Source organism: Podarcis liolepis (assembly GCF_965112155.1).
Source record: "Podarcis liolepis genome assembly, chromosome: 2".
NCBI classification, from domain to species: Eukaryota; Metazoa; Chordata; class Lepidosauria; order Squamata; family Lacertidae; genus Podarcis; species Podarcis liolepis.
Window position 1 is genome coordinate 16310925 of NC_139555.1, and position 115525 is coordinate 16426449.

Below are 115525 nucleotides of genomic sequence, written 5' to 3' on the forward strand. Positions count from 1 at the left end.
CTCCTGTTAGCGTAGTTTTTGTGGGTCTGGAAGAGTTCCAGAATGGTTGACCGGGTTCCTGAAGCTGAGAAGGCTCTGGTCTTCCCACAGCTGACAGATGAGAACTATAGTTTATGGTCTTTCGGATGGAGGCGCTTTTGACCTCTAGAGAAGTATGGACCTATGTAACTGATGACCCTCCTGACCCTGTAACTAATGCTTGGTCGAAAGGAGATGCAAAAGCCAGGGCAATAATTAATTTGGCAGTCAGCGACCAGCAAGTAGTCTATATAAGAAATAAGAAAACTGCCAAAGAAATGTGGGACAGTCTTGCAGCAGTGCATGTTAGAAAAGAGTCAGCGTCTGCATTGAAGTTTTTCAAGCAGTTGTACCAGACGAAGTTGCAGCCTGGTGGTGATTTGGCAGCACACTTGAGACGTCTGGAGGCAATACGCGGCGAATTAATTCGAAGGGACATGGAGGTACCTGATATTCAGTATGTTTTTATCATCCTTTGTTCCCTTAATGAGGACTTTGATGGTATAGCTAGCCAGATATCTGCTGTTCCACCAGCACTATTAACTGTGGAAGGGGTAACGGCAAGATTAATGGGCGAGTTGGATAGAAGGGAGGCTTGTGCCATAAGCACTCCTGTTTCCAGAAAGAATGAGGAACGCCATATGCAAACCTGTGGTGATACAACTGCATTTAAAGCTGCAAAGCGTTGTTGGTTCTGCAATAAGCAAGGACATTTTGCAAGGGACTGCAGATCCAAAAGAAAGCAAAGTACTCCCAAGCCTGTTTCTGTTCGTCAGTCACGGTCGTCAGCCCAGCAGCCGGCATCGTATAGTAGAGACAGAAACGAGCCGCGAGCTTTTCATGCTCGGACTAAAGATCGTAAAAGAATTAAAGGTGCCAAGTGGAAGTCTTTTGTTATCGACTCAGGAGCATCGCAGCATATCTGCAATGATCGAAGCTTGTTTATTTCTTTCGAAGAGGAAATTGGTAATGTACATTTAGCCAATTCACAAGTCTTGCAGTCGCTTGGCAGGGGTACCGTTAAACTTGACTCTTTAAACATTACAATAGCGAACTGCATTTACTGCCCGTCAGTGGACAATTTATTATCAGTAAGGTGCTTTGCTCATCAAGGCATAACTGTGCGTTTCTTAAAGTCTATGTGTGAGTTTTTCGATGGGAACAAACGCCTATTGTATGCCCGGGAATCTGATGGTTTATATAGACTGTATTTTCGCACCTACTCCCAATCGCCTATAAATTGCAGAGCAGCACAGTCAAGCCAGGGGTTGAGGAATGTAAGGCCACATTCTAGGTGTATCCACGTGGCGCACAGAATTCTGGGACACCTGAATTTTGCTGATGTAATTAAGACAAAGAATATTGTCAATGGCCTCAACTTAAAACCATGCAAATTCTTTATGCAATGTCTATCCTGTTGCAAGAATAAGATTAAGGTTGCACGCAAGGGCAGGTGCTCAGATAGAAAAGTAACTGAGGCATTTGAGCGTGTACATTGTGATTTAGTTGGGCCACTCCCACCATCATTAGGAGGTTCAAAGTACTGGCTTACTCTGATAGACCAGTATAGTAGATATTGTTGGACTTATGCAATAGCTGAGAAGTCCCAAGCATTTGAGAAGTACAAGGTTTTTTGCAACTGGGTAAAAACGCACTTTAACAAACCTATTAAGAACCTGTTTTCTGACCGGGGTGGGGAATTTGTTTCTGAGGATTTTGAGAAATTCCTGGAAGCGCAGGGGACTACTCATGAGTTATCTTGCCCCCGAAGTCCCTGGCAAAATGGGCTTGTTGAAGTTGTGCAGCGTGACCTGCAGGCAGGGGTTAAAACTTATCTGCATGATGCTAATCTGCCCAAAGACTTTTGGGCCGAAGCGCTTAATGCCTTTTGTCATGTTAGAAATCGCAGTTATCATTCTGGTTTAGATGTCACCCCCTATGAGAAGCTGTTTAAAAAACGCCCTAATCTGAAATACCTACGTATTTGGGGTTCAGATGTAATTATGCATTATCCCGCTAAGCAGAAATTGGGTGAACGTAATGTTCAGGGAAAATTAATGGGCTACCAGCAGGGGGCGTACAGAATTTACATACCAGCAACTGGCAAATTTCATATTACCAGAAGCATGATACAAACTGTAAATTGGAATGGAGTTGCTGTTTTCCAAGATACTGATGGTATAAATGATACTGAGGAAGAAGAGGAAGCAGCAGCAGCAGGAGGAGGAAATGGTGGTTCTGAATTAATAGAAAAAGACAAAAAGCCTGTTGAATCTGATAATTTGTTTGATGATTTAAAGTCACAGGCATCTGAGGGGAGGTTAGATTCTCTTGAGTTTTCTGACCGTGAGCTTAGCCTACAGGCACCTCTTCAGTCTGACAATGATAATTTACAACCTGAAACTAGTAGTTCATTGAGTCCCATTAAGTCTGAGGAGTCTGACTCTCCTTCCGGACTGAGACGTTCAGATAGAAAGAGGCAGAAGCCACAACGTTTTGCAGATGAACATTTTAATACTGTGTATGCCAATAAGGTGGTTTTTGAGCCAAAAAGCTACAGTGATGTTCAGAATTTACCTAAGCATCAAGCTGTAAATTGGTATAAAGCTATGAACTCTGACATAGCTTCTTTAAAAGAGCATAACACTTGGTCTCTTGTACCACAAACCCCAGATATGAGACTTATTGATTCAAAATGGGTTTATAGAGTTAAAATGAATGACAAAAATGAAGTTGTAAGGTACAAGGCAAGACTAGTTGCTAGAGGTTTTCAACAAATTCCAGGCGAAGATTATGATTTGTGCTATTCACCAAGTGTAAAATATGAAACAGTTAAGCTTTTGTTAAAAGATGTTTCACAGTGTGGAAAAGCCCACTACACAATGTTTCTCTGCTCTTAAGAGAGTGGTAATTTACCTTAAACATACCAAACATTATAGGTTGCAGTTTACACCCAGTATTGATAAAGGTTTTGAAATTTTCTGCGATGCATCTCATGCAGTAGAACAAAATAATTGCAGGGGTGTGTCTGGTATGGTGTTTTGTTATAACGGTTGTCCATTTGAATGGAAGTCCCAGACACAAACCATTATTTGTCTCTCCACAACAGAGAGTGAATTATGTGCATGCGTTCAGGCCACTCGTGATGTAGAATGGTATCTGCAAGTATTTGCAGACCTACAGATGCAAGTAACACTACCAGTAAAAGTTTACCTTGATTCCCAGAGTGGACTTGCTATCCTGTGTTCAGAGACCAATACGCAGCGCACTAGAGTCTTAAGGTTACGTTTAGAATTTGTAAAGAAACTAATTGCTGATGAAATGGTTGTATTTAAATATGTTCCAGGTGACAATCAAATTGCGGACATTTTTACTAAAGCACTTCCAAAGGTTACACATGAAAAACATGTATAAAGTATGCTTTATGTTTTTGTTCCACAATGATGAACCGCAGGGGAAATGTTGAATGGTTTCTTTAAATGTAAAGGTTCATCATTGTTCCACTCCATGTGTATGTCTTTAAGGGGCCAGAGCAAACTAACGAGACCCAGCTTTACAGCTGTGAAACATAGCAGGTGCTGCTGAGTTGTATTTGATTAAGGTGTGTCAGCATCTGGGTAGAGTATATAAGGAGCAGCACCTAGCTCTCCCATTACCCTGGGGGATGGGTTGGTGGTTGGGTCATGTTTGTTGATGTATTTAGTGTAAATGGAGTTTTTGTTTTTCTTATTAAAACCTTCTTTAAGTTATTTTTGAGTCCTTTCTTTTTAATGCATGATCTCCCCAGCAAGCTCTCTGCAGCGTCACTATACTGCAAAAAGCCAACATCGGGTGGCACTGTGGGTTAAACCACGGAGCCTAGGACTTGCCGATCAGGTCGGCGGTTCGAATCCCCGCGACGGGGTGAGCTCCCATTGCTCGGTCCCTGCTCCTGCCAACCTAGCAGTTTGAAAGCACGTCAAAGTGCAAGTAGATAAATAGGTACCGCTCCGGCGGAAAGGTAAACGGCATTTCCGTGCGTTGCTCTGGTTCGCCAGAAGCGGTTTAGTCATACTGGACACATGACCCAGAAGCTGTACGCCGGCTCCCTCGGCCAATAAAGCGAGCTGAGCGCTGCAACCCCCGAGTCGGCAACGACTGGACCTAATGGTCAGGGGTCCCTTTACCCTTTACCTTTACACATGCTCTCTGTATACTATTGTCAACTGTATTAGGAACCAAAGATGCAAATTGTGGCCAGAAGCTTCCCAAACTAGTTTTTGAAAATCCATATTAAATGGAGGCGTATTTTGATATTCATATACAATTAAAGGGCCAGGCTTGGGCCCCGAGAGATTGTGCTTTTAATTCATTCACAGCTATGGACGTTTTGATGAGATTCTATCCATTTTCCCATCTGTAAAATGGGAACAGCAGCCTAACCCCGAAGGGTGGAGTGAGGATGAACCATATAAGACTAACAACTAAAGGATTTGGCATATTAGCTTTCTACAAGGAGGGCACTGAGTTTGGTATGTTCCACCATTCATGGGCAAGGCTCTGGAAGTCTGGTGACATGAGAAACATGGAGCCAGTGCTTTGTTTTTAAAATGAGGCACATTATTCGTCCTCACACCCAGTGGCATAGCGTGGGTTGTCAGCACCCGGGGCAAGGCAAGTAATTTGCACCCCCTAACCCGTGGATTTGCGCCCCCTAACCCCCAGATGTTGCGCCCGGTGCAGCCCGCACCCCCCTGCACCCCCCACGCTACGCCACTGCTCACACCCAACCCCAGATTAGTGGAGGTTTGTTTTGCAAAAGACACTTTGGATGTGCTGAGGCACAGAGCCGATTCTTGGCAATTTAACTGCAAGGGATGCTTAAATTGCCTTCTGCATTTCTTACATCTCTAATTTAAATGTAAAGCCGATAGAAGTTTGGATGCCTTCCCTCAGGTGTGCATTGATTCCAAAAAGAACTCTCTTCTGTCTTCCGCCACACATTAAAAAGTGACAAATTCCAGATGAAGGCATTGTTGGTACGATTGATGAAAACAGCTTGATTCTGTTCCTACTTACTGAGCCTGGCGTCTCCAGATGACCCATTTATTGAGCATTCATCCTGATTTGCTTGCACAAAGCTTACACAATGGTGAGACTATGTCTGGTCTTCACTGAGCATTCATTCTGATTTATGGGGCACTTATATGACAATGAGCATTCATCTTGCTCTAGTTGCCCGTGCACCAGCGCAGCCCAATGTGTCACAAGAGGCTTGGAATGGAATGGAACCATTGTGTTGGCTGCGTCCTCCATTCCATGTCCATTGGGGATGAGAGGCCCTGTGGGCACTGACTCCTTGCAAATCTCACTCCTCTCAGTACAGTGGAACCTCGGGTTACATACGCTTCAGGTTACATACGCTTCAGGTTACATACGCTTCAGGTTACAGACTCCGCTAACTCAGAAATAGTACCTCGGGTTAAGAACTTTGCTTCAGGATGAGAACAGAAATCGTGCTCTGGCAATGCGGAGGCAGCGGGAGGCCCCATTAGCTAAAGTGGTGCTTCAGGTTAAGAACAGTTTCAGGTTAAGAACGGACCTCCGGAACGAATTAAGTACGTAACCAGAGGTACCACTATATGTGAACTGTGCTATCATCTCAAGAAAGATTCTAAGAATGCCTCCAATCTTAGTATAGAAAAACAAAGGCTGGCACGCTCTCCCACTTTGCAATCTCTTTCTTTTCATTGTAGTGACCAACAAAAACAGAACTACACATTTATCGTGGGAAACCAGATAGATTCCCTCAAGGGACGGTCACTTTCTTCCCAACACTCAAATTTCAACATTTCTTGCTGACAAAAAGGGAAATCCCTCGCAGCTGGAATATTCATTGCCGTTTTGAGTACAGTGGTACCTCGGGTTACATACGCTTCAGGTTACAGACTCCGCTAACCCAGAAATAGTACCTCGGGTTAAGAACTTTGCCTCAGGATGAGAATAGAAATCGTGCTCCGGCGGCGCAGCGGCAGGCCCCATTAGCTAAAGTGGTGCTTCAGGTTAAGAACAGTTTCAAGTTAAGAACAGACCTCCAGAACGAATTAAGTACTTAATCCGAGGTAGCACTCTATCTGTGTTCTCTATGCTTGCCTGAGACTTGCAGGCACCTATTGAACAGCGCCTGTTACATCACTCATGGTGAATGACATCACTTTCCCCTCTGTGTCTGCACCTTTTGTGATGCTGTTACAGGAAATGTATGTATTTTAACAAGTTTGTTAGACATTAACTGTTTCCTTGGTGTACCTGTCAGCTGCAAAACTGTTCTTGAAAAAAACACTTTCTAATTACATTTAGGCTACAACCATAAAACCCTAAAACATGGGAGTAAACCCCAATGAATTTAATCAGCTTATTTCTGTGTACCGAGCTGCCTTTGGCTTCACCTATAAAGTGAAGCATGGTCAAAAGGATTTCAAGTAATGCTATAGCTCATTAACCAGACTGAAGAAATTGGGGGGGGGGGGAGGAGAGAATAAAATTCAGACCTGCACAAGTAGGCAGTAACAAATTAATTGCTCTGAATCACTGACTTTATAGATAAAAGGCAAAATTATTAGTTAATTGATTAAGTGTACACTGGGGGGTGATTAAGGATTACATTTCTCTGTGAATTACAATTTGTTAGCCACCTTGAGTCTCTTCGGAGGTAGAGGTGGGATTTATCCAATAAATAAATGCAAGCACCAAAGAAATGAACATCAAATAAGCCCTTTTCTTTTGCAGCAATAAGCAGCCATTTTGTGAAGGGGGGGGTGAACCTTTTTTTTTGAAGGCTGTGCAGCTCTTTGATATTTGTTTAAAAGTTACAAACAGGAGTACAGTTAATGCATTTGGCGGGCAGCGGTGTTCGTTGTCTAGAAAGCCCCTATCATTGCCACATAGCTCTTGAAAGGAAGGAGACCCATGTATTCTGCCCAGACTGTGTTAAGTGGAGTAGATGAGCCAAATGTGCCTTCCTTACATATTTTATATGTTGATTGTGTAACACACCGTTTCCTAAAGAACAGCTAGAGACTGCCTGGCAGTGGCTCTCGCCTTCTGCATTATCTGGTGTCATTAATGACTTTACTTTGTCCTCTGAATCTCCATTTAAGGGAGACATGTGGTGCTGGGAATTAATTGTCCTTCTTATGTTAATGCATCATGGAGATGACTAATTCTGGCTGCAGCAGTACACAGGGATAATTAAAGCAGCAGCTGAATAAGGCTGAAGTTGACCTGTGGATATAATGATTGATGATAGTCCATCATCAGGGACTTGAAAATCCTCCTGTTTCTGCTGTTTGTCTCGATTGCAAAAACAGGGAAATTATCAAACACCTGGCGATCCGACGTGAACTGCTCTCAGCTCAGTGCTTCGCAAAATACAGGGGGGGGGGTCAATTCCAGATGACCTGTTTATTGAGCATTCGCCCCAATTCGTTGGCACTAAGTTTGCAGGGTTAGACCATGCCAGCTGTTGTTTTTTACTGAGCATTTGTTCAGATGTGTTTGCAAGGAGGTTGCGTGATGCTACATCAAGTCACTGCCATCCCACACCTTCCTGTATGTTTTCTTCATTGCTTTCCTTGCTGCAAAACATCCAGTTTGCAGAAGTGAGTTTCTTGCCCAAAAGCACCAAATCGCCTTTAATTGTGGAACCTGAATTTGGTGGTACAGTGGTACCTCGGGTTACATACGCTTCAGGTTACAGACTCCGCTAACCCAGAAATAGTACCTCGGGTTAAGAACTTTGCTTCAGGATGAGAGCAGAAATCGTGCTCCGGCGGCGCGGCGGCAGCAGGAGGCCCCATTAGCTAAAGTGGTGTTTCAGGTTAAGAACAATTTCAGGTTAAGAATGGACCTCCGGAACGAATTAAGTACCGTATTTTTCGCTCTATATGACACACCAGACCATGAGACGCACCTAGTTTTTGGAGGAGGAAAACAACAACAAAAAATATTCTCAATCTCAGAAGCCAGAACAGCAAGAGGGATCGCTGCGCAGTGAAAGCAGCGATCCCTCTTGCTGTTCTGGCTTCTGGGATAGCTGTGCAGCCTGCATTCGCTCCATAAGACGCGCACACATTTCCCCTTACTTTTTAGGAGGGGAAAAGTGAGTCTTAAAGAGCAAAAAATACGGTACTTAACTCAAGGTACCACTGTATCTGACTGAATCTCACCTCAAAATAGCAGCAGTCTGGAAGTGCTCAGTGACCGGAATTGTATGAGTTTCATCTGTGAGCTGTGTGTGAAAACTCATTATTTGCCTCTGGATATCCTTTCCAACTCCTATGATTTGGGAAGGCTTTTGCCACCTAAATTACTGTGCCACAAACTATTGTCTCATCATGGGTGAGTATGCCTGAGCAGCAACCAATGCACATTATTGCACAACAAATGGGCTTTCTATATATCAGGAAGTTGTTGCTGGCTTGCCGTTTTGTTTTTTAAAGCTCTTTGACAAGGCATACTCTTGGTCTCCAGGAATACTGGAGGTTTGTTCTCTACCATCACACATCTGCAGAGTTAACAGTGTGTATTTTTCAAAGCTGGAAACAAATGGCACTGCTGTAGGCAGTTACCAGCCTAATATGCCCTTTGCGTTTGCTGTTTGCCTACATTATCAGTGTGGCATAAGAAGCACCCATGCAAAAGTAGCAGCCAAACTGCTAAAGCAGGGCTGGAGAACCTGTGGCCTTCCCAGATGTTGCTGAACTGCAACCCCCACCATCCCTAACCATTGACTATGCTGCCTCGGACTTATAGGAGGTCAGCTACATCTGGAAGGCCACCCTGGTCTATGTAGTACAGTGGTACCTCGGGTTACATACGCTTCAGATTACTGACTCCGCTAACCCAGAAATAGTACCTCGGGTTAAGAACTTTGCTTCAGGATGAGAACAGAAATCGTGCTCTGGCAGCGCGGCAGCAGCAGGAGCCCCAATTAGCTAAAGTGGTGCTTCAGGTTAAGAACAGTTTCAGGTTAAGTACGGACCTCCGGAACGAATTAAGTACTTAACCTGAGGTACCACTGTACTTTACAATGTATGAAAAGCCAGGCTCCTGCCTTGACGGACTAACCAACTGGAAATCAGCACAAAAACTACATTTCTAGAATAGTATTAGCTTCCAATCCACCCAGTGATAGGATTCAGATGCACAGTGGTCGACGGAGGAAGAGGAAGATAAATGGGGAACAGCATAAAGGAGAGAAGAATATGTGATTATTTCAATTCTGCATCCCTCAACCTCATTGCACTCTGAGGTTATGCCAAAGGCTTCACAGGAAACCGTTAGCCACCAAATGCACACACATGCAACAAGAAATTAACCAGCCCTAAATTCTTCTGCTCCAGGACTACAGAGGATTTCTCACAACCAGTGAGCCCTTCTATTCTATAGCTGCTTCTTACTACAAAGATGCAAGCGTATGGTCCAGAACAGTAACTTTGTCCCAACTCACAACCAACAATGCTAACCAAAGTTAGTACAAACCAATTCAGGAAAAGGCAGGGGGTTAAGAAACACTGAAGCGAAATGCAACCCAAGAGGCAGGGTACTAGGGCAAGGCAGGAAGCAAAGTTTGAGCAACAGGGCGAGCAGAGCTTGAACAAGGGACAATTTCCAAGTGTTGACATATTGATGGATGGGTGGATGAATTATATTTCTACGACGCTTTTCATTCAAATTGAATCCCTAAGCAGCTTACAGACAATAAATAACAATAATGTGACAGAGCATAATGGAAGATCAGAAATGCAGCATAAATCATATAGAATAATTAGCAATCAGTGAAACAATGACAATCTATAAAGCACTGAGTATCAAAATTAAAGCAAAAGCCATACACTCTCCACAGCCCCATGGCTCATAACAGAAACTACCGTATAGTTATTGCGAGAGGTGCTTTGTCTCTCGGCTGCTTGGGACATGGCAAATCTGTCAGAAAGAAAGAAGTCGTGCCACTGACAATGAGAGACAAAGTGGCTGGTGGTCCACACACTATCATTCCAGCATTAGTCTGCCCACGTCTAAACCACAATCCTAGGAAGTGGTCTTCTGCCAAGGTCAGACCTCTGGGGTCCATTTCTCCCTGTACTATCTACACCAGTAGTTCTCAAACATTTTTTTTTTCTGGGCTACACTTTCAGACTAAAAAATTGCTCACGCCACACCATTTTTTAATTGATTATTTATTTATTTATTTATTTATTTATATAATATTGCATACCGCCCTATACCCATAGATCTCAGCAGTTCGCAAACATAAACATTAACTACACAGGAAAACAAAAAGAAACAACTCCTAGCAGGGTGCTTGATTTAGAACATAGAACACAACTACAGTACTTTATAATATGACCCACAAAGCATAAAGCAATGCAGCTACATAAAATCATCAATCATTCCCAAAATCTAATTATAAACGAGCCTCTTATGTATGCAGCTTAAATACATATACAAAACTGTGGCAATGCTTCTATTCTTCTACTTAGTGTATGTGTGGGGTCTTGTGTCAGCGTCACTTGTGTGGGTTCTCTTACTATTCGCTTCTTGTATTTCCTTGGTGGGGAGAGAGGTTGGGGGTGGCCTAGGGTGAGGTTGGTTGTCTTTGGCTGGCTGTTGTGAGATTTGTTTTTGTGTGTGCATGGGATATGTGTGTGTGTGTTTTATCAGGTTTGCCAGTTTGATTCGTATGCCGTCAGCCGATTCTTGTTGTCGTCTTGTTGGGCTGTGTATGTGATAAAGGGGAACCATACCAGGGTGAAGGTGTCTTCTTCTATTTGTCCCCCTGTCGGTTTCAGTTTCTTTGGTTAGATAAGGCTGTTTCCCATAATATTTGATACCATTGGTCCCTGCTTACCCCTGACAGGTCTCGCCAGTGTCTGGTGGGTTATGAGCTCTTTGTGATGTGAGTGGGCATTGGTGGAATACTGGAAGGTACACATTCAGCTACAAACAGACTGGCAGTGCCCAACCCAAGAATTTAGATGGGGATCCCAACCTTGCCGCTTCAGGATCTAGAACCCGGCACCTTCTGCTTGCGAGGCAGGCGCTCTGCCACTGCGCCACGGCCCTTCCGTGGGCGCGTCTCCCCGCAGAGCGGTTAAAAGTTCCAGCCTCTGGCGGCTGACAGAGCCGCCCTCCGTACGGCAGGGGGAGCCCGACAGATTCCGACAGGCTCCGCCCCTCTGGCCGGCTGCGGGCTCTATGGCCAATCCGGCGACGCTCTGCCTCCGGCGGGCGGCGCCTCTGTGGTAGAGAGCCCGAGTAAAACCATCCTAACCCCACATCCGCCTCCCTCCCTCCCTCCCCTCCCTGCGCCCCGCCGCTTTGTACTGCTGAGGGAGGGAAGATGGCGGCGCGGGCGGGCTTCCAGGCGGTGGCTCCGAGCGGCGGCGGCGGCGGGGCCGGCCCCGGGGCGGGAGCGCTGGGCCCAGGGGCTGCCGGGCCTCCTGTGCGGATGGGCCCGGCCCCGGGGCAAGGAATGTATCGCTCTCCTCTGCCCGGCGCTGCATACCCGGTACCCGGCCCGGCCCGGCTGAGGGGAAGGCGAAGGGGGCGGGGCCTGGGGGCGGGGCGCCGAGGCGTCCGCGAGAGGCGAGGGAGGAGGCGGCGACGCTGCAGTGGGCGGGGCTTAGTGGTGGGCGGGGCTGGGAGAGGCTTTCTCTGGGAAGATGGAGGAGAGGAGCGAACGGGAAAAGAGCTGCTGGAAGAGGGGAGGATCCGGGGCATAAGATTTATTGGACCCAAAGGAGAAAGGAAAAATAAAAGCGGGGGGAGAATATGGGGGTGAGGCTTCAAGGGCCGGGAGGAAAGGAGGAGGGAAACCGGGGGTGCTGCGGGTTTAAGGATCAAGGGTTTAGGGCCGAGGGGGAGGGGAAAGGGGTGGTATTTAGGGCGATGAGGGGAGGGGAGGAAAATCCGGGTTCTCTGGCCTTAAATGGGGGATTTGCAGCCGGTACGTGGAAATGCATTTAAGGGAATCTTCTTGGGGAGGTTGGATTATGGTATTTTCATTTGTTTTATTTATAAGGTTTTGCATATTTTGGGGTTTTTATTGCATAAAAGTGAGGCATAAGGAAACGGAGAATTAGAAGTGCACCTGTTTTGAAAGCATAGAGAGAGTTAAAGCCGACAGAAATCCAGCTAGCCGATGTAAAGGTGCTTGGTTTTGGTTTTTTCAAATGAATAAATGAAAAATTCCGAAGGGGGAGGTGGGGTGTTCCAGAGATAGCGAGGCTAAAAGCAGGTTTGTGCAAGGAGCAGCAGGTACAAGCGATAAAGCTTGGCTTGGCTTGTACCGTTTCAGGGGGCAGGGAAGGGTTGCTTGTTTGAATGCTTCTCTGACCAGGAGAGAAACCTACCCCCGCCCCATGTCTACACACACATTTAAGCTTAATGCAATAATAGGGAAATGCCTGGATTCTTCTATGTGAGGTGCTAGATGCACTGCACACAAAATAATTCAGATGTTGGAGGCATAGCGAAACTTGCAAGTCTCCAGCTGCAGGCTGAAATGGCACAATCCAAGAAAAGCTGTACCACTTGATTCTGAAGAAGTGTGCATGCACACGAAAGCTCATACCTAGAACTAACTCAGTTGGTCTTTAAGGTGCTACTGGAAGAAAAAAATTTTATTTCCACTTGATTCTGTTGGGACCAACCGTGACAGATGAGATTAAGAAATACCTTTGATGGAACTGAAGGGAAATGTCTTAGGGTGTTTCACTAAAGGGAAGCGGTGATGTCCTGAGGCTCTTCCAAAGTCATGTTCCTCTGTGTTCTTTATTTTCCCAGCGCCCTGGCATGCTGCCTGGCAGCCGCATGAACCCTCAGGGACCTGCCATGGGACCTCCAGGGTATGGCGGGAGCCCTTCAGTCCGGCCAGGGATGGCTCAGTCGGGAATGGACCAGTCTCGCAAAAGGCCAGCCCCTCAGCAGATCCAGCAAGTTCAGCAACAGTCAGTTCAGAACCGTAACCACAAGTAAGAGAACCCTCTTCTTTCAAAAGCCTCGTGGCAATGAAGAGCACAAATGCCATGCTCTTTAAGCTAAAAAACTTCAGCATCTTTGGGCTGATGTTGGCTGTTATTTTAAGTTCCAAAAACGGTTTACTTGAAAAATAGGGAGAGGAGAAGCCTCAGGAAGACAATTTAAACTCTGAAATCACTATTGATATAACTAGGAGGAAAGGAGATGTAACTGCAGACTCGCTGACAGCCATGTATTTATGGGAGCTTCCTGCACTCAACATTCCTTTCCTGTACCCTCAATCTGTGATTCCCACATAAGTCATGGTCAGATATTAGCATGGGATACTGTGTGGGTGCATTGTGGTTTGTGCAGATCAGGTGTTACTGTTTTGAGATTCGGAAGAGCCCAGAGCGAGCAAGCCAAGTGGTGTTCTCTGATACTTGCATATACTGGTGCTCTCGATATGATAAGCTTCTTTAGGCTGCAGATGTGAAATAATTTTACCTATATTAAGATCTCCACCGCAGATTGCAGCCGTGTGCATACTTACTAAGGAGCATGTCCCTCTGAACTCAGTGGAACTTACTTCTGAGTGCATATGCCTAGGATCATGCTGTGATTCCTAGACACTGGCGTTCAGCTTCATTTAGAAAGTTTCTTTTTTGGAAAAAAATATTGATTTTATTGATTTTTCACTGAAAAAGCTTTACAAATTTTAACATAAACGGTAAGTTACCTTATCCATTGACCTTTTAGAAATTTTCATTATTTTTTTAAAAAAACAGATGACTTTGATTTCCTTGGCGCCTAACAAAGCTCTAGCATAGTAGGAAGTATCCTTTATGTATTTTGTTTGCATTTTTATTTAAAAGGATCAAATAGTAGATATGATTCAGTAACATATCCAATCTACAAGGTACTGCTAAGCCAAGGGTTCGGACTTACCACCCTAACAATTTTGTTTTTACATAGTGCCAAGAAAAAGAAGATGGCGGATAAGATTCTACCTCAGCGGGTGAGTGAGGCTTCAAGCGCTTTGAGGTCTTGTCACAGTTTCAGGGAGCCAGGCCAGTCCTGACTGATAATGCTTGTGCTCTGTTCTAGATCCGGGAGCTAGTGCCAGAGTCTCAGGCGTACATGGATTTGTTGGCGTTTGAGAGGAAGCTGGACCAGACCATCATGAGGAAGCGGTTGGATATCCAGGAGGCCTTGAAGCGGCCCATTAAGGTAACAAGAGGAGAGTCCCCATAAGAAACGCCGATCTTTCCTACAGCAATAGAAAATAAAGTCAACATGCCCAGTACAGACATAGCAATTATATTGCTGTCTGGGGCACAGTTACAGGCTTCTCTAAATAGGAATTCTCAAGTGTGCATTTGCGATTAGAAACGTACAGTGGTACCTCGGTTTTTGAACATCTCGGAAGTCAAACTTTTCGACCGCCAAAAACCTAGAAGTAAATGCTTCTGTTTTCAAACGTGCCTCGGAAGTCGAACGGCTTCCACTGAGTTTTTTTTTATTTTCTCCATTAAATTTGCAGACCACCCTTTGTGCCTCGATTTTTGAATGTTTCGGAACTCGGAGCAGTCTTCTGGAACAGGTTACGTTCAAAAACCGAGGTGCCACTGTATTCACTTCCTGTCTATCGCAAACCACACCTGCTAAGATGGTTAGAGTTGCTTTCAAACCAAAGTCCCATCTACAGTTCAAGTGCTGAAATGAATTAAGCCAGGAGACCCTGCAAAGCAAATGGAAGAAGGCCGTGGGTAGTCGCTTCTCCTGTAGTAGCTTAATCAAAGGTTATGAACTGAGACCTGACGTCTTCTGCAGGTGCTGACTGATACAGAAGAAATCACACTGCTCTCTGATGGCACAGTTTAAGTTAGCTGCTGCTTCCTCGCTCATTCTGCAGCTATCTCAGATACAGAGATGAGCATTAGCAGCTGTGCAGACCCCTTTTCGTTTTTGGGTGTCCAGTTGGTTCCTGGGGGTTGAAGAAGTGTTAAATATTAACGGTTATTGGTTCTCACTTTCACAACTAATGCGCACTGGGTGCTGCTCCTTTTTAGCAAAAGCGGAAGCTGCGCATCTTTATCTCTAACACCTTCAACCCAGCCAAGTCTGATGCAGAGGATGGAGAAGGCACCGTGGCCTCCTGGGAGCTCCGAGTGGAAGGACGTCTGCTAGAAGATGTGAGTGAGGGCTACATTTGTCATCTCCACTTAGGGCTGCAGAGAGTTTGCAAATGTATCATTGCTGAGTTCCTAGTGCCTGGTGTTCTTTAAACTAGACATGGTGGAGAGCAGCTAAACCTAGCCTGTAGCCAGTCCTGAAAGTTGGCTTCTGCCGATGCTTGAAATAAGTGTTACGTCACAACCAAAATGCGGGGTTTGCAAGAAGTGGCGTGTGACTCATCTCCAGCCTGGAATCACACAATTTCTCATACTTTACATAGCTGCACTGTGAGATAATTCTTTGGTTTGTATTCAGGAACATCAAGTGCTGATTGCAAGCAGCAAAACAGATTGGTTGAACAGATTCAGATTGTATACTCTTTGGTTCAACAGTGGAGATCTCTAATTTCATTCAGGCCATATTAATTCAGATCTGAAATTTCATTCAGACCATATTCCTAATCTGTCTTAATCTTACAGTTCTTAAGGTCTATCTTTTCGATGGTCAGGTGTATTAATTTCACAGCTTTAAAAACTTAAGAGAACTTCCAGGTTTTTTAAAAGGGGTGGGGGGAGACCATGAAGCTAACATAAGCCTAACCCTTGCAAGTGACAACACTTCAATAAGCCCCAAATAAGACCTTAGATAAAGGATACTACGCTGAGGAGGGGTGGATGCAATACAGTACTAGAGAGGACATTGCTCTTGGCTCTGTGGAAGGCATTTGACAGGTCACAGATAGCAACCTTTCATATCTTTACTTGAGAGATGATTCACGGTTCCTGTTAGTTTCTCAGGCTTGACTGCTCTGTGTAACTGGTTGCTGCGATCCGGGATCTGCTGGTCTCATTCTCTCTTTTCCCTCCTCCCCTTTCATCAGTCTGCTCTCTCAAAGTATGATGCTACCAAACAGAAGAGGAAGTTCTCATCCTTCTTTAAGTCTCTGGTGATTGAGCTGGACAAGGACCTCTATGGCCCTGATAATCACCTGGTGGAGGTAAGATGCTTCTCATGGGTGGGTGTGGGTGTTTCAGGACACGGGTGGTGCTGTGGTCTAAACCACCAAGCCTCTTCGGCTTGCTGATCGGAAGATCGGCAGTTCGAATCCCCGCGACAGGGTGAGCTCCCGTTGCTCTGACCCAGCTCCTGCCAACCTAGCAGTTCGAAAGCATGCCAGTGCAAGTAGATAGATAGGCTGTGGCGGGAAGGTAAACGGCGTTTCCATGAGCTCTGGTTTCCATCACAGTGTCCCATTGTGCCAGAAGCAGTTTAGTCCTGCTGGCCAGATGACCTGGAAAGCTGTCTGTAGACAAACGCCAGCTCCCTCATCCTGAAAGCAAGATGAGTACCGCACCCCATAGTCGCCTTTGACTGGACTTAACCGTCCAGGCGTCCTTTACCTTTAACCTATATGTTTGTTATATCGGTTAACCCCAATAGCTTCCTAAACCAATATATGTTCTCAACCCAATTATGGCATGTAAGGAATATGGAAGCCACAGTAACGGAGAATCAAGTGCAAAGGTCTAGAATGGCTTCCAGTGCAGCATACTGCTCTTTATGCAGTGGCATTTCACTTTGTTGCTGAATGCCTGTCTCTTTCTTTCCCCGCCACCTCACCTGTCCTGTTTTCCCCCTCTCCCCCCACCTTTAGTGGCATAGGACTGCTACCACCCAGGAAACTGACGGTTTCCAGGTGAAAAGACCTGGCGATGTGAATGTGCGTTGTACTGTCCTCTTGATGCTGGATTACCAGGTAGGCAAAAGCTCCTTCATGACAGGGCCAGCTGAGATGGGGCCCGAGGGGAGAGGAAATGCCAGGTAGTAGGGGAGGGAAGCTGAGAAAAAGTTCACCAATGGCAACCAAGACATCCCTTTGGTTTTATATAGCATATGAGCAGACAAATCTAAAAAGCCCGGGACCCAAATTCTCACAGCTCTCTAATAATATGGGCAGCTAACACCAGTAAAATTACAGTAAAAACAATGGGAGGGGCAATTTAAAATACAGGTTAAAATGCAATTTAAAATGCAGCCTCGTTTTAAAAGTAGCCCATAGATCAAAACCATAAGGGGAGGGAAACATAAGGGTCAGACTGAGTCCAAACCAAAAGATAGGCAGAACAGCTCTGTCTTGCAGGCCCTGCGGAAAGATGTCAAGTTCCACAGGGCCCTAGTCTCTTGTGACAGAGCGTTCCGCCAAGTCGGGGCCAGTACTGAAAAGGCCCTGGCCCTAGTTGAGCAGCTATGGTGGCTCATTTACCAGACGTAATGTATTTAACGGTAACTCCAGATGTGTATACTGGGTTCTGACCAAACCAAGCTTCCTAGACCCGTGTACAATCTGAAACCAAAGGGGTGCATTGGTTGCTAGATGTGAAATACATTGGCATTATTTTCAGCTCTTCAGCCCCACTAAGAACGTTTGTGTTTATCAGCCAACAACTGCTCTGTCAATAGTCACTGTAATGATTTCTACATTTGATCTTTAATGCAATTATCAGAATCAGGTATTTCTTGTGTTTCATTTTCCTCTGACTTCACCTCTAGCTACCCATGTGTATAGATGTACCTGATAACTTCTAAACTCAGAGGTTTTACTACAGCCAAGGGGTATATAAATGTTGTTGAATAAATAAGATAGCATCCCATCCTTCTGATATATTGGCTTCTGGGCCATGGAAGCTTCTGTTATAATTTTTGAGTCTATAAGGTTGCCACAGTTTTCTTAGGCTTTTTTTTTTCTACGACTGATTTGCACAGCTGCCCCTCTGGAAAGAGTTAGGAGGGATATCAGCAACTGTGGTAAAATTGTAACTAGACCGTCTTTTGGACCTCGTGTTCCCACGGACACTTTTTTATCACAAAATTGCTTCAATTCTCTTTCCTGACGTGAGTTTGTGTAGTAAAAGTGATGATTAAAATAATGAGTGTTTTCTCTCCACCAAATGGTCACAGGGAATTTTTTTTCTCCCCCTCAGAAGTTGAGGGGTGGTGGTTGTTGGTTTTTTTTTACAATTTTTAGGCAAGGCAAATAAGAAAGCTGTGCTCTTGCCCTTTTGAGACTTTGCTTTTCCTTTGCAGCCTCCTCAGTTCAAACTGGACCCACGTTTGGCTCGCCTCTTGGGCATCCACACCCAGACCCGCCCAGTGATTATCCAGGCCCTGTGGCAATACATCAAGACTCACAAGCTGCAGGACCCTCACGAACGGGAGTACGTCATTTGTGACAAGTACCTCCAGCAGGTAAAAGCTATGAGGCCAGGCAGCGGCTCTTTCGGGGGTATCGTAAGAGCTGGGCCCGTCTGAGCTGCTTGGCCTTCCCTTTCGACCTGCAGATATTTGAATCTCAGCGAATGAAGTTCTCGGAGATCCCTCAGCGGTTGCATGCTTTGCTTATGCCTCCAGAACCGATCATCATCAACCATGTCATCAGGTAAGGCGCAAGTGGGGCTTGGCGTGGGAATCTTAGCCAGGCAGGCTGCAGGACTGTCACCGGGGGGGGGGGGGGGGTGAAATGACATAAGCGAAAAAAACGACCACGCTGGAACAAACTTTCTACTTTCAGTAGTGATTCTTGCTTCAAGTTGTACTTTAAGGTGCATATCATTTTCACATTTCCAAAACATCCATGCTTTAAAGTAGAAGCAGAAATCAGCCTATGGAAAATTGGAAGCTCTGGGCAGACTGGATTTTTCGAAGTAGAGAAATGCTACCTAAAAATGTTCTTTGCCTAAGGTGGTTAATGTAGAGGTGATGTAAGCTGTGGACCTTCAGATGGTTGTTATTATTATTATAAAATTATTACTTCCTGATATTTAATTTTACTGTTTGCTATTATATTCTTATAGGTTGTGAAATGTTGCTTTATTTGATATAAGTTGTTTATTTTAAAGTTATTGTGACTTTTTTGTGTTGGGTCAGATTGTTATTATTAATGTTTGATGTTTTATTATGTTTTAAAGGTGTTGGAAGCTGCCCAGAGTGGCTGGGCCAACTCAGCCAGATGGGCGGGTATAAATAATAAAAGTGTTGTTGTGTGTCCCACCCCCATCTGACTGGGTTGCCCCAACCACTCTGAGCGGCTTACAAGAAATATAAAAGCCTAATAAAACATCTAACACTGCGAAACTTCCCTATACAGGGCTGCCTTCAGATGTCTTCTAAAAGTGGTGTAGTTCTTTAACTCCTTGACAACTGATGGAGGGCATTCCACAGGGCTGGGGCTACTAACATGAAGGCCCTCTGCCTGGTTCCCTGTAACTTCTTGCAGTGAGGTTACTGAACTACAACTTCCATCATCCCTGGCCATGCAGGCTGAGGTTGATGGGAGTTGTAGTTCGACAATTCCTGAACAAGGCTACTGATTGTCCGTCCCAGCTTGATGGTTCATTTCCCCAGTTATCTCTGTCGGTGATTTGGGAGAGTTCTGCTGAACCCATACTCTTCTCTCTCTCGTCTTGCTTCTCCAGCGTCGATCCAAATGATCAGAAGAAAACTGCTTGCTATGACATTGATGTGGAAGTGGATGACACTTTGAAAACCCAAATGAATTCTTTCCTGCTCTCCACAGCCAGTCAGCAGGAGATAGCTGCACTGGATAACAAGGTGGGAGCGAGTCTCTGAAAAGTCGTCTTTGCACTGTGCAAAAGACTCTTGCCTTGATCTCTGTGATGTCCAAGAAGGGACAGCTCCTCCTGCGTCATGTCCAGTTGTGAGCTTTTAAAGTTGTTGTTCTGTAGCCGTGTAGATTAAACCTTTGGGGTCATAAAAATCCATTGAAACGGCAAACATTACGCAACTCTGTTGGGGTGGGGAAATGGGGCAAAAAGAAGAAGAAAACTTTAAAATGCTTGGTGATTTAGAGAAGGCACCAGCAATTGGCAGTCCTGGTTTCTTCCATGACTGTGTGTTGATGTCATTCATTGGATTGCAACCTTGAGGTTCGAACAGACAGCTTCTCCCCATTGCCTTTAGAGTAAGCCCGGATTTAAGTTGTGCGCATTCAGCTTACGCCTTACGCGCTTGGCAAACAAAAACAAAAAATTTAGAAAGGGGGCAGATGTCCACCGACCATTGCACCCAGTGCCGTTTTGGCTTTAGGCGTGATCCCTTCAATGTAACCCCTGTATAAGTTGAGGGCTTTGTGTATTTCTGAATACTTTGGTTATGTAGGGTAGGGGTGGTAGACCCAGTGTGGTGTGTGGGACACCAGCCGCCACCCTCCTGCAGATTTTAGGCACGAGAACAGCCTCCTAAGGGAGCTAGTAGGCTTTTCCCAATTTCAATGTAGGGATGATTTGGGGGGGTCATAGTTTGGGCAAGGGGGAGCTCTAACCTTGCAGGTGCACACACGTACACTGAAAACGGTCCCTCTGACCACAACAAGGCTTGAAAGCAGTTTTCTATTGAAAGGCTGTTTTTAAGCCTAATTGCTGTGTGTAAATTTTGTGGGAGAGAAGGCTTCTCCAGCTGCAAGCGCCTCAAAGAACATAGGCACCGTTCTGGCAGCTTGGCCTGAAAACTCCCAAAATGATTGCTTGCAGTGGAAGAACGAGTGTCTGTGTACATGAGAGAGTATGATTTGATCAGGCCCATTTTGACTGCACCCACTGTTTGTTTTTTGGTCCCCGCCACCATTGGCTAATGCAGCCTCCAGAGAGAATTGTGGCCTATGGACCCATAAAAGTTCCCCAGCGTGAGAGCCAGTGTTGTGTAGTGGTTAAGAGCGGTGGACTCGTAATCTGGGGAACCGGGTTTGCGTCTCCGCTCCTCCACATGCAGCTGCTGGGAGACCTTGGGCTAGTCACACTTCTCTGAAGTCTCTTAGCCTCACTCACCTCACAGAGTGTTTGTTGTGGGGGAGGAAGGGAAAGGAGATTGTTAGGCGCTTTGAGACTCCTTAAAGGGGAGAGAAAGGTGGGATATCAAGTGCAAACTCTTCTTCCTCCCTATCCCTCCTCTAAGGCCTGTAGATGTGAGCTGCACATTGCACTGGCTCACGTGACTCCCCAAATGGTCTTTTCTGACCAAAAGGGAGCACAGAATACTCTGACCCAGGCCCCCTTCCCTTGTGTATTTTCACTGTATCCCTACAAAAATACATGCCACCTACTCTTACGCAGGTGTATGGCGAAACTACCTATTTCGTCTTGCAAACGGACAGCTTCTTGATGAGCATATGGCCATTCAGCAGCTCAGCATCTTGCAAAAAGGGTTCAATGGCAACTGATGTCTGGGAGATGTTGTTTTCCATGGTCTCTCAGGTCATCTGTAGCAGCCTTGGAGTCTAACCTGGGTTTTCCCAGCTTCCTGGCCTGCAGTCAGCCTTTCAGAGCCTCTGGGACAGCTGCCCAGTCACTGTCATTAAAGGATGAAACAAAGCAGATTCCTGGCTGGTAGGATTCAGGCTCTGGGGCAACTGCTGAAGGATCCACCACTTTTAACCAGGACAGGGGGTGGGACTTGTAGGGATGGTGCATATGGAGAGAGCCTTGACACAATTGGGTCAGCTATAAAATATCCCAGCCTACTGCATACTTGCAAGCATATTTACTCAGAATAAGCCCCATTGAGTTTTTAACGGGACTTACTACCACCTTGGGATCCCAGTCCTGATGCCATTTCAGTTCTGCCTTTTGACGCTCTGGAGTTTTTCATACACATTTAAGCTTTCTCTGCTTGGAATTGATGGCTGGGAATTTTTTTTATTCGCTTAATTAATACAGCTGCTACTAGATCTGTATGAACCCCTTCATAAATTTGATCCCGTTTGCTGAATTGAGAGAGAAGGGGGACCCTGAGTTGGGATTACAGTTGCCTTGTTCTGAAACCATGCAACAAACCAAATGAGTGTACGGATAAAATGGCACAAATTTACAGGAAGGAAGAGGAAAAACTTGCCACAGCAGAGTAGAGGACTTAGACGGTGGCCAAGAAGAGAGGTATAATGTGTGTTCTTGCTTCTAAATATGTTCTGTGTTAAAAAAAAATGAGGAGTGAAAATGTGCCCCAGGATACATTGGAAGCTGCAGACCTTCTTCAGGTGCATTCTGGTAGCAGGTGGCATTTCAGCACAGTGCTGTTGCATCCCTTTTCCCAGCGTTTGCGTTTTCTCCCATCTCAGATCCACGAGACCATAGAAACAATCAACCAGCTGAAGACCCAGCGGGAATTCATGCTGAGCTTTGCCAGAGACCCCCAGGGCTTCATCAACGACTGGCTGCAGTCCCAGTGCCGGGACCTGAAGGTGAGAAGCCTCAAAGGAGTGTTCGGACACAGATCACCACCTGACGTTGTTTGGGCTGGCCACACTGCATTTCCAGTTGAAAGGGGTTAAAATTTAGAATCCTTGTTGGGCCTTTCAAGGGAGGGCTTCCGGCTTAGCTCATGCATGAATGGATGCATTAAAAGGAGTCTCCCTCTCCCTTTCCCTATGCTCCCTCCAGGCTATGACTGATGTTGTCGGGAACCCAGAAGAGGAGCGCCGAGCTGAGTTTTACTTCCAGCCATGGGCTCAGGAGGCCGTGTGCAGATACTTCTACTCTAAGGTAAACTGGCTCGTCCCCTGCGATCCCTTCCAAACAGTGAGTTGGACAGTCTCCCATATCATGGAGAGTCACCTACTCAGTTTGGGCACGATACTTTAGTCCTGGTTGCCCAGGCACCCCAGAGGCTCTTGGCCTTTCAAGGCCCTGCCAGCCATGAGCATATTTAACTTGGAGCCAATCATACAGTGGTGCCTCGCAAGACGAAAAGAATCCGTTCTGTGATTCTCTTCGTCTAGCGGTTTTTTCGTCTTGCGAAGCAAGCCCATTGACGGATTAGCGCTATTAGCGGCTTTTAGCGGCTTATCTGCTGATCGGATCAGCTGATAAGCGGCTTAGCGGCTTAGAAAAGGGGGGGGAGGGGAAAAAACCAGCAGGAACTCACAAGACATTGTCGTCTTGCGAAGCAAGCCCATAGGAGATTCGTTTTGCGAAGCACCTCCAAAACGGAAAACTCTTTCATCTAGCGAGTTTTCCGTCTTGCGAGGCATTCGTCTTGCGGGGTACCACTGTATTTAAGAGCAACACACAGCAAATTAATAAAGGATAATTTTCCATATTCCTTCAGGTTTATATTTTGTCCTGTGCAGTTCAGAGCCTAACCCAGTCTGTGTATGGAATAATCACCAAAACGCCCAAAAAAGATGTTTCACATTTCAAATCGTGAGATTTAAAAATTGGAGGTGCGGGCATGGCACACAAAAGAACTTAAGAGTTCACATTTCTGTGAAGGGAAGAGCACTGTATACAAACCTGTGGTCCTTGGTTGAAGGGTTGTATGTAAATTTAATAAGTTAAAGAAAGAAGGAGTACCTATTGAGCCAGGACTATAGCAGGGGTAGCCAACATGGTGACCTCCAGGTGGTTTGGACTACAATTCCCATCAGCCCCAGCTGGTGGGCTGCAAGGGCAGGTCTGCTGAGAGTCGTCGTCAAATGACATTTGGTCCCCCATCCCTGCTATAAAATGTCGCTGGTGTGGCATCTGCTGCTAGCTCCTCCTGTCTGGAAACATCAGAAACTGGACAACACCCGCTCTTTCTGCATGTGTGCTAAAACTCTGGTTTCGGCTTCTCTCACAGGTTCAGCAGAGACGGCAGGAGCTGGAGCAGGCCCTGGGAATCCGCAACACATAGGCAGGCCTGCCTCTCCCAAGCCAGCAGGTCTTAACGGCTAACCAAACACTGCAGGGATTCACTGCTCAGGCCTATACAATTCCCACTTCAGCACAGAACCCACCGTTCCTCTCCCGACATCTCTTTCCGCTGCTCCGGTCCCCTCCCTCGGGGGGAGGAGGGGATGGTGTCAGGCCACAGGTCTTGTATCTCAGCTTGGCCTCCTTCCTCGATTGTTGCCTTTGGAGCCCCAGGGCTCTCCTGTCCTGGCTCTAGCTGAAGCTCTTCCACGCTTGGAACAGCTTCAGTTCAGAGCCTTGCAAGCTCAGGACCTCCTTGCCAGTCCCTAGGAACTCTCCCCCCCCCCCAATTCCACCCCCAAAGCTGTGTCTGCACATCAGCTTTGTACCTGAGCAGATGGATACAGGCCTGGGCCTGTTCAGCTTCTTGTAGGGCGAGAGGAGAGGAGCAGGAGGGTGTCACTGCAGCAAATTCCATATGCCTTTCAGGGTCTGAGGGATGTTGTGCAAATTCATCTGTTCTGAAACAGCCGGAGCTCCCTCTGGCTTTTTCCCTGGGAGCTGCGACGCAGCAAAGTTGGCAAGGAGTCTGCAGGGTCACAACACTTGCATCTGTCTTAACTTCATGCTGGTGTTTTGCTTTTTGTTTTCGAATGGGATAGCTGGCGGAGATGCCCAGATACAGTCTTGGTTCCACAGTGGTCATCCCAATCGTTGCCCCCCTCCCCAGTGGGGGCATCTCGCCCCTACGTCCATCTGAATTCCTAAACGCTGCTTCTTCCCCCCACCCCACCCCGCAACTCTCTAGATCCACAGAACTTGGCGGAAGGGCACCTTCCCAGTTAGGGTTGCTTTCCTAATGCCTTCCTCACGTAATATGGCACAGAGCAGGTTTCTGGAGCGAATTAACAGGGTGCGGAACTGACGGAGCGGGGAGAGATGGCAGGCAGGTTTTCATGACCTGGGAGCCACTCACTTCTGACATGTGGTTGTTTGGGGCTGGAAGGTTGGTCCCAGGCCCCTGCTGTAGGGTTTTTTTTTGGGGGGGGAATGGAGCTGCATCTTTCTGCAGACTGGTTTTTGGGACTGTAATGCAGCTGGACAGGTCCCAGCTGCTTGTACTCTTATGACACTAGCTGCAAAAAAATTAAAAATCAAGTTACTGACAAGCCCCTCTTCCTCATCCACCTCCTGGAATGAGGCTAGGGGCCGCTTTGAATTCAGGAGTCCGGGTGGCCCTATTCCCTTGTGTATGCGTCCACGTTCAGAGAGTGAGAGGCTCTATCCTTCTTGTCTCGTCTTTGCCATATGAAAGACCACCTCGCCCTTTTTACCTACCTCCCCGTCCACCACCAAACCCCGCTTTGTGGTACCAGGGATTAGAACCCCGGTGCCTTAACGTAGCTGCCGCAGGCTCTCAGGGCAAGTATAGATGAAGGAAGCTCAGAGACTGACTGGCTCGGCAAAGTGTAGCTGCTTTTAACTGCTCCCTATTATGCTTTTGTGTTTTGTGGCTCTCTCTTTCTTCTCTCCCTTCTCCCTCCCCGTGGACCAAATCTTTTTTCTTTTCTTTTTTGTACTGTATCCTTTTAGATGTCACCTTCTTCTAATAAAAACTGCCTCTAAACGATGGTGCTCTGCATCCTTTTTTGTGCTGCACTGCCGACTTTTTTTGTATGCCGGGTGGAGAGGTTGAGTTTCCGTTTTCCTCCCCGTTTCAGAAAAAAATCCTAAAGTGTTTGCTGTGGTTGTTTGGAACACTTAACAGCTCGAACGAGGTAAACCCCCCTTTTTATTGGTTGCCTTGGAGAAGAAAAATTGCCTGGCAACGTAGGAAAAACCTTCAAGCTGCTGAGTGCATGCTTCAGCTTTCATAAAAACACTGGGGGTTTTGTGTGTGTGTGTGTGTGTGTGTGTGTGTTACGTACACACACATGGAGAAAGCAGTCTTGGAAGAGGAATAGGGAACCTTCAGTCATTTTGGGACTACAATTCCCATTCTCCCTGGCCATTCACTGCTGTGGCTGGTGAGAATTGGAGCCAGGCAATGCGTTTGCACTTAGTTGTGCAGCGCTTACATCTTTTCTCAAAGCACTTAACCATTTCGAGTTAAATCTCATGAGAACTTTTCCATTATGTACAGGCTGGGTCGGATGATCTCATGCAATTTCAGAATAACAGTATTATGTATTGCACCATTAATGTCTGCTGCTTTTTACTGAGTAAGCTAAAGCTCGACAAAAGAAGGCAACAGACAGAAGGCAAGATTCAGATGAGGGTAAGTGGGAGGATAAAAGTCAGTTCACCAACCAGATCAGTCATTTTGAAGTAATTCCTCAAGATGGCAACAAAAATATTTCTTTCTGATTGAGAAAGGTCTCTAGATCAAGCAAAATTAAAGGCCTGCCATTTTGGAATGCAGTGGTTGATTTCAAGCGCTATGAACTTAGAAGAATGCATATGATTGGACTGCCACACATCTGAAAAATCACATTTTTGTTGCCATTTCATTGTGAGTTATTTATAACACAGCATTCGACCCTGCCTTTTACTGGGTGTTAGACAACATTTCATCAAAAATACAATGCAGCAAGTAGAACATTAAAACCACAATAGAGATGTTTGAAGGTAGGGGAAAGTAGTTTGTGCTGTATCGAGGAGCAGACGTAGTCCGTTAAAATCATTACATCTTTATAATGAAGTGAGATACTGTACTTCTATGTTCTTAAAAGTAAGCCTACGTCTTTAAACAGCTGTGCATAGGTAACGGAAGCAGGTGTAGAGTGGCCTTTACTAGTTTAGGTTTTCCTAAGGAAATTTCATTTCGGGATGTTCCCTGTGTTTTAAAAAAAGACCCTGCAGAAGGAAAATGAGTACCTCAAGCACAAAGCGGAATTCAGATGTTTTATGGTATGCTAGTTTTTCTGGATATAGGAAACACACTCTGAAGCAGCAGAGCATTACAAAAATGTTGCCCCCTACTTATATAGCCTGAAGCAGTATAGTTCATTCTTCCATCTCCTGTTGCATGTGAAGGCCCAGCCTAGATTCTTCACAGGGAGGAGGAGGAATCGAGGGGTGGAATGAGCAAGCCATGCCATGCCAAAGCCTGAAGGAAGAGAAATACAAACCTGGCAGTGGTTGAAACAAGACAGTGTGTTGCCTAGAAATCTTAACAGTCAACTGTTGCTGATTTAAGGACAATCTAGGAAAGGTATTGGGTTTACAACAGAAGCTCCTAATTTATTTATTTGGGGGGGGGGGTCCCTCTGCCAGAGCAGAATCCGCCTCCTCTCAGCTGTGATAGGTTGCTTGCTAAGTTTGTAAAATGCGCCTTATCCCATTTTTAGACACTAAGCAGGCTTATCAGGTTTCTATTTTATTTAACAAATTTTGTCTATTGCTCTATGCGGCTTGTACGCAGCTCACAAACAGATATTAAAATTACCAATAAAAGCAGTTAATCAAAACATTTAACTATAATTAGAGTTAAGAAAGGATTAAAACACACCAGCATCTACGTGTCTGGATAGGCTTGCTTCAACACAAATGTTTTAAGCGGGTTCCAAAAATAATACATTGAAGGTGCCCGTCTGATGTTGATGGGCAGGAAGTTCCAAATCATAGGCATTGCCACATTAAATTATCAGTTTCTTGACTGGCAGAATGCGTGTTAGGTGGCACCTGTAATAGCGACAGTTCGACAGAGCAAAGTGGGCATATACGAAGGCAACCCTGCAGGTAAACTGGTCCCAAGTCATTAAGGGCTCTGTATACTCGTAGTTGAATTTGGCCTGATCAGCAACCAGGGCAGATCTCCAAGCAGGGACATTCTATGCTGACAGGGTCTCACTCTTGCCAGCAGCTGTGCTCTAGTGTTCTGTATTAGCCAGTTTCTGGGCCAATGCAAGGGAAAGCCCACATAGGTGCATTGCAGTAATCCAATCTTTTAAGTCACCAGTGCCTGAGCGCCTCTGATCGAGTTCTCCCAGTCCAAGTTAGGTTAGGCTGAAGGTTAAAATACTGGCTTAAGGTTGCCGAAAGATAGACTACCTATCCAGGTTATTGCCAAAGGAGACTCACACGGACTTCAGGAAGTTATGAATGGAGCAGCAATGGCCCTAGGGCACCAAACACCAATGATGTTTAGCGCACACTTATTCCAAAAGTGAATATATTTCAAATGTGTTCTAATGTTTTGGCTTGCAGTCGCTGGTTTACTTGGAACTCCAAAATGAGTTTTTACGACTAGTGATATTTTCTTGCGAGATGTCCTCCTGTGATTTATTTTCAAGCTGCATTTTCATTAAGCAGATTGAGATCTCGAACATCTCCCATAAAGCACCAGAGAGTTCCTGCTGCTTCCGCCCACGTGTGTTCTCTGTTCTTCTAAAGCCTGGGCACCACTCACTTTCCTCTTGGCGGAGTAGATTGCTTGTTTATGACTCGCATCAGTACCGCATACAGATTCGGTGGCTTTTAAAATGTGGCTTTCTTTCTTTCTTCGTCAGAAAGAGCTCCATAGGCAATGTCTGGTGTGATATATTGCAGTTGGCAAGCAGCTACAACCATAGGGTTGAAGGACCTTGGGGTCAAAGCACACTTTGAGTGTGCATCGTGTGGTCTTGGGCACGGCACAGTATCAAGTTCGGTTCCCCATCTGTAAGAGGGAAATCACATTACTGACCTACCTTAAATTCATTGACAAACATCCATTTCTTCTATGCAATTCACCTAAGCCAAATAGCATTCTTTTTAATCCTCCCTCTCTGACCTTCGATTGTGGAGAACTGAGGGCATAGCATTTCAATAACATCCCAATCTCGAGATGTTTGCATCCTTGCCTTATACCCAAATTGCCCGAAGCCCTTATTTAAAGAGGGGAATCACGAACTGAAGTTTGCTACGGTATATCAGTCTTCTCCAGCCTGAAATTGAACTACAATTTCCACCATCCCTGTCCATTGGCCATGCTGGGTCAAAGCTAATGCAAGTTGGAAATTGGGAACGCATACAAGTCAATAGCTGGAGAAGGCAACTTTAGATCATATTGCTGCTTTAGGAGCAATTTATCATGCATGGAAAGCAATTTAAAAGTACCAACCCCTTCCCTGATGAAGCCAGTAAAATGAGAAGCAAAGGTTTTAATTGCTTTAACAGTTATGCCCGATGATATTGTAGCCCTTTCCCAGTTACGCAGAATATTACTCCTCAAAAATAAATCTTTGTGCAATCCTGCATATTGAGAACAGAAGATCTGGAGCCGAGCCTTGGCTCAGATTAAGACCTGATCTTCAGTACATGCTGGCTAAAATGTGGACAGCAGTGCCCTTTCTCAATTACCCTACTGCTTGGAGCTGGAATGATCTGGCTGAGGTCATATGGATTTCATTGGATGGTTTCTGGAACTGTAAAATAAGCCCGTGTCTTGAATCTGTAAGTTCAAAAGATCAGCAATGGAAGCTAATGTGGCTTGGATCCTGCACACCATAACTTCCAAGGTACAAAAGAGAGTGCCTTATGTTTTCTTGCCTTGTCAGAGTAGGTTTTTTTCCCTTCATACAACTCTGTGCTCCAAATGACAGCTTCTTAGCAGAAGCTCTTTCTTGCTAATCACACCACAGGCTCCCATGAGTAAGAGGGACCTGCCCTGTGCCCCACTAACTTTTCTATCGAGGGAGATCAAGCAAAGCCCTTTGCTCTTGTCTTACCACCCTGAACTTTGCTATTTGAGCCCGTGACAGGCTTTGTCAGCAACTGATTGCAGCAATAATGCTGAGGATTTGCACAAGAGCATCTAGCAGTCGGGACAGTTGCTCTGTGTTCAGACTCCGCCAGTTACATGGAATAAGTGTGGGGGCGGTTATTATGGGGAAACGCTTAAATCCTGCAATCTGCAAATTGAATATTTAAGCAAGCACTATCTGTAGCTCAATCTGTTGAATTAGATTCAATGGGACTTCCAGGTCACTGTGCAAAGGATCGCAGCCTGGTGGCAAAATCCTATATACGTTCACTTAAGAGAACAAGCAACTCCCACTGTTTTCAGTGGAATATATATACTAGATGCACAGCTTAGAGACAGCTGTGATCAAGCGGCAGATAAGTTATAGAAATAAATACCGTATTTTTCCATGTATAAGACTAGGGCTTTTTCCTTAAAAAATAATGTCAAAAATTAGGGGGTGTCTTAAACTCTGGGCCATCTCCCCCCATTTTATTAAATCTGTTCTCAAAAATAGGGCGTGTCTTATACATGGGGGCATCTTATAGATGAAAAAATACGGTTATTCCTCAGCAAGGCTAGAATCCTAGCAACCGCTTATCTCTGAGTAAGTCCCACTGGATTCGGTGGGCTTACTTATGAGTAGACACGGTCAGGGCGGCACTGCGTGTTTGGAATGGCATTTTTTTACCATGCAATCCTAGCCTTGTACTCGGAAGCAAGCTCAGGACCGCAGAGATCCTAAACCTGTGTGACTTTCTTCAAGCCTTGCCTTTGTTCCTTTCCTACCCTTGTCAAACTAATGAAGGCGTCCGCTTATTGATTCAACCCCCTAATTTCCAAGGTCGTTCATTCACACGAGCAGCACGGGCTAGAAAGCTACGCGTCCAAAACTGCCTGGCGGATTTCAACGCGGAAAAGCGCACCTGCGGAGCCAGCTCAGGTGCGCAGAGAGAGTCCGGGTAAGGCAGGGCCTCCTCGTCTCTAGCCCCCCGGAGCCGCCATAGAGCCTGGCCTCCTCCGTCTCTTCTTTCCCGCCGGCCCGTCGAGGGCCCTCGCTGCTCGGATCCGCTCCGGCGAGGAAAGGGTGCGCCCGGGACGCGAGGCGGGGCCGCGCGGCGGAGTTTATAATGCCTCTCCGACGGGGCGGCAGCGAGTGGGAGCGAGCCAGCGATCGCGCAGCCTGCTGACAGTCCGCCGCGATGGGAGGCAAGAAAGTTTGCATCGTGGGCTCCGGCAACTGGTGCGTGGGCGGAGGGGGGGCGCGTGGGGGGGGGGGGGAGGCAGCGCTGCTACAGCTGCGGGGGAGGCGCTGCAAGTTAGGACACTCGCGGCTCAGGTTAGGACACTCAAGTTAGGACACTCGCGGCTCGCAAGCGCCGAGCCTCCTTTGCACGACGGCAGCGCGTCTTCGCTCGACCCTCTTGCATGCCAGCCCAGCCGAGCGGGGTCGTTTCTTTGCTTTTTTTCGGGGGACGGGGCTGAAAGCTGACTCCTGTTGCTCATTGTGATGTGTGGGGCTCTCGACTTCTGCCCCCACCCCCGCCGCCCCGTCCAGTGCCGGCCAGGACTGAAGGTGGTAGTGAGAGGGGTGGGGGCTATTGCTTTGCCCTGTTTAGGGAAGCTTTTAATATTTAAGGTTGTGTTGTTTTTAACACTTGATTGGAAGCCGCCCAGAGTGGCTGGGGAAACTCAGCCAGATGGGTGGGGTATATACAATAAATTATTATTATTAATAATAATAATAATAATAATAGTTTTTTTAAAAACAAGTCGCTTAAAGCGAGCGCTGCCCTCGATCCCTCAGCAATTTGAACCATAGGAGCCAACACCTGGGGGCCGAAGTCCCTTCAGGCCCCGCAATAAAATATTTGAGGGGACGCGCAACCCCCCCCCCCCCCAGTTGATAAGCATTGCCATTCAAATAGTGTGCCGTCTTATGCGATCAATTATGTGGGTTGGGGCTTACCTGGTCCCCCCCACCCCAATATTTTATTCAAGTTGGCACCCCCAAAGTGGGGCTCACTGAGATGAAGAGTCTTCTGCTGTGCCGTCTGAGCTATCCTAAGTTCGTCGCGCCCTTAACCTTCGGGTTAATAAATGGCTGGGGTAGGAACAGGTGCCAGCCAGATTCGCATTCCCTCTGGTGAGACTTTCTGCCATTTCGTGTTTTGCTTGCCAGGGGTGCAGAGGGAGAGGGAAGGAGCCCCCTAGTGCTCGAGGAGAGAGCGCCCCTCACTTGAGTCTATTTCTGGAGCCTCTTGTTAGTATCACTCTCTCGAAAAGAAGCTCTGTGCGCTGCGAGGCAATGCCTTCCTGGCTCTGCTTGTCCTGCAGCTGCTATTATTATTATTATTATTATTATTATTATTATTATTATTACCCTCCAGGATATGTCAGAGACTAGTCCCGGAACTGGCTTTCAATGCTAAAGCTTGACTGTGCAACATAGGAATACTTGCATGTATCTTTTGGAGCATATGCAGAGTGCATATTTGGACATGTGCTGGAGGGTTACGACGCAGTGACCTCAGTGCATTTCCTCGACACATCAGGAGCAAGGTGGGAAAGCTTCCAGCTTCAAGAGTTGGAACTCTATAAGCCAAGAGCAAGTCTCTCCATGGGCACCTATGTTTGCATATGTACAAGTTCTAGTTATAATAAGCAATCTTGTTTAACTTCTTCTCTCTCCTAAGCACAAGTGAAAGCCTATAATGCTAATGTGAGAGATTTGTACCTGTTTGCGCATTTGGAGATGCATGTTTGTAGGCCAGACTTCGCCAACACAGCGTTCTTCCTAGGTTTTGGACTACAAATCCCATCATCCACAGCTTGATGGCTATGGCTGATGGGATTTGTAGTCCAAAACATCTGAATGGTCCTTGGTTGGCGAAGGTTGGTCTAGACTCTTGGTTTCTTACTATTATAATTTAGCTGACTGGCGTCTTTAGATATATAAACGGCTACATTACATGAACGGTGTGATAGTACACTGAAGAATTGCACACCTCCTTGGAAAGAGGGGGAGGAACCAAGTTTCTCTAAAGAGGCCTTTAAGCGTGTAATGCACATAGATTCAGGAAAGTACTAGTTCACATAACACACACCTAAGTTGCTGCAAGAGGGTGTGGTGATAGCCAGAAGCTCAAAGGGGGATTAGAGAAATCCATGGGAGAGCTATCCATGCCTATTAGTCATTAGGCAATATACCAGAAACTGGTGTGTTTGAGCAGTAAAGAGTTATTGCATTCACGACAAATTTAAAACACTTAATTGATGCTACAAAAAAAAACCCAGCATAAAATACGGTATAAAGCGTAAATAACAATAAAATAAAAAATCAATTTAGGGGATTCGACTTTATGGGGTTCTGCTATCTCAATACTTTGGAAAGCAAATGCATAAAAAGAGTGATGCTGGATCATACCAAAGGCCTGTCCAGTCCAGCTTTGTGTTTCGTACTGCAGCCAAACATATACAGGGGAGCCAAGAGACCTCACCCCACTTTCGTTCCCCAGCAACCGCCATTCAGCGTCACATCACAGCCGTTATGGCTTTTGATCTTTTTTTAAAAGCTTCCAATTTGGTGGGCGTCACTAAATCCATAGTCCCAATTATGCACTGCTTCCATTTCTATTTCTTCACAATTCCCCCCCCCCCCCATAATCCATATACAGTGGTACCTCAGGTTAAGTACTTAATTTGATCCGGAGCTCCGTTCTTAACCTGAAACTGTTCTCAACCTGAAGCACCACTTTAGCTAATGGGGCCTCCTGCTGCTGCCGTGCCGCCAGAGCACGATTTCTGTTCTTATCCTGAAGCAAAGTTCTTAACCTCAAGCACTATTTCTGGGTTAGCGGAGTCTGTACCTGAAGCATATGTAACCCGAGGTACCACCGTATTCTGATCCCATCCCATCATGGTGCCTAGCTAGAATTTAAACAGAATAATAAGGGGGATTATTGGGACGCGGGTGGCGCTGTGGGTTAAACCACAGAGCCTAGGACTTGCCGATCAGAAGGTCGGCGGTTCGAATCCCCACGACGGGGTGAGCTCCCGTTGCTCGGTCCCTGCTCCTGCCAACCTAGGAGTTCGAAAGCACCTCAAAGTGCAAGTAGATAAATAGGTACCACTCCGGCGGGAAGGTAAACGGCGTTTCCGTGTGCTGCTCTGGTTCGCCAGAAGCGGCTTAGTCATGCTGCCACATGACCTGGAAGCTGTACACCGGCTCCCTCGGCCAATAAAGCGAGATGAGCGCCACAACCCCAGAGTCGATCACGACTGGACCTAATGGTCAGGGGTCCCTTTACCTTTAAAGCCACAGCACCACAGCACACTCTGTGATCCGAACTATCAAGCCGGCTGGGAACTTGAGCCCAACCCTCCCCTCCCCATGAACTTTGCCACTTTGGTAGCTGGTTTCCAAGGGGATTCTATTAACTTGGAGGCTGCCATTGGCTTGTGAGAGGAGGCCGCTAACAGTAGTAGGACGTCTGCAAGTTGGAAGGTGGATACTAACCTTGGCATCCCCAAGTATTTTTTTCTTTCTGCAACTGGGTGAACAGCAGCCTGCCGAATGCGTGCGTTACAACCCTCCGTTGCAAACGTAATGACTTGAGCATTGCAAAGTTGTCTTTTGTGTGTTGTCCTTTGGGGGCCAGGGTTGGAAACGTTATGGAAGATTTGGAGGGGCACAAAGTTTCATGAACAACAATGACTGAGGTGCGTGAGCCAGTTGGTGGCTGTATCAGGGCCTTTCCTATAGCCTGGCAGTGCCATGTTAGAGAAGCCATAAGGAACTGGTTTGCAGACAAAGCCTCTTTAGCTGATTGAAATATACTCGGAGTCGAGAGTGGATTTCATGCTCTTTATTCAGCTCATAGTGGTGAGGAGGAATGGAAGTTCCCGCAGAATGTCTGCTTTATATACATTATTTACACAATGGGCCCCACGTGATTGGCTAATTCTGGGATTCACCTGTAGGCCAATCAGGTTGCGGATTCACTTCCACCTGGAGCTGGATTGGGTGGATCCTGTGGACCAATCAGACTGCTGCATTCTGGACCCTATTGTTCTAGGACCAATCAGACTGCTGCATTCTGGACCCTATTGTTCTAGGACCAATCAGACTGCTGCAGTCTGGACCCTATTGTTCTAGGACCAATCAGACTGCTGTATTCTGAATCCTATTGTTCTAGGACCAATCAGACTGCTGCCTTTTGGATCCGATTCAACTCAGTACATAACACTGATGGTCGCACTTGGCGGTGGGTTGCTACTGATGGGTCAGCTGCAGTGGGGTTGACCCAGGACATTATCCATTTGGGCCACACCATTTGGGTTCCCGCCCTGTGGAACGCCCTCCCATCAGATGTCAAGAAATAAAGAACTACAGTCGTATCTTGTTTCTTGAACGCCCTGGTACTCGTACGTTTTGGCTCCTGAACACCGCAAACCCGGAAGTAAGTATTCCGGTTTGCAAATGTTTTTCGGAAACCGAATGTCTGGCGCAGCTTCCACTTGACTGCAGGAAGCTCCTGCAGCCAAGGAGAATCCACAACTTGGCTTTTGAAAGGTTTTGGGAGCCGAACCAACTCCTGGAATGGACTAAGTTTGAGAACCAAGGCACCACTGTCTCTGACTTTTAGAAGACACCTGAAGGCAGCCCTGTCTCGTGTTTGATGTTTTATCGTGTTTTTAATATTCTGTTGAGAGCTGTCCAGAGTGGCTGAGGAAACCCAGACAGATGGGTGGGGTATAAATAATAATAATAATAATAATAATAATAATAATAATAATAATAATAATAGGGTTGTGATGAGGGTGAAGACACTCACTGGGTGATCAGTTGTAGGCTTGCTCCTGGGTGAGATGCTGGAAGGGGGAATGTGTGCTAATACAGAATCCAAGTGCGCAGTGGAAAATTGGGGAGCTGTGGCGAGAGCATGAATGCAGTTCATGAATTCATACTCAAGTGTGTTTGGTGGGTGATTTTGTTGATTCATGCTGTTGGATGTACCGTATTTGTCAGATCATTCTTTTGTATTTATATGCTCTTTGCTGCTTTGGGAGCCTTTGGGCAGTGTACAAATGAAATAACCTGGTACAGAGATAGGACTTTCAACTGCTGATGGTTGCACTCTTTCTCAGCCTTGCATACTCTCTCTCTCTCTCTCTCTCTCTCTCTCTCTCTCTCTCCTCCCCCTGCAGGGGTTCGGCTATTGCCAAGATTGTGGGCAGCAATGCAGCCAAACTGGACAAGTTTGACACCACAGTCAACATGTGGGTGTTTGAGGAGGAAATTGGTGGCAAGAAACTCACGGAGATCATCAACACGCAGCACGAGAACGTCAAGTACTTGCCAGGCCACAAGCTTCCCCCCAATGTGGTGAGTTCAGAAGCCGGGGGGGCGGGGAGAGAAGGGAAGCAATGTGTGGGCAGCATGGCAGCTGTATTCCAGGCTGGGGCCAATGTGTCACTTGCCTCTCTGTGCTTGCAAGTCAGCTTACAGCCTTTCAAAGGATCAAAAACAGCCTCAAGGTAATAACAATAACAATAATACAATTTATTATTTATACCCTGCCCATCTGGCTGGGTTTCCCCAGCCACTCTGGGCAGCTTCCAACCAAATATTAAAAACAATACAGCATCAGACATTAAAAACTTCCCTAAACAGGGTCGCCTTCAGTTTTAAAAGACACCCTCCCAGCAGATGTCAAGGCAATAAACAACTATTTTACTTTTTAAAAAGTAAAATAGTTGTTTATTTCCTTGACAACTGCTGGAAGGGCGTTCCACAGGGCAGGCGTCACTGCCAAGAAGGCCCTCTGCCTGGTTCCCTGTAACTTCACTTCTCGCAGTGAGGGAACCGCCAGAAGGCCCTCAGTGCTGGACCTCAGTGTCCGGGCTGGCTGATGGGGGTGGAGACGCTCCTTCAGGTATACTGGACCAAGGCCGTTTAGGGCTTTAAATTTTAAACACTTTGAATTGTGCTCAGAAACGTACTTGGGTGCCTGTTGCAGAAAATCCAAGAAGCATCAACCATGGAGATCCAGAAATGTAAGAAACCGAACAAAGCACATTTCCCCATCCTTTAATGGCACCTCCGTATTTGCCTTGAGTTGTGTTCAAACCCAAAATTTCAAGCATGTGTGCGCCTAAGATTTCTGGGAACTGTAGTTTCCCCCCTCACATAGCTACACTTCTCAGAAACCTTAACAAATGACAGGATTCTTTGAGTAATTAAAGCAATGCACTTTAAATGTAAGGTGTGCGTGCATCTGTAGCTCAGAGGAAGCCCCGGCAGCAAAAAAGAACTCCCTCTTGATATTTGTCCTGAATTTGCATTTACGCATACAAATTAGCATATGCACATAAATATATGCCATAGACTTGTGCCAAGAAACGTGTACCTAACAATGTATGTCCCTGACTGTGACAATGGGAAGTATTTGTCAATCTGTTGCAGTACATGTATCTAGACTAGGCCAAGATAAATTATGGGATGGCCAATAGCTGAAGTTGGTCTCTTGTTGGGGGAGTGGAGTGGACTTAAGCTAAACTAACTCCCGTCGGTTTCAAGAGGAGAGGAAAGCAAGTGTTCAAATATATCCTCTTTTAGAATTTGTGAGGACTTGAGACGCGCTTAAGATTTGGCTGGAACACGCTGAATGTTGAGAATCTCACTTATTCCCTCCCACATAACTCTGAACAAAGGACTCTTTTGTTGGAGCATTTCATGCTTTCTGACTTCTTGAAAACTTGCACCAACTTCATCACCTGAAAATTAACAGTGCAGGATACACATTGAAAGGTTATAGGGGGACATGGGGAGGAAGAATCACATATCAAATGTGGCCCAGAAATAACAATGGCCAGTTGGTTTTAAAGGGGGCAACTTTCTGAAGTACCGGATGGAGAAGCAGTTTGTCTGCTAATAGGCTGGCCAGTTTTTAACCTCTCTCTCGAGGATGAACAAGATGCAGATTAGGCTTCTTCCTATTGGAGGGGAGCTTTGAGCAGGAGTAATTCAAACTATAGGAACGCGGGTGGCACTGTGGGTTAAACCACAGAGCCTAGGACTTGCCGATCAGAAGGTCGGCGGTTCGAATCCCCGCAACGGGCTGAGCTCCCGTTGCTCGGTCCCGGCTCCTGCCGACCTAGCAGTTCAAAAGCACGTCAAGTGCAAGTAGATAAATAGGTACTGCTTCAGCGGGAAGGTAAACGGCGTTTCCGTGCGCTGCTCTGGTTCTCCAGAAGCGGCTTAGCCATGCTGGCCACATGACCCAGAAGCTGTACGCCGGCTCCCTCGGCCTATAGAGCGAGATGAGCGCTGCAACCCCAGAGTCGTCCACGACTGGACCTAATGGTCAGGGGTCCCTTTACCTTTACTTAAGCATTCAAACATGAAATCTACAGTCAGCAGTGTGACTGGTCACTGTTTGGGAAGGACCTGTGTGTTTTGAGCTATCTCCAATTTTCCCTTTTGGTCTCCCGGTGCTAGCCAAAGCCAAGTTTCCAATTGAATGAGACTCCATTCCTGTTTCATCAGCTTTCTACTGGGATACTTTAGCATATGTGTTGTGTGCTTAACATAATAATAATAATAATAATAATAATAATAATAATAATAATAAATTTTATTTATATCCCGCCATCCCCAGCCGAAGCCGGGCTCAGGGCGGCTAACAACACTAAAATAGTGCAACATTATAAAAACATCATAAGAATTAATTAAAATCAAAATTTATGGCAACCATAAACTAAAGTATTGTAAAGATTGCCAAAGGAGGGAGTCAGGCTGTGCCCTAACCAAAGGCCTGGTGGAACAGCTCTGTCTTGCAGGCCCTGCGGAAAGATGTCAAGTCCTGCAGGGCCCTAGTCTCTTGTGACAGAGCGTTCCACCAGGTTGGAGCCGCAGCCGAAAAAGCCCTGGCTCTAGTTGAGGCCAGCCTAACCTCTCTGTGGCCTGGGACCTTCAAGATATTTTTATTTGAAGACCGTAAGCTCCTCTGTGGGACATACCAGGAGAGGCGGTCCCGTAGGTACGAGGGTCCCAGGCCGTGTAGGGCTTTAAAGGTTAAAACCAGCACCTTAAACCTGATCCTGTACTCCACCGGGAGCCAGTGCAGCTGGTATAGCACCGGATGAATGTGATCCCGCAGCGAAGACCCCGTAAGGACATAGTTAAACCTGCCAAACCCTAGCCAGTGGTAGGAGGAAAATGGCGTTGCTTTTAGGAAGTCAAACCCACTGCCGTACTCTGCATGTAATTCAAAGAACAAATAGTTCCCGATTCTGACTGTGGGACTGATGTGTGTATTCGTTGATTCCAAATGTGCTGTTTCAGGGAAATGCATCTATAGGTATGCAATAGCTTCTGGAGAAGTTCTTAGCAAACAAACAAGGTGGCCAATAAAGGTACATCTCAGGGAGTTGCTTCTCCCATATATCTCACCCCCCAGACAAGTTAGATCTTCTGATGGAATCCTGCTGCTCCAAAACCATCTCATGTGCAGGGCCTTTTCAGTCGTGGCTCCAAAGTAGATCTGAGAGATCTACACAGACTCCTCTCTGCTGCCGTTTTTCTGCATGAGTTTTTTATTTCTGATTGCCTTTGCTAACCACTGATTAAGTTCTGTTGACCAGCTACCACTGCTTTAGTTCATACCACTTTATTTTAGCCTCTGTTTTGTTGTTTATATGGTTTTATTTTGTGTGTGTATCCTCCTGCTATTTTTGTGACCTTTGATTTTAATTTTGCTGTAAAAGCAAATCGTATAACCTTTTTGGGTGAGCTATGGTATACAGATTACTATCAACTGACAATGGATTATTTGTGTCAAGCCTGGAAGGGTCTTCAAGGCCCATTTAGCAGATTTCCTTGGGCCTCCTTCCTCCTGTCAGACCCAGAGGAGCACAGCAGGGTTGGCTTGCGCCTCTTCCAGGAGAATGAAGATCAAGGAACAAGTTGCCTTGGCAACAAAAGTAATAAATAACCTTCTCTCTGCCTGCTAACATTTCCCAGTGCTAACAGAGTGTCAAAAAGCCCACTCAATAAAAACACATGCTGGGAGATGGCAGAGAGATTAGATGTTACACTAGGCAAGTCTTGTTCATTGAGCACAGGGTTCAAATGCCTTTTATGTTGTTTTTTAATAATATCTTCCCCATGCCCCCCTCCCTCTCCAATACTTAGCTGGTGGCGCTGTGGTCTAAACCACTGAGCCTCTTGGGCTTGCCGATCAGAAGGGCGGCAATTCGAATCCCCGCGACGGGGTGAGCTCCCGTTGCTCTGTCCCATCTCCTGCCAACCTAGCAGTTCGAAAGCACACCAGTGCAAATAGATAAATAGGTACCGCTGCAGAGGGAAGGTAAAAGGCGTTTCTGTGTGCTCTGGCTTTTGTCACGCAGTCCCGTTGTGCCAGAAGCGGTTTAGTCATGCTGGCCACATAACCCAGAAAGCTGTCTGTGGACAAACACCGGCTCCCTCAGCTTGAAAAGCTAGATGAGTGCCGCAACCCGTCGCCTTTGACTGAACTTAACTATCCAGGGGTCCTTTAGTGCGCGCGCGCACACACACACACACACACACACACACACCTCTGCTTAAATCAGGTGTGAGGACCTTTAGGTGCTCCAGATGTTGCTGAACTTCATCTCCCACCAGCCCCAGCAGTTGCCAATCTTCTTTGCTCGTTTTTCATTTTGGGGCTAACAAAACACGGGCCACAGTTGTTGCATACATAAATAACATTTCCTGACACCTGAGGATTTCAGTCTGAATTATCCTCAACAGAAAGGACTCTGGTTTCTCAGCCAAAGAAGGTCCCAACCAAAGAAGATTGGTAATTTAAGTTGACAGAATATGCACAACTTGCATACTTAACATATACAATAAGAGAACAAGAAGAACATTTAGAGAAGATTGGAAAACGTTTGTTGAATGTATGGAAAATAATTGTGTCCACTGAAAACGCTGGCAGCATTAAGATAAAATCAACAGTGTGAATAAGTTGAGGCAATAATGGAATACTTAATGGTATAGTTTTTGTAAACTATGCAGGGATTTATGATATGGAACCATGGAAAGAGAAGTCACTGATATCTTAAGGATGTAAAATGAGTATTTTAGATTGTAAAACAGAAAATTTTAATATATATATAGAGAGAGAGGACTCTGGGTTTTTTGGGAAAGTAATTTATGCAAACATTCAGCTTTCTTCAAAGGCATTTGGTTACCCTAGTGCAGAATTTCCTAGGGTTTGTTGAGCATGTGTGTCTTATAAGAGCTGCAAACCTTTCTTCCACCACCATCACCCTTCCTTGCTCTCACTCATCCTGCTCCCTTGAGCTGCCTAGACTTGCTGTTGATGTCTTTGTTTTCTCCAACCCGCCCCCAACTGCTGCAGGTGGCAGTGCCAGATGTGGTGAAGGCTTCAGCTGATGCAGACATCCTTATCTTTGTAGTGCCGCATCAATTTATTGGGAAGCTCTGTGACCAACTGAAAGGCCATATCAAGAAGGACGCGATTGGGGTCTCGCTCATCAAGGTGTGAGTTGGAACTAAGGGTTGGGCTGCTCCGAGCAGCTGCAAGGTGGGGCTGGCGGAAGATGCAACCATCCTAGGAACTAACTGGGGCAGGTTCCATGAGTTTGCTTAGATGAGCTGAGAGGCAATTGGGTGCATGTGTTGTGTGAGGAAGAGAAACACACACAGAACGGGCTCAAGAAAAGCCTGTGGGAGAGTAGGGAACACCCACATGGGACACAATTCCCTATGCTTAATCAATGACTGTGATTTATTGAGAGAGCATATAATGGATTATAGCATTGCAGCAAGCTTAGTCTTCCCTGTTGAGGCTCCTGGAAGTATTCTTTGACTCTTGTGGTATCTTCAAAGCTTCAGGCAAATACCAAGTACTTGGGTTGAGGACTTATTAATACTCACATATGGAAAGGAGGATCAGCAGCCCGTGAGCCAATTTTGCTGCTCCCAACACCCAAAATTACTGTAGCAGTTGTAGGCATATTGTATGCTGTCTTTTCCCCAGACTGGGACGCAAGGCAGCTTATATAGATAAAATTTGTTGTTTAGTTGTGTTTGTCTCTCCATGACCCCATGAACCAGAGCATGCCTTGGAAACTCTCACTTCTCAAAGCAGCTCATTTTTTATATCCAGGGAGTTTTCTTGACAAAATACTGGAGTGGTTTGCCAGTTTGTTCTCCAGGTGGATCACATTTAGTCTAAACTCTTGGCTATGAACTGCCCGTCTTGGGTGGCCCGGCACAGCATAGCTCATAGCTTCTCTGAGTTATTCAAGCCCCTTCGCCACGACAAGGCAGTGATCCATGAAGGGGATAGATAAAATAGAAACAGCCAAAAACTTAGGAAAAAAACCTATCGTTAGAAAGCAATTAAACACACACATTGGGGCGCGGGTGGCGCTGTGGGTAAAACCTCAGTGCCTAGGACTTGCCGATCGTATGGCCGGCGGTTCGAATCCCCGCGGCAGGGTGAGCTCCCGTCTATCGGTCCCAGCTCCTGCCTACCTAGCAGTTCGAAAGCACTCCTAAGTGCAAGTAGATAAATAGGTACTGCTTTATAGCGGGAAGGTAAACGGCGTTTCCGTGTGCTGCGCTGGTGCTGGCTCGCCAGCTGCAGCTTCGTCACGCTGGCCACGTGACCCGGAAGTGTCCTCGGACGGCGCCAGCTCCTGGCCTCTTAAGCGAGATGAGCACGCAACCCCAGAGTCGGACACGACTGACCCGTATGGGCAGGGGTACCTTTACCTTAAACACACACATATACACAAAATATATATGATTTTAATTACAATAAAAACATCACAGCACCAAGAGTTTGGATTTGATATTCCGCTTTATCACTACCCTAAGGAGTCTCAAAGCGGCTAACAATCTCCTTTTCCTTCCTCCCCCACAAAAAACACTCTGTGAGGTGAGTGGGGCTGAGAGACTTCAAAGAAGTGTGACTAGCCCAAGGTCACCCAGCAGCTGTATGTGGAGGAGCGGGGAATCAAACCCGGTTCACCAGATTACGAGTCCACTGCTCTTAACCACACCACCACACTGGCTCTACCAGCCTTTTCCTTAAAACTAGTCAGTTCCCCAAAGCCTGTGAACAAGAAAGTCCAACAGCAAGGAGGGAGCCAGTCCATTTTCTCTAGGAAGGGTGTTCCAAAGTCTGGGAGCAGCCACCGCTAGTCACAACATCTACTGTATGCTGTTGCATCTCTTTGGGGGATAAGGATGCTCTCAGAAGAACTACGGGCTACTTGAGGGATCTCAGCAAAGAGCTACCCCACTGACCGCGTCATGTTCTGTTGAATCCCAGGGTGTGGATGAAGGACCTGATGGTCTGAAGCTGATATCGGACATCATCCGCGAGCAGCTTGGCATCGAAATGAGTGTGCTTATGGGGGCCAACATCGCCAACGAGGTGGCCGACGAGAAGTTCTGCGAGACCACCATTGGTAAATGAGTTTGATTTTATTCCTATGGCTAGCTGGGCGGTGAGAATCTCTCCAAGTGGGCTGCTCATGTCAAGGTCTTCTGTCCCTCCTTACCTTACCAGTGCCTCCACTAGATGTCTTGGGCCTACTGAAGCTTGTGTCCAAGAGCAGCTCCACAATAGTACATTACAGGCTTTGGTTTATCAAATATAGACAAGGAATAGGGAACGTGTGAGCACTTCAGACGCTGGAGATGACAACTCCCATCACCCCCTGGCCATCGGCCATGACAGCTGAGCCTGGTGGGAGTTGGGAGCTCAGCAACATTTGGAGGGCCACAAGTTCCCCATCTCTGGCATAGATGGTATGATTTTGCTACATCTCACCTTGGACACAAGGGACATCATTTTAAACCCACTACAGCATGTGAGGAAACCGGTGTGTCTCCTCTGCCCGAATTGCTCTCTACTCTTGCTGCCATTCAGCTTTCTCCCTCGCCTGCAGTGGCCCATGGGGATCCAGGTATGACCCACAGCAAGTGGAAAGGACTTGGAAGGGAACACAGAGAGCCCTGGCGTCTCTCCCTTGCTGTATGTCAGATCTGTGTCATCTTAACAACACTGCAGGGGTTTCGGAAGGGTCTGAAAACGTTGTCGTTTTATATGAGCCTCCCAGCTGTGAGATTGTTTTATTCGCTAGATTGTTCTGTTTTTTGACTTACATTATTCACCCGTTGAAGGGTGGTGGTGGTGGTTTTTTTAAAAGTTGTAAAGAGCTTTGATTTAGTTTGCTTAAATATATCACACTGATTAGGTTAAAATACACCACATCACTTAAGGAATTAAGCAAGTTAACTACATATCCAGAGCAAAGGGTGTCCTTGAAACACCTGAAGGGGTTAAGCCTTCTTGAGCTGTGGATCCAACACATGAATGTGGATGTTGAAGGAAGCACATTGGTTGTATTGGCTTCACACAACAGCGGCAGGGAAACACGGAAGAAGCTTAGCAAGTGCAACCGTGTAAAAGTGCAGAGCTGCTCTTGGCCATCGCTAGGGGTAACTGTAATGGCCCACTGCCCTGTCACTCTTGGTTGGATCCAGTAGGGGGAGCAGCACAAAGAGGATGATTCTTCTTCCTCTTTGGCGATCACTCATAGCCGAGTAAGATTGGCTTCCATGGGCAGCCAATTTTCAGAAGGACATTCCACAGGGCATTAAAGGGCAGAGAGGATGTGGAGATACAGCAACAGGAAAAATTGGTCTTGGGCGCTTTATTATACTACATAAAGGAACATACAAAGCTCCAGGATAGAGTATTTGCCCCTCTAGCCCAGTATTGTCTACTCCCCGTTGGCAGGGGCTGTCCAGGGGTCTCGAGCAAAGATGGATCTTTCCTGTCACCTGTTGTTGTTATTGTTTAGTCGTTTAGTCGTGTCTGACTCTTCGTGACCCCATGGACCAGAGCACGCCAGGCACTTCTGTCTTCCACTGCCTCCCACAGTTTGGTCAAACTCATGTTAGTAGCTTCGAGAACACTATCCAACCATCTCGTCCTCTGTTGTCCCCTTCTCCTTGTGCCCTCCATCTTTCCCAACATCAGGGTCTTTTCCAGGGAGTCTTCTCTTCTCATGAGGTGGCCAAAGTATTGGAGCCTCAGCTTCAGGATCTGTCCTTCCAGTGAGCACTCAGGGCTGATTTCCTTAAGAATGGATAGGTTTGATCTTCTTGCAGTCCATGGGACTCTCAAGAGTCTCCTCCAGCACCACAATTCAAAAGCATCAATTCTTCAGCGATCACCTGTTAACCTGATCAATTTTAACTGGAGGTGGCAAGGACTGAATGCTATGCAAAACATGTGGTCTTCTGCTGAGCTACAGTCTCTCCCTGCAGAGAAGAGGAAAGAAGAGTATCTGATTTGTTAATAAGTTCTAGGTTCTTCAGAGAGCAACTGGAACAAGCTCTAGTCACCTCCAGACACCTTCAGTGCAGCCCCCTCCCCGGCCAGAGTTTCCAAGATTTGTCATATTATTTGTTAATTACGGTTACAAATGCCCCTTCTGTTGAACCACTGCAGCATTATAAAGCATGGAACCCTTCTTTTGGAGCCCCCCCCCATCCTTATACTTGAACCTGATAATTATACTTCTAATTTTGATAACCCTGGGGGAGGGAAAAATGAGGGATCCATTGGTTGCCATGCAGATGGGGAGAGTGGAGGCATCATTCCCTCTGGCAATCAGAAATGCTTCCACTGATGGAAGCATCAGAAGAGTGAGATGTCCAATTCCTCCCTTGGGCTTCAGAGAGGCAAGAAGCAAGGCAGTGTCTACTTATGCCCATGTCTTACCTCTTTGCAGGCTGCAAGAACCTAGAGCACGGACAGATCCTGAAGGAGCTGATGCAGACGCCGTGTTTCCGAATCAGTGTGGTGCAAGAATCGGACACCGTAGAAATCTGCGGTGCCCTCAAGGTGTGGGAATAACCAGGCTACCAGCGGTTTGGCAACTTCCGCATGGGGTGTGGCTTGCTGCCAAGGGAGGTCTCTGTTGGCACGATGGCATCGCACAGAAGAATGGGAGACCTGTGGCCTTCCAGATGTTGTTGGGTTCCCAACTTCCATGAGCCCCAGCCATCATGGCCAACTGTCAGGTATCATGGGATCTGTAGTCCAGCAACATCTTGAGGGCCTCAGATTCCCCACACCTGGCCTAAAGCTTCTGTTGACCTCCCAAGTACATACGTACGTGCACACAGAGTCTGTACAACTCTAGATGCAAAGTTATGACTGTTTGGGAAGCCATGCTGCCTCACCAGGGAGGCAGGTGGGGGGACTTGATGGGAGCTTCTCCAATGAAATGCGCTTTACATTATATGCTTGCTGGAGAGAGGTGGTTTCTATAGAACCCATCTCTGCTGCCATCCTTCCATGGGAGCCATCATTTGTAGCCCTGCTTAGAACACCAAAGGTTGGTCTGTCGACTCCCTGCCTTAAATAGTTGCAAGCCTAGTGCCGGCCAGAGCCTTTTTGGTTATCAACCTATGTTCTTCTTCCTTAGAACATTGTGGCTGTTGGGGCTGGTTTCTGCGACGGGTTGGGCTTTGGAGACAACACCAAGGCAGCGGTAATCCGCCTGGGCCTGATGGAGATGATCGACTTTGCCAAAATATTCTGCAAGGGCTCCGTCAGTTCTGCCACGTTCCTGGAGAGCTGTGGGGTCGCCGACCTCATCACCACCTGCTATGGGGGCCGTAACCGAAAAGTGGCAGAGGCTTTTGCCAAGACCGGCAAGGTAAGTAAGCATTTGCATAGGGCTCTTTTTAAGGTTGTCAAATATCTCTCAAGGAAAACTCTTACTGTAGTGCAGTAAGACAGTATTTCGCAGAACCTTTAAAATCCCGCTTTATGCAGCGCTTAGAGTGCTTCAAACATCGGTAATTCAAAATTCTGTAAGGGAGGCCAGTATTATTTTTCTATATTCAATCTGCTTTTTTTCGACACAAAAAGGTGCCAGAACACACCTCCCTCAGAAGACACACTCCGGAGCCCAAAGAGCATCTCTTCTCCTTGTGATCCAGAAGCTTGTTGAGGGGATGCTCAGGTTGAGGTGAAGGGAGCCTTCTGTGCTTCAGCTAAGCACCTTAAAGTGCTCCCCACAAGCACCTCTCTAGCTTGTGTGAGTTGCAGCAGCTTGGGGGCTTGCTCAGGTGAGGTGCAACTTTCCCAAACGTCAGTTGTTAGGTGGGAGGCTGAAGAGCTTCAGCAAAGCTAAAGGAATGTGACCTGTTCTAGCCTGGCAAACAGAGGTGAACAACCTCTCTTTGCCAGGTAGAACAGGTCACATTCCTTTGGCTCTGCTGAGGCTCATCATATGATGATGGTGGTGGTTTATTTATTGCTTTAATGCCAAAATAGTCTTCTAATCAGTTTGCAATGATGAGAAACCAATCACACACGCATTAAAATACAAACATCCATCATTAAAATGTACAATGAAACAATCCTATTGAAAGGTACATGGGGAAATGGTTTTGGTAACCGAAGAGCTATTTGATTCCAGGCAGCTGCTATGAGAGCAACAGCCGCACAGTTCCCAGCCAATGGCTTCCAGGGGGTAATTCTAGCCAGAGTGCAGTGAAGACTCCTATCCTTGTCTTCAAATTCGAGTTGGGCATTAAAGAGAGAGAGAAAAAAAAACAGCTGGGTTTGCGCAAAATATCCACATCCCTTGCCAAGGACATTTGACTTCAATCTTTGTTGCAATGCTTGTTTTGGTGTCAACACCGGGTATTTCACAAAATTTGGGAAGCGGCAGCAATCGAGATCTGCAGGGTGACTGCAGGGAAGGAAAGGTGGACTAGCAAAGCTTGACACCAGGGCAGGCCTGATGGTGCAAATGCTTTCCTGGGGCAACAGCACAGTGGTACCTCGCAAGACGAATGCCTCGCAAGACGAAAAACTCGCAAGACGAAAGAGTTTTTGGTTTTCTGAGTTGCTTCGCAAGACGAATTTCCCAATGGGCTTGCTTCGCAAGATGAAAACGTCTTGCAAGTTTGTTTCCTTTTTCTTAAAACCGCATTCCTATGGGAAACTGTGCTTCACAAGATGAAAAATTCGCAAGACGAAAAAACTCACAGAATGAATTAATTTCGTCTTGCGAGGCACCACTGTATTTTAGGAACATAGTAAAGCAACATCTAAGAGGCAAGCTGCAGGATTCCTTGAAGTGGATGCCAGGAAGCTACTTGCATATTGTGTGTAGAGGAGAGGTTTGGTTTAGGCTGGCCTTGTTCGATACTGTCACCTCTCTACAGCTAGGCATACTGGCCTGGCCAGTATCAGAGTTGTTTTTTAAAGAACAACAACAATCAAGCAATATATAAATTTCAGAAAATAATAAATAAATATGATGTTTTCATCTCCAGCAGGGATATCTTACACATTCTTAGAACATTTAAACTGGCTTTGTACTTCAGCCGCTGCCATGGCTTCTCCCAGGGGCGGGTGGCGCCGTGGTCTAAACCACTGAGCCTCTTGGGCTTGCCGACCAGAAGGTTGGTGGTTCGAATCCACGCAACGGGGTGAGCTCCCGTTGCTCTGTCCCAGCTCCTGCCAACCTAGCATTTCAAAAGCACACCAGTGCAAGTAGATAAATAGGTGCCACTGTGGCAGGAAGGTAAACAGTGTTTCTGTGCACTCTGGCGTCCGTCACAGTGTTCCATTATGCCAGAAGCGATTTAGTCATGCTGGCCACATGACCCGGAAAGCTGTCTGTGGTCAAACACTGGCTCCCTCGGTCTGAAAGTGAGATGAGCACAGCAACCCCAGTCACCTCTGACTGGACTTAACTGTCCAGGGGTCCTTTACCTTTTACCTGTGACTACTCCCAAGGAGTCATGGTATGTGTAGTTGGCAAAGATGCCGAAAAGTCTGTTAGATCCCTACTACAGATATGATCACGCCTAGCTAAACTGGTTTAGAGAGATGAGAAACCTGTGGCCCTCCAGCTGTTGGTTGGACTACAACGTCCATCATCCCTGACCACCGGCCATGATACCTAGAGCTGATGGGAGTCAAGTAACATCTTGAGGACCATAGTTTTCCCATCCCTGGTTTGCAGGTTCCCCAGGGCAGAGAGTCCAGCATCTGAATCTCTTTAACTCTGTGTGGCATAAGATATGTCCAAAGAGAAGCACAGAGAAGGACGTCCTTCTCTGGATCAACCTTCTAGGATTCGCCCAACTTGGGGAGGAAGGCTGTGCCAAGCAGCCACTCATACTTGGAGATCTGTCTTGCATCTTGCAGTCTATCGAGCAACTAGAGAAGGAGATGCTCAATGGGCAGAAGCTGCAGGGCCCTCAGACATCAGCAGAGCTGAACCACATCCTCAAGAGCAAGAATCTGGTCGACAAGTGAGTCCCGTGTGACCTTTTTTCCTGTTTTGCTTGCCATCAATATGAATGCTGCACTGGCACCCATTGGATTGGTGTAACAATCAGCGATGGGCTTGTTTCTAGGGCTGTATGCAAATTCTTGGATTGGTTGATGAACTGATTACTCAATCCACCAATTCAATAAATTTGCATGTTACCAAAATCTAAGTGTGGGAGGTCTATTTCGAGATAATAAAGAAAATGTGAATTAACTGACTATTTAATAAACAAAAGCAACCATTTGTGGCTGGAAGTGCCAGCTTTAATTTTAGCCTTTTTAGTTTGTTGCAGTGGCCCTTAACCCTCATCAATTAAAACTGGCTGTATACAAATAAAACTCTACTCAGAAGTAAGTCTCACTGAGTTCAGAGGGGCTTGCTTTTAGTTAAGTGTGCGAAGGACTGCAGCCTGAAGCTCACTACCCTATTTATTTGCACTTCCAGAAGTACAGGGCAACAACACACCCCTAAGGCCTCATGAAATTCCATATTTTATTTACAGACAAATCACTGGTCCCTCCAATGCTCTTCCTAGTGTCACAGCAGGTTTCTCAAACTCACCCTTTTGCTAGTTTTCCTTTTCCTAGCAAGCTTTGCCACCTGTGTGGGAGTTAAATCTCATTTACCGTCTTTTCTCCCCACTGCAGATTCCCACTTTTCACTGCTGTCTACGAGATCTGCTACACTGGCAAACCTGTCTCCGACTTCATCAAGTGCCTGCAAAACCATCCTCAGCACTTTTGATGGGCTTCCAGTCTCGCTCCTACAAAGAAAGGGGTTTGGGAGGACTTCCTCTTTCCCCACTGCCATCCCAACATGAGAAGAGGGACCCAACACAGAGCATGGGGCAAACAAGGGAGGACTCATCAAAGAATCATAGAATAGTGGAGTTGGAAGGGACACCAAGAGTCGTCTAGTCCAAACCCCAGCAATGCAGGAAACGCAGCTAAATAATCCCAGACAGATGGCCGTCCAACCTCTGTTAAAAAACTTCCAGGAGAGTCCACCACCTTGGTGGTCCGTCCCACTGTCAAAACAGCTCTAACCACCATGGAGGTACTGGATCAACTCTTTTGCCAGGGAGTTTCTGCCATTTACCAATCTCACCTTAAATGGACAAAAGTTGCCTATGTTGAGTCAGTCTCTTGTTTTGCTCTTCTTAGATTCCAGAGCATCCCACTTCTCGGCACACACAGCAGGCAAAGCTTTGGCTTTTATCTTTTCTCTTGAGCAGAGAGAGAAATACCGTATTTTTTGCACCATAACACTAACTTTTTTCCTCCTGGAAAGTAAGGGGAAATGTCTGTGTGTGTTATGGAGGGAATGCCTACGGGTGGCATGCCTACGGGTTTTCCTCCTCTAAAAACTACGTGCGTGTTATGGTCGGGTGCGTGTTATAGAGCAAAAAATACGGTAATTTCTTCTGCCTCTTCTCTGTCACATTTCTCCAACTTGATTTTGACTTCTCTGGGTTCAGGCTTGAACCCTACCGGTTTTGCCTGCCTTAAGGGCTTGTTGAAAGTCAGTAATTGGGAGAAGGGACAGGAAGCAAATTCCGATTACAGGTAAACCACCATTTATGCACATTCAATATGTGTGTGGCTGTGCATACATGCATCGCTTCAAACCCAGAAGTTACCTGAAAACAATCACGAAAAGGGGACGAACAGGGTGTCTGCAGGCTTCTTCAAATATACGCAATTTCACTTAAATGAACAGTGCCTCGGAACATAACCCCTGCATAAATGGGGGGGTTGCCTGTATTATTATTTTTTACGCCATGCTTGGAACGCAAGGAACCCCAGGCATGATTTAAAAATAGCTGCTAGGGTTCTCTCCCCAGACAAGGCTTGACCTCAGCATCCCTGGTATCCATGGGAATGGGAACTGTAGCCCTGAATGTGAATATTTGTCTTTTTGAAAAACAAATATTAAAGTGAGAAACAAGAAATAATACAGATTAGTTGTTTATCATTCTTCAAAGACCTGGCTGAACTTCACAGCACGCAATGGAAGGGGCAAGGGGGGATTTCATAGAAACATAGAACTCTAAAGTTGGAAGGGACCACACCGATCGTCCAACCCCTGCAATGCAGTAATCTACTGACTGAGCTATCCTGCCAGGACAAAGGTACGGATGATTATGAGAACAGAAGCAGCATGTTAGGAATATTCTGGGTATGTGGTTTTGGGGTGGCTTTGGCATCTTGGCCAGAATAATTCTTCAGTTTTAGGGGGCTGAAGATGGATGGGGTGAAGCAAACTCTGCTCATTTCACAAGGCGCTCGCTTTCCCAGTGCTACAGCTGAGTTGCCTTCCTCCTTTTGGAGTGACCTTTCCAGCCCTTCCCAACCCCCAACCCCACCCTCCAGCAACTTAATCTGCTGAAGTGGCAGGAGTCGCTGTGCCTTTTATTAGATGCTCAGAATCACTGGACACCCTGTGACCTTTCTATTCAGACAGCCCCCAAAAAATTAAATTAAAGATAAATAAATTGGAAGGATGGGAGAGGGCCCTATTTCCCACTCCCCAAATCAAAGGTGACACTGGCTCTGGGCCTTTTAGTTCAGGGGTCAGCAAACTTTTTCAGCAGGGGGCCGGTCCACTGTCCCTCAGACCTTGTGGGGAGCCAGACTATATTGGGGGGGGGGGGGATGAACGAATTCCTATGCCCCACAAATAACCCAGAGATGTATTTTAAATAAAAGGGCACATTCTACTCATGTAAAAACACACTGATTCCCGGACTGTCTGCGGGCCAGATTGAGAAGGCGATTGGGCCGGATCCGGCCCCCGGGCATTCGTTTGCCTACCCATGGTTTATTCTCTACTGGGGGAGATGGGAGGGATCCGCAAATATCAATACCTGCACCCTTCTCCAGGAAGCATTATCCATCTTCTCATATATCAGCTTCCCTTCCTCTTCAAAAAGAAGTTCCAGCCATTTGGTGGCTCATCACCTCTGCTCTCTCGATTCCACAATCAATGCATTTTAACTCAGGATGCAGCTCTTTCTGCCATCTGCCTAACACACTATCAAGGAGACATACATCACACATCTTTAAATTCCAGCCCCGGGTGGAGACCAGGGAGCATTCGTGCGACACACCTACACACTGCTCCCAACACTAACATGTCACAACACACCATTTGGAAAGCTCTGCTCTAAGGCCAACTCACAAGTAGACCCCATGTGCTCCATGGAAGTACACCTGGCTGTTCCTAGACTGAAAGGGGCCATTTAGGAGAATCAGCAACTCTGTCTGGATGCTGAACATTTTCCAGACCGACATAAGGACCTGGATGGGTTTGGCTCAGCTAACAGTACCTACAAACCAATACCACTAATGTGCTACTTGCTTTGCAGCGTTCAAACTTCCAGCATCATCTCCTGTGTAACTTGGCAATGTTAGCAGAATATTACTTAAATTTAGAGTGTAAGAAACAGGTAAACTTCACACCACCCCAACCTCCAAGTAGTGCAAGATTCCAGGGTTCAGTTTCCTTGGAATGAGGGAGCACGGAGACCGTAGTGTCTTTATGATATATGGCTTATTTATGCATATATGCAACCTGAGCATACAATGGAGGAGCTCACAGCATTAAAATCACGGGAGTGTATTGTTCCTCCCATAAAGGTACAGGTGTCCTGTCTCTCTTTTACATCTGGATACCCCTAACCTTTAGTGGTTCCCAGTTGTACTATCAAGTAGAAGAAAGTAATCCCGATATGGCAGAGAACTCGCATTCACTTGGTAGAAACTGTGTATAGCTTGAAACTGGGTGAGCTGCTCTTTGAAAGTCTCCCAGGTCTACATGGCACTCTCCCTGCCCTTTGCAGTTGCTATAAAAAGGTCTCCCCTTTGCCATTTGGAGTTATGTTCTGCCAGCACAGCAGCCTGTTAAGGGCTGTTCTCAGTTTTAAGAAGGGACAGGCCCAGTGTAAGTTAAGGTATAATATTTACTGGGGTTTGCTGGTACAGAGGCTTGGCACAGGGGTGGACTTTGGTAATAGGGTGCTCTGAGTGAGGATGAAATCTGGTGCCTGCCCTACCAATATTATTTTCACAAAAAATCATTTTGGTACAGTTGCATTATTATGGATCTTCTCAACAGAATCATAGAATTGTAGAGTTGGAAGGGACTCTGTGAATCATCTAGTCCAACCCTTGGCAATGCAGAAATATTCAACTGTCCCTTACGGGGATCGAACCTACGGCCTTGGTATGATCAGCACCATGCTCTAACCAACTGAGCTATCCAGTTACTATTCTTTTGTGCCCCTTCGGCTTGGCTTAATGTGTGGGGGAACCGCCTGCATCATCCTAAGTCTGGTGCTACTTGGAACTACTGAGAATACCCTATTCTCCTCTGAGGAGCAGACAACTTTCACCATGTGTTGTCTCACATAATAACGACACAACTCGCCATGCCGGCAATGAACTCAGCTACAACATGACACTTATTTGGCAAGTGCAAACACCGATGTAGAAGACAAAGCCAAGAAGATAAAATTTGGCTCCTGCTAGACTCCTTCACTATTTCCATGGTGGAAAAGAAATTTAAAAAACTGAAAGCCATGCTGGGAGAGACACAAAGGTACAATCAGAAACTAAGATTAGACAGACACCTCCAGGCTATTATTATTTTTTAATTGTGGGCATACTCTGCCACTTACTATTAATTGCAACATGCTGCGCATTACCCAGCCAGATGGGTGGGGTATAGATAATAAAATTATTATTATTATTATTATTGATCATCCACACATCATTCTGCTTTATCAGTGGTTCTGTGATGCCTCCCCACTCTTAGCTCACTACAGCACAACAACAGCATCCCTCCTCCAAAAAATATAGAGGAAAAATTGTGGTATGCAAAGTTATAGGATTTCAACAGGAAGCTACAGGAAATGCCCTGATTAGAAAGGATGCAGCAGGCCAGCCCTGAAACATTTGCACTGTTATATATAATCCCATAGAACCAGTCCAATACTGTCATGGCAAATCAAAATGCATGCACCATAAAAAAGATGATGTCTGGGAGCCCCTCACCCCAAGTGGTAAAGAGAGAACTACTCTGAGCACACTTAGAAATTCCAGACTGCCAACGTGAAATCCCCTTTGAAATCCCAGGGTAGTTTCTCCTTGATAACAGTGGTTGTTAGAATCATAGAATCATAGAGTTGGAATAGACCACAAGGGCCATCGAGTCCAACCCCCTGCCAAGCAGGAAACACCATCAGAGCACTCCTGACATATGGTTGTCAAGCCTCTGCTTAAAGACCTCCAAAAGAGGAGACTCCACCACACTCCTTGGCAGCAAATTCCACTGCCGAACAGCTCTTACTGTCAGGAAGTTCTTCCTAATGTTTAGGTGGAATCTTCTTTCTTGTAGTTTGGATCCATTGCTCCGTGTCCGCTTCTCTGGAGCAGCAGAAAACAACCTTTCTCCCTCCTCTGACATCCTTTTATATATTTGAACATGGCTATCATATCACCCCTTAACCTCCTCTTCTCCAGGCTAAACATGCCCAGCTGCCTTAGCCGTTCCTCATAAGGCATCGTTTCCAGGCCTTTGACCGTTTTGGTTGCCCTCCTCTGGACACGTTCCAGTTTGTCAGTGTCCTTCTTGAATTGTGGTGCCCAGAACTGGACACAGTACTCCAGGTGAGGTCTGACCAGAGCAGAATACATTGGCACTATTACTTCCCTTGATCTAGATGCTATACTCCTATTGATGCAGCCCAGAATTGCATTGGCTTTTTTAGCTGCCGCGTCACACTGTTGGCTCATGTCAAGTTTGTGGTCAACCAAGACTCCTAGATCCTTTTCACATGTACTGCTCTCAAGCCAGGTGTCACCCATCTTGTATTTGTGTCTCTCATTTTTTTTGCCCAAGTGCAATACTTTACATTTCTCCCTGTTAAAGTTCATCTTGTTTGTTTTGGCCCAGTTCTCTAATCTGTCAAGGTCGTTTTGAAGTGTGATCCTGTCCTCTGGGGTGTGACTGGGGAGTTGGTACACAAGATCACAAAGCACCAGCTCCTAATTACTAGTGCAATTGGCAGGTTTGCAAGCTTTAGTTAAGTACTCCCAATGATACAGTTCTACACATGTTTACCTGAGAGTAAAGTCTACTGAAGACTATGGGATTTGCTTCCATGTAAACATACATGAAGGGACATGGGTGGCATTGTGGTCTAAACCACTGAGCCTAGGGCTTGCCGATCAGAAGGTCGGCGGTTCGAATCCCCACAATGGGGTGAGCTCCCGTTGCTCTGTCCCAGCTCCTGCCAACCTAGGAGTTCAAAAGCACGTCAAAGTGCAAGTACAGTGGTACCTCAGGTTAAGTACTTAATTCGTTCCAGGGGTCCGTTCTTAACCTGAAACTGTTCTTAACCTGAAGCACCACTTTAGCTAATGGGGCCTCCCGCTGCCGCCGCAGCATGATTTCTGTTCTCATCCTGAAGCAAAGTTCTTAACCCGAGGTACTATTTCTGGGTTAGCAAAGTCTGTAACCTGAAGTGTCTGTAACCTGAAGTGTATGTAACCCGAGGTACCACTGTAGATAAATAGGTACCGCTCTGGCGGGAAGGTAAACGGCATTTCCGTGCGCTGCTCTGGTTTCGCAGAAGCGGCTCAGTCATGCTGGCCACATGACCCGGAAAAACTGTTTGCGGACAAACGTCTGCTCCCTCAGCCAGTAAAGCAAGATGAGCACCGCAATCCCAGAGTCGTTCACGACTGGACTTAACTGTCAGGGGTCCTTTACCCTTTTAAACATACACGGGCTCAGGCTAAACAGGGACACCAGATTTGGGGGGTTGAGACAAGGTATGCAGAAGTCTTCTCTCCACCCCTAAGTCCTTTCTTAACCCACCCAAGGGCTACACTTGGTCAGCTGCCAGAGCAGCCTTTCCTCTGGGCCACCTACAGATCTTGAGACATATCAAGTAGCCCTGTGCTGGCAAGGTCAGCAACATTTTAGGGTAACTATAAATAGCAGCTCTAGAGCTGGCAGCCCAGGCCAGCAGAGTTTTAACTATTGCACCTCTCCATCATAACAAGGTTCTTCACTCCTGCAAGAGCAAATCAGCTCAAATCCTTATTTGGCGGTGGTGGTGGGGGTTTGAATGTCTCACCTAAACTGGAAAAAAAAGTTGTGAACTACTTTCCTAGAATAGTTTAGCAGGAAAGTGTATGATTTTTGTTGTGGTCTGATAATTTTGCTTTTTAAGTTAGCCACTGAGTGTTTTGGGAGTTTATCCTTTTAATGTGTGATGTTTTAGTATGTTTTTATATATGTTGGAAGCCGCCCAGAGTGGCTGGTGCAACCTAGTCAGATAGGTGGGGTTTTATTATTATTGCATCCTCCATGCACTGGTACTGTCTGCACAGAGGGACCTGGATTCAGAGGCCAAGACTCCAAAGAGCAAGGCTTTTTCTCAGCCAGAACTCGCAGGAACTCAGTTCCGGCACCTCTCAGGTGGGCACTGTTGCCATTATAAGAGAAAAATAGCACTGTCAAAGAGAATATCTTTATAATATTTCATCCTACCTTTCTACAGTGGTACCTCGGGTTAAGTACTTAATTCGTTCCGGAGGTCCGTTCTTAACCTGAAACTGTTCTTAACCTGAAGCACCACTTTAGCTAATGGGGCCTCCCACTGCTGCCGTGCTGCTGGAGCACAATTTCTGTTCTCATCCTGAAGCAAAGTTCTTAACACGAGGTACTATTTCTGGGTTAGCGGAGTCTGTAACCTGAAGCGTATGTAACCTGAAGCGTATGTAACCCGAGGTACCACTGTATTTAAAATGATCCAGATGCTAATTCATAATAAAACAGAAATGCAATACCTAAGGTGCAATAGAACACAGGGCTCCTTTACCTTTATTCCTTGAGCAGAGGAGAGGATTTTGCCAACAGTAACTTGTTTCAAAACTAGGACAGGGGTTGGCAACCTGCGGCCCATGAGCTGCCCTCTTGGTGAGTCCCCGTGCGCTGCGCTAAACAGGTGCAACATGGAGCGGGGACTTGCTTCCTCGGTGCCGGAAATCGCATCTGCACAGATGCGATCCAGCCCAGGGAGCAATCTCTGCGGGAGTGAACCGGCACAGGCGAGGTAAACCTTGCTGACCCCTGCTCTAGGACAAGACAATTAAAGCACCTTTAGATACTTTCAAAAGATGAGTGCGGAAGCTTCTTGACTTGGCCACTCAGATCTCCTTGCTTTTACAACAAGGGTAACAATGAGTTTGCCTGAGTATATTGTATGTTATCTCCTACTTCAGTCATTTATAATTGGGAACCAAATCAACTTCCTTCCTTCCCATAGTGTTCTGCAATATGCTGGTTTTGCAATTACAATTGTACCTTATTTTGCAACCGGGATCCGTTCCAGGGCCCCAGCCACTAGACGAAAAGGACGCAGGGTGAAGCGCTGCATCTGTGCACGCACGCAGAGCAGTTTGCATTTCTGCACATGCGCGAAGTGCAATTTAGCGCTTCTGCGCATGTGCGAGCGGCAAACCTGGAAGTAACCCGCTCCAGTACTTCTGGGTTTGCCGCGGACATTCGCCAGAATGGATGCTTAGACGAGGCAGACTTTGGTGTGTACTAAGATGAAGTAAGTATTTTTAGCCTCTCTTTGCTTAAATGGTTCTTATAACTTTATTTCTATTTAGCTTTGACTATTATTACTAAAGTGCTTTGAAAGAATTTTACTTCACATAGGCCTAATAAAATGTTTGGGCTACACTGTGTCCATATGCAACTGGGTTTGCTGCTTGCATTAGAGATATGTTAAATCTACATTAATAATATTTTTTCCCAAGTACTTGAAAGTTGCAGCAACCCTTTCCAGGGTATGGTCTAAGGGCACATGATGCAGAAGCATAGCAAGTCTCTAGACACGGTTCAGGCAGCTCCCCAAAGGAGGAAGAGCCACACAGAAACTACACGTCCCAACATGCACTGCGGCGTCAAGACATCCTTTTAACTGCCCAAGAAGGGCGGGGGAGAGAATCTAGAAAACTAAAAACAGGTGAAGAGGAGCACTAGACTACTAACATGTAGACTCGCGTACAGAACTCAGTTTCTGAGTTCATTTGGACACCGTTTTTAGGGGGAACCTAAAAAACAGTGGAGAAATGCAAGGTTTTAGCCTATTTTTAAGCAGCAGCTAATTGCCCACCCTGCTAGTAGGAAAAGACGGGAATTTACGATTAGATGCATTTGTTTTGTGTGGGGAAAGTGCAACTGACTGTTTTATTACAGTATCAGTGTCATGGAATTCTACTCAATATTGATCCAGAGCAGAACTCCAACATATAAAATTAAACTTAATTACAAACTTTAAAACTTAAATTAAAAACTTAAACATGTTGCAGGATTCCCCAAAAATAGACCAGAGGCAATTAATATATCATCCAGCAGAGCTGTACTGCTACTGAAGGCAAATGGTCACAAATCCAATACATTCAGGAATGGCACTGTCCTTAAGAAATCCAGTTGCAGCAGACTTAATTTAAACTTACAATAATTTATAATAAGTCTAAACATTAACACTATATATAGCACACCCAGAACCGGATTTAGGTTTGATGAGGTCCTAAGCTACTGAAGGTAATGAGGCCCTTTATATGTCCAGCTATCCTTTGTCAACAACAAACTGTCACTGTTTTTTGTGTTGAATATATGCTATATGGTAATTTATGGACCTAATAGGTATCTAAAGCCATGTGCACATAACAAATAGGAGCCTACACAACACAAAACACTGTTGCTGTATGTAGGTTTTATTTTATTTGTTTTTTATCTTATATTTTGGAAACGTACATCCAGGGGCTTTTTTGCTTTAAATTTTTTTGGGGGCCCCCAAGAGAGTGGGGCACTAAGCTATAGCTTGTTTAGCTTGTACATAAATCCGGCACTGAGTCCACACCAGAAGGAAGCTAGAAAGAGAAAATGAGACCCAGGCTCCTCCTGGCCCTACTTCCCCTGTTTTCCCGAAAGTAAGACATCCCCCGAAAATAAGACCTACTTCCAGTTTTGCCTCTCGCTGTAATATAAGGCCTCCCTGATAATAAGGCCACCACAGAATATAAGGCCCCCGAAGCTACCGTAAGGCATTGTACCATATACAGGTAATAAATTTCCATTTATTTATTTTTTGTTCAACAATAAATGTGTACCGTATTCTTCTTCATGGAAAAATAAGACATCCCCTGAAAATAAGACCTTTGGAAGCAAAAATTAATATAAGACACTGTCTTATTTTCAGAGAAACAGGGTATATAGTCAGCATGACCTCGACAGAAAAGTTAACGGATAAGAGTTGTGGGGTTGTTGGTTTTTTTTACAAACATTGTTTTAAACATCCTTTTCCATTCGTTAGCTATCATTTCCCAGGGTGAATTTTTGGTTTTTCACCATTTGAAATGCCTCCACGTGCGCATTAACTGGAACCCAGGTGGCGGTGACCCAAAGCGGATTTGTTGTTGTTTTGTTGTTTAGTCGTGTCCGACTCTTCGTGACCCCATGGACCAGAGCATGCCAGGCACTCCTGACTTCCACTGCCTCCCGCAGTTTGGTCAAACTCATGCTGGTAGCTTTGAGAACACTGTCCAACCATCTCGTCCTCTGTCGTCCCCTTCTCCTTGTGCCCTCCATCTTTCCCAACATCTGGGTCTTTTCCAGGGAGTCTTCTCTTCTCATGAGGTGGCCAAACTATTGGAGCCTCAGCTTCAGGATCTGTCCTTCCAGTGAGCACTCAGGGCTGATTTCCTTCAGAATGGATAGGTTTGATCTTCTTGCAGACAATGGGACTCTCAAGAGTCTCCTCCAGCACCATAATTCAAAAGCATCAATTCTTCGGCGATCAGCCTTCTTTATGGTCCAGCTCTCACTTCCATACATCACTACTGGGAAAACCATAGCTTTAAATATACGGACCTTTGTTGGCAAGGTGATGTCTCTGCTTTTTAAGACGCTGTCTAGGTTTGTCATTGCTTTTCTCCCAAGAAGCAGGCGTCTTTTAATTTCATGGCTGCTGTCACCATCTGCAGTGATCATGGAGCCCAAGAAAGTAAAATCTCTCACTGCCTCCATTTCTTCTCCTTCTATTTGCCAGGAGGTGATGGGCCCAGTGACCATGATCTTCGTTTTTTTGATGTTGAGCTTCAGACCATATTTTGCGCTCTCCTCTTTCATCCTCATTAAAAGGTTCTTTAATTCCAAAGCGGATTACCTGAGCGGAATCCTCTTGCATGCAAGTTTTGGACGACGATGCTATACCCAACTAAGGGCCGAGGGGACTACACTGCAGGGCTGCCACGACCTTCACCCACCAGTCGCATTGGCATACGCGGTTCAAACCCCTGAAACTGCTTTCACACACAAGAAGCGCTTCAAAGAGGTTTTCTTGTTTTCGTCTTTTCTGCTAACTTCGAGGCTCTTTCTGTGGCAGGTACATCCAGCTCCAAAGGCCACCCCACCCCCCAAAATAACAGTGGGAACAGCCGTTTGTCAAGGGTGCTGGGAATTGTAGCCAAACCTACCGTTCCCTGCAAACTTCTGAGGGGAACCCTACCTTTCCTCAATGTATTGGGTGGGTGCCGCCCGGCCGCCGCCATCTCCACTCGTCTGCCTTCCTCAGCGCGCCAAACGGACACGGGCGTTTCCCGCCACGGAACACCGGACTCGCGACTCTTTGCTTTTTCCCAGCTCTATGTCGACGCGCCGCGGCTGGTCTTGCGCGCGGGAGGGGCGAGGGGCGGGAAGCGGTCGATCCGGAAACCGCGCCCTTCGCGCGTGCGCCAAAACCCCGGAAGTGAACCCTCGCCAGCTGCGCGCGCAAGCAAGGCAGCTGAAGGAGAGGTTTTTTCCGCGACTACGCCAGGCGGCGGTTAATCGAGTGAGTGCTTGGGGCAGGCGTTATATTGTTTTTATTAACTTGTCAGGGCTTAGGGAGGGATGACATTTTTATTTTATTTTTACAGATAGTGGTAAGAGACTGGCTTGCGGGGGGGTTGGACTAGATGACCTTTGGGGGCCCCTTCGAACTCTATGGACGAAAACCAACTTGGTAGAGCTGATGAGACGCTGTTAGCTGGGGCTAAACAGGTGGAGGTGCAGCCGTGGCCACTCTTTCCCTGAGGGACAGGGTTGCCTCCTGGCCTGTATAATGCAGGATTGCCCCCATATTTCGGGGTCAGATCCTGCGTCCTGTATTGATACGGCTTTGTCCTGTCTTTCAGGTCGTCTCCCTCTCTGCCCAGTTAGGGGATTGTCTCCAAATGCGTGTGTTTGGAAAGCTGTGCGAAAGGTTGCGGATTTAAGCTCTGGATGGCAGGTTGACAAATTCCAATGTGTGCACGTGTGCGCGCACGCGCGCGACACACACTCCAGAGGGGTCATCCCGTTATTAGGCTGAAACGGGTTGCTTTATTGCATGGGTAGGCAAACTAAGGCCTGTTGGGTGGATTTTTAATCTAATCCAGCAGTTTTTCCCTCCAGGATGGTCCCGTCCCCCAAAGCAGGTTGTGAACCCTTTGGCCAGGGAATCTACCAGTTCACTTAATATTCAGCAGATGCTAAATGCATTTTGTTAGAGTAGTCAGGGTGGTAGCTACACTTGCTCCCCACACATTATACTTTGCATATCTTTCAGAGGTTACAGCATGGGTAGGCAAACTAAGGCCCAGGGGCTGGATCCGGCCCAATCACCTTCTAAATCCGGCCCACGGACAGTCCAGGAATCAGCATGTTTTTACATGAGTAGAATGTGTCCATTTATTTAAAATGCATCTCTGGGTTATTTCTGGGGCAAAGGAATTCGTTTATTTTCCCCACGTTCAAAATACAGTACGGCCCACCACAAGGTCTGGGGGATGGTGGACCTGCTGAAAAAGTTTGCTGACCCCTGAGTTTATTGTCATTTATTACTTATTTATTGGATTTAATATATGCCCGGGGGTCTCAGGGCGGTTCACAGAAAAGATCAGCACTGAAGTCACTTCAGCACCAGAGGCAGGGGAGAAAAGTCATCCACCCACCCCTACATTTTGCCAGAACCAAGGTGTCCACCCTAGTGAGGGAACACTGCAGGCTACGTATGGCCATGGCTCCTGCATTCCTTCCTGTCCCCCGTGGCAACAGAGTCCCCCTATGATGGGCTGGATTATGACTGGGCCAGGCAAGTCAGAACGCAGACCAATTCTGTCTCACTGCAGAGACTGCCAGTTTGCTTCCAAGCCCAATTCAGACTTCTGGGTTTAAACTAATGGGATGCCTTTCTCAAGGACTTTTTTATGCACACGCCCTCTGAGGATGGCAACGAGAAAATGGCTGTTTTCAGTTGGGCCCCTCCTCCGTTTGCTTCTCGTCAAGAAAGCTTAGGAGGCATCAACCTTTCTTCATATTTTTGGTGCCGGCCCAAGACATTTTTATTATCCCAGGTGTTTTTGTGGGCATTGATATTGTGGATTCTGTTCTTGTTTTGGTTGTATAAGGACATCCAGTCTCGGGGGTGGGGGGGTGGAAGGGTACTTCCCCCCACATCTGCAGTAGTAATTCAGAAACATTTTTTATCTTAGTTTTAAAATACGTATTTCTTATTAATTTTATTAGTATGTCTGTTCTAAGTTGCTTGGGTTTTTTGTTTTTTGCGTTGTAGAGTAATATAATAACAGAGTAAATAATAACAAATGTTATGCTATGCAATAACCACCCCAAAAAATCCAGGGTATAGTGGGTTAGAGCAGGCATAGGCAAACTCGGTCCTCCATATGTTTTGGGACTACAACTCCCATGATCCCTAGCTAACAGGACCTGTGGTCAGGGATGATGGGAATTGTAGTCCCAAAACATCTGGAGGGCCAAGTTTGCCTATGCCTGGGTTAGAGTATTTGGCCTAGATTGGGGAGACCCAGATTAAAATTCCTGTTTAGCCATAAAGCTCACTTGGCCTTGAGCCAATCTCTCTCCCTCTCTGGGTCTGCTTAAGACTTAAGTCTTTAACAAGCCTAAACAATATTATACCTGGAAATGTTTGCTCATCTAGAAATTCAGTAAAATATTAACCAGTAAAAGGGACCCCTACTGTCAATAGACAGCAGATATGCAGGCTGGTGAAATCCCCTCTGTGCATCATAATCCCCTTTTGAGTACAGGCAATTCCCCATTTATGCGAGGGTTAATGTTCCCAGGCGGTGTGTGGGTGTGTAAGTGAAATTGCAGATATTGGGAATACCATTGAAACACCCTCTAAACTGTGGAAACCATTGAAAACCCCTTTAAAAAAAACAGCAGCAGCATTTATCAGACTCCCTCCAAACCTCTTTGCTCAAACTCCCACAGGCCTCAAAGGTCAGTACAAAGGCTCCTGGGATTGCACTTGTAAAAGCTTGTAGGATTGCTAGATGCCATTTTCACCTTTTTTGGGGGGGGGGGCATTCTTGCCTCTTTAAGTGCCACTTTTGGGTTCACAGCAATGTGCGAGTGTGCAGTCACACGTGACTCGAATGTACGTAAATGGGGAGTTGCCTGTAGTCTCTTGTGCCTCCACCTGGTCCGCAAATCTTTACCCAATTATCCATTTCGTTCCTAGTCCCAGCAGCTATCTCCTTCAATCTTTTGAGAATATACGTACCTGGCATTAGGTTCTTCCTGAGCCTCTTCTTACCAAGCAAACAGAAGTAAACCATACATGCCTAGTATGAATTATATGTCAACTGAAAAAAACCAAGGCGAGAAATAGGAGCTTGGATATATATTCTCCCCATCACCACCACCACGGTTTCCCCCCAAACAATTTCACTCTTTAGATACTGAAAAGCCTTGATTACATTGCTAAAGAGGACGCAGGTGGCGCTGTAGTCTAAACCACAGAGCCTAGGGCTTGCCAATCAGAAGGTCGGCGGTTTGAATCCCCGCGACGGGGTGAGCTCCCGTTGTTCGATCCCAGGTCTTGCCCACCTAGCAGTTCAAAAGCACGCCAAAGTGCAAGTAGATAAATAGATACCGCTCCGGCAGGAAGGTAAACGGCGTTTCCATGCACTGCTCTGGTTTCGCCAGAAGTGGCTTAGTCATGCTGGTCACATGACCCGGAAGCTGTCTGCGGACAAACACCGGCTCCCTTGGCCTATAGAGCGAGATGAGCACGCAACCCCAGTCGTCCGCGACTGGACCTAACAGTCGGGGTACCTTTACCTTTACCATTGCTAAAATGTGTTTTTCTGTTCAACTCCTTCCTTTGATTGTACCTCAGGTACAATGGAAATGATCAGATGAGTTATTATTAATAATAATTTATTATTTGTACCCCGCCCATCTGGCTGGGTTTCCCCAGCCACTCTGGGCGGTTTCCAACAAAGATTAAAAATACATTAAAATGTCACACATTAAAAACTTCTCTGAATACTAACCTCCCTTTGCTTTCTTCACAGCAATAATGGCTTCTGCAAAGCGGCTGGCTGACTTTGGCTATAAAGCATTCTCTGGGTCCATGATGCTCCTTACCTTGTATGGTGGCTACCTCTGTAGTGTCAGAGTATATCGCTTTTTCCAGAGGAGGAATTTGCTGAAGCAGCTTGAGCAGCAGGAAATAAACGCAGCAGTTAAGGACTGAACACTGTCCTGTGGTCTGACATAGGATGCTTAATGAATACAAGACTGGTGTGCTGCAATAAAAACTCATTTCAGAAAATGCAGCCCTGGAATCTGCCATGAAGAATCACTAATTCAGGGTGTGATGCATAAAAGGATGGAAACACCTATGCAATTCAGCAGTAATTGAATGTTTCATATGTGGCTTGCTTTTGTAAATATACACTGCTAGCAGAATCTAACTATAAAAGATGTGTTCACAGAATTGTTTCCCTCTTTATTTTTACATCCTCCTGTCCATTTAAAGAAGGAAAAGAATATGAGGATAAACACAGTTTGCCACAGGATTCCTCTGGCTGAGCCTGCAAGTTTGCAAATGATTTGCGGGTGGGTGTTGTGGTACTTCATCTATTTCCATTTACTAATTTACTGCTCCAAGTTTTAAAGCAAAGGTGCATCTCACTGTCTTTACATCGGGGTCAACAAGTGTTTCCATGTGGGAATAAATCATGTCGCCTTGACATACATCTTCTGATAAAGACATGTGAAAATAGAAAATCTGACACAATTGCGGGTGTGAGGATTGCCGAATAGAAACCTTGCCAAAAGGAAAATAATCTTGAATGTGATGTTGCATTCTCTGATCCTACTTCAGCAAATGAGAAGTCTGCCCTTCTGTTATTGCAAATCCAATTATACCATCTGCTGTGCAACTGTCTGGCCACTGTCTTTTCATTTCTAAATAATAATAAACAAAAGCAAGAAAGAGTTCACGAAGAACAAATTAGGCAAGAAATAAAATTCTCATTACCACAGGCTGGATTAGGATGGCTTCATTCCACCTGCTGTAAAGTAAGATTGTATCGAGGTATGGTGAAATGGTGTGTCAGACAGCATGGCTCCAGGGTAGCTATAGTTTAGCAGACACTACTAATTACAAAGATTATAGGGCCGAGGGAGGAATATGTCGGAGCCTCCGTACGACCGAGCTGTGAAGGCTACTCCTCCGGCGGTGATTAACAACCTAAGCCTTTGAATGAGACTTCAGGCACGCTCCCCATTACGCAGAGTACCCAGACAGCAGCAGCAGAGCGAGAAATATGTGCTACATTGCTGCTTTATTTCTGACTATGCAGGACAGAAAAGAATGTGTGTCTGCTCTCTGTGAGAGACAGAAAACAACAGGAACAAAGAAACAGGAAACCAGTAACTTCAACATCCGTCTCCCATCTCCCGTGAGACTTCCAACAGTCTGGAATGTCAAACGAGTCTTGTGACTCCAAGAACTGCACAGTGGCATAACAGAAACCTAACAGAATAGTGTTCAGAACTGCCAAGGCCAGGGTGTTCTTTTTTTAGGTATGTCACATGTATATTTTCTGCTAGATATTGGTTATCTCATGCCTTCAGTAAGCTGTTAATGTCTTTCTACCAGTTACTGCCAATTCCCCTTTGTGAAATAATGATTTAGGCCAAAATAGTTTAGAAATGCTCATTCATCCTTTGCTGTTACCCTTCCCACTAAAAAGGCATATAAATGGCTAGAAGCTTCTCATTTAGGAAGTCAACATGACGACAGCAAAGGCTAACCTTTCACCAATAGGGTTTCTGTACCTTGAGAGTTTTGTACAAGAAAAAAAGCAGAAACTTCCATTATTCCTAATCCCTTTTCCTTTTGTGTTGTATCCTTTAGATAGAATAGAAAGCCTGAGAATAGAAACTGATTTATCATTGATAGCAGTAAACTGCTCTGGGAGCCTTTTTTTGGCTGAAAAGTGGAATATTTAAAGTATAAAAAACTTTCAATAAAGTATAAAAATATTTTAAATAGCATATAAAAATACTTTCAATAAAATAATAGATGCTACAGAGGAGGTAAGAATTAGGATGTGTGGCAGCCAAAAACTTACTGTAACAACTAGCTTGGCCCTAAAGGCTGTGAAACTTAATAACTATCCATTAACTACCACTCTGTAAAACTCCCAATTCCTATACACATGTTAGCTCAAACCAGAAAAAAGGAAGCTTCCTACTTAAACTGGCAATAAAACTTTTAGAAGACACCTGAAGGCAGCCCTGTTTAGGGAAGTTTTTAATGTTTGATGTTTTATTGTGTTTTTACTTTTCTGCTGGGAGCCGCTCAGAGTAGCTGGGGAAACCCAGCCCGGGGGGGGGGGGATACACACACACACACACACACACACAGAGTAATATTCTGTGTGTGCTGGGGCAAAATGGGCTGTTCGCAGTGTGGGGCAGGGAGGTTATGGAACTACGGCATCCTAAGTCCCCTCCTTATCCCATATACTATGCCAGACCTGGTATCTACATAGTTTTAATATCCCCATTGAAGTCAATGGGAGGGAAATGGGGGGGGGGTACACAATCATGGCAAGAAAAAGTTGCACCCTTACTTCCTGCTTGTGCAGGTCACAAGAAGGGGCAACAGTACCACCTCTGATTTCCTCTGTCCTTCACCCATGATATGACTGTTATAAATGGATACATGAATGACACAGAGGTCAAACGAGAAAAGGCAACGTTCTTTGGACTATCTAGGGCAGCAGCTGTTTTCTTCTAAATTGGACTCTGACCCAGAATCATTTGGTGGCCCTGTAACAATACTATAAAATGGTAATTAGCAGTTTTTGGCTCCACTTCTTGGTTGTAGAGCTTGTAAAACAAGATCATCACACCTTAACAGAGTTCAGAAAGAATCTAGCAGGCATAAAGGTGACTGCTAACTGTAAGAAACGTGGAATATTACTCTAAGGCATAGCTTTCCAAACTTCTCACATTAGTGGCACACTTTTTAGCTATGCATCATTTCGTGACACAGTAATTCAGTTTTAATACCAAACCCAGGAGGAGAGCAGGGAGCATTCACGTGGCACACCTACACAATACGGCCAACACACGTGTCGCGACTCACCGTTTGGAAAGCTCTACTCTAAGGCCAACTTGCACATACATGTAGACCCCACATGCTCCATGGAAGTACACCTGGCTGTTCCTAGATTGAAAGAGGGGCCATTTGGGAGAATCAGAAACTCTGGATGCTGAACATCTTCTAGAACTGCATAAGGCCCTGGATGGGTTTAGTTCAGCTAACACAGAATTAATACCACTAATGTGCTATTTGCTTTGCAGCGTTCAAATTTCCAGCACCATCTACTGCTCCTGTGTAACTTGGCAATGTTAGCATGTTAGCAGAATATTACCTAAAATCAGAACGCACACAACCTTTCCACAGTAAAGCAAAATTCACAGACCCAACTCTTCAAGCAAATTTATTTTTAATCAGAGTAAACAATAGTATAAAATGATAATAACTCAGGGCATTTTCAAAGTCCTGCTCATGACAACACTTTGCTGCCTTTCATCTCCCCTGAAGTACCATTTAGTAAAAGGGAGGGAGGGACTCAAAGCCCTTGTGTGGCAACCTCTTTATCCCACAGACATCTCTCCAAAAGACTCTGAAGCAGGTACAGGCTTGCTTCTCTTCTGAAAGTAGAAGCGTCTATGGAAAAGTCGGCAGCAGAACCAGATCATCCATGCCTATTATCCTAGTACACAAATTTATCCACTTCTTCCTTGTAATTCCAATGTGGCTCAAAACCCATAGCATTCGTAGGAAAAACAGGTGATTTTAGGAAGTCAAAATGAAGACTTTGGAGACACTACTCCACTCGGGGGGGGAGGGGGGAGCAATGAACGCCAGCCTTGTCTTCCCACCCACCCAAACAAGCAGACGTAAAACTTTATTAGCAAATGGGATCCCAACAACAAATAAGCAAATTGCTCAGTCGGCCTGTCTCTACCACCACCAGGTTGCTATGCCTAGCTGTGGCACATCCCAGACTCCCTAGGACACAGCTTTAGTCCTTGCTGCTAGGAGCATGGAATATCAATTTAGACCAGGCCACAGTGGTTTTTTTAAAAAACCCTGGAATGCAATTAAAAAGTGAGAGGCAGAACCTGTTTGGGATCCAAACCTTCAGAGTTGTTGCAAGAATACTTTCTCTCAAAGTTTCAGTTGATCTTTAAAATAAAACAGCCTCCCCCACCTCTCACTCACTCACTCACTTTCTCTCACTCACACGCTTCAGCAAACATAGGATACCATTAAATGCAAAATGGCTTAATTTCTTTAAAATGTGAAACTGGAAATAGCTTTTGCACTAGCAATCAACTAGATTCCTTCGGTACAAAACTGTGATGTGCCTGTTTCAGAACTGCTGGAGGATTTGGGGGGCAAAGCGCCGGCATGAGTAAAGATTTCTTGGGGATATGGAGTTAAGACATAGCTAGTCATTTGAACACAAGTCTGTGTTTTCTTGAGGCCTCCCTGCCAGTTCTTACTCCTCTTCTGCCCACTGCCCACTAGTTATGTGGCCGTTAATCCGACTGGTATCATTGCTTGAAGAGCCAAGGACTCCTTTCCTGCTGCTTGAAGTCACATCTTCCTCTTCGGAGCTACTTTCGACGTCACTGCGTTCATCTTTTGACACCTGACAGAAAGAAGCAAAGTAAGTCTAATTTGAAAATCAGTTAAGCACTCAGTGTAGCATTCACCATACTATACTTAGCTATTAGTTGTTTAGATGGTATAGTTTTCAAATTTAGTTGTGAAGTTTGCGAAGAACAACCAGGAAAGAACAGAGTACAGAAAACAAAGAAGCAGGTATCCTCAGTTTTTCTACATAGCCACAAAAATAAGGAAATTTATGTGAAAGCTTCCTTTGGAAGGGCAGATTCCAACGAAGATCAGAAATGCTTTTTTGCAGGAGTTGTGGCTGCTACTTTTGGACCTCAAAACATTGCGGGGGAGGAAATGGAATATATTATTTCTAATGCATTTCCATTCTTCGCAGAATTTTTAAAAAAATTAATGATTTGCTTCTCTGTCTTCCAATTTCTGAAAAGTGTTCAAGGAGCCAAGAATCTAAATTTTAAAGCAAATAAAATAGTAACTTCATTCAGAAAAATAACTAACCAGGTGCCAGAATGAAAATGTATCAAGGATATTATAAAATGTAAATGCAAAATGCAAAATATTTAAAGGAAATAGCAAAATGACATTAAAGAGGAAGCCAGATGGATCTCCCAGGGCAGGAAATTCGACTGCTTGGTCACTAAACACACCTGAGCTACAAGGGAACATCATAAAGCTGATGGGAAGAGGTTCACCCTACAAATAGAATGCATCTCAGCTCTTCAAGGAAAAAGGCCACATAGCCTTACAAACATTGCTCATTCTAATGGATAACAATTTAAATAGAGAATACCATTCTTTCAAGGATAGCCCAGGAACACAAGAGGAATATCTCCTGAAATGTAAGTACTACAAGTGCACTTTTCACATGACCAGAATTAGCCCAAGTCTAATTTGGCCATCAGGCGTAGTAATTAACCAGGTAAGGATATATTAAAACAAAAACACCAGACAAGTGGTGAAGAGGTCAGACTTTCCCTCAATGACAGGGATGGGGAATTCAGCCACGGGCCACATGGCAGTGGTAGGTGGGACCAGAAGCAAAAGCACAACAGATCCCACTCTTACCTTCTGTAAAGGAAGCTACTTCCAGCCTCATTGTGGCTAGAGGTTTACACACATCAAGGCATGCCAGCAAGAGACATTATAATAGTTCAAGGGTACATTCCGGCCATGCAAAACCACCTGAGGAAGGCAGGCACTGAGCAGGCCCAGTAGAGGGGGGGAGCTGGGGAGGGGAGAGATGTGAGCCCCAGAGAGTCCTGGGAGGTGAAGAGACAAATGGAGAGCTGCATTCAAGCTGTGGTCCAGGCTAAATTGTGATTGTGGTCTACATAAGTTTATTCTTTATATATTCATAACTGAATACACACACACGTATTTATAATAGAGACAAGAACGTATTTCAGTAAGTGGTTCCTGGGTGACGTGATGCCGTGCAAAACAGGTACAATAATATTTCTTGAACCCACTCCTGCTATATTACGCATGCAGACTTTATATAAAAAAAGAATTATGTGACACTCAAAAGCTTGCATACACTTACACTAGCAAAAATCTGCCCTAGACAGCTTTTCACTGTTGAACATTATTATTATTATTATTATTATTATTATTATTATTATTATTATTATTATTACATTTCGGCCTTCATCACAAGATCTCAGGGTGGTTCACACAAGATCAAAACACATGTGAATAGTTAAAAGAAAAACAGCAAAATGATAACTCCCCCTTCCCACAGACACATTTAAAAGGCTGTAGAATATTAATCAGCCAAAGAGAAACGTTTTCGCCTTGTGCCTAAAAATATATATAATGAAAGTGCCAGGTGAACCTCCCTGGGGAGAGCATTCCTCAAACAGGGAGTCACTATAAAAAAGGCCCGTTCTCATGTTGCCACCCTCCAGACCTCACGTGGAAAAGGCACATGAACAAGGGCTTCAGATGATGAACGCAGAGGTCTGGGGCGATTTCCATGGGGAGATGCGGTCCTTGAGGCATAGTGGTGGCAGCACATTGTGGCACTGTGCACTTCTTCCTCTAAAAGTAATCCCATGCCACTGATTACAGTGGGAAGTAGCTTATTAGTGGCTGGTGGCGGGGGCCTCATGTGGCTTTTTATTTTTAACCTTGTAAGCACTGGCGCAATAGTGCAGGTGAACATACAGGGAGCTAAAGTGGGGGAGGGAAATAAAGTACTAATTTACAAAGCTTCATTTATTGTAGAAAATGTGTGTGTGTGTGTGTGTGTGTGTGTTTCTCACGGCTACACTATGACAAAGGGCTGCCTTCTCTATTGCTTGCTAATGGCTGTGAAATGCAGGAATGTACACGAAAATGGGCCAACCAAAGGTTAAGATAAAGGTAAGGTGTAAAAGCTGGGGGGTGGGGAATGTTTTTAAGGTTTTAAGACACTCCCACTGAAAATATTATAGTGTGATGCTACACCACAAGCACTAGCACATAGAGAGAAGGACCACCACCACCCGTAACAGAAGAGCTCTGAAAACACACAGAACCAACAGGAAGAAACTGCAGGAAGGGTACAGATTAACTAGTGCATCATGCGGCAAGTGTTTTAGAACCCATGCGCATCAGGGGAAAAATCCTCATGCAGACTGGCACCCAGGTCCTATAAAGTTCACAGTCCATTTTGTATTTATTGTTTACATGACTTGCCACAAGGTGGCAATAGATTACTACTGAACAGTAAAGGCACCGGGCGTTGCTGCAAACAAGGCGGAAATGCTCACATCATAGTTATATACAGATTATTCTATCTCTGCTGTAGCAACTGTCAAGGGTAGGCCCTCCACTTGTGAGCCTGCAACCAATAGCACTGATTTACATAACACTCAGGATTTTTACCCGTGCGCCTAATGCGCACTAGGTGTGCTCAAGCTATCCACACCCCTGATTACAGTTAGGCATATGGACTTTGAACAGCCCTATGGAAAGGATGGCAGCGCACCTACCAATGACAAGTTAATGATTGACAGGGTCAACTGTAGGTGCCCACTTCTCAAGAGCTGCAAATATATATTGCCTGATATCTACCAAATGCTTTTAAGATGATAATATAAATGGGAGGCAGGAATAATTAACAAAAATTGTGTTATATTTTATAGCCATTTGTGGCAATGGTTTTCCTCAAGTGAAGACTAGGAATACTATGTGGCAGGCTTTTAAGTCTCCATATCCCAATTTCCAAGGTATATCCACTTGTAAATGGTGCTGATTTTAACTCTGAAAACTGTAAATGACCCGGATCCATAAGACCTGACCATGTAGGTTTTCATGAAGTCTGGCTTCATGATGCTAAATTCCATCAGCATCCACAGTAGGGACAAGCAGAGATTTTCTTGGTGGTTGCTCAGGCCTTATGCAACACTTTCCCAACCTACCTATCTGTTGTTGTTGTTGTTGTTGTTGTTGTTGTTGTTGTTGTTGTTGTTGTTGTTGTTGTTATTATTAATATACTGCCTATACCCGGAGGTCTCAGGGTGGTTCACGGAACAAAATCAAAATATAAAACCACAAAATATATAAAACCTACCAATGCCATTTTCATAACATTTCAGAGAGAAACAAACAATCTCATTTGTTTGCAACAAATGAACTGAACTAGGTTTTCAAATTTTACATGCTGTTTTATTCAGCCCTTTTTTTAAAAAAAAGTATGTGTTTTTAGAGCAAATATTCATTACCTGATACATTCTGACATTCTTAATTTTCTATGCTATATTTTCCTTTCCAAAGAAAGGAAGATTTACTTGAAAAAAAATACTAGCAAGATGAACCACAGAGCTGAAGGTCCACAGATGAAGGTCGTACACAAAGATTATAGCCACCTACGTCAATATCAAAGACCTGACTTTCTTGGGAGCAGTTTTCAGATTAACTAACAACTGTTTGAAAGAAACCTGCAAAGCACAGCTGGTTTGAGGCTAAACAGTGTTCAGTCTCGTTTTAGACACAGGTAGTCCCCCCGCTCCCCTCTACCGGCCACAATAGCAGATTGCACTTACATACAAGAAGAGGAAGAGATCCAGCTTCAGTCTGGCACAGAGAAAGGAGTGAGAGAGAATGAAGAATACAGAGGAGAGTCCTTCCCTGACTAGGTCACCTGATCAGGAGAGAAAAGCAAGGAGAGGAGAGATGCAGGTCTCCTGCAAGACACCCCAGCTTGAAAATCAGCTATAGCCACTCAGCAGATAAATGAACGAAACAAACATGGGTGAGATCAGACTTCCCCTTCCCTTCATGGAAGGGACTGAGATCCAGCTGAAGATCCTGTTTAAAGAAAAGTGGAATGGGCAAATTTTACTGAATCTCCCCTTTCCCAGCATTCTTCAGCACTACTTCCCAAGTAATTCTGGAAGGCTCCCCTCAACCCGGCTTGTTTGCTCCCCAGCTCTACTCATGGCACATCTAGATTCAATCCACAAATATATATGTAATTAAGATACAAACACAGGAAAAGAAAAGACGCGGTATCTAAGCTGCAAGGCAGAGAAGAAATTGGGGTTATTTGAATACGCAGAAAGAAAAGTACTCAGGCATCATTAAAATGCTCTACAGGAAAGCAAATGCCCAATACTATAGAACTGTTTATTTCTGTAAATATATAGTATTTAGCTAAGATTCAGAATCTGAATTGTTCAGATAAATTATCTCTCTCTCTTTTGCAAATCTGCTTCCATGGCCACTTTCATAAGAACAAGTAGTTTTCACTTCTTTCCTACATAAAACTATAGCCTCTCCTCCTCCCACAAAGCCCTGCAGACACAATAGCAGGCTAAACACAAGCCCTACTTTGAGAGCCAGAGGTCTTAATAAACTTAGCTACCTGTCCTCCTTCATGCCACTGTCCTCCTCAGAAAAAAAGTGAAGGCAAGCTAAGTTCTGGCAATGTAGTGGCTTCCAATGCTTCTTAAAGGAGCGGCTTCTAAGAGTCAGTTCTAGCACCTATGCTCAGCAACACTGCAGGTAAGGGCCTGGAGCACTCACTGCTACAAAGCAAAGAGGAGTTTAGCAGCAAGGCCCTTTCGGCCTTTCAATATCACCTTTCCTTCTGCTGGGTGTATTTGACACACTGATCAGCTCCTGGAATTAAATATCCCCATTTTTAGTAACTAGAACAGTGAAGTGGAATATACGGAGAAATGCTCCAGAATGTTACACTGGAGAGCAATATGCACAAAGGATAGGCAAACCTCCTGTGTTAGTATGATCTGCATCGGTGCAGCATCAATTCTCATTTCAGAAAATTCCTTCTATGCCACTGCATTTTAAAACAAAAAACCCAGAGCCCTCCAGCCTTTCAGTGCAGTGTTCCTCTGTCCACTAACAAGGGTTGGTATGTGATAATACAGAATCCAGCAACTCATTATCTGTTTTTACAATTTACATCTTTAAAAAGTGCTTAGGATTGAGAAGACAGATTTGAAAGTGTGTGGGAATCCAAGAAGGGAGAGCTAAGAATGCCAAGCATTATTCCAGTTTGTATAGGCTCTGCCTAGCTTTGTGCCACTCCCTGATGCCTATTAAAACGTATTGTGCACACTTTGTGCAATATTGTTTATATGGACAGATTTTACATGGTGCTGTTTCAAGCTTTTCTTGGTGCATACTTGTATTTTTTAGCAGTTGTTTACCCCTAGCACTGTTAGGTAGGCCAGGTTTATCTGGCAGCAATAAAATGTTGGTACCAGAATTCAGAGTGCAAAAAAACGTTAAGAGCAGCCTTGCTGGATCTGACAAAAGGTCCATCTAGTTTTCATAGTGGCCAACCTGATCTGCTGGGGCAGCATTTCCTACTTCAGTCAAACCTAAGCCTCTGATGTTGTCTGGTGGGGAGCATTTGATATGTAACATGAAGTACAGCACATCAGGGAATTCTGAGCAAAATTGTGATTCACTCTGCAATTGCACCTTTACAAGTGCGTAACATTCATCAATGTGAGAGAACTACTTGGGTGGTCTGGATAAATATGGGCAGTCTAGAGAAGGATCAAGAGCAATGGCTGGTGTGTTTGTGTGTGCAATGAGAGGAAGTAGAGTGGTGTGAAGAGAGACAAATACTTTTCTCATTCTAGCAGCTACTTAACATATAAGTTAAAATATCGAAGTAAAAAGTTGTTATCTCAGGCAGCAGTCCGCCTTCTTCAAAGCCACAGGTGTTTGTGAAATATGCAAAAAAGGAAGCAAGTATCTGGGAGGTCCCAGTGCTTAAGCAAGTTGGAATTCATACCTTCCCTCGTGCCAGGGCCTTGTAGGCAATGCGAATGATGAAATAGGACCAGATGACATTTAGAACTTGCAAAATTAGAAGAAGCCCATTAAATAGCCACCATGATGGATAAGGGCCAATTATTTCCTTGCTTTCAAACAAAGTTGTGTTCAGTAACCTGCAAGACAAAGAAGTGAGTTGTTATATTGGCACTTTGCTTATCTTTCACAACTCCCAGCTTCTAGATAGAAACCAAGCTGACTCGACTACAAAAACACCTGCCCCATAAAAAAATTCCTTTACGTAATGTTAATGCTTCTAGTCTTAAGACATCTCAGTATATGAGCGGACATCTCAGAGGCACAGGTTTCTTCTCCATTCAGTTTTTGTTAATGCTTTGATTGAGTCAGGAGCTGAAATGCTTAGCAATTCATCTATTTCCAGAAAAAAATAAAAAGGTCTGTTGGTTTTACATGTTTAATGGATTTAGGAAGCCTTACACTGACAGAAAATGTGTGATTTACCCCACTGCACCTTGCTGCAGCAGGAAAATATCAGATCTATTAAGGACTTTAAAAAGGGAGAAAGCCAATGAAATCTGAGGCCTCTGGTTGATAGAACTCAAGAGAGCCTGAAACTCTCCTCCCGCAGGTCTTCATTAGTCAAACCTGCCTTTGCGCTCTCTGAGGAGGGACCTTCCCACCCCAAAGGGAAAAACAGTTTCTACATGAGCCACTGCATGCTATTTGATAAGTGAAGTATGGCATTACACAGTATGCAACCACTGAGACTTCCCATTGCAATCTGAGATAAGCAGGCATACCCGGGAAACAGGGGGATTACAATAAGACCAATGGAAACAGCATTAAAGATTCACTGGCTCCCTACCACACGCCAAGGGCTTGCTGAGTGATATAGCAACAATACATACAGGCTGCCATGGCGTAATCACAATCAGTGGGGCCAGTAGTAAGAAGATTTGTTTGCTTGCACAGACCAATGCACCAGTGCAAGAAGACATTTCAAGTCATTTATTACTCTGAAATCTCTCCTCGGTTGAGGGAGTACTTTACTGCCATAGCTGAAAATGATAACTAGGATAGAAAGTTGGCATGAGTTGGCTCAGAGGGACATCTGTCGATCACACCTCAAATGCAGATGTACTGGGCAGCCTAATTCCTCTTCCCAAATCACTCAGCACAAAGGAGCAACCCTGGGTTGCAGGATTCCTCCTGGATTCTCATGCGTCAACAGTAACTCCTGAAGAGCGCTTTCTGCCTGTGTAGGCTCCCTGTGTAATCCAGAAATCTGGACAATCCAAGTTCTAAATCTTGCAAGGGCCTACACAGATATATAGTTGAAGCAGGGCACCTTTTCTGAGTGGCTAGCAGGAGCCACACAGTATAACAAGCGATACTCAATGGGTTCCCTTCCAATACCTCTGTATCCACGCAAGTAATGCACAAAGTATCAAGAGGAACTGTTCAACAATCTCCACCGATTCAAACTGGCCCCTTCTGCAACGGGGGGAGAGGACCTCTGGCATTATGACTGAATGGAGACCAGGGACCACATTCCATATCCTGCCTCTCAAGCACAAGCTGCAATGGCACTGCGCAACCTGAAGAGATCGAAACCCAACTCAGGGCCCACCTTAAGTATTTTGCCATTGTATATAAAATATTGAAACAGCACAACCCAAACTTGGAGCTCCTGATGCCTCCTCATGCATTCTGCCAGGCCCTTTTGCTTCCTGAGTCTCAAACTCAATCAAGTCCTTCAGGGGATATGCTTCTTATCACACATCTGTGAAGGGGTCCTGTTACAGAGGTTACCTGTGTGCTACAGCTGTTTAATCGTCTGTACCAGACTCTTGGCACAATGAACCCATAATGTTATCCCTTGACTTGCTCTCCCCCACCTCAATCCCAGTAAATACTTACCAGAAAGGATAAATCCCCAAACGAGTAACAATGAACACCACACAAAACAGTACAAAGGTGGCATCACAGACTCGCTGGTATTTGGCATAGTTGGCAATTTTTGCTACCTGGGGGGGGGAAAAGGGAGAAGCTCTAAGAAAACTCCTCCAGACTTCAATGCAATAATCCCATCATTTAAGAAATGGTTTAAGAAATGGTTACTACTTTGTTCAGTTGTATGCAAATGGATTTCTAGAAAAAAATTAAAAGCATCTAACACAAATAAGCCATTTGAATACAGTGGTAAAAACTCGATAGAACTGTGTGAGGTACTTACTTCTAGGAAGCCATCTGCTGTATCATGAACCAACAAAACCAAACTTCCTACCCGCACCATGTTGTTCATATAGGAGAAGCTAAGGAGTGCAACTGATGACAAGTGATGAATAAACATGACCAGGAAATCCTGAAAAAAACAAGTACCAGCAGGATATCACTATGGAGTGCAAGGAACACGACATAATACAGATTGGGAAATATTTAGTTTAGCACCTACGAACTTCTTTCTGAGCTGCTTTCAAGATCACAATGATTTATTAAAGAACTTTCTGAGCTGCTTTCAAGATCACAATGATTTATTATAGAACAGCGGTCTAGAAATGTGTACAGCCATCACTTCATCACAAATCAAACTGGTGTGCCATTAGTGTTATTGAAAACCTTTTCTTCCAAGTGAGAAAGTTTCCTGATCCTCAACAGCAATGACAACATGGGATTTGCACCTTGGCCAACATCTTCATCATCTACTCTTGTTCCTGGTCTGTCACATGCAGTTCAGACCCTGGGAGAATGTACGTAAAGTTAAGATTATGTTTTGCATCATTTTACACTTGTTTACAGTGAATTGCATTTGCCTTTTCACTGCCCATTTACTCAGTTTGGAGAGGCCAATTTGGAGCTCTTCGCAATCTCTTTCTGTTTTAACAACCCTGGACAATTTAGCATCATCAGCAAATTTGGCCTCCTCACTGCTCACTCTTAACTCCAAATCATTTATTAGCAAGTCAAAAGACAAAACCCCCACTACTTCTCTCTGTTTGGAGAACTGTCTGTTTATTCCTACACTTTGCTTCCGGCATCTTAACCAATTCTTGATCTGAAAGAGGATCTCTCTTATTCCTTGACTACTAAGCTTTCTCAGGAGTCTTTGGTGAGGTACTTAGTCAAAAGTACAGTGGTACCTCTGGTTAAGAACTTAATTCGTTCTGGAGGTCCGTTCTTAACCTAAAACTGTTCTTAACCTGAGACACCACTTTAGCTAATGGGGCCTCCCGCTGTTGCCGCACCGCCACGGCACAATTTCTGTTCTCATTCTGAAGCAAAGGTCTTAACCCGAGGTACTATTTCTGGGCTAGTGGAGTCTGTAACCTGAAGCGTATGTAACCTGAAGCATCTGTAACCCGAGGTACCACTGTATTTTGGAAGTCCAAGCCAACTGGATCACTGTTATCTAGTCATACCTTGGATGTCGAACAGCTAAGTTGCCGAACGTTTTGGTTCCTGAACAACTGAAAACCGGAAGTGATTGTTCCAATTTTCAAACGATTTTTAGAAGCCAAATGTCTGACACAGCTTCCACGGCTTCCAATTTGAGTGCAGGAAGCTCCTGCAGCCAATCAAAAGCCGTGCCTTGGTTCCAGGAGTTGAATGGACTTCTGGAACGATTAAATTCAAGAACCAAGGTACGACTGTATATGCTTATTGACATTCTCAAAGAATTCCAATAGGTTTGTGAGACAAGACTTTCCCTTGTTCTATATAGTTGGTTATTTTATCTTTAACATTACTTTCCATCAGTTTTCCAGAGACAGATGTTAAGCTAACCAGCCTGTAATTTTCAGGATCCCTGCTGGAACCCTTTTTAAAAAATAAAAAATAAAAAATATTGTGCTACTTTGGCTGCTTTCCAGTCCTCAGGTATGGAGGCTGATCTGAGGGACATTGCAGAACAGGGTTATTTGCTATATAGGAGTGTCTCTCAATGTAGTCAGTTTGAATAAGATAAAATTAGGGTTTTTTGTAATCTGAAATGTTATCAGTAAAGGTATTGCTTTGGGAGAAAATCACTGGTGCCAGAGTAAGACAATAGACTTTTTTATTTTTCTTTCAGCAACCTCCCATTCTGGGTGTAGAATCTGTACAGATTGGGTAGCCTATTCTAGGAACCAAGCCTCATGATAAGCAGCCAATGCTGGGCACTCCTTCAGTGAAAACAGTTTACTCACAATCCTTGCAAAATATACTATGTAGACTGCTGAAAAGTCAATGCTACAGCAACCTTAGAGTATTTATTTTATTGATTGATTGATTGATTGATTGATTGAATTTATATACTGCCTGATGCCCGGAGGTCCCAAAGCAGTTCACAGAATAAATAAGTACCTTGGGACTTGGGTCAGGGACTCAAGGTTTAGGAAGCATATATAAAAACAACAATTGCATTCAACAATACTCGAACTGCCTCTTTTTCAAGCTTCTCATGTAATTCTACTAACAGGCCAACAAAATACTAACAGGTGTACTCACTAACTCTTCAACAAGTTACTAGGTAGGATTCTGCTAGGGCTGCCTGAGTAAACTGAAGTACACACATCTCCCTCTCCTAGGGATCTCAACAGTCAGCTGAAGGAAAGAGATTATAATTATAATTATAATAATTTAACTGGAGATTAACTCCAGTTACAGTGACACAAAAAAGGGAAGATTAACTTGTGTAAAACATTTGCCTCCATACAAATATTTTTGGAGCAATTCTTACTGAGGCATATAGATGAAAATGTTTTAGTGAAAGTGGTCAGCCACAAAACATTTCAGGGAGAACTCACAATTGAGACATTAAATTTCTGGTGGTTTCTGCTCACATGATTGTCCGAGAGAAAAATAATGAAAATGCCAAATCAGTTGCCTTGTTCCCCATCAATGCATACACAGAAGACATTCTGGGAAAGCACCCATTCTCCAACAATGTATTGAGAGACTTCCAGGTGCATCTGTTTCCAGTGGTTTGCAGAAAGCAAATAATGGCAGCAGCAATTAAAACAACTGCTTCTTTTACTGGTAATTGCATTTAGAAACTATTCACTGTAACTGGGCAGTACCTCTGCAACCCACAAAATATCTCAAAACTAAATTCATCAGCTCCTGTTTGTTGAATATGGCCCATTTATACAGAATGCCAAAAATGTTTGCAGCCAAAATATGAGCAGTAACTGAGAAGACAAATGCACAACATCCTAGGCCCAGACAACTGATGACAGTGGTAATTGGATTTAAGATAATCTTAATCCAATATTTTCTATTTATTTTCCTAGTTGTTCTCTACTATCCTTCAAGTTCTAGAAACATTAGCCCAGTTCCTTTGTTTTGAAATGATGGGGGTACATTATCATGATCACTCCAGGACACATCAACAGCTTTACAAAAGAGTTCCCAGGTCTGAAATATTTATCCTTATAGCTACTATAACACAACTATTCAACTCCTGTTTGTGCCTTGTGCTCTGCTATATGTACATGTTAATGCAACTGATTTTTATCTGTCATATTTATTCTTGATGTCTGTTTCTTACAGAAATGCAATACAATGTCTGTGGCTTTGGGATTCCATACTTTTCTTTCATACTCTTGAATTCCAGTTTGCTCACTGTATTCACAGAACCTTATTCAGGAAACACAAGACCACTTTTTGTAAATTGGATTTCTCATGGAAGGATGTTTTCGACTAGCTGATCTATATATTTTTTTATTAAAAAAAGCTTTAAAATTAAATTTTTAATTTTCTCTCTCTGTAAGCTCCTTTGAACATATGCCTTAAGGACGCTACTGCTTTCAACAATCAAATGGGAAATGTTAAATTCCTTCCATAATCAAATTGGGAAAGCATCTAAATCACAACTTACTGAGCATTTCTCCATTGAACACTATCTAAGCAGAGAAATCTAGAGATATTGGCATGAAAACAAGTTGAAATTCAGGTTTAAGGAACCTAAAACACAAACAGGATTAATAGCATGCCTAGGTAAAGCAATATTGTGGAGCAGGGGGAAAGAGGAAAGGATATAAACCCATGAAACTAGTGACATTTATTTGCCTGGACAGTCCAATGTCACATATCTAAATGCACATTTGTACCGGATTCACATTGGACCTGACTACAACACCATGTAGGGCAACCTTCAGCAGTGGCCTTCAGATGCGGGTCAGCACAGCCTCAAAATGCATTTTCCAGCTGAGGGCACCTGTTTGTTTTTGTTCTAAACCCATGCTTTCAGAATAGCTCAAAAAAAACAAGCTAGGAAATGTAGAAAACCACACATAGGATTCCTTAGTTCCTCCCTCTCCTAGAAAAGGATAAAAGGCTCAGCCAGTCTCACATGAGTCATCATAATACATTCACACACACACACACACACACGTACTTCACTCATCACAGGTTTGCATTTGATGGAAGTCTTCTAATCAAAGTTGGTTTTATTATAAGATACAAATCAGTCATTCTATTACTTGGTACTGAATGATTCTTCCCCTCATTCAGAAAGGTCAATGGGATTGTTTAAGGCTCCTGGAAACAGCTAGTTAATTACCTTTCGCTTCACATCTATAAACTGTGAAAACATAAGAGACCAGTAGAAGGCCAGTTGCACAAAATAGTAGTAGTAAAGGCTGGATGATAGGGGCTGAAAAACAGAAAGAAAGTCTTGTTTAGAAACAGCATGCAACATATGCATTAAGAGCTACTTAAAGCAGGAATGGTTAACCTGTGGCCATCCATATGCTGTTGGATTCCAATGCCCATCAGCTCCCAAGAGTTAGGGATGATGGGAGCTGTAGTCCATCAACATCTGGAGGGCCACAGGTTCCCCACCCCGATTTAAATACTTAAAACCACTGATAGGGAATTGAGTCCAGCCAGAGAGCCAGATCCTGATGTCCCCCAACCCCAAGGATGTAATTGACTTATAGCTGAGACCACTCACCTATCAATCTTCTGATGTCATCATGACCCCAGGTGAAGCATCCCTTTGCCTGTGCAATTTTATTTCAAAAAGTGCAAGCGAATGGAATGTTTCTCTGCAGGGCTTGTAAACCAATAGGCATGCGTTGCATTGGCAAGGGATTGGGTGCTCAACCTTGACTGGGGGCTCCAAAGTGCAGCCCATCTCAGCAGGGTTTGCTATCACTGTCAATCGACTGATTGAAGCTGACAACAAGGCTTGCTTGCCAAAAAGCAATCAGGAGCACACTTGTCCGTTCTCTATTGCTCCTTTGTACCTGAATCTTTGCCTGTCCACAACTGGTGTCACATGTGACATCAGGTGTGGGGCAGGTAGGTGTAGTTTAGGGGAAACAACTTTGCAGGACAATCTGGGACCACTTTCTAGCCTAATTTGACCTGCAGGAGAATTAGAGGTTCTCCACTGCTGGCTTAAACAGGTAAGTGTTTATGTCCTACCATCCTGTAAAATGATAACCTACCGTATTTTTCGCTCTATAACACGCAGTTTTTTCCTCCTGGAAAGTAAGGGGAAACGTCTGTGCGTGTTATGGAGCGAATGCCTGCAGATGGCAGGGGAATCCGCTGCAGTTGTGAGCAGTCCGTGGCTCTCTTTGAAACTGCAAAGCGGGTGTAAGCGGCTCCTGTCAGCGAGCCGAGCCAGGGAGGAGGGAGAGAAGCAGATCGGGGTTGGATCGGGGATGGTTTCTTTAAAACAACCCCGTGCTCGATGTCCCTCTGTCTTCTCCAGTGAGCTGCTAAGTAGCAGCAAAGCTTTTCAGCCAGCCGAGCCGGGGAGGAGGGAGAGAAGCAGATCGGGGTTGGATCGGGGATGGTTTCTTTAAAACAACCCCGTGCTCGATGTCCCTCTGTCTTCTCCAGTGAGCTGCTAAGTAGCAGCAAAGCTTTTCAGCCAGCCGAGCCAGGGAGGAGGGAGAGAAGCAGATCGGGGTTGGATCGGGGATGGTTTCTTTAAAACAACCCCGTGCTCGATGTCCCTCTGTCTTCTCCAGTGAGCTGCTAAGTAGCAGCAAAGCTTTTCAGCCAGCCGAGCCAGGGAGGAGGGAGAGAAACAGATCGGGGTTGGATCGGGGATGGTTTCTTTAAAACAACCCCGTGCTCTATGTCCCTGCCTGCAGTTTTTTGCTGTCCGATTTTGGATCAGCCACTGTAGGGGCTGTGTGTGTGTGTGTGCTTGAGCTATCTTTCTCCTCCTCCTCCTTCCTGTTCACTCTCCCAGCTCCCCTGTGCTCTCCTGCGACTTTAGATTGATACTGTGTGTGTGTGTTAGAGAGAGAGAGGGGGGGATCGTTCTCCTTCTCTTGCTTCCCACTCCCAGCGCCCCTGCCTCTCCTGCGACTTTAGGATTGATACTCTGTGTGTGTGAGAGAGGGGGGGGGGATCGTTCTCCTTCTCTTGCTTCCCACTCCCAGCGCCCCTGCCTCTCCTGCGACTTTAGGATTGATACTCTGTGTGTCTGTGTGTGAGAGAGAGAGGGGGGGATCGTTCTCCTTCTCTTGCTTCCCACTCCCAGCGCCCCTGCCTCTCCTGCGACTTAAGGATTGATACTGTGTGTGTGAGAGAGAGAGAGGGGGGGGGGATCGTTCTCCTTCTCTTGCTTCCCACTCCCAGCGCCCCTGCCTCTCCTGCGACTTTAGGATTGATACTCTGTGTGTGTGTGTGTGAGAGAGAGAGGGGGGGGGATCGTTCTCCTTCTCTTGCTTCCCACTCCCAGCGCCCCTGCCTCTCCTGCGACTTTAGGATTGATACTCTGTGTGTCTGTGTGTGAGAGAGGGATTGTTCTCCTCCTCCTGCTTCCTGTTCACTCCCCCAGCGCCCCTGCGACTTTAGGGCGACTTTAGCGTGGATCCACATGGATCCTCAGGATTTTTGCATTGGGCTACGCCAAACTCACCGTCAGATCACATGTCTGTGGCCACAGCATGAACCACAAAAATCATACATCCACTGTTTTGTTTAGAATATTTTTTTCTTGTTTTCCTCCTCTAAAAACTACATGCGTGTTATGGTCTGGTGCGTGTTATAGAGCGAAAAATACGGTAAGTGTTAAATATTGTAATTACAAAGAAACCTATCCTCCCTTCTTTCGGTTCTTCCCACTTCCTCCCACAGAGCTGCTATTATGTGTGGTTTTTTAAGTGAGATCTGATGGCAGATATCCCAAAATCACACCCAATTGTACCCTTATATAAACTGAACAGCTGTCATTTGCACTTAAGGATAACATTAGGGTGGCAGCACAAACTCCCACACTACTTGAAACCTGGTGGCCTGACCACACCAAAATGCCCCATGAGAAAAAGCAACACTTCCTTCTCCTGGTCATAGTTCTTAGCTTTCAGGGAAAGGGCAATATTTCTGATACCCCACTCCCAAAATCTCAATGAGGGGTAACAAGCTAAGGACTGGGGGAAGACAAGTAGATTGGTTGGAGAAAAGACTAGAACTGTCTATTCCCCAGGCTGCAAAACTTGACAGGCCTTTAGCTAACTATTAAAAAGTGTGTCTTCCATTTAGCAGGTGTCTACAAAGAAAAGGCCACAGATTACTTGCCATGTGTGCTTTTGAAATACATGTTACTTAGACACAGCAATTTTAAAAGAGGAGGATCAAAGAAGAATTCAGCATTACCATCCAAGTATCATGTAAAAAACAAAAAAAAACAAAACTAGAGAGCAATCAGCCTGTACTGTTTGGAGCCTCAAACCCATAAAAAAGCACTTTTTTGATAGATCAGCAGCAAGACAAAAACTTAGGTGAGTTCAGATGCAGAGAGTGTTTATTTAGCAACTGGATGGTTTTCAGCACACAGTTTTTCTCACTAGTTTTCAATCTACAGTGGTGCCTCGCAAGACGGAAAACTCGCTAGATGAAAGAGTTTTCCGTTTTGGAGGTGCTTCGCAAAATGAATTTCCTATGGGCTCGCTTCGCAAGACGACAATGTCTTGCGAGTTCCTGCTGGGTTTTTTCCCTCCCCCCCTTTTTCTAAGCCGCTAAGCCGCTTATCAGCTGATCTGATCTGCAGATAAGCCGCTAAAAGCCGCTAATAGCGCTAATCCGCTAATGGGCTTGCTTCGCAAGACGAAAAAACCGCTAAATGAAGAGAATCACAGAACGGATTCTTTTCGTCTAGCGAGGCACCACTGTATCTACATAATGACTGCAGGACTAAAAGAAGGTCTACACCACACAGAGAACTGCCACTATAAATCTCTCCCTATTGCATCATTCCAGCTATTTTGTATTCCCTCATTCCTTACATTTAGCACTAAAGCATCAAACACATTCTAAGTAAAGTATGCCCATTATCTCCTACACAGACCAGATCATTAAAAGGCAGACAGAAAGGCACGCTAGTGGAATGTGTAGCAAAGCATAATATGCCCATTTGCTCTAAGAATTACGTTTTTCTTGACATATCTGCAAATTCACTTTGAAACACAACCAGGCACACGTACTGCAATCCGTCACCTTTGATTTACCAGCGCTCCAAGTTAAGCTCTAACATGTGAAAATATATTTGCAAGAACAGGATGCTTATTTTGACAGACACAGCTCTTCCACAGGTTACTTCCCTCAAAGTTGACAGATAAGCTGTTTCAAATGAGGGAACTTTGTATATATATCAGTACTTCCAGTGGCAAACTGGTTCAAGAGGAAAGTGATCAGTCAAAGGCTGAACGACTTCAGGAAATGATACCTAACACTGTTACAAGCTTTTATTAGTAAAGACACCACATACCTGAAAAGGGTAGTTGTACCAGCATTGTCGAGTATCCCAAAACCAGGGTGCCTAGATTAAAAAATAGTAATAATGAATGAATGAAAGATACTAGAAAACTGTACAACTAGAACATGTAGATACGGGATCCCTTATATTGAGGGGGAAATTGCTCAATACAAGCAACCATAGATTGTAAGACAGGGATCAACACCCTTTTCAAGAGACAACAAACAAAAGGCATCACAAATCATGAACTGGTCTTTCTGGTTCTGGAGTCAAAAAGGGAAAGTTGCAGCATTCCTGAGATGAAGAGTGATATAAAGGCTACCTTTCCTGTTCTGCCATGATAGAATTGAAGGAATAACTGACCACCCAAATAAGAATGTTAAGGAAGTCCCCAAGGACCAAATGAATCTTTTAATTTAATTCCACCGAATATATATTGATTATTATGCAACATACTCACCAACCAAAGAATTCTGAGTCCATACGTAAATATACAGATAGAAAATGCAAGCCTCCACCTGGAAGTGAAAAAGTAAGAATCAAATATATGGTACAAATATATTGATGTTGTAAAGCACCAACCAGGGGAAATCCAAAATTAACTCGAACATGTTTTAGAGACTTAACATAATATAATTTAGATCTGTAAAATATCCGTAGGAGACTTTGATATACACAACTATGCTAGCCCCACAATAAGAGGAAAAAGCATATGCATGGACACTAAGGTTGTCTGGTATAACCTCAAAATGTGAGTTCCTGAATGTATCTTGACCCCCCAATAATTCTTCCAGGTTGGGCATTCACTTCAGACAACTGCAGACACTTCAGACAAACTTCTTTTGGAGGAGGAGATGCTGCAACAGGGACAGGATCGCATGAATCACAGCAACGCCCTACTCACAAGTAACATGGGAATGGGGCTTACGATTAAGCAGCTTCCAATTTAGAGTATAAACCAAAGACAGACAGATGTCAAATGAGATTCCCACTCACCTAAAGCAAATATCTTGGGGAAGAAGCCACTGAGGAAGAGAGGTAGAAGTCACAGAAGTAGCAGGCAGGAAGGCAAAGATGCTCAGATACTATAGTGATAGAGGTCATGCAGAAAAGGGTAAGAAAATAAATTTAAGTGGGAATGAAAAGAAATGAGGGCCCAGGAAAAATTCAAGTGCATGCAATGGAAAGTAACTTCAAAGGATAAAATATAGCTTGCATAAAGATTAAAAATTATAGCTATCTGCTCTACAGTCCAAACTAAAGGTGAAAGAGCTATTTTACCACACTGAAACACAAATAGTGGTGAAACACCCAAATATATCTCCTGGTACAAATAAAAAAAAACAAGTGTTGTATCCAGCTAAATCATTGCACACATGGAAAGACTTCCACAAGTGCAAGTGAACTTCCTTTCTCTGTCCTTCTCCATGCATCCCCCAAATCTGCTCTGGGGATTCCCTCTAGCCCTCTAGAGCAGATTTGAGGGTGATACTGAAGGCACACAAGGGGAAGAAGGAGCAGTTGCAACTGAACTTGTAGTTGTCGTTCCATGCAACAACCATTTAGTTGGATATAACCTTAAAAGAATTTTCAGTAATGCCTATTGCTGAATAGCCATCTGTTTTACAAGAATGCCTTTCTTCAAAATTTCAGAGACCACAAGATGTCAACTTTAAAACAAAACAATTGGAGCTGTAAGAGGTGAACTACACACAAACCTACATGCTCTCACAGAATTTCACATGAGTGCTTGGTTTATCTTGGTTCCTTCGATGACGAAACCAGCGCTGGATTTTTCGGACATCCCAATCTAGTTGTTTTGACAAGCCCTCTAATCTTCTTGCATCTGGAAACTAGAAAGTAATCAAACACATACTCCTTAGCTACCTTCCAAAACAGACTCTTCCCATTATCGCCCAATTATTCTTCGATCTGCTGCATATTATACAAAATTGTACCGACAACGTTTTGCTAGAAAAAGTAACACTGGTTAAATAATCAGTTCAAGAAACAAATTATTAGAAGAAATATACATAAAGATCAAATATGATAATATAAAATAGTGTGGATGCAAGATGCCATGAAAAACAAATTCCAAAGAAATAACACATACCCACACAAAACCAAAGTGTGTAAGCTTAACACACCAGTAGGGGATTACACTGCATTTTTACATTTTGGGTTATTCTACTGACTGCTTGCAGTACTTTCCTTATCTTTTTCAAAAAGATGACAATACTACCAGAGATTTCTTCCCTTCAGCCACACGCATCTGTGCAGAAAGTTCCTACTCATCACCTGGAATTCTGGCAGCAAAACAGGATTTGATGCCAGGCTAGTTTCACCAAAACTAGTTTTCCATTCAAGTGCTTTCAAAACTACGCCTACATTTGCCTTTAATAATAATAATAATAATAATAATAATAATAATAATAATAATATAATTTTTATTTATAACCCACCCTCCCCAGCCAAGGCGGCGAACAAGCAATAATAAAAACAAGTTGAATTAATACAACTTAAAAATAAGATTAAAATACAACATTAAAATATTGAAACGTTAAAATATTAAAATGCAGCCTCATCACAGGAGGAGAAAGGAAAAGAAAAAAGAAAGAAAGAGGGGGAGGGAATCAAATTGGCTCCAAGCCAAAGGCCAGGCGGAACAACTCTGTCTTACAGACCCTGCGGAAAGAAATCAGATCCTGCAGGGCCCTGGTCTCATGAGGCAGAGCATTCCACCAGGCCGGAGCCAGTGTTGAAAAGGCCCTGGCTCTGGTTGAAGCTAATCTAACTTCCTCCCGGGACCACTAGGGTGTTGCTATTTATGGACCTTGAGGCTCTTCGTGGGGCATACCGGGAGAGGCGGTCCCGTAGGTACGAGGGTCCTAGGCCATGAAGGGCGTTAAAGGTCAAAACCAGCACCTTAAATCTGACCCTGTACTCCACCGGGAGCCAGTGCAGCTGGAAAAGCACTGGGTCAATATGCTCCCATGGCAGAGACCCCGTGAGGAGCCTCGCTGCTGTATTCTGCACCCGCTGGAGTTTCTGGGACAGCTTCCAAGGGCAGCCCCGCATAGAGCGAATTACAGTAGTCAAGCCTGGAGGTGACCGTCGCATGGATCACTGTGGCCAGGCCGGGGCGGGAAAGGTAAGGGACCAACTGCTTGATGTGGCGAAGGTGGAAAACTGTCGCCTTGGCTGTTGCTGTAACCTGCGCCTCCATGGAAAGGGAGGCGTCAAGGATTACACCCAAACTCTTAACGGAAGGCAATGGCACTAATTGGGCCCCTGCAAGAGAAGGGAGTTGGTCTCTCATCCCCATGCCATCCCGACCCAGCCATAGGACCTCTGTCTTCGAAGGATTTAGTTTCAATCGGCTCCCACGAAACCATCCAGCCACAGCTTCCAAGCATCTGGTCAGTGTGTCCGGGGCCGAGTCGGTGTGGCCATCCATCAGCAGACAGAGCTAACAAAAGTAGCCAAGGTGAACAGAGCACGACAGGGATATTCTTACAATAGAGTATTTGATATAAATTAAAAGCAGCAGTAGGGAGTTAAAAGCATTCAACAGAAATAAGAAGTCAGCCTCCAGGATCCATCCCGTGAAGAATAAAACAGAAATAAATCCATAGTTTCTTGGAAATATGCCTGTTTCAGCATAGGTAAGGTTTTTTGGGGGGTGAATTATTGTCAAACCTTCATTCCTAGTTCTGCTAAAGGTTAGTCTTCTGTTAAATGCTGTTGCAAATACAGTAGTCCTTTTATCTAGGGGTACGTACCACCAGCACCTCCCCCCCCAATGTTAAATCTGAGACACTTTCTCTAACAACTTAATGGTGAGTATCAACATCCCTTTTTCTAAAAAGAAAACGAAAACACTGGTTGCATCCATTATTGTCTACATATCAATGTTCTGAGAAACCCAGACAGTAGGAAAATAACTCAACAGATTAGCCTAGTAGTGACAGTAAGAAAAGAAGTAATTTTCTTCAGAGAAAAACTGAGAACTATGGAGGAAATGACATGATCAGTTATCTTCAACAGTACCTTGCCTGGTTTCTGTTCAAACCTTATACAGAATTATAGTCTGAGTACTAGATGTACGCACTCAACACACACAATGGAAGTGGGGAGTAGACAGCAACACATACAAAACAATGTAAAGAACACATGTAGCCAGATTTTATGGTTATGTGTAGCTAGATCAGGGGTCAGCAAACTTTTTCAGCAGGGGGCCGGTCCACTGTCCCTCAGACCTTGTGGGGGGCCAGACTATATTTGGGTGGGGAATGAATGAATTCCTATGCCCCACAAATAATCCAGAGATGCATTTTAAATAAAAGCACACATTCTACTTATGTAAAAACATGCTGATGACCATCCGCAGGCCAGATTTAGAAGGCGATTGGGCCGGATCCAGCCTCCGGGCCTTAGTTTGCCTACCCATGAGCTAGATGTTCACTATAGTAGTGAAAAGTTTATTTTCCCTGGAAAACGACAGAACTGGAAAGAAAGAGCATTTTTTTAAATTTAATAATATTTATATCCCCCATGCCTCCAAGGAGCTCAAGGTTGTATGTATGGTTCTTATAACCACTACTCATTCTATTGCATTCAAACAAAAATTTGAAGCATCACTCACCTTAGTGATAGATGTAAACACCTTTTCTAGAATTGCATTGGGTTGAGCTGTGCGAGGTTCAGAGTTTTGAATGTTAAGAAGTGCAGCACATGGTCTTGCAATAAATCTGGAGGGAAAATCCCAAAGATGTAACAAATGAACACAGAGAAAAATAACCCAGAATATGAAAATCCCAAATATACCGCAACTTCAGTCACATTTTTCTGCCCTGCGTATGGTCATGCACACAAAAGACCACTCACATAAAAGAAGAATTCTATTTAAATTTCAGCGAAGTGCAAGCTTGTTTTACTTCACACTTCTGTTTGATACGGCAACAGAAAAAGGTTTCCTTAGTTTCCCCATATGTATTTTCATGATATATATAAAAAATAACTGGCCAGTTTAGCAAAATGATGAAAAGCAATGGGAGGATTTTAAAATTAATTATTAGACATTACCAGAAGGACCTGCAACAAAATGCTGCAGTTTGAATTCATTTTGTTCTGTAACCGCCCCCCCTTTCAACCCAACTTCCAACAGTCAACGTCTTCTGAGCATCCCACTAGGCTATTTCTGTATATTTTTGCCCTTCTTTTGTGCCCCCCACAGCCCCAACCCAAATACTGATTTTACTTCTGCAAACACAGGGGTTCACCTCTCTCTTGCTCATGAGTGTTTTTGTTTCAGCTACATAAGTGCAGGGACTCTTCCCTAAAGATCAGAAATAGAATATAAGATGACAAGTGATATGATGAATGTTTCTACAAAGTGTCAGAAATTTAAGAACCCAGACCAGCTTGGACCCAGTAGCAATCTTTGCCACCAGTGACTTGGTCGTAAAAGCTCTAGAAATAATGTTTAGAGGACCGCCTTTTAAACTCTCTTTTGTTTGAGGACCCCCATATGCTAATTGTTGTAATCTCAGGCTCCATTAATTGAGAAAAAAATGTAAGACACATATTTTGCAGATGACACAACTGTGATTGGGCTCATCTCTGAAAGGGAGGGTGAAACGGATTATAGAGATGAGGTGGAGTGGCTGACAGAGTGGTGCAGAGCTAACAACTTGCTCATAAATACAAGGAAGACAAAGGAGCTTGTGGTGGTCTTCAGGAGACAGAAGAGCAACGTCCAGCCACTTTTGATTGATGGGGTCTGTGTGGAGAGGGTAACAACGTTCAGATTTTTGGGCATTGAATTACAAGAGGATCTGTCCTGGAGTGTCAACACAAGGGGGCTTGTGAAGAAGGCGCAGCAGAGACTGTACTTTTTGAGAATACTAAGGAAAAACCATCTTCCGCAGAAACTGCTGCTTGCCTTCTATCACTGTGCCATTGAGAGCGTGCTCACTTATGGCTTATGTGTGTGGTACGGAAGCTGTACTGGCCAGGACAAGATGGGGTTGTGCAGGGTTGTTAAGGCAGCAGAGAGCATTGTTGGCTGCCCACTCTCCACCTTAGAGCAGATTTATGCCACAAGGTGCCATAGGAAGGCACTGGACATAGTAAAAGATCCATCGCATCCTGGTCACTGTCTCTTCGAGCTCTTGCCGTCGGGACGGAGATACAGGTCGATGAAGACAAGAACGAGTCGTCTTAAGAACAGCTTCTTCTCCAGAGCGATCTCGGCCCTGAATGGGAAGCCCAGACTTTGAAAGTCATCTAATCTCCCTTGCTGTATTATATTGTATTGTTTAATTAGTGTTTTTATGGAGCAGTCAAGTAATTTCGTTGTCCCCGAAGGGGGCAATGACAATAAAGATATTCTTATTCTTATTCTTCTTATTTTTGAATGTCTCAAAAAAATTGTGGGTTTCTTTTGTCACACAGTAATCTCAGTTGCTAAAAACTGTAAGGGGGGGAGTGCTCTTGTTGTTTGGTTCTGCTTGCAGGTTCCCCACAAGGACCTGTGTCAACAGGATGCTGATCTGGGTGGGTCACTGACCTGATCCAGCATCTTCTTACTTCTATATAGAATTTTCAATATTGTACAAGTCACAGACAAATTTGGGCCAGATAGATACTACTCTGGCTGTCTTCCTCATTCATATAAACACTCTCTGAACACAATATGCAATCATACCCTGAGCATCTCAATATGCTCATTAAGATAGGTGAAGTTTTTAGAACACAAATTTCATGCCCACTCCTTCCCTTGCATAATACCTAATGTATGGGAGGAAAAAAGAAAACATTCTTTTGAAAAGAATTCTGCAGTCTAGTACTGTAGTGCAAGTACTCAAAGCACAGATCCACAGCCAGAGGTACTGGAGCCCATTTCCAAAGAGATGTTTAAGAAAGGAACGTGAGGGCCATTTCAAACATTACATTTCTGGCAGATTAACCTGTGCTAGGGTGAGGGGCGGTACATCGATAACGGGTGGTTTTAAGTTCCAGTTAAACAGATCAGAAACTGCTTTAGGGATCAGCTCAAACAAATCTGACACAAGCAAGAGGCAAATGCTTACTGATGTAAATGTTCCATGCTTCCCCGGACATACTTAAATGCACTTATCATGGGTACTGGCACATTTGTGTAGAACTAGCATGCCAGCATGTACCTATAGGTAGGTTGTGGAACTCCTCCCCACAGATGTGCATCTGGCAACTTCACTATACAGTGGTGCCTCGCAAGACAAAATTAATTCGTTCCGCGAGTTTTGTCGTCTTGCAGTTTTTTTCGTCTTGCGAAGCACGGTGTCGGGAAAGTTTTGGAAAAGCTTCAAAAATCACCAAAGTCTTTAAAAACCTCAAAAAAGGCTACCACACCGCGTTCTATGAGTTGCTCCTCGAAGTCAAGTCGCAACTGTATTAACGGTGTTAAGAAAAAGGAAACAAACTTGCAAGACGTTTCCGTCTTGCAAAGCAAGCCCATATGGAAAATTGTCTTGCGAAGCAGCTCAAAAAACAAAAAACCCTTTCGTCTAGCGAGTTTTTTGTCTTGCGAGGCATTCATCTTGCGAGGTACCACTGTACAGTTTTTGGCAAAGAGAGAGACAGAGAACCAGACAGAGAAAGAGCACTCTTTACCTTAGGCTTTAAAACCTGGTAAATATATTTTCAAGACCCACTCTATATTTCTGATTGTACATTTTTAATACTTTACTGTCAAACCTCGGAAGTCGCACATAATCTGTTCCAGAAGACAGTTCGACTTCCGAGGTGCAGCTTCTGATTGGTTCTTGCACTCATCGGAAGCCACGTCAGATGTTCGTCTTTCGAGGAATGTTTGAAAATTGGAGCATTTACTTCCGGGTTTTCAACATTCGGGAGCCGAAATGTTTGGCAACGGAGCAGTTCGAGAACCGAGGTTTGACTGTATTTAGCATTGTTGTAGCCCACTCTGGGACATTGTGGGTGAAGGGGAGATAATAAACTAAATTAGAAGACAAAACAGCAGCAGCTACACTGAAGATGCAGCTACATCATACACTTGGTTAATATATTTGAATGTGAAAGGCAGTGCATGAAGGTTTCCATGGCTTTTACTATAACTCATAAGAATATACAGGGATGCGGGTGGCGCTGTGGTCTAAACCACAGAGCCTAGGGCTTGCCAATCAGAAGGTCGGCGGTTCGAATACCCGCAACGGGGTGAGCTCCCGTTGCTTGGTCCCTGCTCCTGCCAACGTAGAAGTTCGAAAGCACGTCAAAGTGCAAGTAGATACCGCTCCGGTGGAAGGTAAACAGTGTTTCTGTGCGCTGCTCTGGTTCACCAGAAGCGGCTTAGTCATGCTGGCCACATGACCCAGAAGCTGTATGCCAGCTCCCTCGGCCAGTAAAGCGAGATGAGCGCCCCAACCCCAGAGCTGTATGCCAGCTCCCTCGGCCAGTAAAGAGAGATGAGTGCTGCAACCCCAGAGCTGTCAGCGACTGGACCTGACAGTCAGGGGTCCCTTTACCTTTATAAGAAGATACGAAGAGCCTGCTGGACCATGCCAGTGACCCATCTAGTCCTATTCAGAAAGCTACAACCAAAACATGAGTACAACAGCACTCTCCTCTCCCCTCCTGTAGTTTCCAGCAAATGGTATTCAGAAGCATTACTGCCACCAGTGGTGGAGCAGAGCAGTCATCACATGTAGTAGCCTTTGATAGCTATCTCCATGAATTTGTCTAATTCTCTTTTCAAGTGAGTGTTCCGGTTTTCGAACGATTTTCGGAAGCTGAACGTCCGACACGGCTTCCGCAGCTTCTGATTGAGTGCAGGAAGCTCCTGCAGCCTATCGGAAGCCGTGACTTGGCTTTTGAATGGTTCTGTGAGTCGAACAGACTATGCATTAAATTGACAAGCAAGGTACAACTGTACACCTGTTTTAGGCCTAAGTACACTGGTTCTGTAGTTCATCTCTATGTCACCAAGTTTATCAAGCAGCCCAAACCAATTACACATTACACTAGTTTGCCAAACTTAGACCATAATTTTCTACACAAAAACTAGAACATAGCCTACAGCATAAACAACAACACATTTCCTTTCTATAGGGCTGTATGTTTGCAGGCACCTCAATTCAAAAGTGCAGGATTCCTCTTTTTATAATGGGTAATGGAAATGGGCGACAGAAGAGGGTGAAGAAATTCATTTAAGAAGTGCACTGATCGCCAAAGATTTCATAGCTGCCATTTAGCAAACCGATCCAAGTACAGTAGATGAATCTGCACTCATCAGTCTTTCCTAACAATGGAAGTCACCCAGCTGTGGGCATATTTTATTAGATGAAAAGTTTGTTAAACCCACATATCAATTACCTATTACATTTTCAGCAGTTACCAGCTCAATTCATATTACACCACACCAGGCAGAGTGCCTGTGTCTCCAGTATGGAAGAGAACAAAGGTCCCAATTCAGTTACAGTATTTGTCTTATATCCAAATGTAATAAAAACAGCAAGATGATGATGTGAATTAAAAGGCATACTCTGGCATATCTCATTAAAGGCTCCCCACTCCACCTAATAAAAAAACAATGCAGTGTTTGCATATACAATCTTATCATTATACATATTAGCAACTGCAACTTGTACTGAGTTCTATTGTGCAATCTATCTCACTGAAACAAATCTCTAAATGATGCCATACACTTTCAGAAGTTTTATTGGGGTTTTTTTTAAAAGAAGTTCATATAACTTGCTATAAAGCGTCAATGCGTAACACTTTTCTCTCTTGCAATGAATTAACCATCTGAAACTCGCCTTTCAGAGGTACAGCCTTGCTAACCTGTTGCAACAAAATAAGAAAGCAAGAAAAGAGCTGTGTGGCACTCATAGGAGACAAATGTACTTATTATGGGCATTTCATGAGCCCAGGTTGCCAGCTGAAAAGTAACACTTCATGAATCTGATTAAGCGGATGCCAGTCCATGAAAGCTTAAGCCACCATAAACATGTAAGTCTTTAAGGTGCCACAAGGTTCCTTTATAACAAGGTACAAAAATGTAAATTGATCAAACTTTTTGAACCGCTCAGTATCAACCCAGCCTCTCATTTAAGCACTAGCTTGGTAACCAGAAGTGACAAGGAACTACATGAAGGTGAATGCATTGAATTCCATGGAAGCAAACGAACAGGCTGATTGGAGAGGAACCAAGTGCTCAACTGCTCCTCTACTCCCAGCAAAGGAACTGCCAAAGGAGACAAGCCCTCTACCTCCATGGTCAGCTTAGAAATGCAGCAGTATGCTACAAGGAGGGCACAACTCTCCATCCCACCTCTGCCAACCCCCAGTAAGCTAGTACTGTATTTCTTTTTGCAGGCTGGTAACTTGCGCAAGCTTATTCACAAGGCTGCACTTACGAAGACAGTTTGGAAAGTATAATGGATACTAACTGGTAGGAAGTGTAAACTGGGTGAAAACAAAGTACATTGCTTACCACTGTGGGCTTGGATCAAATTCAAGGCGCATTGGCGTATAAGCAGCCTTTATCAAGTAACTCCTGCTCCAGTATAATCATGTCCAAAGTTTAAGGTCAGCCACGATGGCCCTGCTCCATGTTTTCACTTGTGCAAGTCAGATTATAAAACATTTAATTGATTTAAGGGGTCTTTAAATTAGTATTACATAACTAAGGCTGTGTACCATGTTACAATTCAGTTTTAAAAGGAGGCCGCTTGGGATTTCTACATATGTCATAGCGAAGGACAGCGATGAATACAGGTATTAATGCCTTTCCTGGTTTAAACAACTATGCCTCCCTATATTCCGTTAGACCACTTCTCATCAGCTGCATCCAACATGGCCAGTGGTGAGGGATGATGGGCATTGTAGTCCAAGAGCAAGTGGAGGCCAGCAGGATATCAGCCCCTGATATAAAGAGTTGTCTGTATCTTATACTTTCCACCACACATAGACAGATTACCCATGTGGGTTAATTAATAAAAGGCTTGGCTGGATGTCTAGATCCACAGCAAGGGGCTAAACACACTCTCCAGCAAGAGGCAGCCCCCAGCAGAGTATTAAAGTCACAGAATCATACCGCACAGTGAAGCTTTAGGAAAATGTAGACTGTTAGACCTTTTAAACACCCCGTTTAGTGCATTTACAATGCTTCCCCTCTACTCCTCTTGCAATGAGCAGACCACACCATTAGTGAGTTTAAAAGCTCTACTTACAAGCTCCAAAAGTCACATTCAATGTGTTATTCTGTGCAGTAGCAAGGCTATTACCTCATCACTGTTATTAATTTTGAATATTAATTTTGAATCTTCAATGGGTTTAGTCTTGTGTAGAAATCTTCTGGGGTTTAACCTTCCATTTTCCAGTGTACCAAGTAACAGCTAAGTAGGTTCTGGCCAGCAACCCGAAAGCTATTTCACAATTCATCTCTAGATACAAGAGATAAACATTTATGCCCTAAAGTACATTCCAAAAGTCAACCATAATCTAAAAAGACACCTGAGGATTATAAACATGCATTTTGTTTCTGAAACAAACATATACCAGTATTTTGTTTCTGAAATACAATTTGCTTTGTTTCCTTGGGTTCTGTTTCCTTATGCAACTACAGCATCCTTCAGTGAGACAAAAGCAGACACACCAATGTTTATGCACTTCAATGCACTCCAAGTTTTTCTTTAATCTACACTCTTTTGTTAAAATGCATCTTTTTGAAAAGTTCAGTGCACATAACATTGAACCATCTCAGTTCTATCTTCAAGTCTGGAGTAACCTAGAACTCATGGCTTCACTGATGTTCAGTCCCAGCTGTAATCTTCCTAAATTCCTGTCTACGTGCAGGTTTTTATCAATGCAAACTTAACTCCAACAAGCTTGGACTGTGTATTGACCATTGACAAGACACCTCTGCTGAGTTGAGGCTATGAGAAAATAGTACTATTTTCATACAAAAATAAAGCAGCCTCAGAAGAAAATTCAACAGATACCATATATGTTCTATTCATGTGTCCATCAGAAGTATCACTCTGCATACAGTGGTACCTCGGGATACATATGCTTCAGGTTACAGACTCCGCTAACCCAGAAATATTACCTCAGGTCAAGAACTTTGCTTCAGGATGAGAACAGAAATCGTGCTCGGGGGCCACCAGGGAGCGCATTGGAAGATGGCCGACAATAACATCTCTCCGACCCACACGAGGTAATTAAGAGGCTGCTATGGGAAGTATGCAGCCTTCCTGCCCCCCCCCCAAGAGGATGGGGGGCCTGCCATGCCAGCGGTGTCCATAATTCACCCCCGGATTCGAAAGAAGGGGGTGCGGACACTTGGAACAAGCCCTCGTTTGAAGTCGGCTCTTCCTGACGCTGTCTCCAATCAGCACACTGGTTCGCTTTGGCTTGAAATATATAATTGGAAATACATAATTGGAAAGAAGCTAAAGCACATACATCAAGCGAAGATCGGGAGTTAAGACTGCTGATTAATGGATCTCTGTGAGCGGAGCGACGGGCAGGACAAATAAATCAAGTGATGAATCACCATTAAAAGACTGGTATGTTTGGAGTGAAACGGAAAGGGGGTGGAGGAAAAAACTTTTATTTCTTTTTGCCTTATGTGATATTAATAACCCTCCACCCCAGAAAGAAGAATCGTTGCAATTTATTAATCACAAGCAGGAATTTAAGAACTGTGTGGAGTGAATTATTGATCAAAGAGAGGATTGGTAAACTTCGGAGAATGAAGGAAAGTTTTATGTCGCAGTTTCAAATGGGGTCTCGCCAAGACAGGCTTGCCTAAGAAGGACAGGGGGAGGAGGACCAGGGTCATCGGAATGCAAATGATTTTCAGAATGTGATCTAGACCTGGCAGAGCCCTCTGAGATATGTTTGGCAAGCCTGGGGAAATTAACGGACAGACTGAGGGAAAGTTCTTTACGGAGGTGTGGAAATGGCGTCTGTCCTTACGCGATATGATTTTTGGAAAGTGTAAAACCCACACAGAGGATGTTTGTTTTTAACCCGCTTCTGAAGATTATCAGAGATTGCAAAGAAAGGATTATATGATAACAACAAGATGATGAGGAAAGTAACAAAGAGACTATCTGGACAGAACTGGATAGAACTGTCTAATTGAAGCAGCAATATAAGTGATGTTTGGACCCCCTTTCGGAGCTTGAAGTATGGGTACCCCCAACAAAAATTTTAAAATCTGGCTGTATAATTTGGAACTAATGTGATTAGGAAATAATGTGATTTGATTGGCCTGTTAATAAAAATTATATTTTTTTAAAAAAGAGAGAACACAGAAATCATGCTCCGGCGGCGCGGCAGCAGCAGGAGGCCCCATTAGCTAAAGTGGTGCTTCGGATTAAGAACAGTTTCAGGTTAAGAACGAACCTCCGGAACGAATTAAGTACGTAACCAGAGGTACCACTGTATATATTAAAGGGCTCAAAAGGCATCAATTAATTTAGCTACACCACACTAAAGTCTGCATTTGAGGGAATAAAATTTGACTGAACTACACCAAAGCAGTACACATCTCCACAGGGTCTCATCGTCTCATCAAGTCTGCAAACACTGCAAGATAATAGCTGAGATCTGAAAAAAATATTTTTATTTATCTTGAACATTAAGAACATATGAAGAGTCTGTTGAATCAGGTCAATGGCCCATCTAAGTCCAGTCTCACAGTGGCCAACCAGATGCTTGTGAGAAACTCACAAGCAGTACAAGAATTCCACTGAACTACCGGTACTTTTGAAATGCCTCAATTTCAAAAGTGGTTTCCTGAAAGTTACACAAGAAGAATGAGAAAACCTATTTGGATGCATACATTGTTGATCAAGTCAACTCACCCTATGACCTTATGCAACAGCCTCCCTGCCATAATTCAAACTACTTTTGAAACTCCCCTCCATTTAAATTTGCTTCCCACACAAAGGATGCAAGGGAGTCAAAGCCTCCCCACTGACATCGAAATTGATCCAGTTCAATGTCTTACAGCAACAAGATGCTCCTATGATGTTTATCAGTACCACTTAAGACAACTTGTTTTGGGGCATCCTGTTCTATAGGGAAGGGCAGAAAATAAATCTAAAATCAGATACAATATATTCAGACAACTCATCTGTGTGTGAGCAGCACACACAGACAATTTTCAGCACCACAAGGGGGTGTGGCAGGCTTAAGTGCATCCCACTGACCCGTATGGCGCCTGGGAACACAACTCCCATGTAGATGGGGAGTTGCTTGGACTAGTCTTGTGGCATTTCACCACCTACATTAACAAGAAAGACAAGAAGGGAGAGCCACCAACATGGAATGCCTATATCTAGACTTCTTAATTAATGCTCATATATGTGATTGTAACCTCTATTTGCATTTTATGTTTACAGTGGTGCCTCGCAAGACGAAAATAATCCGTTCCGCGAGTCTCTTCGTCTAGCGGTTTTTTCGTCTTGCGAAGCAACCCTATTAGCGGCTTAGCGCTATTAGCGGTTTAGCGGCTATTAAAGGCTTAGCGGCTTAGCGGCTAAAAGGCTATTAGCGGCTTAGCGGCTTAGAAAAAGGGGGAGCGAAAAAAATTGCAAGACTCGCAAGACGTTTTCGTCTTGCGAAGCAAGCCCATAGGGAAATTCGTCTTGCGAAGCACATCGAAAAACGGAAAACCCTTTCGTCTAGCGGGTTTTTCGTCTTGCGGGGCACCACTGTATTGCTGTTGAGTGATTGAGAGTATGTAAAATGAAGAAAGGAATAAATATGACAGGATCTAAATATAAATATAAAAAGTAAACCCCTCCCCAGTTAGGCTTAGGAAGGGAAGCTTAGGGAAGGCAGTCTGTCAGGCCTATCACAGTTCCAAATGGCCTGACATGGACACATGAAAAATAACTACACTACCTGCAGTATTCCACGGCACTTATTAAAACCATTTGTGCATTTAATAACAATAAAAAATTTTATTTATATCCCGCCCTCCCCAGCCGAAGCCGGGCTCAGGGCGGCTAACAACAATAAAACAGTACAAAAGTACAGCATAAACAACACTCTAAAATCATTCATTATAAAATTAATTAATTCAAGCCACTGGCAACCATTGGGCCAGAGCTCCGCAAAGATTGCCGAGGGAGGGAGCCAGGCTGTGCCCTGACCAAAGGCCTGGTGGAACAGCGCTGTCTTGCAGGCCCTGTGGAAAGATGTCAAGTCCCGCAGGGCCCTGGTCTCCTGTGACAGAGTGTTCCACCAGATCGGAGCCACAGCCGAAAAAGCCCTGGCTCTAGTTGAGGCCAGCCTAACTTCTCTGTGGCCTGGGACCTTCAAGATGTTTTTGTTTGAAGACCATAAGTTTCTCTGTGGGGCATACCAGGAGAGGCGGTCCTGTAGGTACGAGGGTCCTAGGCCGTATAGGGCTTTAAAGGTTAAAACCAGCACCTTAAACCTGATCCTGTACTCCACCGGGAGCCAGTGCAGCTGGTATAGCACTGGGTGAATGTGATCTCGCAGCGAAGACCTTGTAAGGAGTCTCGCTGCAGCATTCTGCACCTGCTGGAGTTTCTGGGTCAGTCTCAAGGGCAGCCCCACGTAGAGCGAGTTACAATAGTCCAGTCTGGAGGTGACCGTCGCATGGATCACAGTGGCTAGGTCAGGGCGAGAGAGGTAAGGAGCCAACTGCTTAGCTTGGCGGAGATGGAAAAATGCCGCCTTTGTTATAGCTGCAATCTGCGCCTCCATGGAAAGGGAGGTGTCGAAGATTACACCCAAACTCTTAACGGACGGTGCTGGCACTAATTGCGCCCCCGCAAGAGATGGGAGTTGCCCCCCAATCCCATATCGCCCCGTCCCAGCCACGGACCTCTGTCTTCGAAGGATTTAGCTTCAACCGGCTCCCACGTAACCATCCAGCCACAGCTTCCAAACATCTGGTCAGTGTGTCTGGGGCCGAGTCAGGATGGCCATCCATCAACAGATAGAGTTGGGTGTCATCGGCATACTGATGGCAACCCAGCCCAAAACTCCAAACAAGCTGGGCGAGGGGGCGCATAAAGATGTTGAAAAGCATCGGGGAGAGTATCACACCCTGAGGTACTCCACACACCAAGGAGTGGCGCGATGACAATTTGAGGCCTTTCTGAAGGTTTCAGTAAAAAAATGAGGTGATTCTTTGTAGGTCAGAATACTAAGCCATTCTGCGAAAGCTAAAGCTGATCTCCTGTCATTCTCTCAGAGTTTCACTTATCTCTGAGTTTCATTGGCAAAACTGAGAGGAAACAGACTAACACATAGGAACAATAGACTACACTCTCTCCTAGGGCCTAAAAAAGAGAGATATGCATATGATAAACTAGTGTGCTGCTATGATATGCCGAAAATGTGAATGCATTTCCTCTAAAGTGAGGCACCACAGACAGGAAGGGAAGAAAAAACAATGGTTTAAGAAATCTGTGGCTCAAATTGTGAGTCATCAGTCCCAGACTGCCAATGTTAAATTGAAGCACATAATTCATGGAGTGTTCATTCCAGGACATGAGGATAAGAAAACAGGCGTAGTGAAATTTTAATGGATAAATCAGAAAATTATGTATGAACATGGGAGGGGTCAAAAGGCTTCTACACAGAAAAAGGCTGTATTGTGTTGCCCAAATTTCACAAGTGAGATGCTCCATAAGGTTAGATGTTCTGCCTGTCAGGGGAGGGGAGAGGAGGGTAGGAAAAGAAAAGGAGTGCATCAGGGGTGGTTGGTGATTTGCAGGATGCTAAGCCCCCTTTGTTCTCCCATCCTGCTCCCAACAGAGCACCTAACTACATCAGCCCTAAAGCTGGTATAGTTAATTTATTCTCATTGACTGCAAAGAAAGAAAAAGGAGAACAAGGGACAACAGAAATCCCACTATCTTACCACCTGCCCTAGCTGCTGCAAGCCAGCCAGAGCTTTGGAAGTGACAGCAGCAACCCCCACTGCAAGAACTGTACTAGTCCTTTCAAAAAGGGTTGTATGACCCAAACTGCTTTGTATGGCCAGCCGCAACATTCCTGAGCAGTTTTTTCCAATATTTTCAAAAAATGTTCCTGATATTCCACTTTTCAATTTATCTATCTGTAAATAGATTTGAAGTCTACTGAGATTTTGATTCTAGAGCCAAATTCATGAATACAGGTTTTTCTCTTGCTACAAAAATGCTATTTTATAGGGAAATCAAACAAAAAACAAAGTCAAACGGGTACTGAGTTTAATGCATTTTTGAGTTTTATAGCTTTTATAGCTTTAATAATTGCTTATGTATAAACTACCTGGAAGCAAAGATCAAAACTCAACAGGCACGTTGAGCTGTGAGCTACTTGGACCCAAGTGAAGATACCGTATATGGGCACCAGGATGATGACTGACATCTCCACTATCTGGCTGGCTGTCACACAGCAGCGGATTTTTTTGCTGCCATGCTGTGGTGTGAATCACCTGGCTTGTGCCACAGTGCTTCAGGAAAAGAATGGAGTCTTTTGCTGCTGAGCCACTGACACGCATAGTAGCACAGCAGCAGAAGACTCTCCCTGAAGTGCATGGTAAAATTTCATTTTGAAACTGGCATAGCTGAGACCTAACCCTAATGCTGAACTGAACCTAAACATTTAGCAGTATTTCTTCTCTCATCCTGTTCAATACTAATTCATATATTAACTAAAACAATAACTGCCTCAGTTATTTTGAACTTATTCAGACACATATTATGCAGATTGATGTCATCAACTATTATGCTTGCAGAGTAAGTCCATTGGGAGTGAATGTAATAATGAATATTTAACCAAATAACTTTTTTTTTATTTTTAAAACATGGTGACAGATCCAAAGTACCATGCTTCTTCCTCCATGTCACTCTAACTGGTCCTAAAAGGATTCTCCCTGAACAGGATTTGTTGAAGCCTGACAACTTACAGCTGGAAGAGGAAATTGTAGAAGCCCACATAATTGCTTAGGTGCATGCCTGGGGATCCTTGGATCTTGGCTTTTTTTGAACACGTAACACCACATCCTGTAGAATTCTATCAGTTCTATTTTATCTGCACAATCCAAATGAATTTCAGGAACCAAAATGCTTTTTCTGTGCAGCCTAAGCAGGAGCAGTGAATAACATTATAGTTAAATGTTGTAGCTTGTCTTCGCTTACCCCACCCAACTGTGCTGCTCAGTTGTAAATCCTCTTACATTCTGTGTCACCATTAAGAAAAAACAGGTAGGAATGGGGCAATATATATGTGAACCGTCCCTGGATCAAGTGATTATTCTTCTTTAAGGTCTCAAAGTTCATAACGTAGCTCAAGGTTGTCATCTGAACTTGCCAGATGTTTAACTGATAATCCATCACAGCCACTCCATAAAAAAGAAAACTTTAGAGCTGTCTTGCCCCAAAATGGCAACTAAGCATTCTATTTTGGCAACTAATGCTGCCTGGAGGTCATTTATGACAAAGGGCAGTTTGGAAATTTATTATAGGGGTGGTGAATAGATCACAATTGTCTTGTCTTCTTTATAACGGCCTCTGGTATGAAACACTTTTTTGGAAGATGATTCTAGGGCACGCCCCAAAGTCACACTTTAAAAAAACAAAAAGCTGAGCCATATGGGAAAGTTAATCCTTATATTGGACCCACAAAGGGGAGGAGGGAAGTTCAGGAGATTTTTTTGGAATTCTCTTTTTATGTTGATTGTTGGATAAGTGATTGTAAATTTCTGAAAACTAAATAAAATTATTAAAAATGTAAAGTTGATGCAATAATAGATCTTATTCTAATTGCCGCTGCTTTTATATATATATGTATGTGTGTGTGTATGTGTGTATATATATATATACACACACACACACACACACACACACACACACACTCCTTTCTTGACAAAGTAATTATCATAAATAAGTAAAAATAAAAAGGTGCACCCCACCACCGAGACCATTCCATTGCAACTATCGAACCTCCCAAAATTTCAACACCTCTTGCAATGGTTTAACCCCGTGGGTCCCAACATGGGGCAAACCCCCCACAAGGGGGCCATTTGATTTTTAAGGGGGGCAATTCGAGAACAGTTAGGTCAAGTCAAGGACTTTTAAGGCTTCCTCCATTTGAACAGGAGTTCACTATTTGGACAATTAAGAATTATTATGTCGGTGGGAGGAGCATCAGAATTTTAGAGATGCTTAGGTGGGGCATGGCCAAAAACAGTTTGGGAACCACTGGCGTTTAACCCCTTTCCGTTTTAAACAGTACAAATTCTACAAGCACCTTCTATATATATCAGGTATACTGGCCTCGGTCCAGTATACCTGAAGGAGCGTCTCCACCTCCATCATTCTGTCCGGACACGGGGTTCCAGCTCCGAGGGCCTTCTGGCGGTTCCCACACTGCGAGAAGCCAAGTTACAGGAAACCAGGCAGAGGGCCTTCTCGGTCGTGGCACCCGCCCTGTGGAACTCCCTCCCACCAGTTGTCCAAGAGAAAAACAACTACCAAACTTTTAGAAGACATCTAAAGGCAGCCCTGTTTAGGGCAGCTTTTAATGTTTAATAGGCTATTGTATTTTAGTGTTTTGTTGGAAGCCGTCCAGAGTGGCTGGGGGGACCCAGCCAGATGGGCAGGGTATAAATAAATTATTATTATTATTATTGTTGTTGTTGTTGTTATTATTACAGTGGTACCTTAGGTTAAGTACTTAATTCGTTCCGGAGGTCCGTACTTAACTTGAAACTGTTCTTAACCTGAAGCACCACTTTAGCTAATGGGGCCTCCTGTTGCCGCAGTGCCACCAGAGCACGATTTCTGTTCTCATCCTGAAGCAAAGTTCTTAACCTGAAGCACTATTTCTGCGTTAGCAGAGTCTGTAACCTGAAGCGTATGTAACCTGAAGCATATGTAACCCGAGGTACCACTGTATTATTATATCTCCTGGAAATCTCCTGCGTATGCCCCATCTTTATAAAGAGTGCGGTCTGGCTACGGAGTTCCTCTGAAGGTTTTATTATGTTGAAATAAAACAGCGGCCCAACGTGGCGCGAGAAGGCGAGAGAAAACGGGTCTTCCCTCCTCTGACCCCCTCCCCAAACCCTCCTCGAGGCCGACTGAGGAAGCGGCAGCGAGGGCGACGCTACCTCTTCCCTCTCGGACCCACCCACCCATCCCATTCGCCTCGGCCCGTCAGGCAGGCGGGCGGAAGTGTGCGCCGCTCCCCCCCCCCGCCGGCTCCCTCCGTCCCCGCCACCCCGTTCCCCGCCGCCGCTCTCCCACCTCTCGAAGAGCTGCCTCAGCGCGAAGAGGCCCAGCGCCCCGGGGAAAGCGGCCCAAACGTGGCGGGGGAGCGGGTACACCTCCCCGACGCCGGGGTCCTGTCGCTCCAGGTCGGCCCAGCTCACGTTGGCGGGGAACCAGAAGCGCTCGTTCCACAGACCGCTCCACAGCCACGCTGCCGCCGCCGTCGCCGCTGCCGCCATCTTCCCGCCGCTGCCGCCGCCGCCGCCCTCTCCCTCGCCGCCTGACCGGACTGACACTTCTTCCCCTCAGCAGCAGCCGCCAAGAAGAGAAGGGAGGGGGCGGTGCCGGCCGGAATCCCCGCCCATCTAGCGGGAAGGGAACGCCCGTCCGTCAAAAGCCGCGCCGCGCCCTAACTTCGCCGCCGGAGCGTGAGGGAACGAGGCGCATGCGCTCTTCCGCAGGTTTCTCCCCCCCCCTCCCCGCGCGCACTTTCTCTTTTCATTCCGTCTCCTCTATTAAGAAAGGAAATGTTGCGGTGGCGCGCCCATGCGCGCCGAAAGGGAAAAGGAGATTTGACCCAGGGTGTCTAGGAAGAGAAATTCAACAGGTGCAGCAGCTGGCTGTTTAAAGCTGACTATTTAGCCCCCTCCCTAATAATAATAATAATAATAATAATAATAATAATAATAATAATAATAATAATAAATTTCCCTCAATTATGTGCTGGAGATGAGCACCAGGTTGCCGCAACTCAATTTATTTTGTTCCTTGTTTCCGTCATACAAGAATATGCAGTACGGCTGACGAAGCCCGGTTTGGGCGAAACACGGTTATTATCCCGGAATCCTTGTGCCATACCTTCAAGTTTTCCATCTGATCCGATATCTACATACAAGGAACGTTGGAATCCTCAAAGGAGCGATACGTGGAACATCATAAGATAAGCATACCATATTGTGGTTAATATTGCCAATATGCCAATTTAGGAACCGAATGGACTTTTACCTCCTGACCGTCCATTGGACTTTAATTTCTCTTGATATGTTCTGTTTGCTTGATGCGTTGGTCTATGGAATTACACTTTGTGAGATATTGTTTGTTGAATTGTGCTTGAAATGGAAGTTACATAGTTAAAAACAGCCTGTCAAGTTGTGTGTGTTGTTACCAGGAATTCAACAGGTGCAGCAGCTGTCTATTTAAACCTGGCTATTTAGGCCCCTCCCCTTTTTATAAATAAAATAATAATAAAAATTCATTTTATAAATAAAATAATTTTAAAAATCAATTATGTGCTTAGTAAAAAAAAAAGGCACAAGGTTTTTCATCACTCTAAAATGACGGTACAGCTTTATAAGAGTGGCTGGGGAAACCCAGCCAGATGGGTGGGGTATAACTATTACTATTATTATTATTATTATGCAACTGATGGCAATGCAGTACTTTCTCAACATACAGTGAGGGGGGGAAGTATTTGATCCCCTGCTAAATTTGCCCATTTGCCCTCTGATGAAGAAATGACCAATCCATAATTTTAATGGTAGGTTTATTGTTGCTGTGAGAGACAGAATAACAACAGGAAAAACCCCAGAAACCCAGAAGACAAAAGCCAGAGATTGATGTGCATTATAATGAGTGAAATAAGTATTTGATCCCTTTGCAAAATATGACTTAGTACTTGGTGGCAAAAACCCCTGTTGGCAATTACAGAGGTCAGACGTTTCTTGTAGGTGGCCACCAGGTTTGCACACATCTCAGGAGGTATTTTGTCCCACTCCTCTTTGCAGATCCTCTCCAAGTCAGTAAGATTTTGAGGCCGATGTGTAACTACTCGAACCTTCAGCTCCCTCCACAGATTTTCTATGGGATTAAGGTCTGGAGACTGGCTAGGCCACTCCAGGACCTTAATGTACCGTATTTTTCGCACCATAGGACGCACTTTTTCCCTCCTAAAAAGCAAGGGAAAATGTGTGTGCGTCCTATGGCGCGAATGCAGGGGGAGGCAGGCGGGAAAAGCCCCCAAGAGCCGCACACAAGCTCCGTGCGCTCTTGCGGGCTTTTCCACAGGAGGGAGAAGGGACTGACTGGCCGCATCAGTCCCTTCTCCCACCTCCCAGGAAAGCCAGGAGAAGCCGCGATCTCGTTAAAGGAGTTGCACGGCTTCTGCAGGCTTTTGCGAGAGGTGAGGGAATCCCCCCACCTCCCAGGTAAGCCAGAAGAAGCCGTGCAGCACTTTTAAAGTGCGCGCGGCTTCTGCCGGTTTTGCGGGAGGTGGAGGAATTCCCCCACCTCCCAGAAAAGCCAGGAGAAGCCGCGATCTCTTTAAAGGAGTTGCACGGCTTCTGCGGGCTTTTGCGAGAGGTGAGGGAATCCCCCCACCTTCCAGGTAAGCCAGAAGAAGCCGTGCAGCCCTTTTAAAGTGCGCGCGGCTTCTGCCGGTTTTGCGGGAGGTGAGGGAATCCCCCCACCTCCCAGGAAAGCCAGGAAAGCCCTGTGCAGCGTCTCCCGGCAAGGAGAGGCTGCGTGGGGCTAAAGGAGAAGCCAAAAGATCAAGCGGGATCCATCCCGCCCCCTGCCTTGGCTTGCTCCATAGCTGCGCGCAACCCCTCCGGCAAGGAGAGGCTGCACGGGGCTATGGATTCTTTAGCCCCACGCAGCCTCTCCCGGGAGGGGGAGGCTGCGTGGGGCTAAAGGGGAAGCCTAAACAGCGAGCGGGATCCATCCCGCCCCCTGCCTTGGCTTGCTCCATAGCTGCGTGCAACCCCTCCGGCAGGGAGAGGTTGTGCGCAGCCTGTACGCTGCTCTTTGGGGCTGGGGGGAAAAAAGATTTTTTTCTTGATTTCCCCCCCTAAAAACTGGGTGCGCCCTATGGTCCGGTGTGCCCTATGGTGCGAAAAATACGGTACTTCTTCTTGAGCCACTCCTTTGTTGCCTTGGCCGTGTGCTTTGGGTCATTGTCATGCTGGATTACCCAGCCTTGACCCATTTTCAATGCCCTGGCTGAGGGAAGGAGGTGCTCACCCAAGATTTTACAATATATGGTCCCTTCAATGCAGTGAAGGTGTCCTGTCCCCTTAGCAGAAAAACACCCCCAAAGCATAATATGTCCCCCTCCATGTTTGATGGTAGGGGATGGTGTTCTTGGGGTCGTAGGCAGCATTCCTCCTCCTCCAAACACGGCGAGTTGAGTTGATGCCAAAGAGCTCAATTTTGGTCTCATCTGACCACAACTCGTTCACCCAGTTCTCCTCTGGGTCATTCAGATGTGCATTGGCAAACTGCAGACGTGCCTGTACATGCGCTGTCTTGAGCAAGGGGACCTTGCAGGCTCTGCAAGATCTCAGTTCTTCACAGCGTAGTGTGTTACCAACTGTTTTGACTATGGTCCCAGCTGCCCTGAGATCATTGACAAGTTCCCCCGTATAGTTCTGGGTTGCTTCATGATCATTGCAACTCCACAAGATGCAATCTGGCATGGAGCCCCAGACCGAGGGAGGTTGACAGTTTGCGAATTATTGCACCAACTGTTGTCACCTTCTCACCAAGCTGCTTGGCAACAGACTTGTAGCCCAGTCCAGCCTTGTCCAGGTCTGCAATCTTGTCCCTGACATCCTTGGACAGCTCTTTGGTCTTGGTCATGGTGGCTATTTTGGAATCTGCTGGATTGATTGTTTCTGTCGACAGGTGTCTTTCGTACAGGTACTGTAACGAGCTGGGATTACAGGTAAGACCTCTCCCTTACAGCAGGTGCTTCCAATCTCAGCTCGTTACATACAGTGAAGATACCAGGTAGCCTGACATCTGGCTGGTTGATAGGGGATCAAATACTTATTTCATTCATTATACTGCTCATCAATCTCTGACTTTTGTCTTCTGGGTTTCTGGGGGTTTTCCTGTTGTTATTCTTTCTATCACAGCTACAATAAACCTACCATTAAAATTATGGACTGGTCATTTCTTCGTCAGAGGGCAAACGGGCAAATTTAGCAGGGGATCAAATACTTTCCCCCCTCACTGTACAGTGGTACCTCGGGTTAAGTACTTAATTCGTTCCAGAGGTTCGTACTTAACCTGAAACTGTTCTTAACCTGAAGCACCACTTTAGCTAATGGGGCCTCCTGCTGCTGCCGCGCCGCCAGAGCACAATTTCTGTTCTCATCCTGAAGCAAAGTTATTGACCTGAGGTAATATTTCTGGGTTAGCGGAGTCCGTAACCTGAAGCGTATGTAACCTGAAGCGTATGTAACCCGAGGTAAAGGTAAAGGGACCCCTGACCATTAGGTCCAGTCGTGACCGACTCTGGGGTTGCGGCGCTCATCTCGCTTTATTGGCCGAGGGAGCCGGAGTACAGCTTCCAGGTCATGTGGCCAGCATGACTAAGCCGCTTCTGGCAAACCAGAGGTACCACTGTATATATATTTAGTTGGCCAGGAAGGAATTGAAATGTCACTCAGTCGCTGCTATGCACTTGCAAATTTTATTTCGCAATAGGGCTGTCGTGATATTTGTCGTATTTTGCAGAGGAGCGAGGAGGAAATAATAATAATAAAATGGGCTTTCCACCCCTTAACATTGCTGCAACAATCATGGTTAAGAAGCTTGTGCAGAAACATTGTTTATAACATCTCAGGACTGCTGAGCTGAAGGCATTTCCCATCTCAAGTCCTGTCTGCTGAATGATCGCAGACTCATAATTGGAAGGGACCGTGTGGTTCATCCAGTCCAAACCCCACCATTGCAGGAATATTTAGCCCAAGGTGGGGCTCAAATATTGGCAAAACTTATTGGTGTTTCGCAACTTTCCGACTAGTTGCAGGACCTTAGCCAGACCTAGCAGAGTACACATAGAATCCACGGAAGCAATTGGCAACTTGGCTGCAGACAGGATAGACGAAGCAGGAACCAGGAACTTGTAGTTTATTATATACAGTGGACTATTTACAGGAACAGAACATGGATCTTTTGCTAGCTCTCTCTGACACGACTCTCAACTCCTACACTGACACACAGAACTCTGAACCTCTGAACTCCAGAACTAACACATCCCAGTTAGCAGCCCATTATCACTCCTTTGAGAGAGCTTGACCAATCAGGGAGCTGTCTCCATGTCTCCATCACCAGGCAGACTTACTCCTTCAGATTGCCTTCTGGCTGTCTGCCAAACCTTAATTGACTCTGTGTGAGTAGCTGCACGTACAGATTCCCAACATCAAACCCACACCCCCGAGTTTATATTATAATCTCTTGAGAGACACAGGAAGGAGGCAGGGGGAGAAAAGGACTTAACATTTCTTTTTAAAGCGTAAGGGAAAATCACGCCATTGCAACAAAGGAGGTCTTATTCCAATTTTGACATCAAGTCGGATTCCTCAACTGCTCTTGCCACGCATGTGGTGTAGGGGGGCGATTTTAACGGTGCAAAGTGCAGCCAGCAAGAAAACGCTGCTTGGAGTTCAGGTTGTTGTCGCTTTTACATCCATTCTCAAGAGAACCATGCAAGGGCATGGCGGAGGTCTTCTAACATGTTACGCAGCCACAAGAAGGTCCCCCCAAAAAGTGACTCAGTAGTTTAACTAGAATGACAGCTCCTCTGGCTTTCCTAAATTCCAGACTCCACATAAACCGAAAGTGCTGAGATCATCATTTAAGTAAACTAGGCCTTTAAAACAGGTCCCGATATTGATCCTTGGAGGGAAATTAACTAAATTAGCAGAAGAGAACACCATGGACCAGAAATCTGATGCCAGAAGCATGCTCAAAGAAGCTGGAGATACTGTACAGAGTAAGTAGAACAGGACATGCCCTGAGGGATTTCCCACAAGTTGACACGCACGCAGTAAGAAAGAAAGAAAGCAATTCTCCACCCCTCTTTCTCTCACACGCAGTGTGACCAAGAATATCAAATGCAAAGAATGCTTTGGCGGGGAAGAAACCAGCAATGTTGTTCTTTACAAATCAAGAGAAAATCAGAAATAGTAAAGCAAAATAGTTCAAGGAAAGAAAAAGAATCCCAAAGTGAGCTGAAAAACAGGAAAAAACACAGCAGATTAAGACTGCAAACCCACTTATCCTAAGAGTACCACTGAACTTAATGGTATCTATGTCTGAGTAGACCATAGCTGTCAACCTTGCCCTTTTTAAAAGGGAAATTCCCTTATTCTGAATAGGATTCCTCGCAAGAAAAGGGAAAAGTTGACAGCTATGGAGTAGACATGTATAGGATTGCACTGTTAAGTCTGAGAGAAATTACCAAACTTAGAGAGAAAAAACAGGCAAAGGAGTAAGATCAAGAACACAAAAAACATGCAAAGCAGCATGGAAAATGTAAGATTTCCTAAGGAACAGGAAAACGTTGATCAGGAGACGGCTGAGATTGCAGGGGTCAGCAGCCTTTTTCATGTGGTGGGCCGGACTATATTTTGAAGAAGAAAAAATGAACGAATTCCTTTGCCTCACAAATAACCCAGAGATGCATTTTAAATAAAAGCACACATTCTACTCATGTAAAAATACGCTGATTCCCGGACCATCCGTGGGCCAGATGGAGAAGGAGATTTGGCCGCATTCTGCCCACGGGCCTTAGGTTGCCTAGCCCTGGAGTAGGTGGCTTCCAGACACACAACAGTTCAAGGATTGGGAAAGCATTTTGCGAACTGACCCACCCACTTCCCACAGGGAAAGCAGCTTCCACAGCAAGTACAACAAGTCCTATTTTTCGACGTAGACTTGGGCTACACCTTGCACCGCAGATAATTAGCAGGATTCTTTACTATCTGCAGCACAATTAATGGCTGCTCAACATGGAAGAACCCAACTGAAAAGCACTGGAAGGCCATGGGAGAATAATATCTGGGATGCAGCAACGTCTGAGCGTCTCACCAGACACAAGAGGACAATTGAAGGCAGAACAAAAAGAAACGTGGACCACTTTAGCTAGGACAGAGCGATACCTGGTTTTCAACATTGTGATATACCCAGCAGCTTAATACCATGATGTACTGATGGATCACAATGTCTGAAATTGCCCAGCCCTACTCCATACTGCTCCTCCGTGTATGAGCCACAGTGGTATGTGGTATGACAGTCATACCAGTTTCAGACAATTAATTGCAATATTGCCCAGAGCTACCTTTAACTTTGTTAATGGCCAAAATCAAGACCTTGTTATACCAACCACTCCATCTTTTTAGTGGAGAGGTTATGTTAAGTAATAGGTTTGAACGCTGAATGTGTAAGCTTATGCCTAAAGTCAACGGATAGAACAAACAGCAGTGAATGTACTACTGGGTAAATATTTAATAGTTCTTGTATCTGTATTTGTTTAAAATCCAAGAGCTACTTGTTTAAAAAGAAGAAAGGGAGTAGGAAAGTATTAACGTTAAAGTGAAAAAGACCAGCAGGGCCTTATTTGAACTTGCAGCTTTCAACGTTTTTAGACCCAGGACCCAGCATTAACCTTGCATGTGCATTTGGGGTCCCAGATATTATTTATAAAAAAACATATATTTGTATGGTGGTAGCGCTTCAGTTGTGACCCACTTTAGATCAGGCAGTGACCTAGCAGCTGAAAGCAAATGATTTTAACCACAATTGCTAAGCAGCACTCAAAACCCTGGGAAACAAGGGTTTCTGGTTACGACTCTGTGCAGAGTTGTCTGTGTGCTAGCTGAACTATTCAGCTGAACATATAGTTTTCAACCAGTGTGCCATGGCACCCTGGGGTGCCTTGAATGATGGTCAGGGGTGCCGTGGGCAACACAGGCCTCTACCCCTCTTTCCTTCCCTCCCTGCTCTGATGTCCTCTTGTGTCTCTGCCTCCCAAAGGCTTGCACAGCTGTTTGTTGCAGCAGCCCTGGCTACAAGCTCCGCAGGCGAATGGTACCTCTGGGGCTGGCCAGTGGGTGCTGGTTGCCAGGAACCTTGGAGTAAGCAAGGAAATGGGCAAGGAAGCCTAGCCAGCCAGTCTGCCAGCCCTTGCTGTTGGGAATGGATGGACAACTGGGAAGCCGGACTTCCGGGTTAGCGCCTCCGGTAATGGCTGAACCCCTCTGATCAGGAGGAATTTGCTTCGTGGAAATTAGGGTCTGGCCGCCACGGCGAAGGCGGGGACGCACCAAAAATCACAGACGGGAGAAGCCTGTGAACGTGGGATTCGGCTGGCACCTTTTGCGCCTCTCCTACTCACGGGGAAACCCGGTTTTGGGGATCCGGAGCGACGTGGGGTGAGTGGCGCGGTGCTTCGAATTGACTGCTTCTTTCACGGAGTGAAGCCGCATTGCTGTTGCCGGAGAGCGCTGACTTTTTCCTGTGGACAATTTGATCTTAAAACAACTACCCGTGAGTAGAACGGAAAATTGGATTTTTAAACGTCTTAATTTGGCACCGAAACGGGGAGGTTTCAAACAGGAAGTCCGCCTTCCCCTTTTGTATATAGACTGAAGCAAAGAGGTTGCAAGCTAAAGTCTTGGAAAGCCTTTCATAAAGGATTAAACTTCCAGCGGCTAAATCATCAAACCCCCCTTGGAAGCAGGAGAAGAGGGGGGAAATTTTAGATCGTGTAAGCCTGCAGGAGAGAGTGAAGAAAGTTAAATTACCACCGCTCTGAACCTGGAAACGGGCTGCTAGTAAGACTGAAGTTTTGGATATGCTCACTGACTGTGAAGGTTTATTTTCCTATAGAAAGACAAGATTAAAACAGTTTAGGGTAATGTAATGACAGAATATTATGAAATATGGAAAGGATTTGCTGGGATAATTAATAACTAGGATACAAAGAAAGGGAGGAGGAGGAGGTCAAAGAAAGAAGGTAATGACAGTTGAGGATTGGAGAATAATGAATTTGTTTTTAAATGTTCTTAATTGTTTGTGGTGTATTTTTGTATTTTTTTCTGTATCTTTTTCTTATTTTTGAATTTGTATTCCTATGGAAGGGGTTTGTTTTTTTTCTTTTTCTACTTTGTTAACTATTTTTATTTTGCATTTTCTTCTGCTTTTATTTTATTTTGTAACACTTTGAAAATCTCAATAAATACCTTATTAAAAAAAAGAAGAACTTAATTCGTTCTGGAGGTCCATTCTTAACCTGAAACTGTTCTTAACCAACCTGAAGCACCACTTTAGCTAATGGGGCCGCCATGCCGCTGCCGCACGATTTCTGTTCCATCCTGAAGCAAAGTTCTTAACCGAAGTACTATTTCTGGG

The 115525-nt window shown here is 44.9% G+C and overlaps 4 protein-coding genes and 3 long non-coding RNA genes across 11 annotated transcripts; 4 read left to right on the plus strand and 3 right to left on the minus strand.

Moving 5' to 3' along the window:
- Window positions 1-11386: 11386 nt before the first annotated feature.
- Window positions 11387-25509, plus strand: SMARCD1 (SWI/SNF related BAF chromatin remodeling complex subunit D1). Of its 3 annotated transcripts, none has more exons than XM_083490161.1 (13): window positions 11387-11569; window positions 12847-13034; window positions 13996-14038; window positions 14128-14250; window positions 15093-15215; window positions 16079-16195; window positions 16853-16954; window positions 18283-18444; window positions 18537-18634; window positions 19671-19806; window positions 22325-22447; window positions 22647-22748; window positions 23827-25509. In XM_083490161.1, exons 1-13 carry the CDS (start codon window positions 11402-11404, stop codon window positions 23878-23880), a joined length of 1539 nt encoding a protein of 512 aa, XP_083346287.1. In that variant the 5' UTR covers window positions 11387-11401; the 3' UTR covers window positions 23881-25509. The 3 variants fall into 3 exon arrangements, with proteins under 3 accessions (XP_083346287.1, XP_083346289.1, XP_083346288.1); XM_083490163.1 differs by lacking the exon at window positions 11387-11569 and adding an exon at window positions 11684-11838; XM_083490162.1 differs by lacking the exon at window positions 11387-11569 and adding an exon at window positions 11975-12007.
- A 97-nt stretch (window positions 25510-25606) lies between these two features.
- On the minus strand, window positions 25607-30600 carry LOC310700699. The gene is made up of 3 exons (XR_014522730.1): window positions 30531-30600; window positions 29223-29313; window positions 25607-28539 (listed from the first exon to the last, which is right to left on the minus strand). It is a non-coding gene; the product is annotated as an uncharacterized lncRNA (long non-coding RNA).
- Window positions 30601-30714: 114 nt separating this feature from the next.
- GPD1 (glycerol-3-phosphate dehydrogenase 1) lies at window positions 30715-50138 on the plus strand. 2 transcript variants are annotated; one of them, XM_083490353.1, is made up of 9 exons: window positions 31100-31195; window positions 34173-34210; window positions 35815-35992; window positions 41016-41156; window positions 42960-43098; window positions 45436-45548; window positions 46135-46368; window positions 48882-48988; window positions 49656-50138. In XM_083490353.1, exons 1-9 carry the CDS (start codon window positions 31115-31117, stop codon window positions 49750-49752), a joined length of 1128 nt encoding a protein of 375 aa, XP_083346479.1. In that variant the 5' UTR covers window positions 31100-31114; the 3' UTR covers window positions 49753-50138. The 2 variants fall into 2 exon arrangements, with proteins under 2 accessions (XP_083346480.1, XP_083346479.1); XM_083490354.1 differs by lacking the exons at window positions 31100-31195; window positions 34173-34210 and adding an exon at window positions 30715-30847.
- LOC310700709 lies at window positions 42414-60810 on the minus strand. Its single transcript, XR_014522743.1, has 2 exons — window positions 60602-60810; window positions 42414-44962 (listed from the first exon to the last, which is right to left on the minus strand). It is a non-coding gene; the product is annotated as an uncharacterized lncRNA (long non-coding RNA).
- COX14 (cytochrome c oxidase assembly factor COX14) lies at window positions 60803-68550 on the plus strand. The gene is made up of 2 exons (XM_083490626.1): window positions 60803-60925; window positions 64458-68550. The coding sequence occupies exon 2, from the start codon at window positions 64463-64465 to the stop codon at window positions 64637-64639; it is 177 nt and encodes a 58-aa protein (XP_083346752.1). The 5' UTR covers window positions 60803-60925; window positions 64458-64462; the 3' UTR covers window positions 64640-68550.
- Window positions 67897-106790, minus strand: CERS5 (ceramide synthase 5). Of its 2 annotated transcripts, XR_014522649.1 has the most exons (11): window positions 106364-106790; window positions 90718-90823; window positions 87795-87925; window positions 86533-86590; window positions 86085-86135; window positions 81912-82004; window positions 77607-77735; window positions 77291-77397; window positions 75369-75525; window positions 73144-73241; window positions 67897-69128 (listed from the first exon to the last, which is right to left on the minus strand). XR_014522649.1 is itself a non-coding variant. In XM_083490345.1 (10 exons), exons 1-10 carry the CDS (start codon window positions 106564-106566, stop codon window positions 68976-68978), a joined length of 1188 nt encoding a protein of 395 aa, XP_083346471.1. In that variant the 5' UTR covers window positions 106567-106790; the 3' UTR covers window positions 67897-68975. The 2 variants fall into 2 exon arrangements, 1 of the variants encoding a protein (XP_083346471.1); XM_083490345.1 differs by lacking the exon at window positions 73144-73241.
- A 58-nt stretch (window positions 106791-106848) lies between these two features.
- Window positions 106849-107431, plus strand: LOC310700720. Its single transcript, XR_014522756.1, has 2 exons — window positions 106849-106934; window positions 107114-107431. It is a non-coding gene; the product is annotated as an uncharacterized lncRNA (long non-coding RNA).
- Window positions 107432-115525: the final 8094 nt, after the last annotated feature.

Excerpts from the sequence above, each read along its gene's own strand:
- SMARCD1 (XM_083490161.1), top strand. The coding sequence starts at position 11,402 with ATGGCGGCGCGGGCGGGCTTCCAGGCGGTGGCTCCGAGCGGCGGCGGC. Across the intron at positions 18,445-18,536 it reads GTGACAAGTACCTCCAGCAG|ATATTTGAATCTCAGCGAAT; the intron begins GTAAAAGCTATG and ends TTCGACCTGCAG. Across the intron at positions 19,807-22,324 it reads TAGCTGCACTGGATAACAAG|ATCCACGAGACCATAGAAAC; the intron begins GTGGGAGCGAGT and ends CTCCCATCTCAG.
- GPD1 (XM_083490353.1), top strand. The coding sequence starts at position 31,115 with ATGTGTGGGGCTCTCGACTTCTGCCCCCACCCCCGCCGCCCCGTCCAG. Across the intron at positions 41,157-42,959 it reads TTGGGGTCTCGCTCATCAAG|GGTGTGGATGAAGGACCTGA; the intron begins GTGTGAGTTGGA and ends GTTGAATCCCAG. Across the intron at positions 45,549-46,134 it reads AAATCTGCGGTGCCCTCAAG|AACATTGTGGCTGTTGGGGC; the intron begins GTGTGGGAATAA and ends CTTCTTCCTTAG.
- COX14 (XM_083490626.1), top strand. The coding sequence starts at position 64,463 with ATGGCTTCTGCAAAGCGGCTGGCTGACTTTGGCTATAAAGCATTCTCT.
- CERS5 (XM_083490345.1), bottom strand. The coding sequence starts at position 106,566 with ATGGCGGCAGCGGCGACGGCGGCGGCAGCGTGGCTGTGGAGCGGTCTG. Across the intron at positions 86,136-86,532 it reads GACTCAGAATTCTTTGGTTG|GCACCCTGGTTTTGGGATAC; the intron begins GTGAGTATGTTG and ends TTTTTAATCTAG. Across the intron at positions 77,398-77,606 it reads CAGCAGATGGCTTCCTAGAA|GTAGCAAAAATTGCCAACTA; the intron begins GTAAGTACCTCA and ends TCCCCCCCCCAG.